We start from the raw sequence: 144,179 nt of genomic DNA, 5'->3' as shown, positions 1-144,179 counted from the left end.
GGAGGCAACCCAGTGATTGACAAACTTTTAAATTTTGATTTGGTTTAATTTGTGAATATTATTTTGTAAATATTTTGTTGAATTTAGCATCTACTGAAGGATGCTAGGTGGTTAAGTATCTACTGAAGGATACTATGTTGTAACACCTACTGATGGGTGTTGGTAAGAAATTTTGCACCTACTGATGGGTGCTGGTAAGTTTGAAACACCTACTGATGGGTGTTGGTGGATTTTGGGTCAGGCTCGTGACGTTAAACAAGCGCTACCTGGGAGGCAACCCAGTTGATTGTTTGTTTGTTTATTTTTAGTTTTTGCATAAGCATTTTTAACATTGAATTGCAGGGAACCTATGAGGGACATGTAGGGAAGGCACGTAGGTCACGAAAAGAAGGAGGGGAGCACTTCACGAAAGTGCCGCTGAGCGGCAATTACCGCTGAGCGGTACTATCGCAAAGGGGCTTAAGTTCCCCTTAGCGGGACCTGAGCCCATTAGGGTATTTTTTATACCCTAAGCTGCGTTTTAGGCTTTATTTTCTGGCTTCTCTCTGCACAAACACTTCCACACACATTCTCTTAGGTTTTCCACATCTTTTCACTCTTCCCTCTTTAGAAAATCTCTTCCACTCACTTGCTCACTAGTTTTCCATCTAAGTTTGGGGTTGGGAGAGAGCATCATTGAAGGGGCTGATTTCTTCATTGTGGTTTACTAATGCTTAACAATGTATCTTTTGGTTTTGTGAATTATGTTTGATGCAGGGATGGCCTCCTCATCGGGCAAAAAGAATCAAGACTAGAAGATCCAAGAAGAGGAAGATACAGAGGACAGCTCAGACTGATGAGGAGCTGAGATAACATTTACTGATGAATGCTATCAAATGATTATGCTTTTGTGGTTTAAGTTTTCTGAACTCATTTGTTTTTGTTTTTAGATTAGGGTTTGATGTACTCTATTGAACACCTGGTTTGTTATGATGGTTTGCTATTAACTGTGATTGTGTGATAAGTACTACTTGATGATGCTTAGTGATTGATTGATGTTGAGATAGATGTGCACATTAAAATGCTTATACAGGTGATTCACAAGCTTTGTGAACAAATGCATGAAATTATGATTGTGGTTGTGAGATTAAGCAGGATGTGTATGTCAAATGTGAATGAGCTTATATGTGAGGTTTTGAGCTCCAGAGTTTTTGGTATAATTGAATGCTACTACTTTGAAAGCATGAATGATTTTGCCCAGGTTTTCTATGATTGAATCAATTGCTTGTTTTGCATCATGTGATCAAGGCCATTTGTTGGAACCTTTTTTATTGGCCAAATTCATAAAGTTAGCCTACCAAAAGAGAACACGTTGTGTTCTATCCTTTGAACCCTTAGTCTTGAACATACACTGAAAACCCTTGATTGAAAAATCTTTACCTTGAGTTAAGTAGAAGATCTTGTGTGGTACTGATAAATGTTCAAGTTTGGGGTTGTTGGGAAAATATGAAAAGCATTGAGCTAAGAGCTAAAAAGTAAGAATATGCAAAGAAAAAAAAAACAAAAGAAAAAGAAGTAAAGCTCAATGCAAAAGCAAAGGCAAAAGAAAGTTGGGAATGAATAAGAAAAATTGTGTTGTGATGATTCTCTTAACTCAAGGATTTTGTGATCCAGAAAAACCAATTTTCTTGTTAGCCCAGCCACATTATAAGCCAGTGAAAAGTCCTTGTGATGATGCATGCTTGTGAATTGTTTTGATTGTGGTAAAATGAAAGGCAAAGTTGATTCATGTGACATGGTGATAGTGGAGTGAATGAGCGAAACACTATACCTCTTATACACTTGTGTGTTGAGTGAAACACTTTACCTAGTGAGGAAATATTCCATAAGCACATGAACATCCATGCTTAATTGATTGATCATTTATGAAAAATAGCATTTGTTGGAATTTAAATGACTTTGTGAACACTAAAGCATGTGCACATCTTGATTGAATCTTGGTCATAAATTTGAGTGAAGCTGTTACTTATCTTGAGAAAAGGATTTTGAATGAGTGAACCATCATATGAATTGGTTGGAGATGGAGTTACATTTTGTTTGCTTGAGGACAAGCAAAGTTCTAAGTTTGGGGTTGTGATAACAGTTGAAAAACTGTTATTTTCATGCTTAAAATTGATACTAAAAGCAACCTTTAGACTTAGAAACTAGCTTGAAATCATGCCTTTTATCTTTATTTTCAGAAATAAGAGAGCTGGACAGATTTATGCTTGATTTGAGTGTTTTTGTGCAGGTTTTAAGGTGAATTTAGTGAAAAGAGTGAAGAAGGAGAGAAGTGACATTAGAAAAGACAAGAAAGAGTGCAAAAAGAGAAGTCGAAGGCACCGCTCAGCGGTAATTTACCGCTGAGCGGCACTCAAGGAGTCACGTTGGTACCGCTGAGGGGCAAAATGGCCGCTGAGGGGAAGAAAGAAGACGCGCAACCACCGCTGAGCGGCACTTTTTGGGCTTGGGCTTTTGTAATCTTTTGTAACTCTAGATTAGTATATAAGGGCTTGCACGTCCTAGGGTTAAACATCTTTGGCAGAAACGAGGCAAACACTCTCTCTTCCACCCCTTTGAAGGAGGATCTTGGATGCTCAGGCTACCTCTTCACCTTTATTGGGTTTATTCTTTCATTCTTTCATTATTGTTCATCTAGGTTCACCATGAATATGGTGAACTAAACCTTGTATGTTTGTTGGGGAATCAATGTAATCTCTTGAAGCTCTCATATATGGAATTTATGCTTGCATCTTAATCTAAGACTTATGCTTTCTTTCATCATTAGTTAGGGTTTTTCCTCTTTGCTCAATGCGTGCATTGTTTAACTCATTCTATTGCATGATTATTGGTTTTGTCGATACGGACACGTACGGGGAAGTCTAGATCCGGGGAATTTCTCCCAATATTATACTGACAATATTATATTGGTTGTCGTTAAGCTCCTGCACTCATGAACTAATCATTAGGAATGCTAGGAATTGTATGAACTATTTGATTAGGGAGAAGCCATCTAGAATGGTACTTTAGAGAGTGGCATTAACAATGATGATTTGAATGTTGAATTCCTAAAATGTATGAGAGTGGATGAGATGAAATTGACCCCCAACAACATATTCATTCATATAATCCATTGAAAGTGTTTATCTTTTGTCTTTGCCATTGATCAATTCATGCATACATGTTTAGTTTTCGTCTTGCATAATATAATCCAATTATTTCGTTTGTAAGTCTTAGCTAATCAACAAACCACACAACTAAACTAGGCCGTGAGTCCTTTGGGAAGAACGATACTTGGTCTTACCAAGTTTATTACTTGAACGATTCGGTCATACTTGCCGATTGTGAAACAAGTTTGTGACATCATATTTTGGTGCTTACAAATTTGTCCATCAGTATGCCTTGTTCTTCATTTGTGCTTTCGTCGCAGAACCTCACCGCGCCACCGCCTTGCTTCCAGTTGTCTCGCCTGCCTCCGTCTCGGTAGTGCCACTACTCGTCGTCGTTCTTGGTGTCGCGCCTCCTTCCTTCGCCGTCATGCCATTGGTGCCTCGCCGGTCTCCGCCACTGCTGCTGCCAGTGGTCTCGCCTGCCTCGATCTTGCCAGTGCTCGCGCATTCCTGCTCGTCCTCGTTCTTGGTCGTGCCTCCTCCCTTCACCGTCGCGCCACCGTTGCCTTGCCGGTGCTTCCTCCGCTACTGCTGCCTCCGCCGGTACTGCCTCCAACGCTGTTTCATTCTTCCTGTCTGCATTGAGGTTGGTTCATTGTGATTTTGCTGATAATAATTGTTGTTTCTTGCTGATAATAATTGATGGAATCCTGCCTGATGTGTTTTATCAGTGTCCTCTTTTTGTAGTTTTTAAATTTTATTGTGCACGTATTTTAGCTTGTAAGGAGCATAGGTTACTATAAATACCCAGCTCCTCTCTTGTATTGGCACTTTTGAGAATAATGAGAATTGAGTTTTCTGAATCAGAAACTATTCTCTCTTGAAAGTCATAGGCTAGAGAGTCCAAAGACTCCCTCTAGCCACCTTCCAAGCACCTCTCTCACTTTCGTTTTCCATTCCACCGTGCTTCTCTCTCGTCACACACCATCACCATTGCTCCAATCCAGCTTCCTTGCATCAGCGCTCCTTAGCCACGTGTTCAGCCTTGAGCATGCGTCACCTTCCTTCCCATATCATTTGGTTTCTCCATCTCGTGCATCAGAAACCATATTCTTCATTCCATCACACCTCAGCCACAGCGTCATTTGCATTTTCTCCAAAGCTCTCTTCACCACTTCATCAAGGTAAGCCTCTTTCACTCACATAATCACTTCGTCACTCACATTCTCTTCTCAGATTTGCATTTTCTCTTTCTGCATCTCCTGACCACATCAAAACCTAGGGTTTCTTCATCATTTTATCTTTTCCTGCCATTCTCACCGTTTGTTTTCGATTTCCACCGATTAAACCTCCATTTGTACCGTTTAAACACTTTTGCACCGATCAATCTTGTGTTTGAACCGATTAATCGGTTCATATTGAGTTTCCTCCCATTTCTAGGGATCCTTCTGACAGTTTAGGGTTTTTGGTCCGATTAGAGCTTGAGTTTAGTTTTTCCTTCGAGTCAGTCTTCGATCTCGTGTTCTCGTCATCATTTTCATCATTCCGCTACGTATTACTCGTCGGAGGAAGCCTCGAGGAGTCCGAATCGAGCTCGCACAGCTTCTATTGTGATCTTCTCGGGCACTCGTCCATCAATAATTGTTGTGAAGAAACAAATTGTATGTATTGGTTGTTTTGATTTTTTTAATTTTTTTGGCAGTGTATTGGCTGTTTGTTGTTGGCAGTGTATTGGCTGTTTGTTGTTGGATTGTTAGAATAAGTAGTGTGTTACGCACTATTCCGAGTTAATTTAGAAATGTACAGTGTAGTAATTGGCACGTTGAATTGTAGATTGTTTAGTTTAGATAACTAAAAGCTGAGTTTCAACAAACTTTGAAGGATGGAAATTTGGGATGATTAATTGGTTCTAAGCCTAACACTTATTTATTTTAGAAATTGAAAAGAAGAATAAGTCTTTTAGAACATAGGGATTCAAAGAGTGGAAGCGAAGTTAGTTAAAGAAGTAAAGGGAGAATGGAAGTGCACTGCACTGTGTCCCTTTGTCCCCTTTCAACAACTGATTTTGAAGGGTGATTATTTTTCAAGGAATTGATTCAAAGAGTGTAACTCAAGGTAGTTAACAAAATATAAGACATAAAAAAATAACAAGATAGATAGATTTTGAGACTAATTGAACGCATTTGGTGTAGATAAAAATAAGGAAAAGTAGACAAAAAAAGAGAGAGTTAAGGTTTGGTAAGTTTAGTTTAGAATAAATAACAAGAAAGAAATTAAAAAAAAAAAGACTTGTTGGGTTTTAGATGGAAGGAAGGGTGATACGTTAATTTAAACAATATTCAAATAAGGTTTGAGAAACATGTTGTAAACAAGTGAAATAAACTCAAGTATCTAAACCCTAAAGTTAATTGAAATGACATTATTTACTCTTGGTTGAATATATTGTTTGGTTGAATATATTACATGTTGCATATGTAATTATTTGTTTGCTTGAATATATATTGTTGTTGTGAATTAGCCTTAGTTTCCCGTTTAAGATTCAGTACAAAAATTATTTACTATCTCCATATTTTTTTAACAAACGTACTTTTTACAAATGAAAATAGAGGAGATGGTAATAATAATTTACAAGTATTGAATCTTGAATTGTCCGGTTGGACAGTTTAAGAAGAGTAATAATTTTTTCATAGTTTATTATAACATATCAATTTTAATATACATTTCTTAAATTTCACGAAAATTTGTCGTTGTGTTTTGTATTGATCTTCTGGTGCATATTTGATTGTGATTTATAATCACTTTCATTTCGTGTAACCTGAAGACCAATGCGAAATGCTGGCAAAATTTCGTGAAATTTAAGATATGTCGTTTAAAATTGATATGTTTAATAAACTAAAAAAAGTGAATCTTCTTGAATGGGATAGGGTCACACCTTGAATACAAACACAATCAAAGTGATCATTCAAGATTATTGAAATTGTGTAAACAATTTCAGTAAACATGCGTACGGATAGAGGGTGGATTAATTTACCACGCATCAGCACTGAGTACGAGAGAGGGGTAGAAGAATTTATGGAGTTTGCACAACGTAATGCGAGTACAAGTGGTGATGATGAAGTCAAGTTCAGATGTCCCTGTGTGAACTGTTTGAATGGGAGGAAGTTGAACGCAACTGATATTAGGGAACATCTTATCTGTGATGGTTTCATACGAAGTTATACAACATGGATATGGCACGGCGAATTAACAGACTTTCCAACATGGTTTCATTTTTCTCGTCAATTTGTACTAAAGTCATCGATCCTACAAAGTTAGATGAACTTCAAAGCGAAATTATCATCATCTTGTGTCAGCTAGAAACGTTTTTTCCCTCCATCCTTTTTTGACATCATGGTGCATTTACTTGTTCATTTGGTCAGAGAAATAAAGTTGTGTGGACCAGTATACTTAAGATGGATGTACCCTATTGAGCGTTATATGAAGATTTTGAAAGGGTACGTCAAAAATCAATATCGTCCAGAAGGTTCAATGATTGAAAGATATATTGCTGAAGAAAGTATTGAGTTTTGCTCTGAGTATATGACTAAAGCAAATCTGATAGGAGTCCCTCGGACATCATGGTTGAATAGATATTCAACAAGTAAAAGCATCCGAGGTGTGAATGTGGTGACGAAAAGTCGTGAAGAATTGATGCAAGCACATCTGTACATATTAAACAACACAAATGAAGTGATCCCATTTTTGGAAGCACACACAGCTGTTGTAAAGGACAATTATCCACGACAATCAAAGAAATGGTAGTTGATGGAGCATAACAGAACATTCTTGTCCTGGTTCAAATCTGAAGTTTCGAAAGAATCACGGTCCTCAGAGACTTTGTTGTGGTTAGCAAATGGCTTGAAGTTTGATGTTGTATGTTGTACAAGCTACGAAATTAATAATTGCACATTCTATACAAAGACTTTGGATGATAAAAGCACAGTACAAAATAGTGGCGTCAGTCTAGAAGCTGAGTCGCTACAATTTTCCACATCTAAAGATCAACATCCTATAGTTGGATCCATGAGATATTATGGTAGAATTGAAGAGATATGGGAAGTTGATTACACTAAGTTTTCCGTTGCACTCTTCAAATGTAAGTGGGTAGACAATAAGAGTGGTGTCAAAATAGATGAATCTGGTATGACACTTGTTGATTTTCGAAAGGTTGGTTATGGAGACGAACCGTTCATCATGGCATATCAAGCAAGTCAGGTTTTTTATGTCAAAGATCCTGCATCTGACCATTGGTATGTTGCTCTCCAAGGAAAAAGGCAAATTGAAGATAAAGAAGAGAATCTAAGTAATCTTCATATCGCTGACAACCATCCATTTAAAACGACAATAAATTTGGATGACGACCCTCTAATTGATGATATACAAGCAATACGAGAAGACCACAATGAGGGAATATATATGACCAATCCATATGATTATGTATGAATTTCATGTTTGTGTAAATATTTATGGCTTTGGTTAAATAATATATGTTATTTTATAAGTGTTTTATTTATCTTTCATCTTATTTATTGTGACAGATATATGACTGAGTCACCTCATTCGTTAGGCGATGAAGTCCCCACCACTTCTAGACGGACGAGAGGAGCAACGAGGTTACGACAGCTTATACTTAGAAGAAATGCAGGTGAGAGGACACCTGTCATTATTGACGTGGTCACTGGAGTTGAATCTGGCCCAAATGCAGATGTATTTAGGTCTTACCTTGGAGTATTGGCACGTGATCGTATCTCTATACTTACTCTATCCTTTGACCATGTTTCTGAGGCTGATCGGAATCTTATCTGGCAAGATCTATTGGTAAGTTAAGCAATATTGCTCCAAATTCTATATTCATTATATTGATAAATCTGTATTGATATAAGGTTATTACTTTCTTTGTTGCAGATATTTGATATGCCAAACGTCGAGAGCTTAAGGAATAAGTGTTTATCTGCAATTGCAGAAAGATTTCGAGGGTTTAAGACAAAATTGACGTCTAGATATATATTTGGACCAAAAAGTAACGAAAATCCACGTTCCAAATATTCAGCAATTGACGAAGAAACATGGCGTCAGTTTGTAGAGCTTCGTTCATCCGAGGCGTGGCAGGTAAGTGCAGTAAAATCATTCAATTCATCATTCATAATTCTCTACTATGACAATTGTTTCATTTTGTGACAGGAAAAAAGGTCAAAAGCATAGGGAATAAGCGCTCAGAATAAAAATCCACACTTACTATCTTGTGGTGGATATAGGAAGCTTGAAGAGAAAGTAATGAAGCAGAAGTCAGATAGCAGACTTCCACTTTCTGAGGGTGGTGACCCACCTCCTCCTCCTTCACCACCATCTCGGCACGAGAAGTGGAAGTTAGCCCGTATAAGACCATCGGGCTCCTACACTTCCGAGTGTGCCAGAGAAATATCTGAAAGAATTGTAAGATGTCATTTCTTATATTTTTACATTAATTTTGTTATATATATTACATAGATCTTTCTAATGATTTTGAACTTTTGTTATGTGACAGGACTCCTTGGTTGAGCAGAGCTCCCAAGGTCAATTCACACAAGAAGGTCGTCAGGATATTCTTGCCACAACTATTGGATGACCTGAGCACCCAGGACGGGTGCGTGGTGCTGGGACTGGCATAGGCATACGACAGTTTTTTGGGTCTTCCTCGCGTCCATATTCATACGAAAAGATGAAGGAGGACATAAGAAAAGAGATGACGCAGGAGATCACAAATAAGGTTCGGGCAGAGTTGTATGATGAAGTTGCTGAAATGGTTGTGCGCCAGTTCCAGCAGCATTATGAGGGTTATGGCAATCGTCCTCCGCCATCTCCTGTAGCGGAACATGTTGTGCCCCCTACAAGTGAACTTATTTATTTTTGGTTACTAATTTACTTTTTGCATAACCTAACATTTAATTTGACAGGTAGAAGTGGTAAAGGAAGTTGTTCAGCTGCCGGTGCTCCAGGGGACGACATGGATGAAACTCGTCCATGTCAGTTATATATTCTTTCTGATACTAGGACCGTGCTAGTGGCTCGTGGTATAGTTTATGAGACAGCCACTGTAGTGCATGGTGTACAACTTTCAGAAGATGAGGTCAAGGTCATGGTGGATGAAGTTGTCATAGCAGATGTCATTCTTCCTATGGCTACAGATGAGTTCTTCACTGTGGAAGAAGCATTTAAGTCCTTTGTCGCCTGGCCTAGACATTTGGTTGGTGATGTATCTAATCCCCCGGTAAACACTCGTACTATATACTTCTCAATTTTAATATTTACTTCTAATTGACGTTATAACATAACCATTTTTGCATTTAACAACAGATAGGCCAAGAGGGAAGTCCTACACCGAAGAAGACTCATTTATCTGAGGATGACCCTCTTGGTGCGTTAGACGAGCTTGCTAAAATCGTTTCAGATGCGCCGATGAATGTACACTGGGATTGTACTACATTTGGAAGAGAAGCTCAGATCCCATTGTACTTGCATCATCAAAATGTTAGGGAGCTTGCGTCGGGTAGAGAAGAAATTAATATTACACTCATTCAGCTGTGGATGATGTAAGTTTATGAAAACTTTTTTATATAATTCTATTTCATCAACTTACTTATATCAGATTATTTCTTCATTTTAGGTATATGTTTGATGTTAGTAACAAGAAGGGGTTCAACGATGTATATGAGTTCATTGACCCCTCTATGACTCATGAAAGAAATAAATTTGATGATATCCAAACATACATCACCACCTGCTTTGGAATGGGGAAGGAGATATATTTTCTCCCTTATATACATGGGTAAGTGAAGTTTGTTAACTTCAACACATTCATTTATTAATTTTGGTATATGATTCATAAGTTATTACCAATTTCAGGTGTCATTGGCAGCTACTTGTGATCTCCATACCGGAGAACACTACTGTCTGGTTTTGTTCATTGCAGAAGTCTCCTCCCAGCCCTCTTAGACATGTAGTAGATTGGTAAGAATCTCAATGTTTCGACTTTTTTTTTTATATAAATGTATGCTAAAGGAATTGTTTTTAACAGTTCCCTTGCAACACATATGATGTTATCTGGGAGATCTACTGCTACATCTAAAAAGCTTGCATGGGTTGCCCTTAAGGTTTGGTATTTTAGTCCATACTTTGTTACATTTGGTTCCATTCAATTGATGTTACTTAACATTTTATAATTATGATGATATATTGTAGTGCAATATACAAACGGGGTCATATGAATGTGGTTACTACGTCATGTTTTGGATGATGACCATTATTTGTGCACATTACACCAGTGGATGGGAAACAATGTTATTTAGGTTTCAATTTTATTTTCCCTATAGTTTAGATTTCAAATACACTAAGTTAAATCATTGTATTTTATGCAGAGATTCAATAGGACTACTCCAATTCCAGAGAAGTCACTTCAACTTGTGAGGAAAGCACTGGCTAAATATGTAATTCATTTATATAATAGTATATAGTAGATATTAGGATATAATAAGTTCTAAGTTTATGTTTCTAAGTTGTTTGATGCTTATCTACATTACTATTAGTTTAACTTTGTACATTACATTGATTTATGCTTCAAACTTGATTTATGATTATAATTGGATTGATTTATGCTTATAAGAAGTTGATTTATGATTCAATTGAATGTATTTATGTTTTATTATAATTTTCATTAAAAATATACGTTTTTGGATTATTCTCGACTATTTTGGCTGTAAATATATATGCAGGTCTGTTTCTGTTGTTGAGAATGTTGCAGAAACAGACCTGATTTTTTTTTAAAAAAAGGGAGATATGTCTCGGTTAGTGTCAAAACCGAGGTAGAAAAGCAACTTATGCCTCGGTTATGACCACACCAGAGGCAGAAAGTATTGCGTAAGAAAAAAAAGACCTCTACTGCCTCGGTTATAGCTTGAACCAAGGCAATAGGGTGGAACATACGGTCTCGGTTCCCCTAACCCGAGGCCTATAGTCCTACGAAAAAAAGAAAAAAAACCAAAAACATTACTGCTTCAGTTATGGTAGAACCGATGTCAAATCTGAGGCCTTTATGCCTCGGTTGAAGCCCGAGGCCAAAAGTAGTACACTTTTTGCCTTGTCTGCATATGCCTCGGGTCGAGAACCGGTGCCTATAACGAAAACCAACCGTTGTCGTTTCACCTGACTGTACTAGTGAAGTGAAGAAGGATAGTGATCGAATCAGAAAAGAACTCAAAAAGTGCAAAAGAAGAAAAACCGTAAGTACCGCTCAGCGCCAGTTTACCGCTGAGCGGCACTCACGAACACACATTGGCTCCGCTGAGGGGTGAAAGTGCAGTTGAGGGGAGATTTGACTTTGCGCTGGTACCGCTAAGTGGTGGTATTTTGGGCTTAGGCCCACTTTTCTGTAATATTGCGAATAATATATAAGCTTTAGGACTTTCTAGGGTTTGTATCTTTGGCTGGAGACGAAGCAAACACACACCTTTCCACCCCTTGGAGGAAGATCTTGGATGCTAAGGCTACCTACTCATTTTTCTAGGGATGCTAGGAATTGTATGAACTCGTAATTAAGGATAGGCTTTCTTTGCAAGGTAATTTAGAGAGTGGCATTAACATTGATGAAAAGAATGATGAATTCCTAAAATATGAGAGTGGATAAGATGAAATTGATTTCCCCAACAACATACTCATCCATATAATTCGTTCTGTGTTTGTGTTCCTCTTTTCCATTGATCAAACTCATGCATACATGTTTACTTATTGTCTTTTGCATTTGAAACCACAAGAATTTGTTCACAAGTCTTAAATAATCAAGGAATCATATAACTAACTAGGCCATGAGTCCTTTGGGAGAACGATACTTGGTCTTACCGAGTTTATTACATGATACGATTCGGTCACACTTGCCGAGGGTTAAACATGTTTTTGGCGCCGTTTTTTGGTGTTCATAAATTTGTCATCACTAACCTCAACTCTTAATTTTGAAAAGATTCTAAGTAAAAGTGCTTAGCTCATGGTTTCATCGAGATCAAAAGATCTTTAGTGGCTTGTAATGTAAACGGTATGAATGGTCAGAAAATACAAGGCTAATGGAAGTAGAAATTGTGGAAAATAGGGAAGAACCTATAACTAAGTGCACTCTTTGTCTAACTTTGGCCAATCAAATTTCTTTTTTTTTTCTCTGGTTGCAATTCTGCCAGGTCTAATCTTTCAATTCTTTTGCTTTTTTTTTACTCTTTTCCAGACCTGCTCTTTTCTTTTTCACACAACCAGATTTCTCAGCTTATTTTTCTTTTCTTTCTCACTTCTGGCCTTACTTTTCTATAGCACTCACCAAGTTCCAGCTCCCCCTATTCTCATAAGTTTCTACAGGTTGGGTAATTGATGGGAAATGGCTTGTAATGAATGGAAACAAAGAATATGGCTAAAGCTCAAAAGAAAGGTACAATGGTAAAAAACTGTAATGGTTAAGCTAAATGGCTATGGATGAAAAGAAAGAATGCCTTAATCATGTCTAAATTCTACCAAGAGCAAGCTTATCACAAAGAATCAATGCAAAATCAGAATTAAAAATCAAACATGCATGAAATCACACCAGAAAGAAAAAAATTGGGCCCAAAATCTCTCCAGGTTAAGAAATTGCTAAAACTGACTATTAAGACTCCGACAAGTAATATAAAATGGTAAGACCAAGTATCGTATCCCAAAGGACTCATGCAAATCATACATCATGCTATGTAGATGAAGATCATGATGACGATGATTGAATGTTGGACATTTATTGTAGCAAATTGAACTATCATTTCAATAGAGTTATGTAAAAAACCATCAGCAAAGTTGTATGCAATTATTTTACATTAACTTTAATTTGTATTGATCCTTCCTTATATTGTTTCACCTTATTTGTAACCATTTCAATGCAGTAATGATAGGACAAGGTTCAGAACGTCCTGATAAAGGAAAGGGGGTAGCAAGGCCTAAAAAGAGGCAACGGTAGGCACCAAAGTATGTACTTAGGGTGCCTGCTACACTACCTACCACTGTTGCCCCCAGTCTATCATCCGTGGGGCCTTCTCCTACCCATGCAGTACACCCTTCTCCTACCCTTGCAGGGACCCTCTTCCTCCTCCTGTGATTATAACCCCCACTCCTTCCCCTGTGCTTATTACCCCCACTCCTCCCCCTGACCCTACTTCTATACCTTCCTCATCTTGTATATCGCCTTCTGAGACTGTCACGCCATCTGCTGATCCAGATTCAGCTAGTGATGGTGAAGATGTTGACCCGCCCCTCCATGATCGCCCATGGATTGAGCCATATGGTAAAGGGTAAGATTTTAATCCCTTTTTTAACCATTTTGATGTTTAAAGATTGCCTTAATTCAAATGACTTTTATTTCTTTATATGCAGGTTTATTCCATCCAGGGTTGCTTGCTAGGCCATCACACGATCAATTAAGCAACAACTTTTGGGTCCATGGCCTACTTGGGGAGCAATACCTAAAGACGACAGAAAGCCATTCTAGCAGCGTTTTCAAGTGAACAACCCATTAAACTAATTGTCATTCTTATTTTAGTATGTTCTTTAATCAATGTTTGTTTTTTTTATTGTTACAAATGAAGGTGCAGTGGAAACCTGAACATGAAACACAGATACAAAGAAATTTCCACATGAAAGCATCTCATCGGTTGTTAGAGATGTTTAGGGATGTCCGCAATGCAGGGGAACACCCTTACTGTTTGGGCGAGCACATTTGGAACTCTTTACTAGCTCATTGGAATTCAGTAGAGTTTCGCAATAAGTGTGCCAAAGCCTAGAGGAACAGAGCTTCTGAAAAGGGTGTCACCTTGCATACTGGTGGATCGATCATGATTCATGAGCATGCCATTCGTATGGTAAACTTTCATTACTTTTTTGTTTCTTTCATATAACTTATGTATTTTCTATTTCATATGTACACTTCTAACTCTAAATTGTGTTACAGGCACAAGCTTTAGGACGGGCGGTCCATGTTGATGAGGTCTTTGCACAGACCCATGTTCAGAAGGGCACTAATGAATTCGTTGATGAAAGATCTCAGAAGACTCATGTAAGCAAATAACACTGTTACTATTAGTAATTTTTCATTTATGTTATTCTATCATTCCCTAACATTGCTTTTAATGTTTGAACAGGAAGAATTTTCTACGAGACTTTCACAGGGTAGCTCTGAACATGGGTCAGCTCCTACACCGGATGATGCGAGTAATGCAAAAGATGACAACTGTAGGACACAGTGCTGGGTCGACATCGTTGGTAGGAAGAAAAAGGGACGAGTGTATGGTGCAGGACAACTTGCTGCAAACTATAAGCAACCTTCTTCTTCCACCACTACTGCTGACGAGGCTATTGTCCGCCTTACGCAGGCACTGGAGCAACGTGATCAAGAAATCACTAATTTGAGAGCAGAGTTTAGAAACTTTAAGGCCATTGTCATGAGTGTGTTGCCTCAAACTGCACAATCACCCACCTCCCCATCACCCGTCGTCCCTCAACAACCCACATCAGTCCAACCCACACCAGTCCAACCATCTACAAAGGAGGAGCAGGATGATGAAGATCATTTAGATGATAACTATGAAGGATATTAGTTTTATTTTGTTGATGAACATTGTTATAGAAACACTAGGATATTAGAACATTTGGATGTTAGAACATTATGTTAGATTGTTTTATGTTTCATTTATAAATACATGTTCTATTGATGATTGGATGATTCAGATGTTATATTATTTTTTTGATCAATGATTGGATGATTGAGATGCACATTATGCAGGTCTGTATGTGGTTGGAAAATGTTATGCAGGTCTGTTTGTGATGTGAACAATTTATGCAGGTTGGTTTGGTTGGAGAAGAAATACATATGTGCATGAGATCTGCCTAGATATTACCGAAGGATTTACCGAAGGCTTCAGCCCTTCGGTAATTATCGAGGGCCTCAGGCCTTCGGTAATTACCAAAGGCTTTTTCCCTTCGGTAATTACCGAAGGGCAAAGGCCATTGGTAATGGTTAGCAACAAGAGTTTTATCGACGGCTTCATGGCTGTTTCTGAAGGATTATGGCCGTCAGTAATGCCCTTCTTTTTTGTAGTCTGAAGAACAGGAGCTTAAGACAACCACAACTCATACCCCCATTCCTGAGCAATACTGCTTCTGGGAATAATTCTCCAGGTCATTAATTGATACTAGCCCCTAAATCAATTAGAGCTTTCCCTACTTTACACTTTCCAATATTGCAAGGAATAGTGAAGCTTCCCGGATCTTTGACTTTAGGAGGAAGTGTCTTTTGCAAAATCACACTACAATTTCCTTGTACTTTAATGGTTCCCCAAACTACATATTTTTTTCTTTTTGAGGAGCTTTTTCAACCAACTTGCATATGTAGGAATTTGGTGTAGTGCTTCAGTCAGTGGAATGGTAATCCCTAATTTCTTGAACATCTCCATAAAACACCCTAATTATCTCTCTTTTTCCTTTCTAGTAAACTCTTTAGGGTAAGGAAGAACTTTCTCAATTTTTCTCTCTTTCTTTTCTCCCTCTTCTTCTTTTCTTTCTTCCTTTTCTTTCTTCCATTTCTTTATTCTTCTCATTCCTTTCAACCTTACTTTTCCTCTCACTTTCTTCTTTCTTTTCACTCAACTCATTTTTTTCTTTTCTCTCTATTTTTCTCTCTTCCAACCTCTCACTACTAATGCTTATGATAACATTACACTCCTCTTTAGGGTTAACTTTAGTATTAGCCCCAAACTGCTTTTCATATTTTTCCTCCAACTTTTGAGCTAGTTGGCCAACTTGTATCTTCAAATTTCTTATAGTAGCTTCAGAGCCTTTGTGATTGGAGATAGACACTTGCATAAACTGTTGAAGTGTCTCTTGTAACTTTGTTGTTCTCTTATATAGTGAAGGTTGTTGTTGCCATTATTGCTGTTGTTGTTGTGGTCTATTATATTGCCCAACTTTCCCTTGACCCATGCTTGGGTGAGGTTTCCATCCTTGGTTGTAATTACCTTGGCGGAATTGATTACCTTGACCCATAAAATTGACTTCTTCTTGGGTCACTTCCGGCATGGCACATTGACCATTAATATGATTGTTAAGACTCCGAAAAGTGTACCGAATTGTATCAAGTAATATAAAATGGTAAGACCAAGTATTGTATCCCAAAGGACTCACGACCTAAATAGTTATGTGATTTCTTGATTAAATAGGACTTGAAAACAAATTCTTTTAGGTTTAGAATGAAAACACCGAAAAGTAAATATGCATGGAATTTGATTAATTGGATAAAAGTGCAAAGAAGAACAAGTTTAATATTATGGAATGAATATGTTTGTTGGGGTTAGATTTCACCTTGTTTACTCTCATGTATATGCAAATTCTACTTCTTAATTAATGTCAATGTCACTCTCTAAAACACTTAAAACCCGATTCCTCGGCGAAGAAAGTCTATCCTTAACTATTAGTTCATACGATCCCTAGCATTCCTAATAATTAATTATGAAGAACAGGAGCTTAAGACAATCAAAACTCATACCCCCATTTCTGAGCAATACTACTTCTGGGAATAATTCTCCATATCATGAATTGTAATCTTACCTTCCGGTACTCATGCAAATCATACATCATGCTAAAGAATGAGTTAAACGAAGCAAGCATTACGCACAGAAGAATTATTCTAACAATTAATGAAAGAAGCATATAATATAAAGAATAAATTCAATGCATGAGAGTTTACAAAGGTTACATCATCCCCAACAACAAATAAAGTTTAGTTCACCATTGACATGGTGAAACTAGATGAACAATGGAAAAAGAATGAAAGTAGAACCCTAGAAATTGAAGATAGAAGCTTCCGCATCCAAATCGGCCTTCAAGGGAGTGAAAAATGTGTTTCTGAGCCTATTCCGTCCAATGATACAAACCCTAGGACGTGCAAGTCCTTAAATAGAACATAAAAATAAAAGAAAATGGGTCCAAGCCCACAAGACTGGCGCTGAGCGGTGAGCGGGTCAGATGTTGCGCTCAGGTCATCTCAGAAGGCAAGCAAGTGTGGAGTGACTCATCACAGTTGCGCTCAGCGCCCCTAAAAAGGGCGCCCGTGCGCGAGCCAGAAACATCCTGCGCTGAGGGCTTCAGAAAAGGGCAACCAAGCGTGAGATAACTTACTTTGGCGTTGGGGGCCCCTAAAGTGGCTCTCAACGCTGTTGCGATCTCCCTTCTTTGATGCTTTTCCATCTTGTACTGAGTTCCAACTCCTTACTACTTCCAAATCTTCTTCCAAATCATCTCAATTCCTGTTGAAAACACTGAAATCTAGCACAAAGCCATTAAATTCACCTTCAACTCTCTTATTAATCAAAACCATGATTCCAAGCTAGTTTCTAAGTCAAAAAGGGTGTTTTTAGTATCAAAATTAACTATCAAATAACGGTAAATTCAACCATTATCAATGATCACCACCACACAACTCGCACAATTGTTGTTGAACTTGAGAAACATTTTGCAACTCCCTTGGCACTGAGAGATTTTCTTCGTCAGAGTCTCCAATTGTTGAGTCATTATCTTATTTTGTGCCAGCAGAGCATCTTGAGATTGCAACTGTAGAACTCTCTTTTGTTCTAATTGAGTCCTTTCACTGTGCATCTCATTATCATTTGTAGACACATTTTCAATCAGATCATAGGCTTCCTCTAGAGTCTTGCACTTTATATTACCTCTAGTTGAAGCATCTAGCACTAATTTAGTTTTTGAGCTTAGCCTCCAAGGAATAGAATGACTATTGTAGGTTCATCAAAACCATGAGTAGGCGTCTTTCTCAACAAGCCTTTAAACCGGTGATGACAAATTTATGAACACCGAAAACGACACCACAAACTTGTTTAACAATCGGCAAGTGTGACCGAATCGTATCAAGTAATAAAACTAGGTAAGACCAAGTATCGTTCTCCCAAAGGACTCACGGCCTAGTTAGTTATATGATTTGTTGATTATTTAAGACTTGTGAACAAATTCTTGTGGTTTCAAATGCAAAAGACAATAATTAAATATGTATGCATGAGTTTGATCAATGGCAAAAAAGAAATACAAACACTTTAATGAATTAGATGGATGAGTATGTTGTTGGGGTTATCAATTTCATCTTATGCACTCTCATATACTTTTAGGAATTCATCATTCTTTTCATCAATGTTAGAAAGAAAAACCCTAGAAAGAGAAGAGGAGAGCCGTCACCATCTCCCAATCTACCCCCAAGGGGTGAAAAATGTGCTTCTGCTTCCTCCCAGCCAAAGATCCAAACCCTAGGACGTCCTAAAGCTTATATACTATTCTAAAAATACAGAAAATTAGGCCCAAGCCCATAAAAAGTAAGAGAAAATCGGTCCAAGCCCATTTAGAATGGCGCTCAGCGGTATTTTACCGCTGAGCGGTACTATCGCATGATCCATTTTGCCCCCCAGCTGCTGTTTTGGCCCTCAGCGGTGATTTCGGCACCTAAAAAATGCCGGTCAGCGCCAAATTACCGCTCAGCGCCACTAGGTCGCACTTTTTCAGCATTCTGGTTGACTTTTCAGCATTCTGGTTGACTGGTTGACTTTTCTGGTTGACTGGTTGACTTTTCTGGTTTCTGGTTGACTTTTCAGCACTCCAATCATTCAGTACTTCAATTCTTCTTTCAAATCATTCAATTAGCCTACAAAATCAAGGGAATCTTGCACAAAACCATTAAATTCACCTTTAACTCTCTTATTCACAAAACTAAAGAAAAAAATGTGAGTTCAAGCTAGTTTCTAAGTCTTAAAGGTTGCTTTTGGTATCAAATTTAAGCATAAAAATAACAATTTTTCAACTGTTATCACAACCCCAAACTTAGAACTTTGCTTGTCCTCAAGCAAATAAGATGTAACTCAATTTTCCACCAATCCATACAGTGGTTCACCACATTCCAAAATCCTTCTTTCAAGACAAGTAAATACTCAATTTAGCTCATCATCAAGACTTCAATCAAGATGTGCACATGCTTTTAGTGATCACTCAAACACATACTATCCAACAAATGTTATTTTCATGAATGATCAATTAACTAAGGAAAGATGTTCTTATGTGTTCATGGAATCTATCCTCACTAGATAAAGTGTTTCGCTCAAACACACAAGTGTATAGGAGATATTCACTCATTCACTCTACTATTACAATGTCACATGAATCAACTTTGCCTTTCATTTAACCATAATCAAAAACACTTACAAGCACACATCATCACAAGGACTTTTCAATGGCTTATAATGATTTAAACACAACCATTCTTGATTATTCCCAACTTTCTTTTGCATTGAGCTTTGCTTTTCTTTTTCTTTTCTTTCCTTTTTCTTTTTCTTTTCACATGCTTAACTTTTAACTCAATTCTTTTTATTTTCCCTTTCTATTTTCCAAAAACCCCAAACTTGAACATTTATCAATACCACAGAATATTTTCATCTTAACTCAAGGTAAAACTTTTCAAAAAGGGTTTTCAAATCATGTTCAAGGCTAAGGGTTCAAAGGATAGAACACATAGTGCTCTCTTTTGTGGGGCTAAAATCATGCATTTGGCTAATAAAAGGGTTACCAACAAATGGCCTTGATCATATGGTGCAAACAAGCAAGTAATTCAATCATAGAAAACCTGGGCAAAGTCATTCATGCTTTCACAGTAATAGTATTCAACAATAACAACTTTGGAGCTCAAAACCTCACACATAAGCTCATTCACATTCCACATATAACATCCTGCTTAGAATCATAATCACAATCACGACATCTTGCATTTGTTCACAATGCTTGTGAACCACCTGTATAAGCATATAATGTGCACAGTCTCAATCATCAATCAAGATCCAAACATCATCAGGCATTACTTATCAAACAACAATCATAAGCAAACCATCATAACAAACAAAGTTTCCAATTGAGTACATCAAACCCTATTCTAAAAACAAAAGTGAATGACAAAACAAATCCTGCTCTAGTGTTTTGAAAAACTCAGCCCCAACAATGATGCTCTCTCCCAACCCCAAACTTAGATTAAAAACTAGTGAGAAAGTGAGTAGAAGGGAGATTTTCTTAAAGAAGAATGAAGGGAAAAATGTAGAGAACCTTTGGAAAAGTGTTTAGGAGTGTGTGTGCAGAGAAGAATCTGAAAATAGAGGCCAAAGCACGACTTAGGGTATAAAAATACCCTAATGGGCTCAGGTTCCGCTAAGGGGCAATCCTAAGCCCATCTGCGACACTACCGCTCAGCGGTAGTTTGTCGCTCAGCGGCGCTTTCGTGAAGTGTTCTTCTTCTACCTAGCTTAACCTAGGTGCCTCCTACTCATGCCCCTCACTTGCTCCCTGCAATTAAGGTCCCAGATCACTCAAACATTCAATCCCTATCATGCAACAAAAGTAGAATCAAAACAAACAATACAGATAAAATCAATCAACTAGGTTGCCTCCCAGGTAGCGCTTGTTTAACGTCATGAGCCTGACCCAAAATCCTCTAGCACCCTTCAGTAGATGCAAATCTTTCTTACCAACACCCATCAGCAGGTGTATACAAACATAGTATCTTTCAGTAGATACTCTTCCGCTTAACATCCATTAGTAGATGTAAACCCTGTAACAAACTTATAACAAAAACAAAAATACCCAAAAGTTCAAAATTACATCACCAAACAAAAAATTAAAAGTTCTTAAATCACTGGGTTGCCTCCCAGCAAGCGCTCTTTTAACGTCACTAGCTTGACCCAATAAAGCTCATGTTCCATCTTCTTTTTCTTCTTTCTACTGAACTTCTTTAAAAACTTAATAAAACCAGGAACCTGTTGCAGTGTCTCAATCATAGGAACTTTAATCTCCAATTTCTTGAAGATTTCCATAAAGCACTTAAATTTCTTTTCCTTCCTATGATACTTCTTTGAATGACGAAAGGGTTTTTCATATGATTCTCTCTCTCCCTCTCGTCCTCTTTCTCTTTTCTCTCACTTTCTTTTTTTCTTTTCTTTTTTTACTCACTTTCTCAATCTTCACATAAATTTTTTCTTCTTCTTTCTCTTCTCTCTCTTTTCTCTCTTCTTTTTCCAACTCAACTTTTTCAACATTTACATTCACTAGCACTTTACACTCTTCCCTGGGGTTAACCTCAGTATTAGCCCCACAATTCTTGTCAGGCCTTTCTTCCAACTACTTAGTAATTTGAGCCATTTGCATCTCCAAGTTCTTAATAGCATCTTCATTGCTCTTTTGAGTGGATGCAGTTTTCTGTATGAATTGTTGAAGAGTCTCTTCCATCCTTATTGATCTTTCATTAAGTATAGACATTTGTTGCCATAAGGTTGGTTGTTGTTGTTGCTTGTTAAATTGCCCTGATTGTCCAGCTTGCCCACTTTGTCCTTGACCAATACTTGGGTGTGGTTTCCATCCTTGATTGAAGTTCCCCTGATAGTATGGAAATTGATTGGCCATGAAGTTAACATCCTCTAAAGCTTCTGCTGGAAAGGCGCATTGACCATTGATATGGTCACCCCCACATAATTCACACAATTGTGGTTGAACCTGTACAACCGTCTTTAACTCTTTTGGCAGTTGTGCAAGTGTCTTTGTGAGATTCTCCAATTGTTGAGTTAGTATCTTGTTCTGAGCTAGCAAGGCATCATTGGATTGCAACTGTAGAACTCCTTTTTGTTGAATAGGAGCTCCTCTTTCATTGTTCAGCTCATTATCATTAGTAGCCATGTTTTCAATTATTTCTGTGGCTTCCTCTGGAGTCTTCCATTTGATATTACCTCCAGCTAAGGCGTCAAGCATCATCTTGGTTTGTGAACCAAGACCTCCAAGGAAGATTAGAACTACTTCTACTTCGTCAAATCCATGCGTGGGAGTCATTCTTAATAGGCTTTTGTACCTGTCCCATGCGTGACCTAGTGTTTCCTCCATGCCTTGTTTGAATGAAGAGATCTCTTGCTTCCCTTTGTTGATTTTAGAGCTTTGTTGCTGCCATTGTTGTTGTGGTTGGTTCTCAAATTGTCTGGCAGCTTGCCAAAATTGGCTTTGATCCATGCTTGAGTGAGGTTCCCACCAGTGGTTGAGATTACTTTGGTAGAATTGAGTGCCCATATAGTTAAATTCTTGTCCGAATTGCATCCTGAAAGCATTAGGCACAAAACCCTAGAAACAATTGTTAGCACAAAAAGATAGAAAAGAAAAGAAATAATCAAAGGATATAATTGAAAAGATAAGAAGATAGGAAATAAACACAGAAAATAAAAATAGAAAATAAAAACAGAAAATAAAAATAGAAAAACCGAAAATAAAAATAGAAAAATAAAATAAAATAAAAAACAGAAAATAAAATAAAATAAAATAAAAACAAAAAAATAAAATAAAATGAAATAAAACCCGAAAAACAGAAAATAAAATAAAATAAAATAAAATAATAACCGAAAAATAAAAACAGAAAATAAAAACAGAAAAATAAAAAACAAAAATTTAAAATTCAAAATTCAAAAACAAGTCAAAGATAATCAATAATCACACAAATGAACTAGTTAAATCACGAGTCCTCGACAACGGCGCCAAAAACTTGATGACAAATTTATGAACACCGAAAACGGCGCCACAAACTTGTTTAACAATCGGCAAGTGTGACCGAATCGTATCAAGTAATAAAACTAGGTAAGACCAAGTATCGTTCTCCCAAAGGACTCACGGCCTAGTTAGTTATATGATTTGTTGATTATTTAAGACTTGTGAACAAATTCTTGTGGTTTCAAATGCAAAAGACAATAATTAAATATGTATGCATGAGTTTGATCAATGGCAAAAAAGAAATACAAACACTTTAATGAATTAGATGGATGAGTATGTTGTTGGGGTTATCAATTTCATCTTATCCACTCTCATATACTTTTAGGAATTCATCATTCTTTTTATCAATGTTAATGCCACTCTCTAAATCACCTTGCAAGAAGGCCTATCCTTAATTACGAGTTCATACAATTCCTAGCATTCCTAATAATTAATTCTGAAGCGCAGAAGCTTAACGGTAACCAACCCTCATATTCCTATGTCTAGGCAATATGCTATTGGGAGAAATTCCCCGGATCTAGATTTCCCCGTACGTTCCCATATGGACAAAATCAATAATCATGGCATTGAATGAGTTAAACAATGCAAGCTTTAAGCAAAGAGGAAAAACCCTAACTAATGATGAAAGAAAGCATGTATCTTAAAATAAGATGTTAAAACACAAATTCCATATATGAGAGTTTCACAAGACTACATTGATTCCCCAACAACAATACAAAGTTTAGTCCACCATATTCATGGTGAAGCTAGATGAACAATAATGAAAGAATGAAAGAGATAGAAAAACCCTAGAAAGAGAAGAGGAGAGCCGTCACCATCTCCCAATCTACCCCCAAGGGGTGAAAACTGTGCTTCTGCTTCCTCCCAGCCAAAGATCCAGACCCTAGGACGTCCTAAAGCTTATATACTATTCTAAAAATACAGATAATTAGGCCCAAGCCCATAAAAAGTAAGAGAAAACCGGTCCAAGCCCATTTAGAATGGCGCTCAACGGTATTTTACCGCTGAGCGGTACTATCGCATGATCCATTTTGCCCCCCAGCTGCTGTTTTGGCCCTCAACGGTGATTTCGGCACCTAAAAACTGCCGCTCAGCGCCAAATTACCGCTCAGCGCCACTCGGTCGCACTTTTTCTGCATTCTGGTTGACTTTTCAGCATTCTGGTTGACTGGTTGACTTTTCTGGTTGACTGGTTGACTTTTCTAGTTTTTGGTTGACTTTTCAGCACTCCAATCATTCAGTTCTTCAATTCTTCTTTCAAATCATTCAATTAGCCTACAAAATCAAGGGAATATTGCACAAAACCATTAAATTCACCTTTAACTCTCTTATTCACAAAACTAAAGAAAAAATGTGAGTTCAAGCTAGTTTCTAAGTCTTAAAGGTTGATTTTGGTATCAAATTTAAGCATAAAAATAACAGTTTTTCAACTGTTATCAGCAACAAAGAAAGAAATTTTTGCATGATGCCAAGCAGTTTGTCTGGGATGATCCTTATTAGTTCAAAATTGGAGCATATAATCTTCTAAGGAGATGTGTGACAAATGAAGAAGCAGAGGAATTCTCTAGCATTGTCATGATTCACCTTATGGGGGACATTTTAATGGAGAAAGAACAACAGCAAAAGTTCTCCAATCAGGGTTTTATTGGCGAACTCTATTTAAAGATGCTCATAATCATGCTAGAAATTGTGATAAGTGTCAAAGAGCAGGGACAATTACTAGATGTCATGAGATGCCATTACAGGGCATTTTAGAGTCTTTGATTGTTGGGGTATTGACTTTGTGGGACCCTTTCCTCCATCTTTCAACAGTGAATAGATATTGGTAGCAATGGATTATGTGAGTAAATGGGTGGAAGCATTAGCTTGTCCTAAAAATGATGCTAGCACTGTAATCAAATTTTTGAAGAAGCAAATATTTTCACGTTTTGGAACTCCAAGAGTATTAATTAGTGATGGACGATCTCATTTCTACAATTATCAGCTAGGAAAAGTACTCAAACATTATGGAGTGAGACATAAGGTAGCTACACCTTATCATCCACAAAGCAATGGACAAGCTGAGGTATCTAACAGAGAGATAAAAAGGATCTTAGAAAAAACCTTTACTTCATCAAGAAAGGATTGGTCACTAAAACTGGATGATGCTCTTTGGGCTTACAGAATGGAAATGAAGACATCCATGGGATTATCACCTTTTCAATTAGTTTATGGAAAAGCATGCCATTTGCTAGTAGAGTTGGAGCATAAAGCTCTGTGGGCTTTAAAATTCTTGAATTTTTATCCTTATGAAACTCAGAGCACACGCAGAAGGCAGATTCTGGAGCTTGAAGAAATGTGATTACATGCATATGATTCATCCAAGGCTTATAAAGATAAGATTAAGTTTTATCATGATAGAAAGCTGGTGAATAAAGTCCTTAATCCAAGGCAGCAGGTGCTATTATTCAACTCAAGATTGAAGCTATTTCCTGGGAAGTTGAAGACAAAATGGTCAGGACCATTTGTAGTAAAAGGAGTGCATCCACATGGAGTAATTGAACTACTTGATCCAGCTGCTGATGATCCATAGAAAAGTTGGGTGGTGAATGGTCAACGTCTTAAGCCTTATCTAGGAGGAGAAGTGCAATGCTTGTCCACAATGATGCAATTGGTTGATCCTTGAGATTTTGGGTCAGACTCGTGACGTTAAACAAGCGCTTACTGGGAGGCAACCCAGTGTTCTGAACTTATTTGTTTTTGTTTTTAGAATAAGGTTTGATGTACTCAATTTGAACTTGGTATGTTATGATGGTTTGCGTATGATTGTTGTTTGATTAGTAATGCTTGATGATACTTTGATGATGATGGATGTTGAGATGTGCACATTATATGCTTATACAGATGGTTCACAAGTTGTGAACAAATGCAAGTTGTTGTGATTGTGATTATGATGCTAAGCAGGATGTGTATATGTGGAATGTGAATGAACTTATATGTGAGGTTTTGAGCTCCATAGTTTTTTTTTATTGAATGCTATTACTTTGAAAGGATGATTGATTTTGCCTAGGTTTCTTTGATTGAATCAATTGCTTGTTTGCATCATATGATCAAGGCCATTTGTTGGTAACCCTTTGTTAGCCAAATGCATGAATTTAGCCCACAAAAGAGAGCACTACATGTTCTATCATTTGAACCCTTAACCTTCAACATGATTTGAAAACCCTTTGTGAAAAGATTTACCTTGAGTTAAGTAGAAAATATTTTGTGGTATTGATAAATGTTCAAGTTTGGGGTTGTTGGAAAGTTGTGATAGGGAAATTGAAAGCATTGAGCTAAGAGCTAAAAATTAAGTATGTGAAAAGAAAAAACAAAAGAGAAAGAAAAGAGAAGAAAAAGCAAAGCTCAATGCAAAGAAAAGTTGGGAATAAGTAAGAATGATTGTGTTTATATGATTATCTTAACTCAAGGGTTTTGTGATCTAGAAAAACCAATTTTCTTGTTAGCCCAGCCACATTATAAGCCATTGAAAAGTCCTTGTGATGATGCATGCTTGTGAATGTATTTGATTATGGTTAAATGAAAGGCAAAATCAATTCTTGTGACATTGTGATAGTAGAGTGAATAGTGATTACCTCTTATACACTTGTGTGTTTGAGTGAAACACTTTACCTAGTGAGGAAAGATTCCATGAGCACATGAACATCCATGCTTAGTGATTGATCATTCATGAAAAATAGCATTTGTTGGATATTAGATGATTGTGTGAACACTAAAGCATGTGCATGTGTTGATTGAAGTCTTTGTCATGAGCTTAATTGAGTATTTACTTATCTTGAAAAGAGGATTTTTGAATGGAGTGAACCATTGTATTGATTGGTAGAAGATTGAGCTACATCTTGTTTGCTTGAGGCCAAACAAAGTTCTAAGTTTGGGGTTGTGATAACAGTTGAAAAACTGTTATTTTCATGCTTAAAATTGATACTAAAAGCAACCTTTAACACTTTGAATGGAGTGAACCATTGTATTGAATCGTAGAAGATTGAGCTACATCTTGTTTGCTTGAGGACAAGCAAAGTTCTAAGTTTGGGGTTGTGATAACAGTTGAAAAACTGTTATTTTCATGCTTAAAATTGATACTAAAAGCAACCTTTAACACTTTGAAACTAGCTTAGAATCATGCTTTTGTTCATATTTTTAGAAATAAGAGAGTTGGATAGGTTTATGCTTGATTTCAGTGTTTTATGTAGGATTTAAGATGAATTTGATGAAAGAAGTGAAGAAGGATAGAGATTGAATCAGAAAAGAACTCAAAAAGTGCAAAAGAAGAGAAGCCGCAAGTACCGCTCAGCACCAGTTTACCACTGAGTGGCACTCAAGAACACTCGTCGGCTCCGCTGATGGGTGAAAGTGCAGCTGAGGGGAGAATTGACTACGCGCTGGTACCACTGAGCGGTGGTATTTTGGGCTTAGGCCCACTTTTTTGTAATATTTCGAATAGTATATAAGCTTTAGGACTTTCTAGGGTTCGTATTTTTGGCTGGAGACGAAGCAAACACACACCTGTCCACCCCTTGGAGGAAGATCTTGGATGCTAAGGCTACCTACTCATCTTTCTAGGGTTCTATCTTTCATTATTTCATTATTGTTCATCTAGTTTCACCATGAATATGGTGAACTAAACTCTTGTTGTTGGGGAATCAATGTAATCTTGTGAAACTCTCATATATGGAATTTTGTGTTTAAACATCATATCTTTGATACATGCTTTCTTTCATCATTAGTTAGGGTTTTTCCTCTTTGCTCGAAGCCTGCATTGTTTAACTTATTCGATGTCATGATTATTGATTTTAGTGATATGGACACATACGGTAAAATCTAGATCTGGGGAAATTCTCCCAAAAGTAATATCGCCTAGACATAGGGATATGAGGTTGGTTGCCTTTAAGCTTCTGTGCTTTAGAATTAATTATTAGGGATGCTAGGAATTGTATGAACTCGTAATTAAGGATAGGCTTTCTTCGCTGAGACATCGGGTTTAAGGTAATTTAGAGAGCGGCATTAACATTGATGAAAAGAATGATGAATTCCTAAAATATATGAGAGTGGATAAGATGAAATTGATTTCCCCAACAGCATACTCACCCATATAATTTGTTCCGTGTTTGTGTTCCTCTTTTCCATTGATCAAACTCATGCATACATGTTTAATTAATGTCTTTTGCATTTGAAACCACAATAATTTGTTCACAAGTCTTAAATAATCAAGAAATCATATAACTAACTAGGTCGTGAGTCCTTTGGGAGATTGATACTTGGTCTTACCGAGTTTATTACTTGATACGATTCGGTCACATTTGTCGAGGGTTAAACAAGTTTGTGGCGCCGTTTTTCAGTGTTCATAAATTTGTCATCAGTAAGCTAGGAAGAAGGAGAATGGGCGTCGCATATGCCGCTCAGCGATAATTACCGTTGAGCGCGAACGCTGATAACAGTTGAAAAACTGTTATTTTCATGCTTAAAATTGATACTAAAAGCAACCTTTAGACTTAGAAACTAGCTTGAAATCATGCCTTTTATCTTTATTTTCAGAAATAAGAGAGCTGGACAGGTTTATGCTTGATTTGAGTGTTTTTGTGCAGGTTTTAAGGTGAATTTAGTGAAAAGAGTGAAGAAGGAGAGAAGTGACATTAGAAAAGACAAGAAAGAGTGCAAAAAGAGAAGTCGAAGGCACCGCTCAGCGGTAATTTACCGCTGAGCGGCACTCAAGGAGTCACGTTGGTACCGCTGAGGGGCAAAATGGCCGCTGAGGGGAAGAAAGAAGACGCGCAACCACCGCTGAGCGGTATTTACCGCTGAGCGGCACTTTTTGGGCTTGGGCTTTTGTAATCTTTTGTAACTCTAGATTAGTATATAAGGGCTTGCACGTCCTAGGGTTAAACATCTTTGGCAGAACGTAGGCAAACACTCTCTCTTCCACCCCTTTGAAGGAGGATCTTGGATGCTCAGGCTACCTCTTCACCTTTATTGGGTTTATTCTTTCATTCTTTCATTGTTCATCTAGGTTCACCATGAATATGGTGAACTAAACTTTGTATGTTTGTTGGGGAATCAATGTAATCTCTTGAAGCTCTCATATATGGAATTTATGCTTGCATCTTAATCTAAGACTTATGCTTTCTTTCATCATTAGTTAGGGTTTTTCCTCTTTGCTCAATGCGTGCATTGTTTAACTCATTCTATTGCATGATTATTGGTTTTGTCGATACGGACACGTACGGGGAAGTCTAGATCCGGGGAATTTCTCCCAATATTATACTGACAATATTATATTGGTTGTCGTTAAGCTCCTGCACTCATGAACTAATCATTAGGAATGCTAGGAATTGTATGAACTATTTGATTAGGGAGAAGCCATCTAGAATGGTACTTTAGAGAGTGGCATTAACAATGATGATTTGAATGTTGAAATCCTAAAATGTATGAGAGTGGATGAGATGAAATTGACCCCCAACAACATATTCATTCATATAATCCATTGAAAGTGTTTATCTTTTGTCTTTGCCATTGATCAATTCATGCATACATGTTTAGTTTTCGTCTTGCATAATATAATCCAATTATTTCGTTTGTAAGTCTTAGCTAATCAACAAACCACACAACTAAACTAGGCCGTGAGTCCTTTGGGAAGAACGATACTTGGTCTTACCAAGTTTATTACTTGAACGATTCGGTCATACTTGCCGATTGTGAAACAAGTTTGTGACATCATATTTTGGTGCTTACAAAATTGTCCATCAAGTTTTTGGCGCCGTTGCCGGGGATTTGGGGATTGAACCCGAGTCCTAGCAACGGCTAATAAGTTTTCACCATCAAGTTTTTGGCGCCGTTGCCGGGAACTCGTGGTTTAACTGGTTAATTTGTGTGATAATTGATTATCTTTGACTTTTTGAATTTCTGTTTTTATTTTTTCTGTTTTTATTTTATTTTATTTTATTTGATTAGGTTAGATTAGATTTTATTTTATTTTAGATTAGGTTTTATTTTATTCTATTTTATTTGATTCTATCTTCTAAATCTTTTTATCTTCTGAATTTATATCTTCTTCTATATCTTTTTGTGCTAACAAATCTTTTCTAGGGTTTTGTTTTCTTGTGTATGCAGGAAGCAATTCGAACTAGGAGTAAGAAAACAACAGAACCACTTTTTGAAGGTCTAGACGAGAGTAGAAGGAGGAGAAGAATCAGAACGTCCAGAGAACTTTTCCCTTCTCCAGAAACTCTCCTCCAATCATCACCACAAGGTTCTGTTCACAGCACAAGAAGTATGGAGAATAACAATGCTAGAAGAACTCTTGCAGATTACACTAATATTGCTGGACCTCAACACTTTAACAGCATAGCTAGACCTAGAGTCAATGCAGCCAACATGGAGGTCAAGCCAGCATTAATTCAACTGGTGAAGAGTAATCAATTTAATGGGTTATCTCACGAAAGCCCATATGAGCACCTTACAACTTTCAATGAGATCTGCAACACGGTCAAGATTAATGGGGTGCCAGACGAAGCTATCAAACTTAGCTTGTTTCCCTTCTCATTGGGGGGCAATGCTAAGCTTTGGTTAAACTCTTTTCCAGAAGAAAGTTTCACAGAGTGGGAAGCAGTGGTCACAAAATTTCTAAACAAGTACTTTCCACAATCTAAGGTGACCAAAGGCAAGCAAGAGATTTCGTCATTCAAGCAGGGCATGGAGGAGTCACTTGGACATGCATGGGACAGGTATAAGAGCTTGTTACGCAAAACCCCTATGCATGGTTTCAAAGAAGCAGAAGTAGTCCTAACTTTCCTTGGAGGGCTTGGTTCACAAACCAAGATGATACTGAATGCATCAGCAGGAGGTAATATTAACTGGAAAACTCCAGAGGAAGCAACTGAACTTATTGAAAATATGGCTACTAGTGACAACGAACTCAATATTGAAAAAGGAGATCCTAGTCAGAAGGAGTTGTCACAATTAAATGAGGCCTTGCTTATCCAAAATAGAATTATCTCTCAACAGCTTGAAGAAGTGACCATGAAACTTTCTCAAACACCACAGGAAGTACAACAGGTTTCAATGGTTCAAGAGCACCAAAAATGGCAGATGCAATCTACTCCAGTTGAGAAATCAACAACGCTTGAAGAGACTTTCCAGAGATTCTTAAAGACAAATGCGTCTTATTGTCATAATGTGGATGCTGCATTTAAAAAAATGGAGGTCTATGTTGAGAGAATAGTTGACAAAATAAAACATGATAATCTGGGAAAGGAATGTAAAACTGTTGTGACTAGAAGTGGTAGAGTGTTAGAAGAGAGAAAAAAAGAGAGAAAAGAGAACGAAAATGAGAGTGAGAGTGAAAAAGAAACATGTGAGTGGAAAGAAAGAGTTGAGAGAGAGAAAAAGAAAAAAGAAGAAGATGAGAAGAGAGAAAAAAATGAGAGAGAAGAGAGACAGAAAGAAAAAGAGTATGAAAAGCCACTTCCTTATCCAAAGGGTTATTCAAGAAAGGAGAAAGAAAAGCAGTTGGAAAGATTCATGGAACTGTTTAAGAAGTTGGAGATCACTATACCATTCTCTGAAGCATTGCAACAGATGCCAGCATATGCAAAATTCTTGAAGGAACTTCTCACAAAGAAACACAAGTACATTGAGAAGGAAACTATCAATATACAGGGCAATTGCAGTGCAATCATACAGAAACTACCTCCTAAACTTAAAGACCCAGGAAGCTTCACTATTCCATGCACCATAGGAGATGTGAAAGTTGGAAGAGCATTGATTGATTTGGGAGCTAGCATTAATCTAATGCCGCTTTCCATGTGCAGAACAATTCAGGGGTTGGAAATTAAACCAACCAGAATGGCTCTTCAATTGGCGGACAGGTCTCTTAAATATCCATATGGAGTGGTTGAAGATGTTCTAGTGAAGGTCGACAAATTTGTATTTCCAGTAGATTTCATTGTGATGGAGATGGAAGGAACTAGTGACGTTCCTCTTATTCTTGGGAGACCTTTTATGAAGACTGCTAGAGTTTTGATTGATGTGGAGAATGGTAAGCTTAAACTGAGAGTTGACGAGGAAGAAGTCACTTTTGATGTATCCAAAGCCATGACGTATCCAAATGATGACAAATCATGTTTTCAATTTGATGAACTTGATGAAGTTTGTGTGATTCAAGAAAGGATGGTGCGTAACATTTCTCCATTGGAAAAAACGCTCATTGATGCATGTGAAGATTTGGATGAAGAAGAAAAGAAATTGATTGATGAATGTCTGATGGACTTGGAAACATTGAAAAAGGGTCCAGAGGAAGATCCAATATTCGACACAATGGCTAAGGAAGAAACAATCAAAGCACAGTCTCCAGAACTAAAAAGATTGCCATCACATCTGAAATATGTGTTTCTAGAGGATGGAACAAAGCCAGTCATTATCAGTAACTCTTTATCTTTACAAGAAGAAGAGCAATTGATAGAAATTTTGAAAGCCAACAAAGAAGCAATTGGGTGGTCAATATCCGATCTCAAAGGTATTAGCCCAACTTATTGCATGCACAAGATTTTTATGGAAGAAGATTATAAACCAAGTGCTCAACCACAGAGAAGGTTAAATCCTGCTATGAAGGAGGTGGTCAGAAAAGAAGTGTTGAAACTGCTAGAAGCTGGTATCATCTATCCAATCTCTGACAGTGAATGGGTGAGTCCAGTACAGGTGGTGCCAAAGAAAGGTGGGATGACGGTAATTTATAATGATAAGAATGAACTTATTCCCACTCGGACAGTTACTGGCTGGCGTATGTGCATTGATTACAGGAAACTGAATAAAGCTACTAGGAAAGATCATTTTCCTCTTCCTTTCATGGATCAGATGCTAGAAAGGTTATCAGGGCAGGCTTTCTATTGTTTTCTAGATGGATATTCCGGATATAATCAAATTGTGGTAGATCCAAAAGACCAGGAGAAGACGGCTTTTACTTGTCCTTTTGGTATCTTTGCATATAGAAAGATGCCTTTTGGATTATGTAATGCTCCAGCTACGTTTCAGAGGTGTATGCAGGCAATCTTTGCTGATCTTTTAGAAAAATGCATTGAAGTATTCATGGATGACTTCTCAGTTTTTGGAAACTCCTTCCAAAGGTGTTTAGCTAATTTGAACACTGTCCTCAAAAGATGTGTTCAGACAAATCTGGTTTTGAATTGGGAGAAATGTCATTTCATGGTAACTGAAGGAATTGTATTGGGGCACAAAATATCTGCTAAAGGAATTGAGGTAGACAAAGCTAAAGTAGAAGTTATTGAGAAACTACCTCCACCAACAAATGTAAAGGGGATTAGAAGTTTTCTTGGTCATGCTGGGTTTTATAGAAGATTTATCAAAGATTTCTCAAAAATTGCTAAACCATTGAGTAATCTCTTGATGAAGGATGCTCCTTTTGTGATGAATGAAGATTGCCTGAAAGCTTTTGATATATTGAAGCAGAAACTAGTGTCAGCTCCAGTAATTGCAGCACCAGATTGGAATCAAAATTTTGAATTAATGTGTGATGCAAGTGATTATGCAATAGGAGTTGTCCTCGGCCAAAGGAAAGAACACAAGTTTCATCCAATTTATTATGCTAGCAAGGTGTTGAATGATGCTCAATTGAATTATGCTACTACAGAGAAAGAGTTTCTTGCCATTGTATATGCTCTAGAGAAATTTAGACCTTATCTTATTGGGTCTAAGGTGATTGTCTATACAGATCATGCAGCTATTAAATATTTGTTGACAAAACCAGATTCTAAGCCACGTCTGATCAGATGGGTACTACTGTTGCAAGAATTTGATGTAGAAATCCGTGATAAGAAAGGAAGTGAGAACTTAATTGCTGATCATTTGTCACGGTTAGTCAACAATGAGGTCACTTGCAAGGAGCCTGAAATCTGGGAATCTTTTTCAGATGAATCACTCATGTATGTTCAGCAGAGGCCCTGGTTTGCTGATATGGCAAATTTTAAAGCTGCAAGAGTCATGCCTGAAGATTTAACTTGGCAACAGAGAAAGAAATTTTTGCATGATGCCAAGCAGTTTGTGTGGGACGATCCATATTTGTTCAAAATTGGAGCAGATAATCTTCTGAGGAGATGTGTTACAAATGAAGAAGCAGAAGGAATTCTCTGGCATTGTCATGATTCACCTTATGGAGGACACTTTAATGGAGAAAGAACAGCAGCAAAAGTCCTTCAATCAGGATTCTATTGGCCAACTTTATTTAAAGATGCTCATAATCATGCTAGGAATTGTGACAAATGTCAAAGAGCAGGGACAATCACTAAACGTCATGAGATGCCTTTACAAGGTATTTTAGAGGTTGAGGTTTTTGATTGTTGGGGTATTGACTTTGTTGGACCCTTCCCTCCATCTTTCAACAATGAATATATTCTGGTAGCAGTGGATTATGTGAGTAAATGGGTGGAAGCATTGGCTTGTCCTAAAAATGATGCTAGTACGGTAATTAAATTCCTGAAGAGGCAGATATTCTCACGTTTTGGCACTCCAAGAGTGTTGATTAGTGATGGAGGATCTCATTTTTGCAATTATCAGCTAGAGAAAGTACTCAAACACTATGGAGTGAAGCATAAGGTAGCTGCACCTTATCACCCACAGACCAATGGACAAGCTGAGGTATCTAACAGGGAGATAAAAAGAATCCTGGAAAAAACCGTGACTTCATCAAGGAAGGATTGGTCTCTCAAATTGGATGATGCTCTTTGGGCTTATAGAACAGCAATGAAGACGTCTATGGGATTATCACCATTTCAATTAGTCTATGGGAAAGCATGCCATTTGCCAGTTGAATTGGAGCATAGAGCATTATGGGCTTTAAAATTTCTGAATTTTGATCCTTATGAAACTCAATGCACACGCAGAAGGCAGATTTTAGAGCTTGAAGAAATGAGGTTACATGCATATGATTCATCCAAGGCTTACAAAGAAAAAATTAAATTTTATCATGACAGGAAGCTGGTGAATAGAGTTTTCAATCCAGGACAACAGGTACTATTGTTCAACTCAAGATTGAAGATATTTCCTGGGAAACTGAAGTCAAAATGGACAGGACCGTTTGTGATAAAAGAAGTGCATCCACATGGAGCAATTGAAATATTTGATCCATCTGCTGATGATCCACAGAAAAGCTGGGTGGTAAATGGTCAACGTCTCAAGCCCTATCTAGGGGGAGAGGTGCAACGATTTTCCACAATGATGTTGTTGGTTGATCCTTGAAAGTTGGGTCAGGCTCGGGACGTTAAACAAGCGCTTACTGGGAGGCAACCCAGTATCTTGTAAGTATTTTTGTTTTCGGTTTTAGATTAGGGTTTGATGTACTCTATTGAAACCTGGTTTGTGTGATGGTTTGCTATTAACTGTGATTGTTTGATAAGTAATGCTTGATGATGCTTATTGATTGATGTTGAGATGATGTGCACATTAAAATGCTTATACAGGTGATTCACAAGCTTTGTGAACAAATGCATGATATCATGATTGTGATTGTGAAATTAAGCAGGATGTGTATGTCAAATGTGAATGAGCTTATATGTGAGGTTTTGAGCTCCAGAGTTTTTGATATGATTAAATGCTATTACTTTGAAAGCATGAATGATTTTGCCCAGGTTTTCTATGATTGAATCAATTGCTTGTTTTGCATCATGTGATCAAGGCCATTTGTTGGAACCCTTTTTATTGGCCAAATTCATAAAGTTAGCCTACTAAAAGAGAACACGTTGTGTTCTATCCTTTGAACCCTTAGCCTTGAACATACACTGAAACCCTTTGATTGAAAATCTTTACCTTGAGTTAAGTAGAAGATCTTGTATGGTATTGTTAAATGTTCAAGTTTGGGGTTGTTAGGAAAACATGAAAAGAAAAGCATTGAGCTAAGAGCTAAAAAGTAAGAATATGCAAAGAAAAAAAAAAGAAAAGAAAAAGAAGTAAAGCTCAATGCAAATGCAAAGGTAAAAGAAAGTTGGGAATGAATAAGATGATTGTGTTGTTATGATTCTCTTAACTCAAGGATTTTGTGATCCAGAAAAACCAATTTTCTTGTTAGCCCAGCCACATTATAAGCCATTGAAAAGTCCTTGTGATGATGCATGCTTGTGAATGTTTTTGGATTATGGTAAAATGAAAGGCAAAGTTGATTCATGTGACATTGTGATAGTGGAGTGAATGAGTGAAACACTTTACCTCTTATACACTTGTGTGTTGAGTGAAACACTTTACCTAGTGAGGAAATATTCCATAAGCACATGAACATCCATGCTTAATTGATTGATCATTTATGAAAAATAGCATTTGTTGGAATTTAAATGACTTTGTGAACACTAAAGCATGTGCACATCTTGATTGAATCTTGGTCATAAATTTGAGTGAAGCTGTTACTTATCTTGAGAAAAGGATTTTGAATGAGTGAACCATCATATGAATTGGTTGGAGATGGAGTTACATTTTGTTTGCTTGAGGACAAGCAAAGTTCTAAGTTTGGGGTTGTGATAACAGTTGAAAAACTGTTATTTTCATGCTTAAAATTGATACTAAAAGCAACCTTTAGACTTAGAAACTAGCTTGAAATCATGCCTTTTATCTTTATTTTCAGAAATAAGAGAGCTGGACAGGTTTATGCTTGATTTGAGTGTTTTTGTGCAGGTTTTAAAGTGAATTTAGTGAAAAGAGTGAAGAAGGAGAGAAGTGACATTAGAAAAGACAAGAAAGAGTGCAAAAAGAGAAGTCGAAGGCACCGCTCAGCGGTAATTTACCGCTGAGCGGCACTCAAGGAGTCACGTTGGTACCGCTGAGGGGCAAAATGGCCGCTGAGGGGAAGAAAGAAGACGCGCAACCACCGCTGAGCGGTATTTACCGCTGAGCGGCACTTTTTGGGCTTGGGCTTTTGTAATCTTTTGTAACTCTAGATTAGTATATAAGGGCTTGCACGTCCTAGGGTTAAACATCTTTGGCAGAACGTAGGCAAACACTCTCTCTTCCACCCCTTTGAAGGAGGATCTTGGATGCTCAGGCTACCTCTTCACCTTTATTGGGTTTATTCTTTCATTCTTTCATTGTTCATCTAGGTTCACCATGAATATGGTGAACTAAACTTTGTATGTTTGTTGGGGAATCAATGTAATCTCTTGAAGCTCTCATATATGGAATTTATGCTTGCATCTTAATCTAAGACTTATGCTTTCTTTCATCATTAGTTAGGGTTTTTCCTCTTTGCTCAATGCGTGCATTGTTTAACTCATTCTATTGCATGATTATTGGTTTTGTCGATACGGACACGTACGGGGAAGTCTAGATCCGGGGAATTTCTCCCAATATTATACTGACAATATTATATTGGTTGTCGTTAAGCTCCTGCACTCATGAACTAATCATTAGGAATGCTAGGAATTGTATGAACTATTTGATTAGGGAGAAGCCATCTAGAATGGTACTTTAGAGAGTGGCATTAACAATGATGATTTGAATGTTGAATTCCTAAAATGTATGAGAGTGGATGAGATGAAATTGACCCCCAACAACATATTCATTCATATAATCCATTGAAAGTGTTTATCTTTTGTCTTTGCCATTGATCAATTCATGCATACATGTTTAGTTTTCGTCTTGCATAATATAATCCAATTATTTCGTTTGTAAGTCTTAGCTAATCAACAAACCACACAACTAAACTAGGCCGTGAGTCCTTTGGGAAGAACGATACTTGGTCTTACCAAGTTTATTACTTGAACGATTCGGTCATACTTGCCGATTGTGAAACAAGTTTGTGACATCATATTTTGGTGCTTACAAAATTGTCCATCAAACGCTGCAGATATTTTTGTTTTGGTCTTTAAAATTGGGCTCAGTGGTATTTGGCCATTAGGTCTTTTTCATACCCTAAGGCGCGTCTTGGCTATCACTTTCAGATCCCACTCTTCTCAAACACTCTCAAGCACTCTTCAAAGAGTTCTCTTCACTTTTCCCTTCTTCCCCCTTCATAAAACCTCTCTTGCAACCATTTTTGCATCAAATTTCCATCCAAGTTTGGGGTTGTGAGAGAGCATTGCTATTAGGGGAGGATTTCTTCACATTCCTAGAGCATTCTACACATATTTAGCATCTCCACTTATGGAGCTGTCGCGGCCCATACAAATTTGATGTGCAATTAAAATGCAATATAGACTAGGAAGTGACTCCTAGGTCGTCTCTCAAGGACCAAATGTGGTTCGAGAATTAGGTCAAACACGTAGTGGGGGGTTTTGATAGTGTTTTTGCAAGTATAATTAAACTAAATTAAAACTGGAAGTTAAACCTAACTAAACAGAACCGAAAACATTGAAATAAATGTGCAAAACAGTAAAGTCAAACGATGCTCTTCACAGGGCCGAACGGTTCTAACAACAAGCGTGTTAGAGACCGATCGACTCTGGTAACAGGCTGAACGGTTCTAACGAAGATATTGATCGGTGTTAAAGCAGTCGCGAATTTAAATGCAAATGGGCTGAATCGTATTAATGCAAGACTGAATGGAAATGAGATGAAAACTAAACAATTGCACAAGACAAAGTTGAACGGTCTCTAACAATGAACCATGTTAGAGACCGAACGGTATTAATTTAAAACCAAACGGTCTATAAAAATTGCAGAAACAATAAATATGCAGAATAAAAAAAAACAGCATAAACAAAATTTGCAGAAATAAAACGCTGGAACAGTGCAGAAAACGTAACCGCAGCTGAATTGAAATGCAACCCATGAACTAAAATGTAAATGCAATCGTGAAAACATGCCAAAAGTGCAAACGAGAATGGAAACAATGCTTGAATATGAGATGAACAATAAAACGAAACAGAAATGCAGGTAAGTGACGATGAACAGTGAAAGATCAACAATGAAAGGTGAAGAAGACAATGAACAGTAAAATGAAATTGAAAAGTGGATGCAGCAATGATTTCAACTCTTAATGCATAAACTGAAAACTGAAGATTCATATGAAAAGTACATGCTATCTCTGCTCCTCATCAACCCATGCTATCATCTGAATCTTCCTCCTCTCCTTCTTCTTCAGCATCTCCAAAGTCATCATCATCATCCTCATCATCATCATCCATAGCTGGAGCTTCAACTGCTCCAGCTCCACTAGCTTGAGCTTGCTTCTCTGGCCATGCCACCACAATGTTGAATTCATCCATGGTTCACCGATGTCCTAGGGGTGTATCATACATCCCTATGATCATCTCCGCAGTGGCGACTTGCCTTCTGTGAATAGACTGCAACCTGTCCTCCATCAGAGACATATACATGTCCCTCATCTGAAAAGGCTCTGCATCATGAGGCAGTGCATGTGCTCGTGATGGTCCTCTCCTTCTAGAAGGATGGTGTGGTGGTATTGGCTGAGTTGCCTCATCTCCCCCGCAATACTGTCTATGATAAGCCTCATCAATTGCCTTCCTAAGCCTCTCCAAAGGTGGTGAAGAAGTGTTAACCCCAACTAACTCACAGAGGTGTGTGATCAGAGAAGGATGCCCTAAGGGCGCCTTGTTGTTCACAATACTTGCACAAGTCTGAATTTCATCTGCTATGATTTGTCCAATGTTAATACTCATCCCTCTAAGCACACAATAAAGGAAAAGGGCTCTGTTGACAGTGATATCAAAGACATGAGAACAAGGCTGGATGTTGGCATGAGAAAATGCCATCTAGTATTTTGCCATGAGAGTCATATCAGCTCTCCTAATATGCACAACTGCATCATTCCTATTCCTCTGAAAACGCCCTCCAGGCACACACAGCACACGCTCCATATCATCATAATTTGTTCCCTCTACCATGTTTACAACAAATTGACACTGCTCACCAGTCCACTCAACATGCAGAAACATGTTAATGGAATCAGGATCATACCGAATGCTCTTTCCTCTAACATAGCTCATATAATCCTCAGTGTGAGAATTACCCAATCGCCTTGCATTGGTATAGAATTATTTTACTACTACAATGTTGGCTAGTGTAGGATAAGTAGCTATTTTCTCCCAATTTCTGTTCTCAAGTTCCTCTCCAAACTGTGGAGCCAAGTCTGGTATCCACCCCGCCTTCTGATGAGTCAATATTTTCTTGACTTCACTTACCTTATCATGCCATATTTAATTAGGGAATTGTGCTTGAATGTCTATTATTTCCCCATTTTTACTAATTGTGATTAATTTGACCTGAAATTCTTATTTTAATTAATTTCAATTATTTGAGGCTAATTATTTGCGTTATTAATTACAGGGAAATTGTTGGATAATATTTTGGGGACATTAGGAAGACTGCCAAATAATTCAAGACTCTCCACATAGACATTTTAGAATTAGTTATATTGTAATTTAATGATTTAGGATTTTTGGACTAACTTTTGTAGATTGGGCTAATTTTTGGAAAAATTGACTAAGCCCAAAAGTGGGGTGGGAGACTTGGCACCCTAGGTTTTTTTTGTGCAGCCCCACCCTCATAAAAGAGGGTACTTTAACGTTAAAGGGTTGTCCAGCCGCCACCTTCATTAGAGTTTTCTTTGAGCATTTTTTAATTTGTAGAAATGGGTAGCATGCTGTTACGGGATTTTGGATCAAATTGAGAAGCACACTTTCTTTGATAACTTACGGTCAATTTATTTTGCTTATGCCATGTGATGGAAAAATTTATGAACACCGAAATACGGCGCCACAAACTTGTTTTACAATCGGCAAGTATGATCGAATCGTTTCAAGTAATAAACTTGGTAAGACCAAGTATCGTTCTCCCAAAGGACTCACGGTCTAGTTTAGTTATGTGATTCGTTGATTATTTAAGACTTAAGAACGAAATAATTTGAGTTTAATATGAAAAACAGAAAATAAACATGTATGCATGAATTTGATCAATGGCTAAAACAAAATACAAATACTTCAATGGAATATATGGATGAGTATGTTGTTGGGGTTATCAATTTCATCTTATCCACTCTCATATACTTTAGGAATTCAACGTTCTTTTCATCATTGTTAATGCCACTCTCTAAATTACCTTGTCTAGAAGGCCTATCCCTAATTACGAGTTCATACGATTCCTAGCATTCTTAATAATTAGTTCTTTTAGTGTAGGAGCTTAACGGCAACCAATATACTATTGGGAGAAATTCCCCGGATCTAGACTTCCCCGGATCTAGACTTCCCCGTACGTTCCCGTATCGACAAAATCAATAATCATGCAGTGAATGAGTTAAACAAAGCAAGCATTGAGCAAAGAGGAAAAACCCTAACTAATGATGAAAGAAAGCATAGGTCTTAAATATAAGATGTAAAAACAAATTCCATATATGAGAGTTTCACAAGACTACATTGATTCCCCAACAACAATACAAGGTTTAGTTCACCATATTCATGGTGAAACTAGATGAATAATAATGAAAGAATGAAAGATAAAACCCTAAAAAGGTGAAGAGGTAGCCTGAGCATCCAAGATCCTCCTTCAAAAGGGTGGAAAAGAGAGTATTTGCTTCGTCACAGCTAAAGATACAAACCCTAGGAAACCCTAAAGCTTATATACTATTCGTAAATTACAGAAAAGTTAGGCCCAAGCCCATAAAAGTGCCGCTCAGCGGTAAACTACCGCTCAGCGGTAAGTGCGCGAGCTCGGTTCTTCCCCTCAACGGCCATTTTGCCCCTCAGCGGATCCCCCGTGAGCTCCTGAGTGCCGCTCAGCGGTAAATTGCCGTTGAGCGGTAGTTGCGGCTTCTCCTTTTGCACTTTTTGATGTCTTTTCTTATTCCATCTCTCTCCTTCTTCACTCCTTTCACCAAATTCACCTTAAAACCTGCACAAAAACACTGAAATCAAGCATAAACCTGTGCAGCTCTCTTATTTATGAAAATATGAACAATAGCATGATTTCAAGCTAGTTTCTAAGGGTTAAAGGTTGCTTTTAGTATCAATTTCAAGCATAAAAATAACAGTTTTTCAATTGTTATCACAACCCCAAACTTAGAACTTTGCTTGTCCTCAAGCAAACAAGATGTAACTCAATCTTCTACCAATTCATATGATGGTCCACTCATTCAAAAATCTTCTTTTCAAGATAAGTAAAAACTTCAATCAAACTTATGACCAAGATTTCAATCAAGATGTGCAAATGCTTTAGTGTTCACAAAGTTATTTAATATCCAACAAATGCTATTTTTCATGAATAATCAATCAATTAAGCATGGATGTTCATGTGCTCATGGAATACTTCCTCACCAGGTAAAGTGTTTCACTCACACTCAAGTGTATAAGAGGTAATCACTCATTCACTCCACTATCACAATGTCACATGAATCAACTTTGCCTTTCATTTAACCACAATTAAAAACATTAACAAGCATGCATCATCATAAGGACTTTTCAGTGGCTTATAACGTGGCTGGGCTAACAAGAAAATTGGTTTTTCTGGATCACAAAATCCTTGAGTTAAGAGAATCATAACAACATAATCATCTTATTTATTCCCAACTTTCTTTTACCTTTGTATTTGCATTGAGCTTTACTTCTTTTTCTTCTCTTCTCTTTTTCTTTTTCTCTGCATATTCTTACTTTCTAGCTCTTAGCTCAATGCTTTTCTTTTCATGTTTTCCCAACAACCCCAAACTTGAACATTTAACAATACCACACAAGATTTTCTACTTAACTCAAGGTAAAGCTTTTCAACAAGGGTTTTCAATTTATGTTCAAGGCTAAGGGTTCAAAGGATAGAACACAAAGTGTTCTCTTTTAATGGGCTAACTTTATGAATTTGGCCAATAAAAAGGGTTCCAACAAACGGCCTTGATCATATGATGCAAAACAAGCAATTGATTCAATCATAGAAAACCTGGGCAAAATCATTCATGTTTCCAAAGTAATAGCATTCAATCAATAAAAACTCTAGAGCTTAAAACCTCACATATAAGCTCATTCACATTTTACATACACATCCTGCTTAATCTCACAATCACAATCATAATATCCTGCAATTGTTCACAAAGCTTGTGAATCACCTGTATAAGCATTTTATGTGCACATCTATCTCAACATTAATCAATCAATAATCATCATCAAGCATTACTTATCACACAATCACAGTCAATAGCAACCCATCATAACAAACCAGGTTTCCAATAGAGTACATCAACCTTAATCTAAAACAAAAATAACTACGTACAGAACACTTAAACCAACAAAAGCATAAGTTTTGCTCTAATTATGATAGCATTCATCAGTAAATGCTATCTCAATCTCCTCATCAATTTGAGCTATCATCTGTATCCTCCTCTTCTTGGATCTTATAGTCTTGATTCTTTTTGCCCGATGAGGAGGCCATCCCTGCATCAAACATAATTCACAAAACCAAAAGATACATTGTTAAGCATTAGTAAACCACAATGAAGAAATCAGCCCCTTCAATGATGCTCTCTCCCAACCCCAAACTTAGATGGAAAACTAGTGAGAAAGTGAGTGAAAGGGAGATTTTCTCAAGAGGAAAGAGGGAAAAGATGTGGAGAACCTTTGAAAAGGTATGTAGGAGTGTGTGTGCAAAGAAGATTCTGAAAAGAAAACTAAAACGCAGCTTGGGGTATAAAAATACCCTAATGGGCTCAGGTTCCGCTAAGGGGCAACCTAAGCCCAGTCTGCGATACTACCGCTCAGCGGCACTTTCGGGAAGTTTTCTTCTTCTTTCTAGCTTAACCTAGGTGCCTCCTACTCATGCCCCTCACTGGTTCCCTACAATTAAATTCTCAGATCACTCATGCAAATTCCTATTATGCAACTAAAGCAGAACAAACAAAAATATAATCAATCAACTGGGTTGCCTCCCAGGTAGCGCTTGTTTAACATCACGAGCCTGACCCAAAATCCTCCAGCACCCATAAGTAGGTGCAAAAATTTCTTACCAACACCCATCAGTAGGTGTATACAAACATAGTATCCTTCAGTAGATACTCTTCCGCCTAACATCCATCAGTAGATGTAAACCCTGTAACAAACTTATAACAAAAACAAAAATACCCAAAAGTTCAAAATTACATCACCAAACCAAAAATTAAAAGTTCTTAAATCACTGGGTTGCCTCCCAGCAAGCGCTCTTTTAACGTCACTAGCTTGACCCAGTAAAGTTCAAGTTCCATCTTCTTTTTCTTCTTCTTTCTACTGAACAACTTTAGAAATTTGATCAAACCAGGAACCTGTTGCAGTGTCTCAATCATAGGAACTTTAATCTCCAATTTCTTGAAGATTTCCATAAAGCACTTAAATTTCTTTTCTTTCCTATGATTCTTCTTTATATGAGGATGGGATTTTTCATATGATTCCTTCTTCTTTCCTCTCATCTTCTTTTTCTTACGCTTCCTCTCCCCAAATTTTCTCTTTTTCTTTTCTTTTATTTTTTTCTTCCTTTCTCTTTTTCTCCTCAACTTCTTTATTTTCACACAAATTTTCTTTCTCTCTTCTCTCTCAACCACTTCTTTTTCTTTTTCTTCATCTTTATCTTTCTCACTCAACTCTTCTTTTTCTTTTTTCTCTATCTTTTCCTCATCTCTTCCTATTTTTTCCTCAACAAAAATCTTGTCACTTTCAGTGACAATAGCTTGACCTTCCTCCTTAAGGTTAACTTCAGTATTAACCTTAACGTTCAATCTCTGACTAATGTAACGAAGGTGCATCTCCATCCTTTTACATGATTCTTCAATGCTTTTCTGAGTAGAGTCGGAATTTTTCAAAAATCGTTGAAGGGTGTCATCCAAACTTTCTGATAGAGAGGGTTGTTGTTGCCATTCTTGTGGTGGCGACCTATCAAATTCTTCGGCAGCTTGAGTGTTTTTGTGATGACAATTAGGTATCTGTATGTACTGTTGAACTGCCTCCTCCAACGTTATCCTTCTTCCCGATAGAGAGGGTTTTTGCTGCCATTGTTGTGGTGGTAGATTCTTAAATTGTTTGACAGCTTGCCAAAATTGACTGTTATTCATGCTTGAGTGAGGTTCCCACCAGTGGTTGAAATTACCTTAGTAGAATTTGAGTGCCCATATAGTTAAATTCTTGATCAAATTGCATTCTGCAAACATTAGGCACAAAACTCTAGAAAATATTTGTTAGCACAAAAAGATAGAGAAGATAGATAAAAACAAATCAAAGGATATAATTGAAAAGATAAGAAGATAGGAAATAAAAACAGAAAAATAAAAACAGAAAAATAAAATAAAAACCGAAAAATAAAATAAAATAAAATAATAACCAATAAAATAAAATAAAATAAAATAAAATAAAACTGAAAAATATAAATAGAAAAAATAAAAAATTCGAAATTTAAATTAAAAATTCAAAAACAAGTCAAAGATAATCAATAATCAAACAAATAAACTAGTTAAACCACGAGTCCCCGGCAACGGCGCCAAAAACTTGATGGACAAAATTATGAACACCGAAATACGGTGCCACAAACTTGTTTTACAATCGGCAAGTATGACCGAATCGTTTCAAGTAATAAACTTGGTAAGACCAAGTATCGTTCTCCCAAAGGACTCACGGCCTAGTTTAGTTATGTGATTCGTTGATTATTTAAGACTTAAGAACGAAATAATTTGAGTTTAATATGCAAAACAGAAAATAAACATGTATGCATGAATTTGATCAATGGCTAAAACAAAATACAAATACTTCAATGGAATATATGGATGAGTATGTTGTTGGGGTTATCAATTTCATCTTATCCACTCTCATATACTTTAGGAATTCAACATTCTTTTCATCATTGTTAATGCCACTCTCTAAATTACCTTGTCTAGAAGGCCTATCCCTAATTACGAGTTCATACGATTCCTAGCATTCTTAATAATTAGTTCTTTTAGTGCAGGAGCTTAACGGCAACCAATATACTATTGGGAGAAATTCCCCGGATCTAGACTTCCCCGTACGTTCCCGTATCGACAAAATCAATAATCATGCAGTGAATGAGTTAAACAAAGCAAGCATTGAGCAAAGAGGAAAAACCCTAACTAATGATGAAAGAAAGCATAGGTCTTAAATATAAGATGTAAAAACAAATTCCATATATGAGAGTTTCACAAGACTACATTGATTCCCCAACAACAATACAAGGTTTAGTTCACCATATTCATGGTGAAACTAGATGAATAATAATGAAAGAATGAAAGATATTCACGGTAAACTACCGCTGAGCGGCAGTTGCGGCTTCTCCTTTTGCACTTTTTGATGTCTTTTCTGATTCCATCTCTCTCCTTCTTCACTTCTTTCACCAAATTCACCTTAAAACCTGCACAAAAACACTGAAATCAATCATTAACCTGTCCAGCTCTCTTATTTCTGAAAATATGATCAAAAGCATGATTTCAAGCTAGTTTCTAAGGGTTAAAGGTTGCTTTTAGTATCAATTTCAAGCATAAAAATAACAGTTTTTCAACTGTTATCAACATGGTGATATTATTTTGAAAATGCTGATTTCATTGAAAGAAGTGCAGCTTTCATTTGCTTAAGAGAAAAACATTTTTTCATAGAATTGGAGAAAGGAGCATTGGAAGAAGCAGATTTTACTTTTAGAATAGGAGGCCCTGACTCGGTTTGCAAGAGGAAGCGGTGATGTTGGCTGGAAGAATGTGCACATGGTGACAAAGTCTCTTTTTTTTCTTTCTTTCTTAACGCATGGACCAAGAGCATTACTCACATTCACGCATTTCTTCTTCTTTTAGTACTTTTGCCATGATGAATATGCATTGATAGATTAATACAATCAGCATTTTACTTTTTTAGTTCACTCATTGCAATTCCAATAGCAGCTGAATTATCCGTGCATTTCAATTGGTCAAGCAATTTGGCATTTTATTTGTTCCTGCTGCAATGTGCATTTAACTTTTTAGCTTAAGCGTTGCATTTCAATAGCGTTAGATGAGTTTCTTTATTATCTACTGCATTTTAATTAGTTTACACACCTTGCTTTAGGAGTGTTCAGTTTATTGTTTCCGTTCACTATGTTGTCTATTCTGTTCGGCTTCTTTATCTTCCTACATTTCCAATTTCCTCACTTGCTTTAGAGACCGTTCGGTCTCAATGTAGAACCGTTCGGTCATTTGTAGGACTGTTCGATCTTCATGCTTTGTCAATTTATTTCAATGTTTTCAATTATGTTTGGTTGTATTTAATTTCCAGTTTTAATTTAGTTCATTTTGAATCACAAAAACACTTTCAAAACCCCCCCACTACGTGTTTGACCTAAGCCTCGAACCACATTTGGTCCTTGAGAGACAACCTAGGAGTCACTTCCTAGTCTATACTACATTCTTAATGCACATCAAATTTGTATCGGGAGCGACCTCATCAAATTTCGGCGCCGTTGTCGAGGACCAACGGTTTGGTTTTAGGTCTTTGTTGTGTTAGTGTGGGTTGTGTTTTGTCTTGTGTTGTGATGTCATGTTCTATTTTGTGTGTGCGCTATTGTGTGTGCGTATTGTGTGTTTAATTGTGTTTTGTTTTGTTTGTTTTGTAATTTTGAGCATTTCCTTTCTACCTTCCCCCTTCTTTCACCATGTCTACCTATTTTGATTATGAACATACTGCTTCTTCTACCTGTGTCTATGATTATGATTCTCCTTTTGCATGTTACTCTTATTATGGTTCTCATGCTAATTTCTATGTTGAGAACAATATGACTCATCCTCCCACTCGTGAGAGTGCTCATTGGGAGTCGGTTACATCAAATGAGGATGATGATCATTGTGTTTTCACCACTAGACTGATACATTTGCTGCCAAAGTTTCATGGTTTTGCAGGTGAATGCCCACATAAACATTTGGAGAAGTTCCATCTCATTTGCTTTGTAATGAAACCTCCACATGTCCTGGATGATCACATTTTCTTAAAGGCATTCCCGCATCCCTTAGAAGGAGCAGCATGGGGGTGGCTTTATTATCTTCCTCCAAAATTCAAGACTAGTTGGGAAGATCTTAAGCATCTGTTTTTGGACAGATTCTTCCCTACTCAGCATCATTTTGATTCATATAACAATGATCCTGGATGGAATGATTCTAACATGGGATGGTATGGTACTCCACAACATCAATATCAAGAACCACCACCATTCCAGAATTCTTGTATGCCTTCACCAGTCCACCAGCAATACCAGAGTCAGTAATATGATGAGCCTGCACAATTAGCTCCTCAGCCTTTCACTTCTAAGCTTAAATTGAAGGAGTTGTTAGAGCAGATGACCATGCAGAGCATTCAGTTTCAACAGATGACTACTCAAAATATTCAGTTCATGCAAGAGACTAAAGCATACATTCAGAGTTTGAGCAATCAAATGGGACAGATGGCCACTCAGCTCGCTGAGGAACAGTCTCAAGATTCAGAGGAGTTGTCATTTCAGACTGTTCAACTTCCAAAAAATGATGTTAGTGTCATCGACCTAGGAGATGGGGACCAGAGTCATGTGCTCACTATGCCATGTACTTTCCCACCTTCCTATGTTCCTACTCTTGCACCTAAGGAGACAGCTGAAGATTTGGAGGACCAGGCAAGTACAAGCAGCAATTTTGATCCAGGTAGACCATTTTCATCTTCCACCACTTTAGCCACCTTCAAGGAAGAGGAGGCAAACATACATGAGTTTGATTATGCTGTTGATGATTATGTTGTTCATGATTATGCACCTGATGGGTATGCTGTTAATGATTATGATGTTGATGAGCATGATTTTCATTTCCACTCTTTGCATGATGAGAAACAAATTTTGCCATCCTATTTGAATACTTCTTATCAATGCACTGAACATGAATCTGAGTCTGTTGATGATATGGTTTTTAAATTTGAAATTGATTCATGTTCTGAGAGTATATTTGAGGTTCAGTCTGATAAATTGGGATTGGGTGATATACCTCTGCATGTCATTTCCTTGGAGCCATATTGCACTAACCAAGTTATAGGAGGTACACATGAATTTGATCAACAAACACCCACGGTGGAAGACAAAGGTGCAAGTATACACAACAGCTTCAACATCAATAGGCATCAACTGAACATGCTCATCAACAATCACTTCTTCTTAGATCCAGCTGTGGAGGACATCTCCCTGCTTGATCAAATTTGGAGGATGACGCAGTTCCTCCTCAAAACTCCATTGTTGGATCCAGTGGTAGCATACATCTCCCTGCTAGTCCAAAATTGGCAACAACCATCATGACTCAGGGGAGTTTTCTTTTCCCTTCTCCTCCTTTCCTCACTTCTATTGCACTTGTCCTTCATCTTTTGACTATATTGATTGCTCTGATCTTATTGTTTGTGACACACTGAGGACATTGTGTAGTTTAACTGTGGTCTATTGGGGGAGATTTTGATTTTTCTTTGTTAGTTTTTGTTTTCCGTGTTAAATTTTTTCTTTTCTAGGTAGTTTTTGTTTTATCTTGTGTATAGTTTTACATGTTTTTCTTGATTTCTGGACTTTGTTTAGGTTGTAGATGTGTCTTTCACTTCATTGATACTCTTGTTGGTTGGAAATCCTTGCTTTTCTCTGCTTGGAAGATGATTATGATGTTTGAGAGTTGAATTGATTGTGACAGAAGTACCTTATGTGAGATTTGAGCCACTTTATGTCTTTCTTGTGTGTGATATGTCTCTTGATTGCTTGCACATATGACTTGGCTTGACTCTTGTTGATAATTCTTGATTGATATGCATGTTTGGAAGTGATAAAGGCAGTTTTGTTCTTGAGCCTCTCTAGCCAAATAAGCCTGCCTTGTTGTGATCATTTGATAACCCCTTTGAACCTATGCCTTATGTTTTCCTTGTTTTGAAGCTCATACACTAGCCCTATGTGAAAAAACCTTGATTACCTTAACCTTAGGGAATTTTGGAGCTTTGGAATTTAGAGAGTGGCATTAACAATGATGAATTGAATGTTGAATTGAATCCCAACAACATACTCATCCATATATTCCATTGAAAGTATTTGTATTTTGTTTTAGCCATTGATCATCCTCATGCATACATGTTTATTTTCGTCTTTTGCATATTAAAATCCAATTATTTCGTTCTTAAGTCTTAGCTAATCAACAAATCACATAACTAAACTAGGCCGTGAGTCCTTTGGGAGAACGATACTTGGTCTTACCAAGTTTATTACTTGAAACGATTCGGTCATACTTGCCGATTGTAAAACAAGTTTGTGGCGCCGTTTTCGGTGTTCATAAATTTGTCCATCAAGTTTTTGGCGCCGTTTCCGGGGACTCGTGGTTTAACTGGTTAATTTGTGTGATTATTCATTATCTTTGACTTGTTTTCTTTTTTTATTTTATTTTATTTTATTTTATTTTTCTGTTTTTATTTTATTTTATTTTATTTTATTTTTCTGTTTTTATTTTATTTTTCTGTTTTTATTTTATTTTATTTTATTTTATTCTCTGAATATTTTATCTTCTCCTATATCTTTTTGTGCTAACCAAGAATTCTAGGGTTTTGTGTTCTTGTGTATGCAGGAGGCAATTCGAACTAGGAGCAAGATAAGTGCAGAACCTCTTCTTGAAGGTTTGGACGAGAGTAGAAGGAGGAGAAGAATCAGAACATCTAGAGAACTCTTTCCTTCTCCGGAAACTCTGTTGCAACCATCACCACAGGGTTCTGACCATAGCACAGAAAATATGGAGAACAATAATAATAACAGAAGAACTCTTGCTGATTATACCAATATAGCTGGACCTCAGCACTTTAACAGTATAGCTAGACCTAGAGTCAATGCAGCTAATATGGAGGTTAAACCAGCACTGATTCAACTGGTGAAAAGCAACCAATTCAATGGGTTATCTCATGAAAGCCTATATGAGCACCTCACTACCTTCAATGAGATTTGCAACACAGTCAAGATTAATGGGGTGCCAGATGAAGCGATCAAACTTAGCTTGTTTCCTTTCTCATTGGGAGGCAATGCTAAGCTTTGGTTAAATTCTTTCCCATAAGAAAGTTTCACAGAGTGGGAAGTAGTGGTAACAAAGTTTTTAAACAAGTACTTCCCACAATCCAAGGTGACTAAAGGCAAGCAAGAGATTTCTTCATTTAAGCAGGGCATGGAAGAATCACTGGGGCATGCATGGGACAGGTATAAAAGCTTGTTACGTAAAACTCCCACGCATGGTTTTGAAGATCAGGAAGTAGTCTTAACTTTCCTTGGAGGTCTTGGTTCACAAACCAAGATGATGCTGGACGCCTCAGCAGGAGGCAATATTAAATGGAAAACTGCAGAGGAAGCAACACAGATTATAGAAAACATGGCTACTAGTGATAATGAGCTGCACAGTGAGAGAGGAGCTCCTATGCAACAAAAAGGAGTTCTCCAATTACAGACACATGATGCCTTGCTTGCACAAAATAAAATTCTAACTCAACAACTGAAAGCTCTTACAAAACACTTGCTCAATTGCCTAAAGAGTTGAAGACTGCTGCACAGGTACAATCTCAATTGTGCGAATTATGTGGAGGTGACCACATAAATGGTCAGTGTGCCTTTCCAGCAGAAGCTTTAGAAGATGTGAACTTTATGGCCAACCAGTTTCCATACCGTCAAGGGAACTTCAATCAAGGGTGGAAACCACACCCAAGCATTGGTCAAGGGCAGATTGGGCAGGCTGGACAAAATGGTCAATTCAAACAGCAACAACCAACTCTATGGCAACAGTTTGCTTCATTTAACGAAAGATTTACAAAGATGGAAGAAAATGTGAAACAATTTATTCAGAAAACTGAGTCTACCCAAAAGAGCACTGAAGTTGCTATCAAAAATTTGGAGATTCAGATGGGCCAGATTACGAAGCAAGTGGAAGAAAAGCCTAATAGAAATTTTGGGGCTAATACTGAGGTTAACCCTAGAGAAGAATGTAGAGTGGTGGAGAGCACAAATGAGGAGATAGTTGAGTTAGACAAAGGAGAAACAGAAGAGAAAATAGAGATAGAGAAGGACGTCCTCAAGCACACCTGCAGGGTTAACTATGATACGGTTGGCCAGTTGAATGACAACACCAGTAGTCTTAAGAGGTGCTAGAGATAGAGAGGTAAACACTGATAAAGGCATTACATTTATGGAAGCCCCTAAATCTAGCATGGCATTGTCAAACTTTGAATTTCAGATAACACATGGAACAGAAAACATACCTGGATCCTTGCATTTTTGCGGTATTTCATTATGCTTCTTAATCAAGCTTGACACATTTCTTCCCAATTTCACAACCTCATTATCGCTAAAACGCTTTCTATTTGTGCACATTTCTTTTAAAAACTTGGCGTACTTAGGGATTTGTTTAACAACATCAAGTAAAGGAATGTTGATCTCTACCTTCTTGAACGTATTTAAAATCTCTTAATCTAACTCCTCCATTTTTTTTGTTTCTCGGTTTCAACCGATTTGGATATGGAGGAGGTGGAGAATAAGATGGAGAAGAGTTAGAAGAAGAGTTAAAGGATACTAACCTGGATTTATCAGTGGTAGTCTCAGGTGATGGTTCATTTGATCTTGCATTGTCATCAATTTGTGCTCCTTCTTTCTCTTTATCTTCATCCTCTTGGGCTCCTTCTACTTGCTTACCCGTTCTTAAAGTAATAACACTTACATTTTGCGGGTTGATCACTGTTTGTGCAGGCAGTTTGTTTGATTCCTTAGCCTCTAATTTTTCCACCCTCTGAGTCAAATCTACAATTGATTTCTTGATTTTTGAATTTTGCTCAAGTATTGTTTTCATGAAACCTTGTAGTGACATTTCAGGTTGAGATTGTTGCCTTTGTTGAGGTGGAACATAAGGTTGCATGTTCTGCTGATACCTATTGGAGGATGAGTCATGATAATTCTGGTATGGTCTATTTCCTCCAATCATGTTTGCAGCAAAAACTTGAGATGGATTTTCCACAGTGGTTTCCACCAAGCTAGGACATTCGTCAGTATAATGGTCAGTTGAAATGCAAATTCCACACTTCTTAGCAATTTTTGGAGTTGAGGTTTTAAACAAGCTTGCAATGTGATCGAGTTTGCTTTCTAGCTTATTTAATCTTTCATCTATCTTCTTCCCATCAACTGCACCATTTTCAATTTCATGCACTCCCTTCAACAAAGTCACTGAATTTTCTCTTGTGCCATACTGTTGATTGTCTACTACCTTCCGTTCTATTAAATCTATACCATCTTCTGGTGACCTGTCTAAGAAAGATCCTCCGCTTGCAGCATCTTCCCATGACCTATCAGTAGGACTTAAGCCTTCATAAAAGCTTAGAATAAAATCTTCCATTTGGAGTTGAGGGCATGAAGAACATAGTTTCTTGAATCTTTCCCAATATTCACTAAGATTCTCTTTATCTCTTTGTCTTATATCTTGAATTTCTCTGCAGATAGCTGATAATCTAGATGCAGGAAAATACTTCTCAAGAAAGAGTTTTTCAATAGTTTCCCAATTTGTAATACGTGCAGAGAGATAATACCACCAATCTTGAGCTGCTCCTTGAAGAGTAAATGGAAAAGCTCTCATTTTAAGGCAATCTATTGTGATCCTAGGAGATCTAAAATTTTCACACAACATGGAAATTGTCTTAAGTGCTTGTGTGGATTCTCCCTTGATAACCCATTGAACTTTGGTAAGGCATTTAACAGGTCAGGTCTCAACTCCCACTCCTCATTAGGGTATTCAATGTTACTTCGGATGGTTGTATTGTGGGAGGTGGCTAACTGTCTGATGGTTCTTTGTGCCATATTGTTTGGGTTAGGATTAGATAATGGATTGGATGATATGTTTGTGACTAGAGATAATGAAGGTGGTATGGCTTCAGATGTAGGAAGTGTTCCCTCAGTAGAACACCCAAATTTCAATCTTCTCCGCAGCTTACACAAATTCCTTTCGACTTCCGGGTTAATTTGATAAAATTCTCCCAGGTTAGCTCTGGTCATGCACTACGTAATCTGCTTGAAGTTGTTTCTCTTGACTTCTCTTTTTCTTTTGTTCTTGCTTTAAAGAAAGATTTCAAATAAGAGATAAGAGAGACTTGTTGGATCCACTCCCAAGAAAGAGAGGTACGTCACAATGGACAACTTAAGTACCAAGTCTTTCCTAGCCAGAGTGTATTCAAACTAGCCTCAAGTATTTCTCAAGAGAAATTCTTATTAAAAACAAGAACAAAGATTTTTCCTAAAACAAGAATGACTAAAGGCTACAAAATAACTCAAAGTAAATTAAATGTATGTGCGTAAAAAAAACAAATAAAGATAAAAATAAAGGTAAAAATAAAAATAGAAAATAAGAATCAAAATATTTAAAATACTAACCGTATTCGCCAGCAACGGCGCCAAATTTGATAAGCTGTCGTTGAAGCTATCAAATTAATACTACTTTTCAAGGCAACTTCAGTATTGCCAAGTAGTATCCAAGAAAGTAGATAGGGCTAAAAGTAACCTTGAGTCGTCTCCCTACGAACACGGAATTGCTTTCGAATATCTAACTCTTATGAATGTTATGCAATGCTTATAAATAAAAGTAATGGTTGAAGAGTGTTTAAAGAATAAATAAGAAACTTAAAAACAGTTATGATGAAATAGGCTAATTCCACTACTTTTCCAAGATAGATTCATCATCGGTTATTTACAAATAATTGTTCAATTGATTATTATTTAAGTTTCAAATTAATTAAAGTACATTCTTAATTAATTTGAGGGCGATCATGCATTTAACCAAAGTAAATTCTCAATCAAATGGAAAACCTTTCTAGATTATTCACAATAAATTCAACCAAAGTACATTCTCAATCAAATTCTATTGTGTTTAATCATGTCTATTCTTAAATCTCCTAACCAAATTAAAAGCTAATCAATCAAAGTAAATTCTCAATTGATTATAGTTGAAATTATTACTAATCAATCAAAGTACATTCTCAATTGATAGTAAAAACCATTTAATCATATGAAAGTTCCTAAATTAAATCAAAGTAGATTCTCAATTTAAACCTAGAAACCCTAAAACTCATATAATCAATATGCATGTAGATTCAAACACATTATGATGCAAAAATCTTTACTTTTAACAAGATAGAGAGATGAAAGACATAGAGAGAGAACAACTTAAATTAATAATCAAAATAAACAATTGCATTAACTTAACGTAACCTCAGAATCCATCAGGGAATTATAGCAGAATAGCCCTAGATGCTTAGCTCTCCATGAATGGAGTTGAATACAAGATGAAAGAAAAGTGAGAGGAGTATGAGAGAATGAATGAAGTGAAGTCCCCGTGGGTCTCTTTATATAGGGCTTGATTGGGCTTGGACTCTGAATATTCAATTGACAGAATCTTTTATCTTATATCTTCCAAATAAATAAAAGATTTAGATAATTATAACATTATTTGGAAGATATTTTCTGTTAATATTCCCAAATTAAATTAATTCAACAGCTGAATTTTATCTTTTATCTTTTCTGACTTTTCAAAATTACACATAAGCCCTGAAATTTCCTTTATCTGCACTTTAGCCCCTTCAGAATTTCTCCAAAATTGCACTAGAAGCCCCTATTGACTAGCTTTGACCAGAGAGGTCGCGCCCAATGGGAGCTCGCCACGTGGCTGCCCTCTTCCTTCCCCAATTAGGGTTTCAGATTGGGAAAGGCTTCCCCCTCCACCTCTGCCGCGAATCTGATGCAGGTCCAGTGACGAAGCGGATGGCTCTCGTTGATGATGGAGGCGCGACATTGGCGATGCGGCATTGATGCGAAGAAGATGATGGTGGCTATGGAAGAAGGTCGCGAGAACGGTGCGGTGTCGCGGCGGCCATGGAGGTCGCGCTTTGTCTCGCGATGGTGGCGTTTCGCGACGGTGGCTTCTGCAGCGGCGTGATGGTGATGATGCGAAGACTAACTCGCGGATGGTGGCTAGAAAGTCGCACCTTGATGGTGGTTGTCCGGTGACGAAGCAGCGGCCATGGATGGTGATGGTTGCGTGTGGAAGAACTCGCGATTCTAGTAGAGCAAGGAAGATGGCGGTGTGCGTTGAAGGTTCCGATGGTGACAGAAGCTTGTAGCGGCACATCACGGTGAAGGTTGAGGCGCGGTGGTGGCGGGAATGGTGTTCCGTTGATGCGCCAGCGAGAAAGGAGGAGATGAACGGTAGTCGTGGAGGTTGCGGCAGCGGCGGACGTTGACGGTGGTTGCTATGCGACGGCGGCTGTGCGTGATGACGGCGACACGGTAGTGGCGGCTAGGGTTTGGATTAGGGTTTCTCTTTGGAGAAGATGATGCACATGTGTTAGGGCTGAGGTGGCGTGTTCTGATTGGTTCACTAGTAAGTGAAAGGATTAATGATGTGGCATCATCTAGGTGGTTCAATTTGTTAATGGTGGATTGCCACGTGGCATGATCTGATGAAGTTTGGCTTAGGAGGGGTATGAGTAAGGAAATTTAGGGGGTGTATTTAGAATAGGGTTACTGTTTGGCTTAGTATTGGGCCTGTTTCAAAAATAGGAGTGTATGTAGGGATTTTAGGGGGTGTAAGGATAAAGTCTGCCATTTTGGCCCATTTGTATATTATTTTGCAAATAAAATCTGATTTTGGGCCTTGAATTGCCATTTCAACCAATATAACTTATATTCTCAGCTGCACAAATAAACATTAGAACATCCAAGAATAATTTATGCGCTAAAACTCACTTTTTACGTCTCTTTAATTCCTAAACCCAACAATTCCAATCATCACAAATTCAATTAAAATCAACCATTTAAGCACAATTATCTCATAAAAAATTTGAATTTTAAAGCATAAATGTGGGCATAAATATGCACTCATCAGGAGGTCATCCCTACATCAAACATAATTCACAAAACCACAAGAAACATTGTTAAGCATTAGTAAACCACAAACAACTCCCTAAAACTCTTCTTATCACCGCTGAGGGCAAAACATAACCCATCAGTGCCACCTGTACAGAGAAACAACCAACAAAAAACACCATTCTTCATAAATCGCTTAGGGGAAATTTCCGCTGAATGACATTTCTACAGATTTGCCAAAATTGCCCATAAAATACTTCTCATCTCCACCCACATGCATTCTTCCTAGTTCTAATCCCAAATCAAGCAATTTAATCGGTCCAAATAGTGATTAGTTCATCTAATCATGCATAAAAATCAAAATCATTCAAGAATCATGCTTAGACAACCATGTTCATACCAATTCATGCTTTCAAAAACCCTAGAATGTAAAACACATGTACTTACTTGGGTGGAGATGCTAAGTATGTGTAGAATGCTCTAGGAATGTGAAGAGATCAGCCCCTAACAACAATGCTCTCACACAACCCCAAACTTGGATGGAAACTTGATGCAAAAATGGTTGAAAGAGAGGTTTTGTGAAGGGGGAAGAAGAGAAAAGTGGAGAGAACTCTTTGTAGAGTGCTTGAGAGTGTTTGGGAAGAGTGGGATCTGAAAGTGGCGGCCAAGACGCACCCTAGGGTATGAAAAAGACCTAATGGGCCAAATCCCGCTGAGCCCAAATTTTAAAAACCCAAACAGAAAAATCTGCAACGTTCGCGCTCAACGGTAGCTACCGTTGAGCGGCATACACGACACCCATTCTTTTTCTTGCTAGCTTGCCCTAAGCGTACTTTACCAATGCTTCTCAACTTCAACTCTCAATTTTTCAACTCTCATAAATTTTCCACTCACTCCATAAACTCTCACTTAATCAATGCACTTAGTCTCTCACACCACTCAAACCTACAACAATCAAACCCTATAATGCAACTAGAAATAAACCAAAACAAACAAACAAAAAAAAATTTAATCAATTAGGTTTTCTCCCAGGTAGCGCTTGTTTAACGTCACGAGCCTGACCCAAAATCTTCCAACACCCATCAGTAGGTGCATATCTTACCATCACCCTTAAGTAGGTGGAGCTTCTAAGTATCCTTCAGTAAATAATCACCAACCTAGCATCCCTCAGTAAATGCTAAACCCAAATATAACAATGTTCCAAAGTTTCAAATTACATCACCAAAATAAATAAATTCAAAGAAATTAATGTTCTCAAATCACTAAGGTGCCTCCCAACAAGCGCTCTTTTAGCGTCATTAGCTTGACCCAATAAATCTCAAGTTCCATCTTTAGTGTTGGTGTTCTTCTTGCTTTCATCACACTAACTCATCAATTGCTTCCTGTCCACCTTCTTGACTCTTCTTGAATACAGAGCTTCAATTTCTATCACTCCATTCTCTTTGAAGTCTTTCACAACCCATAACTTGTTCTTGAATCTTACCGGTGTGCTGATAACAGTTGAAAAACTGTTATTTTCATGCTTAAAATTGATACTAAAAGCAACCTTTAGACTTAGAAACTAGCTTGAAATCATGCCTTTTATCTATATTTTCAGAAATAAGAGAGCTGGACAGGTTTATGCTTGATTTCAGTGTTTTTGTGCAGGTTTTAAGGTGAATTTAGTGAAAGAAGTGAAGAAGGAGAGAGATAGAATCAGAAAAGGAATCAAAGAGTGCAAAAAGAAGAAGTCGAAGTCACCGCTCAGCGGCATTCTACCGCTGAGCGGCACTCAGGAAGCCACGGGAGGTCCGCTGAGGGGCAAAATGGCCGCTGAGGGGAAGAAACGTGACGCGCAGTCACCGCTGAGCGGTACTTTACCGCTGAGCGGCACTTTAATGGGCTTGGGCTTGACTTTTTGTAATTTACGAATGATATATAAGCTTTAGGGGTTCCTAGGGTTAGACATCTTTGGCAGAACGGAGGCAAACACTCTCTCTTCCACCCCTTTGAAGGAGGATCTTGGATGCTCAGGCTACCTCTTCACCTTTTCAGGGTTTATTCTTTCATACTTTCATTGTAATTCATCTAGGTTCACCATGAATATGGTGAACTAAACTCTGTATGTTTGTTGGGGAATCAATGTAATCTCTTGAAGCTCTCATATATGGAATTTATGCTTGCATCTTAATCTAAGACTTATGCTTTCTTTCATCATTAGTTAGGGTTTTTCCTCTTTGCTCAATGCTTGCATTGTTTAACTCATTCTATTGCATGATTATTGGTTTTGTCGATACGGACACGTACGGGGAAGTCTAGATCCGGGGAATTTCTCCCAATGTTATATTGGTTGTCGTTAAGCTCCTGCACTTATGAACTAATCATTAGGAATGCTAGGAATTGTATGAACTATTTGATTAGGGAGAAGCCATCTAGAATGGTACTTTAGAGAGTGGCATTAACAATGATGATTTGAATGTTGAATTCCTAAAATGTATGAGAGTGGATGAGATGAAATTGACCCCCAACAACATATTCATTCATATATTTCATTGAAAGTGTTTATCTTTTGTCTTTGCCATTGATCAAATTTCATGCATACATGTTTATTTTCGTCTTTTGCATAATATAATCCAAATATTTCGTTTGTAAGTCTTAGTTAATCAAGAAACCACACAACTAAACTAGGCCGTGAGTCCTTTGGGAAGAACGATACTTGGTCTTACCAAGTTTATTACTTGAACGATTCGGTCATACTTGCCGATTGTGAAACAAGTTTGTGACATCATATTTTGGTGCTTACAAATTTGTCCATCAAGTTTTTGGCGCCGTTGCCGGGGATTCGTGGTTTAACTGGTTAATTTGTGTGATTATTGATTATCTTTGACTTTACTTTTGAATTTCTGTTTTTATTTTTTTCTGTTTTTTATTTTATTTTATTTTTCTGTTTTTTATTTTATTTGATTTGATTAGGTTAGATTAGATTTTATTTTATTTTATTTTATCTTTTAGATTAGGTTAGATTAGATTTTATTTTTAGATTAGGTTTTATTTGATTCTATCTTCTCAATCTTTTTATCTTCTGAATATATATCTTCTTCTATATCTTTTTGTGCTAACAAATCTTTTCTAGGGTTTTGTTTTCTTGTGTATGCAGGAAGCAATTCGAACTAGGAGTAAGAAAACAACAGAACCACTTTTTGAAGGTCTAGAAGAGAGTAGAAGGAGGAGAAGAATCAGAACGTCCAGAGAACTTTTCCCTTCTCTAGAGACTCTCTTACAATCATCACCACAAGGTTCTGTTCATAGCACAAGAAGTATGGAGAACAATAATGCTAGAAGAACTCTTGCAGATTACACTAATATTGCTGGACCTCAACACTTTAACAGCATAGCTAGACCTAGAGTCAATGCAGCCAACATGGAGGTCAAGCCAGCATTAATTCAACTGGTGAAGAGTAATCAATTTAATGGGTTATCTCACGAAAGCCCATATGAGCACCTTACAACTTTTAATGAGATCTGCAACACGGTCAAGATTAATGGGGTGCTAGACGAAGCTATCAAACTTAGCTTGTTTCCCTTCTCATTGGGGGGCAATGCTAAGCTTTGGTTAAACTCTTTTCCAGAAGAAAGTTTCACAGAGTGGGAAGCAGTGGTCACAAAATTTTTAAACAAATACTTTCCACAATCTAAGGTGACCAAAGGCAAGCAAGAGATTTCATCATTCAAGCAGGGCATGGAAGAATCACTGGGGCATGCATGGGTGATGGACAAATTTGTAAGCACCAAAATATGATGTCACAAACTTGTTTCACAATCGGCAAGTATGACCGAATCGTTCAAGTAATAAACTTGGTAAGACCAAGTATCGTTCTTCCCAAAGGACTCACGGCCTAGTTTAGTTGTGTGGTTTGTTGATTAGCTAAGACTTACAAACGAAATAATTGGATTATATTATGCAAGACGAAAACTAAACATGTATGCATGAATTGATCAATGGCAAAGACAAAAGATAAACACTTTCAATGGATTATATGAATGAATATGTTGTTGGGGGTCAATTTCATCTCATCCACTCTCATACATTTTAGGAATTCAACATTCAAATCATCATTGTTAATGCCACTCTCTAAAGTACCATTCTAGATGGCTTCTCCCTAATCAAATAGTTCATACAATTCCTAGCATTCCTAATGATTAGTTCATGAGTGCAGGAGCTTAACGACAACCAATATAATATTGTCAGTATAATATTGGGAGAAATTCCCCGGATCTAGACTTCCCCGTACGTGTCCGTATCGACAAAACCAATAATCATGCAATAGAATGAGTTAAACAATGCAAGCATTAAGCAAAGAGGAAAAACCCTAACTAATGATGAAAGAAAGCATAAGTCTTAGATTAAGATGCAAGCATAAATTCCATATATGAGAGCTTCAAGAGATTACATTGATTCCCCAACAAACATACAAGGTTTAGTTCACCATATTCATGGTGAACCTAGATGAACAATAATGAAAGAATGAAAGAATAAACCCAATAAAGGTGAAGAGGTAGCCTGAGCATCCAAGATCCTCCTTCAAAGGGGTGGAAGAGAGAGTGTTTGCCTCGTTTCTGCCAAAGATGTCTAACCCTAGGACGTGCAAGTCCTTATATACTATTCTAGAGTTACAAAAGATTACAAAAGCCCAAGCCCAAAAAGTGCCGCTCAGCGCTATTTACCGCTCAGCGGTGGTTGCGTGACTCGTTTCTTCCCCTCAGCGGCCATTTTGCCCCTCAGCGTGACTCCCGCAACCTCCTGAGTGCCGCTCAGCGGTAAAATGCCGCTGAGCGGTGCCTTCGACTTCTCTTTTTGCACTCTTTCTTGTCTTTTCTAATGTCATCTCTCTCCTTCTTCACTCTTTTCACTAAATTCACCTCAAAACCTGCACAAAAACACTTAAATCAAGCATAAACCTGTCCAGCTCTCTTATTTATGAAAATATAGATAAACTGCATGATTTCAAGCTAGTTTTTAAGTCTAAAGGTTGCTTTTAGTATCAATATTAAGCATGAAAATAAAAGTTTTTCAACTGTTATCACAACCCCAAACTTAGAACTTTGCTTGTCCTCAAGCAAACAAAATGTAACTCCATCTCCAACCAATTCATATGATGGTTTACTCATTCAAAATCCTTTTCTCAAGATAAGTAACAACTTCACTCAAACTTATGACCAAAAGTTCAATCAAGATGTGCTCATGCTTTAGTGTTCACAAAGTCATTTAAATTCCAACAAATGCTATTTTTCATGAATGATCAATCAATTAAGCATGGATGTTCATGTGTCTATGGAATATTTCCTCACTAGGTAAAGTGTTTCACTCAACACACAAGTGTATAAGAGGTAAAGTGTTTCACTCATTCACTCCACTATCACAATGTCACATGAATCAACTTTGCCTTTCATTTTACCATAATCCAAAAACATTCACAAGCATGCATCATCACAAGGACTTTTCAATGGCTTATAATGTGGCTGGGCTAACAAGAAAATTGGTTTTTCTGGATCTCAAAATCCTTGAGTTAAGAGAATCATAACAACACAATCATCTTATTCATTCCCAACTTTCTTTTACCTTTGCATTTGCATTGAGCTTTACTTCTTTTTCTTTTCTTTTCTTTGCATATTCTTACTTTTTAGCTCTTAGCTCAATGCTTTTCATATTTTCCCAACAACCCCAAACTTGAACATTTATCAGTACCACACAAGATCTTCTACTTAACTCAAGGTAAAGATTTTTCAATCAAAGGTTTCAAGTGTATGTTCAAGGCTAAGGGTTCAAAGGATATAACACAAAGTGTTCTCTTTTAGTGGGCTAATTTTATGTATTTGGCCAATAAAAAGGGTTTCAACAACACGGCCTTGATCATATGATGCAAAACAAGTAATTGATTCAATCATAGAAAACCTGGGCAAAAATCATTCATGCTTTCAAAGTAATAGCATTCAACAATAACAACTCTGGAGCTCAAAACCTCACATATAAGCTCATTCACATTTGACATACACATCCTGCTTAATTTCACAATCACAATCATGATATCCTGCATTTGTTCACAAAGCTTGTGAATCACCTGTATAAGCATTTAATGTGCACATCATCTCAACATCAATCAATCAATAAGCATCATCAAGCAGTACTTATCACACAATCACAGTTAATAGCAAACCATCACACAAAACCAGGTGTTCAATAGAGTACATCAACCCTAATCTAAAAACAAAAACAAATAAGTTCAGAAAACTTAAACCGCAAAAGCATAATCATATGATAGCATTCATCAGTAAATGCTATCTCAGCTCCTCATCAGTCTGAGCTGTCCTCTGTATCTTCCTCTTCTTGGATCTTCTAGTCTTGATTCTTTTTTCCCGATGAGGAGGCCATCCCTACATCAAACATAATTCACAAAACCAAAAGATACATTGTTAAGCATTAGTAAACCACAATGAAGAAATCAGCCCCTTCAATGATGCTCTCTCCCAACCCCAAACTTATATGGAAAACTAGTGAGCAAGTGAGTGGAAGAGATTTTTTTCTTAAGAGGTAAGAGTGAAAAGATGTGGAAAACCTAGGAGAAGATGTGTGGAAGTGTTTGTGCAGAGAGAAGCCAGAAAATAAACCCTACAACGCAGCTTGGGGTATTAAAAATACCCTAATGGGCTCGGGTCCCGCTAAGGGGAACTTAAGCCCCTCTACGATAGTACCGCTCAGCGGTAATGGCCGCTCAGCGGCACTTTCGTGAAGTGCTCCTCTCCTTCTTTTCTTGACCTACGTGCCTTCCCTACATGTCCCTCATAGGTTCCCTGCAATTCAATGTTGAAAATGCTTATGCAAATCCTAACTAAAAATAAACAAACAAAAACAATCAATCAACTGGGTTGCCTCCCAGGTAGCGCTTGTTTAACGTCACGAGCCTGACCCAAAATCCACCAACACCCATCAGTAGGTGTTTCAAACTTACTAGCACCCATCAGTAGGTGCAAAATTTCTTACCAACACCCATCAGTAGGTGTTACAACATAGTATCCCTCAGTAGATACTTAACCACCTAGCATCCTTCAGTAGATGCTATCTCCAAAAAACTAGTTACAAAATAAAGTCCACTACTTAAAAATTACAAAACCAAAATAAAATCAAAAGTTCTTAAATCACTGGGTTGCCTCCCAGCAAGCGCTCTTTTAACGTCATTAGCTTGACCCAAACTCGAGTTCCTTCTTCTTTTTCTTCTTTCTACTGAACTTCTTCAGAAATTTGATCAAACCAGGAACCTGTTGCAGTGTCTCAATCATAGGAACTTTAATCTCCAATTTCTTGAAGATTTCCATAAAGCACTTGAACTTCTTTTCCTTCCTATGATTCTTCTTTAGATGAGGATGTGATTTTTCATATGATTTCTTCTTCTTTCCTCTCATCTTCTTTTTCTTCCTTTTTCTCTCCCTCAATTTTCTCTTTTTCTTTTCTTTTATTTTTTTCTTCCCTTTTCTTTTTCTTTTCAACTTCTTTATTTTCACACAAATCTTCTTTCTCTCTTCTCTCTCAACCACTTCGTTCTCTTTTTCTTCATCTTTATTTTTCTCACTCAACTCTTCTTTCTCTTTTCTCTCTACCCTTTCTTCATCTTCCTCTAATTTTTCCTTATCAAGAATCTTGTCACTTTCGGTGATAATGATTTGCCCTTCCTCCTTAAGGTTAACTTCAGTATTAACCTCATCATTCAATCTCTGACTGATGTAATGAAGTTGCATCTCCATTCTTTTAAATGATTCTTCAATGCTTTTCTGAGTAGAGTCGGAATTTTTCAAAAATCGTTGAAGGGTGTCCTCCAACCTATCCAAACTTCCTGATAGAAAGGGTTGTTGCTGCCATTGTTGTTGTGGTTGGTTCTCAAATTGTCCGGCAGCTTGCCAAAATTGGCTTTGATCCATGCTTGAGTGAGGTTCCCACCATTGGTTGAGATTACTTTGGTAGAATTGAGTGCCCATATAGTTAAATTCTTGACCAAATTGCATTCTGCAGACATTAGGCACAAAACTCTAGGAAATATTTGTTAGCACAAAAGATATAGAAGAAGATATATATTCAGAAGATAAAAAGATTTAAAAGATAGAATCAAATAAAACCTAATCTAAAAAAAAATAAAATCTAACCTAATCTAAAAGATAGAATAAAATAAAATCTAATCTAAAAAATAAAATCTAACCTAATCAAATAAAATAAAATAAAATAAAAACAGAAAAAATAAAAACAGAAAAAATAAAAACAGAAATTCAAAAAGTCAAAGATAATCAATTATCACACAAATTAACCAGTTAAACCACGAGTCCCCGGCAACGGCGCCAAAAACTTGATGGACAAATTTGTAAGCACCAAAATATGATGTCACAAACTTGTTTCACAATCGGCAAGTATGACCGAATCGTTCAAGTAATAAACTTGGTAAGACCAAGTATCGTTCTTCCCAAAGGACTCACGGCCTAGTTTAGTTGTGTGGTTTGTTGATTAGCTAAGACTTACAAACGAAATAATTGGATTATATTATGCAAGACGAAAACTAAACATGTATGCATGAATTGATCAATGGCAAAGACAAAAGATAAACACTTTCAATGGATTATATGAATGAATATGTTGTTGGGGGTCAATTTCATCTCATCCACTCTCATACATTTTAGGAATTCAACATTCAAATCATCATTGTTAATGCCACTCTCTAAAGTACCATTCTAGATGGCTTCTCCCTAATCAAATAGTTCATACAATTCCTAGCATTCCTAATGATTAGTTCATGAGTGCAGGAGCTTAACGACAACCAATATAATATTGTCAGTATAATATTGGGAGAAATTCCCCGGATCTAGACTTCCCCGTACGTGTCCGTATCGACAAAACCAATAATCATGCAATAGAATGAGTTAAACAATGCAAGCATTAAGCAAAGAGGAAAAACCCTAACTAATGATGAAAGAAAGCATAAGTCTTAGATTAAGATGCAAGCATAAATTCCATATATGAGAGCTTCAAGAGATTACATTGATTCCCCAACAAACATACAAGGTTTAGTTCACCATATTCATGGTGAACCTAGATGAACAATAATGAAAGAATGAAAGAATAAACCCAATAAAGGTGAAGAGGTAGCCTGAGCATCCAAGATCCTCCTTCAAAGGGGTGGAAGAGAGAGTGTTTGCCTCGTTTCTGCCAAAGATGTCTAACCCTAGGACGTGCAAGTCCTTATATACTATTCTAGAGTTACAAAAGATTACAAAAGCCCAAGCCCAAAAAGTGCCGCTCAACGCTATTTACCGCTCAGCGGTGGTTGCGTGACTCGTTTCTTCCCCTCAGCGGCCATTTTGCCCCTCAGCGTGACTCCCGCAACCTCCTGAGTGCCGCTCAGCGGTAAAATGCCGCTGAGCGGTGCCTTCGACTTCTCTTTTTGCACTCTTTCTTGTCTTTTCTAATGTCATCTCTCTCCTTCTTCACTCTTTTCACTAAATTCACCTCAAAACCTGCACAAAAACACTTAAATCAAGCATAAACCTGTCCAGCTCTCTTATTTATGAAAATATAGATAAACTGCATGATTTCAAGCTAGTTTTTAAGTCTAAAGGTTGCTTTTAGTATCAATATTAAGCATGAAAATAACAGTTTTTCAACTGTTATCAATGGGACAGGTATAAAAGCTTGTTACGTAAAACTCCCACGCATGGTTTTGAAGATCAAGAAGTAGTCTTAACTTTCCTTGGAGGGCTTGGTTCACAAACCAAGATGATGCTGGACGCCTCAGCAGGAGGCAATATTAAATGGAAGACTCCAGAGGAAGCAACTGAAATTATAGAAAACATGGCTACTAGTGACAATGAGCTGCACAGTGCGAGAGGAGCTCCTATGCAACAAAAAGGAGTTCTTCAATTACAAACACATGATGCCTTGCTAGCTCAGAACAAAATTCTAACTCAACAGCTGGAGACTCTGACTAAAACTTTGGCTCAATTACCTAAAGAGCTGAAATCTGCTGCACAGGTACAAACCCAGTTGTGCGAATTATGTGGAGGTGATCATGTCAATGGTCAGTGTGCTTTTCCAGTGGAAGCCGTGGAGGATGTTAATTTCATGGCTAATCAATTTCCATACCGTCAAGGGAATTACAATCAAGGGTGGAAACCACATCCAAGCATTGGCCAAGGACAAACTGGGCAAGCGAATCAATATAATAAGCAGCAGCAGCAACCAACCTTGTGGCAACAGTTATCTATGCTGAATGAAAGACAAACAAGGTTGGAAGAAACTCTTCAGCAGTTCATACAGAAAACAGAATCTTCTCAAAAGAGCACTGAAGCTGCTATAAAGAATTGGGAGATTCAAATGGGTCAGATTACCAAGCGATTGGAAGAAAGACCAGATAGAAATTTTGGGGCTAATACTGAGGTTAACCCCAGAGAAGAGTGCAAAGTGGTAAAGAGTGTTAATGAAGAGATAATTGAGTTAGAAGAAGACGAAACAGAAGAAAGAAGAGAAGTAGAAAGAAAGAACATTTTTCCTTTTCCAACAAATCAAGAGAAACAAATGGACTTCACAGAGTTATTCAGAATGGTGGACAATGACGCACCTTGGGAACAAATTCTACAGAAAATTTCAGTATACACAAAATCAGATGAAGGAACCTCTACAAAGAAGAGACGTAGAGATGTTGAGGAAGAAAAGTGTATACCTGTTAAGCAAGAGTCATTCCCTCCTAAAGCACCAGATCCAGGTAGTTTTTCTATCCCTTGTACTATAGGGAAGAAAAAGGTAAAGAAAGCTCTCCTTGATTTAGGTTCAAGTGTTAACTTGATACCTTACTCTTTACTGGAGCAAATTGGCAATGTTAAAGTGAAACCTGTAAAGGTTAATCTAGTAATGGCCGATGGGTCTTCAAAGGAGCCATGTGGGATTGCTGAGGACATTATAGTTTGTGTTGGCAAACTTCAGTTTTTAGCAGACTTTGTGGTGATGAAAATGGAGACCGAGAAGATACCTATCATACTTGGAAGACCGTTTATGAAAACGGCCAGGGCCATCATTGATGTACATGAAGGTATAGTAGTGCTTCAGGATAGAGAGGAGAGAGTGGTGGTGGATGTCTTCAAGGATGAAATGCAAGCAAAGGAGAAAGAGGCTAGTTATAAAGCTGCATTTCGAGATGCACCCATGACTAGACATAAAGATGAAGATCTTGAGGTTTCAGGTAACCATTGTTTGTTGTTTCAGGTACCCAAGGAAGAGGAGATTGGAAGAGGAGAAGAAATTCCTAGAGACTGGAAGAAAAGAAGACTCCAACTTGGCACACCAGTAAGAATCAAGAACAAGTTGTGGGTTGTGAAGGGCTTTAAAGAGAAGGAGATGATAGAGATAGAGTCTCCATGTTCTAGAAGAATCAAGACAGTCCAAAGGAAGCAGTTGAGAAGTTGGTGGAATGATTACATCAACTATAAAGAAGATGGAACTTGAACTTTATTGGGTCAAGCTAATGACGTTAAAAGAGCGCTTGCTGGGAGGCAACCCAGTGATTGACAAACTTTTGATTTTATTTTGGTTTAGTAATTTTTAAGTTGTGGACTTTATTTTGTAACTATTTTGTTGGAGATAGCATCTACTGAAGGATGCTAGGTGGTTAAGTATCTACTGAAGGATACTATGTTGTAACACCTACTGATGGGTGTTGGTAAGAAATTTTGCACCTACTTATGGGTGTTGGTAAGTTTGAAACACCTACTGATGGGTGTTGGTGGATTTTGGGTCAGGCTCGTGACGTTAAACAAGCGCTACCTGGGAGGCAACCCAGTTGATTGATTGTTTTTGTTTGTTTATTTTAGTTAGGATTTGCATAAGCATTTTTAACATTGAATTGCAGGGAACCCATGAGGGGCATGTAGGGAAGACACGTAGGTTAAGAAAAGAAGGAGAGGAGCACATCACGAAAGTGCCGCTGAGCGGTATTTTACCGCTGAGCGGTACTCTCGCAGATTGGGCTTTAATTCCCCTTAGCGGGACCCGAGCCCATTAGGATATTTTTATACTTCAAGCTGCGTTTTAGGGTTTCTTTCCAAGCTTTTCTCTGCACAAACACTTCCACACACCTTCTCCTAGGTTTTTCACATCTTTTCACTCTTCCTTCTTAAGTAAATATCTCTTCCACTCACTTTTTCACTAGTGTGCCATCAAAGTTTGGGGTTGGAAGAGAGCATTCTAGCTTGGAAGCATTCTCATTGCATCTAGCATCTCCACCCAAGTAAGTAAAATGCATTTTATTCATTCTAGGGTTCTTGAATTTGAATGTGATTGTCAAAGCATGAATATTTAGGGGTTTTGATTTCTATGCATGATTTGATGATATATTTGATGTTTGAACCGATTAAATTGCATTATTATGAACTGGAAAACTGAAAATTGCATTTGGGTGGAGTTAGGTCAGCTTTAAAACAGGTTTTTCAAAAATCTGCAGAGTTACCGCTGAGGGGTAAACTGCCGTTGAGCGGCACTCTGCCAGATTTGGTTTTTATGAAATTTTGCGAGTTGGAATTTGGTACTGGTGGCGCTGAGGGGAAATTCTGGCCCTCAGCGGTGGTTTAGCTTCGAAAGGAGTTGTGTTCTGTGTTTCACTAATGATTAACATCATGTTCTGTGGTTTTGTTTGTGTTTTGAATGTAGGTATGGCATCTTCATCAGGAAAAAGATTGAAAACCATGGCAACCAAGAGAAAGGAAAAGGAACCAGAGCAACCCCATTCTGGCAGGTTCCTCTCTAGGAAACATGAGAAGCACTTTAGGGTGGTTCAGGACAGGAGACTTCTGATGGAGAGAAAGGTTGGAATGATACCTAACTTTGCTCCTCAATTTGGAGAGCAAGTGTTAGGGAATGATTGGGGAAAGCTAGCCACTTATCCTGCACCTGCCAACATAGCTGTAGTAAAGGATTTTTACACCAATGCAAAGAAGATTGGTGATTATCCTGATTCTATCAACAACTTCCTGGATACTGTGTGGGCTGGTGAGCAATGTCAGTTTGCTCTTAGCATGGAGGAAGGTGCTGATTTTGAGGATGTGGAGAGAGTGTTGTGTATACCTGGAGGGCACTTCCAAAGGAATAGATCTGGCTCAGTGGTTAACATTAGGAGGACAGATTTGACTCCTCTTGCAAAATATTGGATGGCATTTTCTCATGCCAACATTCAGCCATGTTCACATGTGTCAGATATTACTCTTAGCAGGGCACTATTCATCTACTGTGCTATCAGAAATTTGAATGTTAATATTGGGCAGGTGATAGCTGATGAAATTAGTGTATGTGCTAACACCTCAAACAACAAAGCACCACTAGGACATCCTTCTTTGATCACTCACCTTTGCAAGCTAGCTGGGGTGGACACTTCTGTTCCACCATTTGAGAGGCCAAGAAAAGCTATTGATGAGGCTTACTATAGACAGTACTGTGGAGGTGAGGATGTAGCTCAGCCAGTTCCACCACGCCGTGCTCGTAGAGAGAGAGGGCCAGCACAGAGCCAAACATCTGCTGATACACATGAAGCAGAACCATTTCAGATGAGGGACATGTATATGTCTCTTATAGGTGCTCAGTTGCAGTCCATTCACAGAGGGCAGGTGGCCACTGCTGAGATGATAGTGGGGATGTATGATACACCTCCAGCCCACAGGTGGACTATGGATGAATTCCACAATGTAGTAGCTTGGCCAGAAGAACCAGTACATGGAGGAGGAGCTGGAGCAGCTGAAGCTTCAGCTAGAGATATGGAAGAAGATGAAGCTGAGGAGGAGGATGCATTTGATGATGATGAAGATGAGGAGGAAGAGGAAGATACAGAGGACAGCTCAGACTGATGAGGAGCTGAGATAGCATTTACTGATGAATGCTATTATATGATTATGCTTTTGTGGTTTAAGTTTTCTGAATTATTTGTTTTTGTTTTTAGATTAGGGTTTGATGTACTCTATTGAAAACTTGGTTTGTTATGATGGTTTGCTATTAACTGTGATTGTGTGATAAGTACTGCTTGATGATGCTTATTGATTGATTGATGTTGAGATAGATGTGCACATTAAAATGCTTATACAGGTGATTCACAAGCTTTGTGAACAAATGCATGATATTATGATTGTGATTGTGAGATTAAGCAGGATGTGTATGTCAAATGTGAATGAGCTTATATGTGAGGTTTTGAGCTCCAGAGTTTTTGGTATGATTGAATGCTATTACTTTGAAAGCATGAATGATTTTGCCCAGGTTTTCTATGATTGAATCAATTGCTTGTTTTGCATCATGTGATCAAGGCCATTTGTTGGAACCCTTTTTATTGGCCAAATTCATAAAGTTAGCCTACTAAAAGAGAACACGTTGTGTTCTATCCTTTGAACCCTTAGCCTTGAACATACACTTGAAACCTTTGATTGAAAATCTTTACCTTGAGTTAAGTAGAAGATCTTGTATGGTATTGTTAAATGTTCAAGTTTGGGGTTGTTGGGAAAACATGAAAAGAAAAGCATTGAGCTAAGAGCTAAAAAGTAAGAATATGTAAAGGAAAAGAAAAAGAAGTAAAGCTCAATGCAAATGTAAAGGTAAAAGAAAGTTGGGAATGAATAAGATGATTGTGTTGTTATGATTCTCTTAACTCAAGGATTTTGTGATCCAGAAAAACCAATTTTCTTGTTAGCCCAGCCACATTATAAGCCATTGAAAAGTCCTTGTGATGATGCATGCTTGTGAATGTTTTTGATTGTGGTAAAATGAAAGGCAAAGTTGATTCATGTGACATTGTGATAGTAGAGTGAAGGAGTGAAACACTTTACCTCTTATACACTTGTGTGTTGAGTGAAACACTTTACCTAGTGAGGAAATAGTCCATAAGCACATGAACATCCATGCTTAATTGATTGATCATTCATAAAAATAGCATTTGTTGGAATTTAAATGACTTTGTGAATACTAAAGCATGTGCACATCTTGAATGAACTCTTGGTCATAAGGTTGAGTGAAGTTGTTACTTATCTTGAGAAAAGGATTTTGAATGAGTGAACCATCATATGAATTGGTTGGAGATGGAGTTACATTTTGTTTTGCTTGAGGACAAGCAAAGTTCTAAGTTTGGGGTTGTGATAACAGTTGAAAAACTGTTATTTTCATGCTTAAAATTGATACTAAAAGCAACCTTTAGACTTAGAAACTAGCTTGAAATCATGCCTTTTATCTATATTTTCAGAAATAAGAGAGCTGGACAGGTTTATGCTTGATTTCAGTGTTTTTGTGCAGGTTTTAAGGTGAATTTAGTGAAAGAAGTGAAGAAGGAGAGAGATAGAATCAGAAAAGGAATCAAAGAGTGCAAAAAGAAGAAGTCGAAGTCACCGCTCAGCGGCATTCTACCGCTGAGCGGCACTCAGGAAGCCACGGGAGGTCCGCTGAGGGGCAAAATGGCCGCTGAGGGGAAGAAACGTGACGCGCAGTCACCGCTGAGCGGTACTTTACCGCTGAGCGGCACTTTAATGGGCTTGGGCTTGACTTTTTGTAATTTACGAATGATATATAAGCTTTAGGGGTTCCTAGGGTTAGACATCTTTGGCAGAACGGAGGCAAACACTCTCTCTTCCACCCCTTTGAAGGAGGATCTTGGATACTCAGGCTACCTCTTCACCTTTTCAGGGTTTATTCTTTCATACTTTCATTGTAATTCATCTAGGTTCACCATGAATATGGTGAACTAAACTCTGTATGTTTGTTGGGGAATCAATGTAATCTCTTGAAGCTCTCATATATGGAATTTATGCTTGCATCTTAATCTAAGACTTATGCTTTCTTTCATCATTAGTTAGGGTTTTTCCTCTTTGCTCAATGCTTGCATTGTTTAACTCATTCTATTGCATGATTATTGGTTTTGTCGATACGGACACGTACGGGGAAGTCTAGATCCGGGGAATTTCTCCCAATGTTATATTGGTTGTCGTTAAGCTCTTGCACTTATGAACTAATCATTAGGAATGCTAGGAATTGTATGAACTATTTGATTAGGGAGAAGCCATCTAGAATGGTACTTTAGAGAGTGGCATTAACAATGATGATTTGAATGTTGAATTCCTAAAATGTATGAGAGTGGATGAGATGAAATTGACCCCCAACAACATATTCATTCATATATTTCATTGAAAGTGTTTATCTTTTGTCTTTGCCATTGATCAAATTTCATGCATACATGTTTATTTTCGTCTTTTGCATAATATAATCCAAATATTTCGTTTGTAAGTCTTAGTTAATCAAGAAACCACACAACTAAACTAGGCCGTGAGTCCTTTGGGAAGAACGATACTTGGTCTTACCAAGTTTATTACTTGAACGATTCGGTCATACTTGCCGATTGTGAAACAAGTTTGTGACATCATATTTTGGTGCTTACAAATTTGTCCATCATGTGCCAAGTTTGAATTTTGCATCCATCAAGTCACCATGAACCATCCTTTCTTTGCCATCCTTTTCTTCTTCCCTAACCTCTGACAAGAAACAATTTTTACCTTTGGTGACCGGCTTTGCAGCTTTAGGGCTAATCATGGGTGCATCCTTACATGTAGCTTTATGATTAGTCTCCTTCTCTTAAATTTGCTACTCAGCTTTGAAGACATTAAAGATCACCTTTTATTCTCGGTCTTGAAGCACTATCAACCCATCATCCACATTGATGATTACTTTTGTCGTTTTCATAAACAACCTTCCAAGAATAATTGGAATCTTCTCATCTTCCTCCATCTCCATCACCACAAAGTCCACCAAGAATTTAAGTTTCTCTATACAAACCACAACATCTTCCACTATACCATGGGGTTTCTTGGAAGATCCATCCGCCATGAGCAAAGTCACCTTGGTTGGCTTGACTTCAAAATCACCAATCCTTTCGAGCATAGATAAGGGCATCAAATTAATGCTTGACCCTAAATCAATTAAAGCCTTCCTTATATTCTCCTTCCCAATGACGCAAGGAATAGTAAAACTTCTTGGATCTTTGATAAACAAATTTTTAATCCCCGAAAATGCAGTCAAATACTTGTTTAGACCTCGGCAAGTGTACCGAATCATATCAAGTATTAATAAATGGTAAGACCAAGTATCGTTTCCCAAGAGACTCATGGCACTAAACAGTTATGTGATTACTCAACTAATTAAGACTCTAAAGAACAAATTTTGGGCTTTTTGAATGCAAATGCAATAAAATAAACATGAATGCAATTTGAACAATTGAGGCTAAACACAAGAATGAATGGATGAAGTTGATGATATTGTTGTTGGGTTTAGATTTCACCTAATTTACTTTCATGCATATATGAATTCATCTTTTTCATTAATGTTAATGCCACTTTCTAATTTACTCTAAACCCGATGTCTCGGTGAAGAAAGCCTACTCCTAATTACTAGTTCACAATGTCTTGGCTCCCTAGCAATTAATCATGCATTACATTCGCACAAAAGCTTAAAGGCAACCGAGCCTCCTATTCCTATGTCTAGGTAATATTGCTTCCGGGAGAATTTCCCCAGTTCTAGATTTCCCCGTATGTGTCCATATCGAAAAAATCAAAGATCATGCAATTGAATGAGTTAAACAAAGCATGCAAAGAGTAAAGAGGAAAAACCCAAACAATTAATGAAGTAAAGCATATATAATCAAGAATCAATTCAATACATGAGAGTTTAAAAGGTTACATCTTTCCCAACAACAAATAAGGTTTAGTTTGCCATCGTCATGGAAGAACTAGATGAACAATGGAATGAAAGAATGGAAGAGACAGAAAAACCCTAGAAAGAGAAGAGGAGAGCCATCACCATCTCCAAATCTACCCCCAAGGGGTGAAAAGTGTGTTTCTATGCTCAAGCCATCAAAAGATACAAACCCTAAGACGTCCAGGTCTTTAAATAGGGCAAAAAAATAACAGAAACCGGGTCCATGCCCAAAACAAATCATAAAAATAGCAGAAAACTGGCCCAGAACACGCGACGCCGGCGCTCAGCGTCAAAATGGCGCTCAACGGTAGGTGCGACACTCAAATGACGCTAAGCAGTGGCGCTCAAGCGTGAAACAGACGAAAACTGGCACTGAAAATGGTGCTCAACGCCCCTGTTCCGCTTAGCGCAACTTTTCTGCACTCTGGTTGACTTTTATGCACTCTGATTGAGTTTTTTGCACTCTGATTGAGTTTTTTGCACTCTGATTGACTTTTCTGCACTCTGGTTGACTTTTCTACATTCTGGTTGACTTTTCTGCATTATGGTTAACTTTTCTGCATTCCAACCATTCGGTACTTTAACTCTTCTTTCAAATCATTCAATTAGCCTACAAAATCCAGGGAATCTAGCATAAAAACCATTAAATTCACCTTCAACTCTCTTATTCACAAAACTAAAGCAAAAACATGAGTTCAAGCAAGCTTCTAAGTCAAAAAGGGTGTTTTTAATATCAAAATTAAGTATAAAAATAATTGTTTTTCAACCGTTATCAATCTTTCACTTTTGGAGGAAGTGGTTTCTCCAAAATAGCTTTGCAATCTCCCTATTCATCACTAGTTTCCTCCTCTAGATATCTCTTCTTTGTGAGGATTTGTTTCATGTGCTTTGCATAAGCAGGAATTTTTTGCAGCGCCTCGGTCAAAGGTATTTTAATCTCCAATTGCTTGAAGATCTCTATAAAATGCTTATGTTGTCTCTCTTTATGAAATTTTTCACTCCCCTTAGGATAAGGAAGAACTCTTTCACTTTTCTCACAATTTTTCTCTCCCCTCTTCTTTTCTTTCTCTTTCCTCTCATCCTCACCTTTTCTCTCTTCTTTTTTGTCTCTTTTTTCTAACTCAACTCTCTCTTTCTTTTCGTCCACCCTCTCATCACATGTACTCACAATAGCTTTACACTCTTCCTTAAGGTTAACCTCAGTATTAGCCTCAAAACTCCTGTCAGGCATATCTTCCAACTTTTTAGCCATTTGGCCAACCTGTATCTCCAGATTTCTAATTGTAGCTTTAGTGCTCTTGTGGTTGGAGATGGTCACCTAAATAAATTGTTGAAGAGTTTCTTCAAGCTTTGTTGATCTCTCATTTAATGTAGATACTTGTTGCCATAATGATAGTTGTTGTTGTGGTCTATTAACTTGTCCTGCTTGTCCAGCTTGTCCATTCTGACCTTGACCCATGCTTTGGTGAGGTTTCCACCCTTTGTTGAAGTTCCCTTGGCGGTATTGAAATTAATTTTGAAATTGATTGGCCATAAAATTGACATCTTCTAGGGCCTCCACTGGAAAATCACATTGATCATTGATATGGTCACCACCACACAATTCACAGAGTTGTTGTTAAACCTGTGAAACGTTCTTCACCTCCTTTGGCAACTGAGCGAGTGTCTTTGTTAAATTCTCCAACTGTTGAGTTATGATTTTATTTTGTGCAAGCAAGGCATCTTGAGATTGCAAATTTAGGACTCTCTTCTGTTGAATTGGAGCTCCTCTTTCACTATGCATCTCGTTGTCATTAGTAGCCATGTTGTTTATCAATTCAAAAGCTTCTCTGGAGTCTTGCATTTGATATTACCTCCAGCTGAGGCATCTAGCATTAATTTGGTTTGTGAACCAAGACCTCCAAGGAAAAGAATGACTACTGTTGCTTTATCAAAGCCATGAGTGAGCGTCTTTCTCAACAAGCTCTTGTACCTATCCCATGCTTGACCTAGTGTCTCCTCCATGCCTTGTCTAAAAGAAGAAATTTCTTGCTTCCCTTTGTTGATTTTTGATTGTGGGAAGTACTTGTTTAGAAACTTTGAAACCACGACTTCCCATTTAGTAAAGCTATCCTCCGAGAAAGAATTCAACCATAGCTTAGCATTGCCTCCCAATGAGAAAGGAAACAAACTAAGCTTTATAGCGTCATCCGGCACATCATTGATCTTTACATTGTTCAAATCTCGTTGAATGTGGTTAGATGCTCATATGGACTTTCATGCGACAGTCATTAAATTGGTTGCTCTTCACCAATTGTATCAACGCTGCTTTCACCTCCATGTTTGCAGCATTGACCCTCGGCCTAGCAATGCTATTGAAGTGATGAGGGCCAACAACATTGTGAATCTGCTAGAGTACGTCTATGATGGACAATTTTGTAAGCACCAAAATATGATGTCACAAACTTGTTTCACAATCGGAAAGTATGACCGAATCGTTCAAGTAATAAACTTGGTAAGACCAAGTATCGTTCTTCCCAAAGGACTCACGGCCTAGTTTAGTTGTGTGGTTTGTTGATTAGCTAAGACTTACAAACGAAATAATTGGATTATATTATGCAAGACGAAAACTAAACATGTATGCATGAATTGATCAATGGCAAAGACAAAAGATAAACACTTTCAATGGATTATATGAATGAATATGTTGTTGGGGGTCAATTTCATCTCATCCACTCTCATACATTTTAGGATTTCAACATTCAAATCATCATTGTTAATGCCACTCTCTAAAGTACCATTCTAGATGGCTTCTCCCTAATCAAATAGTTCATACAATTCCTAGCATTCCTAATGATTAGTTCATGAGTGCAGGAGCTTAACGACAACCAATATAATATTGTCAGTATAATATTGGGAGAAATTCCCCGGATCTAGACTTCCCCGTACGTGTCCGTATCGACAAAACCAATAATCATGCAATAGAATGAGTTAAACAATGCACGCATTGAGCAAAGAGGAAAAACCCTAACTAATGATGAAAGAAAGCATAAGTCTTAGATTAAGATGCAAGCATAAATTCCATATATGAGAGCTTCAAGAGATTACATTGATTCCCCAACAAACATACAAAGTTTAGTTCACCATATTCATGGTGAACCTAGATGAACAATGAAAGAATGAAAGAATAAACCCAATAAAGGTGAAGAGGTAGCCTGAGCATCCAAGATCCTCCTTCAAAGGGGTGGAAGAGAGAGTGTTTGCCTACGTTCTGCCAAAGATGTTTAACCCTAGGACGTGCAAGCCCTTATATACTAATCTAGAGTTACAAAAGATTACAAAAGCCCAAGCCCAAAAAGTGCCGCTCAGCGGTAAATACCGCTCAGCGGTGGTTGCGCGTCTTCTTTCTTCCCCTCAGCGGCCATTTTGCCCCTCAGCGGTACCAATGTGACTCCTTGAGTGCCGCTCAGCGGTAAATTACCGCTGAGCGGTGCCTTCGACTTCTCTTTTTGCACTCTTTCTTGTCTTTTCTAATGTCACTTCTCTCCTTCTTCACTCTTTTCACTAAATTCACCTTAAAACCTGCACAAAAACACTCAAATCAAGCATAAACCTGTCCAGCTCTCTTATTTCTGAAAATAAAGATAAAAGGCATGATTTCAAGCTAGTTTCTAAGTCTAAAGGTTGCTTTTAGTATCAATTTTAAGCATGAAAATAACAGTTTTTCAACTGTTATCACAACCCCAAACTTAGAACTTTGCTTGTCCTCAAGCAAACAAAATGTAACTCCATCTCCAACCAATTCATATGATGGTTCACTCATTCAAAATCCTTTTCTCAAGATAAGTAACAGCTTCACTCAAATTTATGACCAAGATTCAATCAAGATGTGCACATGCTTTAGTGTTCACAAAGTCATTTAAATTCCAACAAATGCTATTTTTCATAAATGATCAATCAATTAAGCATGGATGTTCATGTGCTTATGGAATATTTCCTCACTAGGTAAAGTGTTTCACTCAACACACAAGTGTATAAGAGGTATAGTGTTTCGCTCATTCACTCCACTATCACCATGTCACATGAATCAACTTTGCCTTTCATTTTACCACAATCAAAACAATTCACAAGCATGCATCATCACAAGGACTTTTCACTGGCTTATAATGTGGCTGGGCTAACAAGAAAATTGGTTTTTCTGGATCACAAAATCCTTGAGTTAAGAGAATCATAACAACACAATTATTCTTATTTTTCCCAACTTGCCTTTGCATTTGCATTGAGCTTCGCTTTTTCTTTTCTTTTCTTTTCTTTTCTCTTTGCATATTCTTACTTTTTAGCTCTTAGCTCAATGCTTTTCATGTTTTCCCAACAACCCCAAACTTGAACATTTATCAGTACCACACAAGATCTTCTACTTAACTCAAGGTAAAGATTTTTCAATCAAGGGTTTTCAGTGTATGTTCAAGACTAAGGGTTCAAAGGATAGAACACAACATGTTCTCTTTTGGTAGGCTAACTTTATGAATTTGGCCAATAAAAAAGGTTCCAACAAATGGCCTTGATCACATGATGCAAAACAAGCAATTGATTCAATCATAGAAAACCTGGGCAAAATCATTCATGCTTTCAAAGTAGTAGCATTCAATTATACCAAAAACTCTGGAGCTCAAAACCTCACATATAAGCTCATTCACATTTGACATACACATCCTGCTTAATCTCACAACCACAATCATAATTTCATGCATTTGTTCACAAAGCTTGTGAATCACCTGTATAAGCATTTTAATGTGCACATCTATCTCAACATCAATCAATCACTAAGCATCATCAAGTAGTACTTATCACACAATCACAGTTAATAGCAAACCATCATAACAAACCAGGTGTTCAATAGAGTACATCAAACCCTAATCTAAAAACAAAAACAAATGAGTTCAGAAAACTTAAACCACAAAAGCATAATCATTTGATAGCATTCATCAGTAAATGCTATCTCAGCTCCTCATCAGTCTGAGCTGTCCTCTGTATCTTCCTCTTCTTGGATCTTCTAGTCTTGATTCTTTTTGCCCGATGAGGAGGCCATCCCTGCATCAAACATAATTCACAAAACCAAAAGATACATTGTTAAGCATTAGTAAACCACAATGAAGAAATCAGCCCCTTCAATGATGCTCTCTCCCAACCCCAAACTTAGATGGAAAACTAGTGAGCAAGTGAGTGGAAGAGATTTTTTTCTTAAGAGGTAAGAGTGAAAAGATGTGGAAAACCTAGGAGAAGATGTGTGGAAGTGTTTGTGCAGAGAGAAGCCAGAAAATAAACCCTAAAACGCAGCTTTGGGTATAACAATACCCTAATGGGCTCGGGTCCCGCTAAGGGGAACTTAAGCCCATCTGCGATAGTACCGCTCAGCGGTAATTGCCGCTCAGCGGCACTTTCGTGAAGTGCTCCCCTCCTTCTTTTCGTGACCTACGTGCCTTCCCTACATGTCCCTCATAGGTTCCCTGCAATTCAATGTTAAGAATGCTTATGCAAAAACTAAAAATAAACAAACAAACAATCAACTGGGTTGCCTCCCAGGTAGCGCTTGTTTAACGTCACGAGCCTGACCCAAAATTCACCAACACCCATCAGTAGGTGTTTCAAACTTACTAGCACCCATCAGTAGGTGCAAAATTTCTTACCAACACCCATCAGTAGGTGTTACAAACCTAATATCCTTCAGTAGATACTTAACCACCTAGCATCCTTCAGTAGATGCTAAATTCAACAAAATATTTACAAAATAATATTCACAAATTAAACCAAATCAAAATTTAAAAGTTTGTCAATCACTGGGTTGCCTCCCAGCAAGCGCTCTTTTAACGTCATTAGCTTGACCCAATAAAGTTCACGTTCCATCTTCTGTATAGTTGATGTAGTCTTTCCACCAACTTCTCAACTGCTTCCTTTGGACTGTTTTGGTTCTTCTAGAATATGGAGACTCTATCTCTATCATCTCCTTTTCTTTGAAGCCCTTCACAACCCACAACTTGTTCTTGAGTCTCACAGGTGTGCCAAGTTGGGGTTTTCTTTTCTTCCAGTCCCTAGGAATCTCTTCTCCTTTTCCAGTTTCTTCTTCATCCTTGGGTACCTGAAACAACAAACAGTGGTTACCTGAAACCTCAAGATTTTCATCTTGACTTCTAGTCATGGGTGCATCTCGAAATGCAGCTTTATAACTAGCCTCTTCCTCCTTTGCTTGCGTTTCATCCTTGAAGACATCCACCACCACTCTCTCCTCTCTGTCCTGAAGCACTACTATACCTTCATGTACATCAATGATGGCCCTGGCCGTTTTCATAAACGGTCTTCCAAGTATAATAGGTATCTTCTCAGTCTCCATTTTCATCACCACAAAGTCTGCTAAAAACTGAAGTTTGCCAACACAAACTATAATGTCCTCAGCAATCCCACATGGCTCCTTTGAAGATCCATCGGCCATTACTAGATTAACCTTTACAGGTTTCACTTTAACATTGCCAATTTGCTCCAGTAAAGAATAAGGTATCAAGTTAACACTTGAACCTAAATCAAGGAGAGCTTTCTTTACCTTTTTCTTCCCTATAGTACAAGGGATAGAAAAACTACCTGGATCTGGTGCTTTAGGAGGGAATGACTCTTGCTTAACAGTTATACACTCCTGTGTCTCATCATCTCTACGTCTTTTCTTTGTAGAGATTTCTTCATTAGATTTAGTGTAAACCGTAATCTGTTGTAGAATCTGTTCCCAAGGTGCATCATTATCCACCATTTTGAATAATTCTGTGAAGTCCATTTGATTTTCTTGCTTTGTTGGAAAAGGAAAAGTGTTCTTTCTTTCTACTTCTCTTCTTTCTTCTGTTTCGTCTTCTTCTAACTCAATTATTTCTTCATTAACACTCTTTACCACTTTGCACTCTTCTCTGGGGTTAACCTCAGTATTAGCCCCAAAAGTTCTATCTGGTCTTTCTTCCAATCGCTTGGTAATCTGACCCATTTGAATCTCCCAATTCTTTATAGCAGCTTCAGTGCTCTTTTGAGAAGATTCTGTTTTCTGTATGAATTGATTAAGAGTTTCTTCCAACCTTGTTTGCCTTTCATTAAGCATAGATAACTGTTGCCACAAGGTTGGTTGCTGCTGCTGCTTGTTATATTGATTAGCTTGCCCAGTTTGTCCTTGGCCAATGCTTGGATGTGGTTTCCACCCTTGATTATAATTCCCTTGACGGTATGGAAATTGATTAGCCATGAAATTAACATCCTCCACGGCTTCCACTGGAAAAGCACACTGACCATTGACATGATCACCTCCACATAATTCGCACAACTGGGTTTGTACCTGTGCAGCAGATTTCAACTCTTTAGGTAATTGAGCCAAAGTTTTAGTCAGAGTCTCCAGCTGTTGAGTTAGAATTTTGTTCTGAGCTAGCAAGGCATCATGTGTTTGTAATTGAAGCACTCCTTTTTGTTGTATAGGAGCTCCTCTCTCACTGTGTAGCTCATTGTCACTAGTAGCCATGTTTTCTATAATTTCAGTTGCTTCCTCTGGAGTCTTCCATTTAATATTGCCTCCTGCTGAAGCATCCAGCATCATCTTGGTTTGTGAACCAAGCCCTCCAAGGAAAGTTAAGACTACTTCTTGATCTTCAAAACCATGCGTGGGAGTTTTGCGTAACAAGCTTTTATACCTGTCCCATGCATGCCCAAGTGACTCCTCCATGCCCTGCTTGAAAGACGAAATCTCTTGCTTGCCTTTGGTCACCTTAGATTGTGGAAAGTACTTGTTTAGAAATTTTGTGACCACTGCTTCCCACTCTGTGAAACTTTCTTCTGGAAAAGAGTTTAACCAAAGCTTAGCATTGCCCCCCAATGAGAAGGGAAACAAACTAAGTTTGATAGCTTCGTCTGGCACCCCATTAATCTTGACCGTGTTGCAGATCTCATTGAAAGTTGTAAGGTGCTCATATGGGCTTTCGTGAGATAACCCATTAAATTGATTACTCTTCACCAATTGAATTAATGCTGGCTTGACCTCCATGTTGGCTGCATTGACTCTAGGTCTAGCTATGCTGTTAAAGTGTTGAGGTCCAGCAATATTAGTGTAATCTGCAAGAGTTCTTCTAGCATTGTTATTCTCCATACTTCTTGTGCTGTGAACAGAACCTTGTGGTGATGATTGGAGGAGAGTTTCTGGAGAAGGGAAAAGTTCTCTGGACGTTCTGATTCTTCTCCTCCTTCTACTCTCGTCTAGACCTTCAAAAAGTGGTTCTGTTGTTTTCTTACTCCTAGTTCGAATTGCTTCCTGCATACACAAGAAAACAAAACCCTAGAAAAGATTTGTTAGCACAAAAAGATATAGAAGAAGATATAAATTCAGAAGATAAAAAGATTTAGAAGATAGAATCAAATAAAATAGAATAAAATAAAACCTAATCTAAAAAAAAATAAAATCTAATCTAATCTAAAAGATAGAATAAAATCTAACCTAACCTAATAAAATAAAATAAGATCTAACCTAATCTAAAAAGATAAAATAAAATAAAATCTAATCTAACAGAAAAATAAAATAATATAAAATAAAATAAAATAAAAAAAGAAAAAATAAAAACAGAAATTCAAAAAGTCAAAGATAATCAATAATCACACAAATTAACCAGTTAAACCACGAGTCCCCGGCAACGGCGCCAAAAACTTGATGGACAATTTTGTAAGCACCAAAATATGATGTCACAAACTTGTTTCACAATCGGCAAGTATGACCGAATCGTTCAAGTAATAAACTTGGTAAGACCAAGTATCGTTCTTCCCAAAGGACTCACGGCCTAGTTTAGTTGTGTGGTTTGTTGATTAGCTAAGACTTACAAACGAAATAATTGGATTATATTATGCAAGACGAAAACTAAACATGTATGCATGAATTGATCAATGGCAAAGACAAAAGATAAACACTTTCAATGGATTATATGAATGAATATGTTGTTGGGGGTCAATTTCATCTCATCCACTCTCATACATTTTAGGATTTCAACATTCAAATCATCATTGTTAATGCCACTCTCTAAAGTACCATTCTAGATGGCTTCTCCCTAATCAAATAGTTCATACAATTCCTAGCATTCCTAATGATTAGTTCATGAGTGCAGGAGCTTAACGACAACCAATATAATATTGTCAGTATAATATTGGGAGAAATTCCCCGGATCTAGACTTCCCCGTACGTGTCCGTATCGACAAAACCAATAATCATGCAATAGAATGAGTTAAACAATGCACGCATTGAGCAAAGAGGAAAAACCCTAACTAATGATGAAAGAAAGCATAAGTCTTAGATTAAGATGCAAGCATAAATTCCATATATGAGAGCTTCAAGAGATTACATTGATTCCCCAACAAACATACAAAGTTTAGTTCACCATATTCATGGTGAACCTAGATGAACAATGAAATAATGAAAGAATAAACCCAATAAAGGTGAAGAGGTAGCCTGAGCATCCAAGATCCTCCTTCAAAGGGGTGGAAGAGAGAGTGTTTGCCTACGTTCTGCCAAAGATGTTTAACCCTAGGACGTGCAAGCCCTTATATACTAATCTAGAGTTACAAAAGATTACAAAAGCCCAAGCCCAAAAAGTGCCGCTCAGCGGTAAATACCGCTCAGCGGTGGTTGCGCGTCTTCTTTCTTCCCCTCAGCGGCCATTTTGCCCCTCAGCGGTACCAACGTGACTCCTTGAGTGCCGCTCAGCGGTAAATTACCGCTGAGCGGTGCCTTCGACTTCTCTTTTTGCACTCTTTCTTGTCTTTTCTAATGTCACTTCTCTCCTTCTTCACTCTTTTCACTAAATTCACCTTAAAACCTGCACAAAAACACTCAAATCAAGCATAAACCTGTCCAGCTCTCTTATTTCTGAAAATAAAGATAAAAGGCATGATTTCAAGCTAGTTTCTAAGTCTAAAGGTTGCTTTTAGTATCAATTTTAAGCATGAAAATAACAGTTTTTCAACTGTTATCAGTCTACCATTATTTTCTCCAACCATCTCTTCAGTACTCTGGTTAGATCTTTGTGGTGAGGATTGTAGGAGTGTCTCCAGAGAAGGAAATAATTCTCTAGATGTTCGGATCCTTCTTCTCCTTCTACTTTCGTCCAATCCTTCAAGAAGAGGTTCTTTTGTTTTCTTCCTCCTGGTCTGAATTGTATCCTGCATACACAAGAAAACAAAACCCTAGAAACAATTGTTAGCACAAAAAGATAAAAAAGATAGAAAAGATAAAAAGATAAAAAAAATAATAAGATAAACTAAAAAGATAAAACCCAAGTCAAAGCTAATCAATAATCACACAAATAGAATAGTTAAACCACGAGTCCCCGGCTATGGCACCAAAAACTTGTTAACACTTCGACAAGTGTACCGAGTCGTATAAAGTAATAATAAATGGTACGACCAAGTATCGTTTCACAAAGGACTCACGACCTAGACTGTTATGTGATTTCTTGATTAAATGAGACTTGTAAACAAAATCATTGTGGTTGAATTGCGAAAAATAAACATGACTACAAGTTTTGATCAACTGGATTGAAAGATGCAAAAGTGATTGATGTAAAATATGGAATGATGATGTTGTTGGGGTTTCCGACTTATCCTATCCACTCTCATGTATTCATGAATTCATCTTTCTTCATTAATGTTAACGCCACTTTCTAATTTACCTTAAACCCGATGTCTCGGTGAAGAAAGCCTATTCCTAATCACTAGTTTACAATGTCTTGTCTCCCTAGAAATTATTCATTCATTACATTTGCACAAAAGCTTAAAGGCAACTGATCCTCCTATTCCTATGTCTAGGTAATATTGCTTCCGGGAGAATTTCCCCAGTTCTAGATTTTTTCATATGTGTCCATAGTGACAAAATCAATGCAATTGAATGAGTTAAACAAATCATGCATAGAGTAAAGAGGAAAAACCCTAACAATTAATGAAGTAAAACATATATAATCAAGAATCAAGTCAATACATGACAGTTTCAAAGGATTACATCGTTTCCCCAACAACAATGGAGGTTTAGTTCACCATAGACATGGTAAACTAGATGAAAATAATGAAAAGAATGAAAGATAAAACCCTAGAATTTGAAGAAAGGAGCTTTCGCATCCAAAATCTGCCTCCAAGGGGTGAAAGGAGTGTAATTTCGCCTCTTTCTGTCCAAAGATATCAACCCTAGGTCGACTAAACCCTTATATAGTTTATTAAAAATAGAGAAAAATGGCCCAAGCCCAATTAATCAGCGCTCAGTGGTAGTTTTGGTGCTCAGCGGTAAGTGCGGCACACAGAATGATCCTCAGTGTTGACGCTCAGGCGCGAAACAGTGTAGTCAACAGCACAGTCTGGCGCTCAGCGGTAAAAATACCGCTCAGCGGTAGGTGCGATACTTGAATTGGCCCTCAACGGTAGCGCTTAAGCATGAGATAATGTACTCATCAGCCAGGTTGCTTCTCAACAGTACAATTGGCGCTGAGCGGTGGCAACAGTTCTTCTTTGGTGCACTTTTCCTTCCTTTCCTGAGTTCAACTCCTTGCTACTTCAACTTCTTTCATCCAATTCATCTTAATTCCTGTCAAAACAAGGAAAATCAACCAGAAAACCCATCCAACTCTCTTATTTCCAAAACTTAAGCAAAAGTATGATTTTAAGCTAGTTTCTAAGTCATAAAGGTTGTTTTTAAGGTCAAAATTAAGTATAAAAATAACGGTTTTTCAACCATTATCAAGCATCAAATTATTCTAACATACTGATTGATGCATCTCAAATTGCTTTGTTATATATGTCTCAATTATAGTGTACTACATGCCTTTTTTGCTAATGCCCAAAGGAGGAGAATATTTGATGTAATTGAACTGTGTTTTTTGAGATAATTGAATTGTGTTTAATAACAAGGTTTTATTAACCAAGGTTGTGCATCATAAAAAAAGGGGGAGATTGTTGAGATTGTTAATAGGGGGAGCACAGGTTTAGTTGAACCCACAATCTTTGTGATATATGTTTTTAATGATGACAACACACAAGTAATAAAAACACATGTATATGTACTGTGTTATATGTGTTATATGCTTACTATGAGATTTATACAAGCATAACTGTAAACATATTATGTTGCATACTGCTGTGTTGGAAATATGATTATATCTACACATGCATAATATGAGTTTTGAAATGGAAAAACCACATGCACCAAGCATATCTATATGACTTAATTGATTACAATGGTGTGATCATCAATTAAAGTCATCAGACAACTTAAGCTTTTAACTGTGGCGAAATAATAGGTTTTAAATCAATTACGTTAGTGGTTAAATCGATTAAAACTCGTGTATTTACACAAATCTTTTTCAAGTGTGCTGTGATGGATTTTGAGAAGAAAAGTTTTCAAAAATATACCAAGTGTTAAAACTTAATAAATTACATGCATCTTGTATTCAATTAAGTTTGTTAAAGATTTGAAAACTATTTCATTACTTGATATAAAGGTCACAACAGTCATATTTTTAAATATGTTGGCCAAGCATTAAATGCAAATCGATTACATTAATTGTGCATTCAATTAATGAGTTTGATTGTTGTTAATATGTTATAACTATGAGATAAAATCGATTAGATTAATAGCATAATCGATTAATTGATTTTAACAATTTCACATATGTTTCAGAGAAATGCTTTAAAGTTTTACAAAAGAGGAAAACGCTCCAAGAACCAAGAATTGTTGTGGTGTTCAAATCTTGAAGGTTTCTTGAGAAGCTAGATTGATTAATTCAAACTGTTTGATCATTCTACACAACAGAGGTGCATACTATTGGATCAGGAAGCTCTTGCAAACGCTTTAGTGTTCGTGTTTCCTTGTGGTGTATACAGGAAGAAGAACGTGTGGTTCTTGACTTTGAGGGGGATCTCAAAGGGGTTGACTGCAGGAGATGATTGTTCTTGCTGCTAGTCTGTTGTAATTAGTTATTTTAGATTAGTGAGTTAGAGAGGTTGTTTACATTTTGACAAGTGAGGTCGTTGTAAAAACCTTGTTGTAAAAACTTAGATCTTATAGTGCAATTGGCTTTATAGTATAACACATATCAACGCATTTTAATCGATTGAGCTACTAACATAATCGAATATAACAATCAGTTATAACAAATTTAGCAGCAGTCAAATAAATAATTGAGTGTACAATTAATGCAATCGACTATCATTTAATGTTTGGTCAACATATTTAAAATATGACTGTTATGTTAGTTGTTACAAGCATTTAATAGATTTTCAAAACATCAACTAACTTATTCGAATACAGAGAACATGCATTCGATTAAGTGAAATCTTTTTGCACAGTTTTGAAAACTTTTCTCTTTGAAAAATCTCACAGCACACTTCAAAACAGATTGTGCGAACACACGAGTTTTAATCGATTTACCCCATAATGTAATCGAATTAAAACTTTTGTTTTGTCACACATTTAAAGTTTAACCATAGTGCTTGTGATTTTCCTTTTCCAAAAACATATGTCATGCATACATATATAAAATCACATATTTAACATAGTGATATGCAATAAACAACACAAACATGTTCTCATATATGCTTTAACATATTTAACACATTAAGGAAAAGCATATAACATCTAAACATAGAACATGTAACACATAATACACATGTGTTATTAATTATGTGTTGTCATCATCAAAAACTCAGATACCACTAAGATTCACTAGTGCAAAAAGGACTTTAGACGTCGGACCCTTTAGGTCAGACGTCTCTATAGACGTCGGACCTATATAGGTCTGACGTCTCTATAGACGTCGGACCTATATAGGTCCGACGTCTATATAGACGTCCGATCCATACAAGTTAGACGTCTCTGAGGTTGCTCCTGACTCATGGTGATTCGAGTTTACAACTTTATATTTTAGTTGAAGAGAATGTATTGTACATTTTTTTATTGGATGGTTTTAAAAACGTAGTGGAGGGAATTTGAGGAGTACAAAACGCAAGAAATCGCCGCCATAGAACGCCGCCTAAAGACACGAGAATAACTGCACCAAAACCCAATGAAAACGCATTTTAATCGGTTCAAATGAAAGATAATGCATCAAAGAGTGATGTAATTGGAGTAAAATTAATTTAAAACGGTGCAAAAGTGAGAAAATGAACCTGAAAAGCGTAACCCGTAGAGAGAAAACGCGACAAAGATGATGAACAACGAGTGCCCGTAACGGCTGTCTCGCGTTCACGGTGTTTTAATGCCAAAAGTTAGACGTCGGTTCCCCCAATTAACAGACGTCTAAAGTGCTTCAGAAGTCGGAGTGGCGGGATTAGACGTCTAAATGGAGTCAAAAAGTGACTTTTTAAATTTCTAGATTTGGGGTTTTAACGTCGGTCCCCCCAATTAACAGACGTCTAAAGTGCTTCAGAAGTCGGTTCCCTCCATAACAGACGTCTAAATAGAATAAAAAAAATATTTTTTTAACTTTTTCGTTTAGTTTTGGCGTCTATTGATAACAGTTGAAAAACTGTTATTTTCATGCTTAAAATTGATACTAAAAGCAACCTTTATACTTAGAAACTAGCTTGAAATCATGCTTTTATTCATATTTTCATAAATAAGAGAGCTGGACAGGTTTATGCTTGATTTCAGTGTTTTTGTGCAGGTTTTAAGGTGAATTTGGTGAAAGAAGTGAAGGAGAGAGATGGAATCAGAAAAGACATCAAAAAGTGCAAAAGAAGGAGCCGCAACTACCGCTCAGCGGCAGTTTACCGCTGAGCGGCACTCAGGACTTCACGGGGGATCCGCTGAGGGGCAAAATGGCCGTTAAGGGGAAGAATCGAGCTCACGCAGCGGTACTTTACCGCTGAGCGACACTTTTATGGGCTTGGGCCTAATTTTTCTGTAATTTACGAATAATATATAAGCTTTAGGGTTTCCTAGGGTTGGTATCTTTGGCTGTGACGAAGCAAATACTCTCTCTTCCACCCCTTTGAAGGAGGATCTTGGATGCTCAGGCTACCTCTTCACCTTTTTAGGGTTTTATCTTTCCTTATTTCATTATTGTTCATCTAGTTTCACCATGAATATGGTGAACTAAACCTTGTATTGTTGTTGGGGGAATCAATGTAGTCTTATGAAACTCTCATATATGGAATTTGTTTTTACATCTTACATTTAAGACCTATGCTTTCTTTCATCATTAGTTAGGGTTTTCCTTCTTTGCTCAATGCTTGCTTTGTTTAACTCATTCACTGCATGATTATTGATTTTGTCGATACGGAAACGTACGGGGAAGTCTAGATCTGGGGAATTTCTCCCAATAGTATATTGGTTGCCTTAAGCTCCTGCGCTGAATAAACTAATTATTAGGGATGCTAGGAATCGTATGAACTCGTAATTAGGGAGAAGCCTTCTTGAAAGGTAATTTAGAGAGTGGCATTAACAATGATGAATTGAATGTTGAATTCCTAAAATATATGAGAGTGGATAAGATGAAATTGATGAACCCCAACAACATACTCATCCATATATTCCATTGAAAGTATTTGTATTTTGTTTTAGCCATTGATCATCCTCATGCATACATGTTTATTTTCGTCTTTTGTATAGTAAAATCCAATTATTTCGTTCCTAAGTCTTAGCTAATCAACGAATCACATAACTAAACTAGGCCGTGAGTTCTTTGGGAGAACGATACTTGGTCTTACCAAGTTTATTACTTGAAACGATTCGGTCAAACTTGCCGATTGTAAAACAAGTTTGTGACATCACATTTTGGTGCTCATAAATTTGTCCATCAAGTTTTTGGCGCCGTTGCCGGGGACTCGTGGTTTAACTGGTTAATTTGTGTGATTATTGATTATCTTTGACTTTAATTTTGAATTTCTGTTTTTATTTTTCTGTTTTTATTTTTTCTGTTTTTATTTTATTTTATTTTATTTCTGTTTTTATTTTTTTTTTATTTTATCTTCTCCTATATCTTTTTGTGCTAACCAAGAATTCTAGGGTTTTGTGTTCTTGTGTATGCAGGAGGCAATTCGAACTAGGAGCAAGATAAGTGCAGAACCTCTTCTTGAAGGTTTGGACGAGAGTAGAAGGAGGAGAAGAATCAGAACATCTAGAGAACTCTTTCCTTCTCCGGAAACTCTATTGCAACCATCACCACAGGGTTCTGACCATAGCACAGAAAATATGGAGAACAATAATAACAGAAGAACTCTTGCTGATTACACCAATATAGCTGGACCTCAGCACTTTAACAGTATAGCTAGACCTAGAGTCAATGCAGCTAATATGGAGGTCAAACTAGCGTTGATCCAACTGGTAAAGAGCAATCAATTCAATGGGTTATCTCATGAAAGCCCATATGAGCACCTCACTACATTTAATGAGATTTGCAACACAGTCAAAATCAATGGGGTGCCAGATGAAGCGATCAAACTTAGCTTGTTTCCCTTCTCATTAGGAGGCAATGCTAAGCTTTGGTTAAATTCTTTCCCAGAAGGAAGTTTCACAGAGTGGGAAGCAGTGGTAACCAAGTTTCTAAATAAATACTTTCCACAATCTAAGGTGACTAAAGGCAAGCAAGAGATTTCTTCATTCAGGCAGGGCATGGAAGAATCACTGGGGCATGCATGGGATAGATACAAAAGCTTGCTACGAAAAACACCTATGCATGGATTCAAAGAGGAGGAAGTAGTCCTAACCTTCCTTGGAGGTCTTGGTTCACAAACCAAGATGATTCTTGATGCCTCAGCAGGAGGAAACATTAAATGGAAAACTCCAGAGGAAGCAACAGATATTATTGAAAATATGGCTACTAGTGACAACGAACTTAACAGTGAAAGAGGAGCTCCTATGCAACAAAAAGGAGTTCTTCAATTACAAACACATGATGCCTTGCTAGAACAGAATAGAATTATCTCTCAACAGTTGAAGAAGTAATTATGAAGATTTCTCAAATACCACAAGAAGTACAACAGGTCTCAATGATTCAAGGGCAACAGTAAAAATGGCAAATGCAATCTGCTCCATCTGAGAAGACAACAAAACTTGACGAGACTTTCCAAAGATTCTTGAAGACGAATGCATCTTATTGTCAGACTATGGATGCTGCATTTAAAAATATGGAGATCTATGTTGAGCGAATAATTGACAAGATGAAACATGATAATCTCAGAGAGGAATGTAAAATTGTTGTGACCAGAAGTGGTAAAGTGTTAGAGGAGAGAGAAAAAGAAAAAGAAGAAAAAGAAAATGAGAATGAGAGTGAAAAAGAAACATGTGAGTGGAAAGAAAGGGTTGAGAGAGAGAAAAAGAAAAAAGAAGAAGATGAGAGGAGAGAAAAAAAAGAGAGAGAAGAGAGAGAGGAGAGACAAAAAGAAAAAGAGGGTGAAAAGTCACTTCCTTATCCAAAGAGTTATTCAAGGAAGGAGAAAGAAAAGCAGTTAGAAAGATTCATGGAGTTATTTAAAAAGCTGGAGATCACTATACCATTCTCGGAAGCATTGCAACAGATGCCAGCATATGCAAAGTTTTTGAAGGAACTTCTTACAAAGAAAAACAAGTACATTGAAAAGGAAACTATCAATGTACAGGGTAACTGCAGTGCAATCATACAAAAACTACCTCCTAAACTTAAAGATCCAGTAAGCTTCACTATTCCATGCACCATAGGAGATTTGAAGGTTGAAAGAGCATTGATTGATTTAGGAGCTAGCATTAATCTAATGCCGCTATCCATGTGCAGAAAAATTCAGGGTGTAGAAATCAAACCTACCAGAATGGCTCTTCAACTGGCGGACAGGTCTCTTAAATATCCGTATGGAGTGATTGAAGATATTCTAGTAAAGGAAATAGTGATGTTCCTCTTATTCTTGGGAGACCTTTTATGAAGACTGCTAGAGTTTTAATTGATGTAGAGAATGGTAAGCTTAAATTGAGAGTTGATGATGAAGAAGTCACTTTTGACGTATCCAAGGCTATGACATATCCAAATGATGACAAAGCATGTTTTCAATTTGATGAACTTGATGAAATTTGTATGGTGCAAGAAAGAATGGTGCGAAATATTTCTCCATTAGAGAAAACTCTCATTGATGCTTGTGAAGATTTAGATGAAGAAGAAGAGAAATTAATTGATGAATGTTTGATGGATTTGGAAACATTGAAAAAGAGTCCAGTGGAAGATCCAATCTTTGAAATAATTGATAAGGAAGAAGAAGTCAAAGCAATGACGCCAGAATTGAAAAGATTGCCATCACATCTGAAATATGTTTTTTCTAGAAGAAGATGGAACAAAGCCAGTCATCATCAATAACTCTTTATCTCTACAAGAAGAAGAGCAGTTGATAGAAATTTTAAAAGCCAACAAAGAAGCAATTGGGTGGTCAATATCAGATCTTAAAGGTATTAGCCCGACGTATTGCATGCACAAGATTTTTATGGAAGAAGATTATAAACCAAGTGCTCAACCATAGAGAAGGTTAAATCCTGTTATGAAGGAAGTGGTTAGAAAAGAAGTGTTGAAACTGCTAGAAGCTGGTATCATCTATCCAATCTCTTATAGTGAATGGGTGAGTCCAGTACAGGTGGTTCCAAAGAAAGGGGGGATGACAGTAATTCATAATGATAAAAATGAACTCATTCCTACTCGTACAATTACTGGCTGGCGTATGTGCATTGACTATAGGAAGTTGAATAAAGCTACTAGAAAGGATCATTTTCCTCTTCCTTTCATGGACCAGATGTTAGAAAGATTATCAGGTCAAGCTTTCTATTGTTTTCTAGATGGATATTCTGGGTACAATCAAATTGTGGTAGATCCAAAAGACCAAGAGAAGACGGCTTTTACCTGTCCTTCGGTATCTTTGCATATAGAAAGATGCCATTTGGATTATGTAATGCTCCAGCCACATTTCAAAGGTGTATGCAGGCAATTTTTGCAGATCTCTTAGAAAAATGTATTGAAGTGTTCATGGATGATTTCTCAGTTTTTGGAAATTCTTTCCAAAGATGTTTGGCTAATTTAAACACTGTTCTCAAAAGATGTGTTCAGACAAATCTGGTTCTTAATTGGGAAAAATGTCATTTTATGGTAACTGAAGGAATTGTGTTAGGGCATAAAATCTCTGCTAAAGGAATTGAGGTAGACAAAGCTAAAGTAGAAGTCATTGAGAAACTGCCTCCACCAACAAATGTGAGGGGGATAAGGAGTTTTCTCGGTCATGCTGGATTTTATAGAAGATTCATCAAAGATTTCTCAAAAATTGCTAAACCATTGAGTAATCTTTTGATGAAGGACGCTCCTTTTGTGATGAATGAAGACTGTTTGAAAGCTTTTGACATATTGAAGAATAAATTAGTTTCGGCTCTAGTAATTGTACCACCTGATTGGAATCAAAATTTTGAATTGATGTGTGATGCAAGTGATTATGCAGTAGGAGTCGTTCTTGGCCAGCGAAAACAACAAAAGTTTCATCCAATTTATTGTGCTAGCAAGGTTCTGAATGATGCTCAACTAAATTATGCTACCACAGAAAAAGAATTCTTGGCTATTGTATATGCTTTAGAGAAATTCCGACCTTATCTTATTGGATCTAAAGTGATTGTTTACACAGATCATGCAGCTATCAAATATTTGCTGACAAAGCCAGATTCTAAGCCACGTCTGATTAGATGGGTATTACTGTTGCAAGAATTTGATGTAGAAATTCGTGATAAGAAAGGAAGTGAGAACTTGATTGCTGATCATTTGTCACGGTTAGTCAACAATGAGGTCACTAGCAAGGAATCCGAAATCTTGGAATCTTTTTCAGATGAAACACTCATGTATATTCAGCAGAGGCCTTGGTTTGCTGATATGGCTAATTTCAAAGCTGCAAGGGTCATGCCGGAAGACTTAACTTGGCAACAAAGAAAGAAATTTTTGCATGATGCCAAGCAGTTTGTTTGGGATGATCCTTATCTGTTCAAGATTGGAGCAGATAATCTTCTGAGGAGATGTGTGACAAATGAAGAAGCAGAAGGAATTCTCTGGCATTGTCATGATTCACCTTATGGAGGACATTTTAATGGAGAAAGAACAGCAGCAAAAGTCCTTCAATCAGGATTTTATTGGCCAACTTTATTTAAAGATGCCCATAATCATGCTAGAAATTGTGATAAATGTCAAAGAGCAGGGACAATTACTAAACGTCATGAGATGCCCTTACAAGGTATTTTAGAGGTTGAGGTTTTTGATTGCTGGGGTATTGACTTTGTTGGACCCTTCCCTCCATCTTTCAACAATGAATACATTCTGGTAGCAGTAGATTATGTGAGTAAATGGGTGGAAGCGTTAGCTTGTCCTAAAAATGATGCTAGCACAGTAATTAAATTCTTGAAGAGGCAGATATTCTCACGTTTTGGCACTCTTAGAGTGTTGATTAGTGATGGAGGATCTCATTTTTGCAATTATCAGCTAGAGAAAGTACTCAAACACTATGGAGTGAAACATAAGGTAGCTGCACCTTATCATCCACAGACCAATGGACAAGCTGAGGTGTCTAACAGGGAGATAAAAAGGATCCTGGAAAAAACAGTGACTACATCGAGAAAGGATTGGTCTATCAAATTGGATGATGCTCTTTGGGCTTATAGGACAACAATGAAGACGTCTATGGGATTATCACCATTTCAATTAGTCTATGGGAAAGCATGTCATTTGCCAGTCGAATTGGAGCATAGATCGTTATGGGCTTTGAAATTCTTGAATTTTGATCCCTATGAAATTCAATGCACACGCAGAAGGCAGATTTTGGAAGTTGAAGAAATGTGATTACATGCATATGATTCATCCAAAGCTTACAAAGACAAAATCAAATTTTATCATGACAGGAGGTTGGTGAATAGAGTTTTCAATCCAGGACAACAGGTACTATTATTCAATTCAAGATTGAAGATATTTCCTGGGAAGCTGAAGTCAAAATGGTCAGGACCATTTGTAATAAAAGAAGTGCATCCGCATGGAGCAATTGAAATATTTGATCCAGCTGCTGCTTATCAACAGAAAAGTTGGGTGGTGTATGGTCAACGTCTCAAGCCCTATCTAGGGGGAGAAGTGCAACAATTGTCCACAATGATGTTGTTGGTTGATCCTTGAAAGTCTGGGTCAGGCTCGTGACGTTAAACAAGCGCTTACTGGGAGGCAACCCAGTGTTTTGAACTTATTTATTTTGTGTTTTAAATTAGGTTTGATGTACTCTATTGGAAACCTGGTTTGTTATGATGGTTTGCTATTGACTGTGATTGTGTGATAAGTAATGCTTGATGATGATTATTGATTGATTGATGTTGAGATAGATCTGCACATAAAATGCTTATACAGGTGATTCACAAGCTTTGTGAACAAATGCAGGATATTATGATTGTGATTGTGAGATTAAGCAGGATGTGTATGTCAAATGTGAATGAGCTTTTATGTGAGGTTTTAAGCTCCAGAGTTTCTATTGATTGAATGTTATTACTTTGGAAGCATGAATGATTTTGCCCAGGTTTTCTATGATTGAATCAATTGCTTGTTTTGCATCATATGATCAAGGTCGTTTGTTGGAACCCTTTCTATTGGCCAAATTCATAAAGTAGCCCATTAAAAGAGAACACTTTGTGTTCTATCCTTTGAACCCTTAGCCTTGAACATGAATTGAAAACCATTGTTGAAAAGCTTTACCTTGAGTTATGATAGACGGGGCCCAAGCTCAATTAGTTTAGTGTAGTATTTCTTTTACTTTTATTAAAGCATGTGTAAAAGGTGTTAGGCATGTGCTAGATAGGAGGGACTTTTAGTCCTATATATAGCCATGTCACCACCTCTTGTAAGATACTTTTGAGAATAATGAATTAAACTTTCTGTAGAGAGAACTCCAGAATTTAGTTCCCTTGAAAGTCAAGGCTAGAGAATCCTAGAGGATCTCCTCTAGCCACCTTCCATCTCACACTATTATTCTCTCATTTTCCATTATCAGAATCTCTCTCCTCCGTAGGATCCATCTCACGCCACTCTCAACAATTACTAGCGTCCTCGTGGCTTGCGTCAGATCTACTGCCACGCGTGCCTTTTCTCTCACGAGATTCCATCAGCATAGCTTCCATATCCTCATTTCGCGTCTTCACCTACGTTTTCTCTGTCGAAAACTCTTCAACCACAAACCCATCCTCATCATCGCTGGACCTTCACCGTGGTGCTTCTCGTCAACAATCAGGTTCCTCGCTTCAGTTTGTCGTCGATCCAACCTTCGAACTACATCCATTCGAGCCTCTTCACCGAACATCATCAGGAGCCTAGGGTTTCTTCCGCCTCTAGGTTATTTCTTAGATTTTCTTCAGTTCCATCGATTAGATCTTCTTCTCCACTGATCAAATCCTCCCTTACCTTCATCCCTAGAGTTTTCTCCGATTAAACCTCAACCTAGGGTTCTTCGTTCTTCTGCTTCTTTCCGCTGCGCATTGATGTCAAGGATGTCTCGAGGAGTCCAAATCTCTCAAGTTTCGTCTTCTCCTCGGAGCGTCGTCCATCAAGTGGTATTCAGAGCCTAGGTTAGGCACGTCCGCTTGAGCTAAGTATCTCGTTTTTATCTGATCTGAGTTTTACTCTTCGTCGATCTGTTCTCTATTCTTGAGATTTAATCTGTGCGTTGGTTGTTTTCAAATTTTCCGTGTGCAATGTCTTGAGTATTTTACTTTGTCTTGTTTATTGTTGGTTTCTGTACATCCATTGCTACTTACAGTAGGTTCTGGTTGAGTCAATTTGTATGTGCCAACTTTACTTTGATTGTTGTTCCTCATCTTAATCGGTTGTTTGAGTCATTTTATTTGAGCATCATATTCTTTTTTTGTCAAAGTTATGTTGAGTTGCTTATTTGTCATAAATTCTGCGTTGAAACCGTGTTTTGATTGAGCTGAACAATCTGATTGAATGTTCCTTATCTGCACCCCATATCAGCTATGACAAACTCACTTAGAGCTCGAGTGCATGATGGATGACATCAGATTCAGCCTTCATTTGTTTTACAGTATTATAATTGCCTTTGTGTTCATTTGCAAGTGAACGAGAGTTGAAATCTGTGAGACATTTGAGCAAGTACCATGTGCATACCATATAAGTAATGACTTGCTTAGGCAATGCTTGGTTGCACTGAGAAAACTCCAACAGAGTTCAAATTGCAGTTGGCCGATCTGCACATGCTTTGCTTGAGTCCATTTTATGTTTTTAAATCTGTTTGGCCTTTAGATCATTGCTGGACATCTTGCATTAATTTTCTAGTGTTTTGTTCAATATTTAATAGATATTCCTGTGTCCAGAAAACTGTGAGAAAGTTTCTTTTTGAATCATTGAGTCAAATTTTGGTGGGTTGATTTGCTTGTTTTGAATGAATATGGGGGGCTGGAACATCAAAATTATGAAGTAATTTGTTTCTGCATCATTAAGCTGTTTAAACTAGTTTGAATTATGCATTAAACTTGTTGATGCAAAAATAGTATGAGTTCTAGCTGCCATACATATTTTCATGCTTTAAACCACCAAAATTTTGACATGTTTCATTCACAAGTTGCTGTAGCAGATGTATAATTCTGATTCTGGTTTTGAGCATTGTAATTGGATTGTAGCAAAAGGAATGGTCACATTATCTATAGCCTAAAAATATCCTTCAAAAGATCAAGAAAAAGTTCTGAAAAGCCAAATAGGCTTGTGCAATCCATATTTTAAAAACTAAAACACAGAATCAGACTTTGGAAATTGGACCTGGGTTATCCTTGACAGTCTAGCAGCTTCTTGTTTGTCTTTTCTTGCTTTAAAAATCTGTTCTATCTCTATTCATTAGGTTCATTTTTTTGAGTGCTTCCCTTCTTGATAACTTTGTTTTTTTTGCTTGTCTTTGTTGGTTATCTAGTTTTGTCTGCAATGCATGTGAAAACTATTCTTCCAATCTTTAATTGAAGCTTTTAATTGCTTATTTCATCTGGTCTAGAGTTTCCTGGGTTAGAGTCTGCTCTGCTGTTTGAGTGGTTGTCCTGTTTGTCCATCACTTGCCTTAGCCTAACCATTTTTCCTGATTTGAGAAATCTGATTCCATTCTGGTTTTTGGGATTTGAAAGAAGGTAAGTGTGAATGGTAGCATATTAGGTGGTGGTGATCCACAGGATTCTCTGGCTTAGACTGAAAATTTCATTTGAGTGCCTTAAAATGTTTTAAAGAGAACTTTGGGTGCTGTGAGATTAGCGGCTATTGGCATTTACAAGAGTTCAGTTTCAACTAACCATTTGTTGATTGTTCATTGTGCAGGAAACGAAAATGAGATGATCAGAGTGGAGAGTTGTGACTGTTTAAGAAGTTATTGAAATCAATTTAGTTCATAAACTGTTTGATGAAGTCAGTGAGATATTAAATGCTTGAATGTGATTGCTGATTTGCTAGTGATGCTAATTGTGCTTGTGAATGTTTAAACTGTCATTGCACTCACTTTATTGTCAAACATTGCCTGCTGAATTAATTGATCTACTTAGTGTTTGACAGTGAAATGTTGATTTCATGGTTTAATTGGCCATGTTGAATGCTGATGTTGATTTGGTAAGATTTCTTTGAACTTGGTAGATGCATAGGAATTGCAAATAATGTGTTGATGGTTTTATGAGCATTTTTGGAATTGCAAGAACACTGTTTTAAAACTGCCAATTTCTGATTTGCCTCACATTACTCTGTCCATTGATTTGATTAGCATGGTCCACTGATTTCTGAATTAGTTAGGACATTGTTCTTGACTAGTGTGGTCCAATTGTTTCTACCCAGTGTAATTCACTGAGTTGCTGCAAAGGCTGCTCTTGTCATAATCAGTTGTGCATCAATCTGTTTTTAATTGCCAATGTATCATCCAGTTTTAAGAAGTGATTAAAGCACCTAAATTCCAGTTCTGACTTGGTGACTGAATTAATTAGGTGGTTAGTTTCTGCATTGAATTACATCCAATCTGAATTTAATTCACTGTCCATCTGCACTTGCTGGATTTTGTTGAGATTTATGTGTGCAGAGCTGATGTTTAAGAATTTAGTTGCAGCAGATGTTTACTGAGAAAACAGCAACCTAAGCATTTCATGTGGAAGCTTTGAACTGAAGGGAGTTTCTTTGCCCTTAAATGGCTTCTGGTTTGATTAAATTGTTCTTGTTATGGCTTGTAATTACTTGTAATGTGTGAATTGTTGATGTTGGTCTGAATATCTGTGCAGATTTTCTTTGTGCAACACATTGTAATGGATAGTCAATAGGAACCTTTCTCTGCATCAAGTGTACAGGCCCAAGAAAGAGTTGAACCCAAGAGCTAGGAGACTCCAAAGTTGTCCAGAAACACCTCAGTGTGGAGTTTGGAACAGGCTAGAAACAAATATTCAAACAGGGAAGTTGTCTAACTTACCCTTTGTTGTGAATTGATATTCTGTTTTAGCTTGTAAGTGATAATATTGAATGAATATCCTGCTGATTTTGGTTGAAAATTAACTGTGCAGAATACTTGGAACAGTTTGAGAGCAAATATGAATTATTCAATGTCTCATTTGCAAAAGACCGAGTGAAAGGAAAGAATAGACAAAAGCTAGGAGATCCAAGGCCGGTTAACAACAACAAGAGTGTATTCGTTGAGCACAAGAAGTGGACCAGGACCGTAGCAACTGTCTTTATTTGTAATTGATTTAAGTTCATCTGGTTTTGTAATAGGTTCTATTGTTAGTTTTCTTAATTTCATTGTAAAAGGCCATTCAAAGTCCAAGTGTCTTGGAAGAGTCCTTGGTGCTCTTTCAACTCTTGGCAAAACTTTTCTTGTTTGTGTTTAATTTTTGTGTCTTACGTTTAGGGGTGATTTAGGCTAAAAGGGATTAAACTCTAAGCCTTGTCACATTAGAGTCCGAAGAGTCTCGTCTTTTAGTGTTTAATTGTTGTGATTGTTTGTGAGTTGTGTCCTTTGATTTTAAAAGTGATTTTTGTTTAAAGGGTAACTAGTAGTAACCTAAGACATTTATGGCAAGGCAAGACTTGGTACTTAAGCAGTCTTCATGACTCACCTCTCTTACCTGGGAATTGTCTAAGTGTGAATCTTGTATATCTTTTACACTAGAAAAACTTTTAGAAACAAAGATGTCTTGTTATTCATATAGGTCTTCTAGGAATTTTAATTTTGATAAGCAACTTAGTTACAAAGACATCAAAAGAGCACATGATAAAGCTAGAAGGAAGTCTTGTTCATCTTATGAATTTGATAGGATTGAAGATGATTTGTATAAACAAGCTAGTGAAAGTATTCCATTCTTTGGTGATGATATTGGTGCATTAACATACCTAGCTTGGGAAAAGGAAATTGATGACATGCATTCATTCATGGTGAGCAAAAGTAAATCTGAATCCTTCTATTCTAGAGATAATGAATCTTATATTCTTAGTCTTTACACTTCTAGTTTTAAAAAGCATGCAAGAGAGTGGTGGGATGATAGGCAATATCATGTTAAGATAAATAGAAAATATCCCATTCATGATTGGAATGAATTGAAAGCTTGTATGAGAAGAAAGTTTGTGCCTCGAGAAATTGAAAGAAACTTAGAACTTATGAGAGAGCTTATTAGAAAAGGTGAGTCATTCATTCAAAATATAAGTGGGTTCTCTCGTAGGGAAAGTGAGTTTCTAGAAAAACTTAAGAGGCTATGGGAAGAGACAAGCAAATATAGAATTGAGAGATTAAAAAGAGAAAAACAAAAGCAAGAAGTAAGAGAGAAAAGAGAAAAAGAGAGAAGAGAAAAAGAAAGAAGAGAAGAGGAAGAACGAAATAGAAGAGAAGAGGAAGAAAGAGAGAGAAGAGAAGAAGAGAAAAGAAGAGAGCAAGAGAGAAGAGAAGAAGAAGAAAACAAGAGAAGAAAAGAGGAAGAAAGAGAGAGAAGAGACGAGGAAGAAAGAGAAAGAGAGAAAAGAAGCACAAAGAAGAGAAAAGGAAGAAGTTGAAAGAATAGAAATGGAAGAAAAGAAAAAGCAACTAAGGGTCACATCTCCTCCTACCCTAGAAGCTAGATTCTTAAGGGGAGGTTTTCTATCCTCTCACTTTTCTCCATTTATATTTGAATTTTCCAAATTTCACTTTTCTTTCAAAGACTTTGCCACTCCATCTTTAAAAATGTTATCACTTTCAACACATGCAAAGTCACAACTTGGGTTATGGTTACCTTTATGGTTACCAATAACTCAAGATACACATAAAATTTCAAATGAAGAAAGGTTTCTTTGTTATATTAACATTAAAAATTTCAAAATTAGGAAACCTTCTTCTACACATAGTCTTTTATATATATTATTGGGTCAAAGAAAACTAATTAGAGATATGTTTGATGTTTATTGCAGATGGATATTTGACCTAGGAGGAACCCTTGTGAAGCCAACAAAAATAAGTCTTCAGAAGCACCATCAGATTTGAGGACAAATCCTTTCCAAGGGGGAGGGGATGATAGACGGGGCCCAAGCTCAATTAGTTTAGTGTAGTATTTCTTTTACTTTTATTAAAGCATGTGTAAAAGGTGTTAGGCATGTGCTAGATAGGAGGGACTTTTAGTCCTATATATAGCCATATCACCACCTCTTGTAAGATACTTTTGAGAATAATGAATTAAACTTTCTGTAGAGAGAACTCCAAAATTTAGTTCCCTTGAAAGTCAAGGCTAGAGAATCCCAGAGGATCTCCTCTAGCCACCTTCCATCTCACACTACTATTCTCTCATTTTCCATTATCAGAATCTCTCTCCTCCGTAGCATCCATCTCACGCCACTCTCACCAATTACTAGCGTCCTCGTGGCTTGCGTCAGATCTACTGCCACACGTGCCTTTTCTCTCACGAGATTCCATCAGCATAGCTTCCATATCCTCATTTCGCGTCTTCACCTACGTTTTCTCTGTCGAAAACTCTTCAACCACAAACCTCATCCTCATCATCGCTGGACCTTCACCGTGGTGCTTCTCGTCAACAATCAGGTTCCTCGCTTCAGTTTGTCATCGATCCAACCTTCGAACTACATCCATTCGAGCCTCTTCACCGAACATCATCAGGAGCCTAGGGTTTCTTCCGCCTCTAGGTTATTTCTTAGATTTTCTTCAGTTCCATCGATTAGATCTTCTTCTCCACCGATCAAATCGTCCCTTACCTTCATCCCTAGAGTTTTCTCCGATTAAACCTCAACCTAGGGTTCTTCGTTCTTCTACTTCTTTCCGCTGCGCATTGATGTCAAGGATGTCTCGAGGAGTCCAAATCTCTCAAGTTTCGTCTTCTCCTCGGAGCGTCGTCCATCAAGTTAAGTAGAAAATCTTGTGTTGTTGGGAAAGCATGAAAAAGAAAAAGGGAAAAGCATTGAGCTAAGAAGCCAAGAGATAAGAATGTGAAAAGAAAAAGAGAAAGAAAAGAAAAGAAAGGCAAAGCTCATTGCAAACAAAAGTTGGGAAAAATAAGAATAATTGTGTTGTTATGATTCTCTTAACTCAGGGATTTTGTGATCCAGAAAAACCAATTTTCTTGTTAGCCCAGCCACATTATAAACCATTGAAAAGTCCTTGTGATGATGCATGCTTGTTAATGTTTTTGATTGTGGTTAAATGAAAGGCAAAGTTGATTCATGTGACATTGTGATAGTGGAGTGAATGAGTGATTACCTCTTATACACTTGAGTGTGAGTGAAACACTTTACCTAGTGAGGAAGTATTCCATGAGCACATGAACATCCATGCTTAATTGATTGATCATTCATAAAAAAATAACATTTGTTGGATATTAAATAACTTTGTGAACACTAAAGCATGTGCACATCTTAATTGAAATCTTGGTCATAAGTTCGATTAAAGTCTTTACTTATCTTGAAAAGAAGATTTTTGAATGAGTGAACCATCATATGAATTGGTAGAAGATTGAGTTACATCTTGTTTGCACAGTAGTATCAGATCAAAAGTTGATACATTTTCAATCAGCAAAAACAATTTAATCTCTTATCATCTCAAAATATGTATATCAGTTGAGCAAAGAGATATAAGATGAATAAACATTCAATAGTATATAAAACAAGATTTAGAGATATAAGATATTCCGAGTTTGCAATCTTTAAATCCCTGTTGATACTCAATCGATTTGAATCCTGTTAGAATCGATTTCTTGTAGTAGCATATTGTTGATTTTTCAGTTTCATCAAGCCAGCAAGTAATGTTCCTATAAAACCTTTCATGGTCTTTCTAGATCAAGCATTTTAGAATCAATATAATACAGGAATTATCACAGATAATGTGTGAGTATGCAAAGATATGAATGTAACAATAAGCAATAACTCATTTGCATACAAGCATAGTGAAATCGATTTAAGTGCTATCAGTTTTACTTAATCACAGATATAATTTTTCATTCATAGATTGAGCTAACCATAAACTTTGATTTCATTGAAATTTAATCATGAATTACAATCAGATTAAAACAAAAGAAAAATGGCATATAAATCCAGTAATACAAAAGAAACACAGAAATCACTACAATAAAAACAAAACATTACAGAATTATTAATTTCTTAATTCTTTTTCTTATATTTCTTCTTAAGATATGTCTTAAGAAGCATGTCATTATTACTTTCCTCAGCAACATTTTCATCCTCACTTTCCTTTTCTTCCATTTCAGCACTTTCATCAGGTGTACTACCTTCTTCACCTGATTCTTCCTCAATTGTTCCTTCCTCATTCTGATTTTCAAAAATCAGATGCTCTTTTATTTCATTAACATTATCTCTTGTTCTCTGGCACATAATTTTGAGAGACCTTATTTCTCTTAGTAAGGTTCTTTCAAATTCTGATCTTGCCCTATATGGAATAGAAGAAGATCCTCCTGCTTCTTCATCTTCCTCGGCATACTGACTTTTGAACTGCCATCCATTTGGAGCGTGTTGCATGTCCATCTTATGTAGGGCAGATATGCTAATCAAGTTGTTTCTATCGTATGACTCGCTTGATTCACACACACAGTCAACTCCAAAATGAATTAGGATCTTAGAGATAAATACATAGTAGGGCAGCATTGTTGATTCAAGTCTTGTCACTTTCAACATATTGTTCGAGATTGCTATAGGCCAATCTCACACTACTATTCTCTCATTTTCCATTATTAGAATCTCTCTCCTCCGTAGCATCCATCTCACGCCACTCTCACCAATTACTAGCGTCCTCGTGGCTTGCGTCAGATCTACTGCCACACGTGCCTTTTCTCTCACGAGATTCCATCAGCATAGCTTCCATATCCTCATTTCGCGTCTTCACCTACGTTTTCTCTGTCGAAAACTCTTCAACCACAAACCTCATCCTCATCATCGCTGGACCTTCACCGTGGTGCTTCTCGTCAACAATCAGGTTCCTCGCTTCAGTTTGTCATCGATCCAACCTTCGAACTACATCCATTCGAGCCTCTTCACCGAACATCATCAGGAGCCTAGGGTTTCTTCCGCCTCTAGGTTATTTCTTAGATTTTCTTCAGTTCCATCGATTAGATCTTCTTCTCCACCGATCAAATCGTCCCTTACCTTCATCCCTAGAGTTTTCTCCGATTAAACCTCAACCTAGGGTTCTTCGTTCTTCTACTTCTTTCCGCTGCGCATTGATGTCAAGGATGTCTCGAGGAGTCCAAATCTCTCAAGTTTCGTCTTCTCCTCGGAGCGTCGTCCATCAAGTTAAGTAGAAAATCTTGTGTTGTTGGGAAAGCATGAAAAAGAAAAAGGGAAAAGCATTGAGCTAAGAAGCCAAGAGATAAGAATGTGAAAAGAAAAAGAGAAAGAAAAGAAAAGAAAGGCAAAGCTCATTGCAAACGAAAGTTGGGAAAAATAAGAATAATTGTGTTGTTATGATTCTCTTAACTCAGGGATTTTGTGATCCAGAAAAACCAATTTTCTTGTTAGCCCAGCCACATTATAAACCATTGAAAAGTCCTTGTGATGATGCATGCTTGTTAATGTTTTTGATTGTGGTTAAATGAAAGGCAAAGTTGATTCATGTGACATTGTGATAGTGGAGTGAATGAGTGATTACCTCTTATACACTTGAGTGTGAGTGAAACACTTTACCTAGTGAGGAAGTATTCCATGAGCACATGAACATCCATGCTTAATTGATTGATCATTCATAAAAAAATAACATTTGTTGGATATTAAATAACTTTGTGAACACTAAAGCATGTGCACATCTTAATTGAAATCTTGGTCATAAGTTCGATTGAAGTCTTTACTTATCTTGAAAAGAAGATTTTTGAATGAGTGAACCATCATATGAATTGGTAGAAGATTGAGTTACATCTTGTTTGCACAGTAGTATCAGATCAAAAGTTGATACATTTTCAATCAGCAAAAACAATTTAATCTCTTATCATCTCAAAATATGTATATCAGTTGAGCAAAGAGATATAAGATGAATAAACATTCAATAGTATATAAAACAAGATTTAGAGATATAAGATATTCCGAGTTTGCAATCTTTAAATCCCTGTTGATACTCAATCGATTTGAATCCTGTTAGAATCGATTTCTTGTAGTAGCATATTGTTGATTTTTCAGTTTCATCAAGCCAGCAAGTAATGTTCCTATAAAACCTTTCATGGTCTTTCTAGATCAAGCATTTTAGAATCAATATAATACAGGAATTATCACAGATAATGTGTGAGTATGCAAAGATATGAATGTAACAATAAGCAATAACTCATTTGCATACAAGCATAGTGAAATCGATTTAAGTGCTATCAGTTTTACTTAATCACAGATATAATTTTTCATTCATAGATTGAGCTAACCATAAACTTTGATTTCATTGAAATTTAATCATGAATTACAATCAGATTAAAACAAAAGAAAAATGGCATATAAATCCAGTAATACAAAAGAAACACAGAAATCACTACAATAAAAACAAAACATTACAGAATTATTAATTTCTTAATTCTTTTTCTTATATTTCTTCTTAAGATATGTCTTAAGAAGCATGTCATTATTACTTTCCTCAGCAACATTTTCATCCTCACTTTCCTCTTCTTCCATTTCAGCACTTTCATCAGGTGTACTACCTTCTTCACCTGATTCTTCCTCAATTGTTCCTTCCTCATTCTGATTTTCAAAAATCAGATGCTCTTTTATTTCATTAACATTATCTCTTGTTCTCTGGCACATAATTTTGAGAGACCTTATTTCTCTTAGTAAGGTTCTTTCAAATTCTGATCTTGCCCTATATGGAATAGAAGAAGATCCTCCTGCTTCTTCATCTTCCTCGGCATACTGACTTTTGAACTGCCATCCATTTGGAGCGTGTTGCATGTCCATCTTATGTAGGGCAGATATGCTAATCAAGTTGTTTCTATCGTATGACTCGCTTGATTCACACACACAGTCAACTCCAAAATGAATTAGGATCTTAGAGATAAATACATAGTAGGGCAGCATTGTTGATTCAAGTCTTGTCACTTTCAACATATTGTTCGAGATTGCTATAGGCCAGTCCACCTGAATGCTTTCTTTAATAGCTTTAAGAAAATACAAATCCTCTTGAGCATGATTGCTCCCTCTTGGCATCAGTATCCAAGAGATAGAAAATAACACCAGTCAATCATCTTTCTTCATCCCACTGATTTTGTAATGAGAGTAGTCTTTGATATCCTCTGGATTTCTCAACCTATCTTGATAGACAGAGAACTTGTGAAAACCTTCTATGCCTAGATGACATCTTTCTCCACCTAGTTTGAAACCGGCTATATCTGTCCAAACTTCATCTGTAAGCTTAATGTTAATCCCTTTGACCCTGGAGCATAGTGTTCCTTCACTTATCCTGGATTACAGTATAACACCTTCATGAGTTCCGAATACCAACGCTCAGCCATTTTGAAAATAAAATCCTTCATTCTTGAAGAAATTGAGCTTTAGGTATTTATGTGTAGTCAGTTTTCTCATCTTCCAACTATTGAGAAAGTTGGATTGTTCATAACGGTTGATTTCATCGTTATTTGTGATTCAATTTTGATACTGAATGAGCATTTTTTGACTTAGAAACTTGCTTGAACTCTTGTTTTTAGTTAAGTTGTGAATAAAGAGAGTTGAGGTTAGAACTTATGATTTTTATCACTAAATGCCTTTGATTTTGTAGGAAATTGGAATGATTTGGAAGAGGAGTTAAAGTACCAAGGAGTTGGAATCCAAAAAGGATAGAAAAAGCACCAGAAAAAAAAGGCTACAGAAGGTCGCATGACGCCTGGTTACCCCTTTTTGGGACCCTCAGCGTAGGATGTCTCGTATGGGCGCCTAGTTGCCCCTTTCTAGGGCCCTCAGTGCAGGAAGTCTCGTATCAACGCATGGGCACCCTTCTTGGGGCGCTGAGTGCCAGTCTCCTTGTGTCGCACACCGCTTAGGCGCCCTCTAAAGGGCCCTCAGTGCGACTCTTCTCGTATCAGCGCCTGGCTGCCCTAGGTAGGGGCGTTGAGCGCCAGCGTGTTGGGCTTGGACTCTGTTTTCTACTCTATTTAAGGATTTGTTCATTCTAGGGTTTGGATTTTTGGTCAACAGAGACGCAGAAACACATTTTTCCACTCTCTAGAGGCAAAATTGGATGCGAGAGCTCTCCTCTTTAGTTTCTAGGGTTTTTCTATCACTTTCATTCCATTGTACACCTAGTTTCTCCATAATTATGGAGAACTAAACTCAATTTGTTGTTGGGGAAGATGTAACCTCTAAACTCTCATGTATTTGAATTTGTTCTAAATTATTATATGCTTCTTTCATTAACTGTTAGGGATTTTCTCCTTTGCTCTATGCTTGTTATGTTTTGATCATTCATGGCATGATTTTATGGTCTTCTTGTTATTGGGAAATACCTAGAAACCACGATCTGGAGAATTTCTCCCAAAAGCAATATTGCCCAGGGATGTGGATAGGTGATAACAGTTGAAAAACTGTTATTTTCATGCTTAAAATTGATACTAAAAGCAACCTTTAGACTTAGAAACTAGCTTGAAATCAATGCTTTTATCTATATTTTCAGAAATAAGAGAGCTGGACAGGTTTATGCTTGATTTGAGTGTTTTTGTGCAGGTTTTGAGGTGAATTTAGTGAAAGAAGTAAAGAAGGAGAGAAGTGGAATCATAAAAGGAAGCAAAGAGTGCAAAAAGAGAAGTCGAAGGCACCGCTCAGCGGCATTTTACCGCTGAGCGGCACTCAGGAGGTCACGGGAGGTCCGCTGAGGGGCAAACTGGCCGCTGAGGGGAAGAAAAGTGAAGCGAGGTCACCGCTGAGCGGTATTTACCGCTGAGCGGCACTTTTTGGGCTTGGGCTTTTGTAATCTTTTGTAACTCTAGAATAGTATATAAGGACTTGCACGTCCTAGGGTTAGACATCTTTGGCAGAAACGAGGCAAACACTCTCTCTTCCACCCCTTTGAAGGAGGATCTTGGATGCTCAGGCTACCTCTTCACCTTTTCAGGGTTTATTCTTTCATACTTTCATTGTAATTCATCTAGGTTCACCATGAATATGGTGAACTAAACCTTGTATGTTTGTTTGGGAATCAATGTAATCTCTTGAAGCTCTCATATATGGAATTTATGCTTGCATCTTAACCTAAGACTTATGCTTTCTTTCATCATTAGTTAGGGTTTTTCCTCTTTGCTCAATGCTTGCATTGTTTAACTCATTCTATTGCATGATTATTGGTTTTGTCGATACGGACACGTACGGGGAAGTCTAGATCCGGGGAATTTCTCCCAATGTTATATTGGTTGTCGTTAAGCTCCTGCACTTATGAACTAATCATTAGGAATGCTAGGAATTGTATGAACTATTTGATTAGGGAGAAGCCATCTAGAATGGTACTTTAGAGAGTGGCATTAACAATGATGATTTGAATGTTGAATTCCTAAAATGTATGAGAGTGGATGAGATGAAATTGACCCCCAACAACATATTCATTCATATATTTCATTGAAAGTGTTTATCTTTTGTCTTTGCCATTGATCAAACTCCATGCATACATGTTTAGTTTTTCGTCTTGCATATAAAATCCAATTATTTTGTTTGTAAGTCTTAGCTAATCAACAAATCACATAACTAAACTAGGCCGTGAGTCCTTTGGGAAGAACGATACTTGGTCTTACCAAGTTTATTACTTGAACGATTCGGTCATACTTGCCGATTGTGAAACAAGTTTGTGACATCATATTTTGGTGCTTACAAATTTGTCCATCAAGTTTTTGGCGCCGTTGCCGGGGACTCGTGGTTTAACTAGTTAATTTGTGTGATTATTGATTATCTTTGACTTTACTTTTGAATTTCTGTTTTTATTTTTTCTGTTTTTATTTTATTTTATTTTATTTTATTTTATTTTTCTGTTTTTTATTTTATTTTATTTGATTAGGTTAGATTAGATTTTATTTTATTTTATCTTTTAGATTAGGTTAGATTTTATTTTATTTTATTTTATTCTATCTTTTTTGATTAGGTTAGATTTTATTTTTTTAGATTAGGTTTTATTTTATTCTATCTTATTTGATTCTATCTTCTAAATCTTTTTATCTTCTGAATTTATATCTTCTTCTATATCTTTTTGTGCTAACAAATCTTTTCTAGGGTTTTGTTTTCTTGTGTATGCAAGAAGCAATTCGAACTAGGAGTAAGAAAACAACAGAACCACTTTTTGAAGGTCTAGAAGAGAGTAGAAGGAGGAGAAGAATCAGAACGTCCAGAGAACTTTTCCCTTCTCCAGAAACTCTCCTACAAACATCACCACAAGGTTCTGTTCACAGCACAAGAAGTATGGAGAACAATAATGCTAGAAGAACTCTTGCAGATTACACTAATATTGCTGGACCTCAACACTTTAACAGCATAGCAAGACCTAGAGTCAATGCAGCCAACATGGAGGTCAAGCCAGCATTAATTCAACTGGTGAAGAGTAATCAATTTAATGGGTTATCTCACGAAAGCCCATATGAGCACCTTACAACTTTCAATGAGATCTGCAACACGGTCAAGATTAATGGGGTGCCAAACGAAGCTATCAAACTTAGCTTGTTTCCCTTCTCGTTGGGGGGCAATGCTAAGCTTTGGTTAAACTCTTTTCCAGAAGAAAGTTTCACAGAGTGGGAAGCAGTGGTCACAAAATTTTTAAACAAGTACTTTCCACAATCTAAGGTGACCAAAGGCAAGCAAGAGATTTCGTCATTCAAGCAGGGCATGGAAGAATCACTGGGGCATGCATGGGACAGGTATAAAAGCTTGTTACGCAAAACTCCCACGCATGGTTTTGAAGATCAAGAAGTAGTCTTAACTTTCCTTGGAGGGCTTGGTTCACAAACCAAGATGATGCTGGACGCCTCAGCAGGAGGCAATATTAAATGGAAGACTCCAGAGGAAGCAACTGAAATTATAGACAACATGGCTACTAGTGACAATGAGCTGTACAGTGAGAGAGGAGCTCCTATGCAACAAAAAGGGGTTCTGCAATTACAAACACATGATGCCTTGCTAGCTCAGAACAAAATTCTAACTCAACAGCTGGAGACTCTGACTAAAACTTTGGCTCAATTACCTAAAGAGTTGAAATCTGCTGCACAGGTACAAACCCAGTTGTGCGAATTATGTGGAGGTGATCATGTCAATGGTCAGTGTGCTTTTCCAGTGGAAGCCGTGGAGGATGTTAATTTCATGGCTAATCAATTTCCATACCGTCAAGGGAATTATAATCAAGGGTGGAAACCACATCCAAGCATTGGCCAAGGACAAACTGGGCAAGCTAATCAATATAACAAGCAGCAGCAGCAACCAACCTTGTGGCAACAGTTATCTATGCTTAATGAAAGGCAAACAAGGTTGGAAGAAACTCTTAATCAATTCATACAGAAAACAGAATCTTCTCAAAAGAGCACTGAAGCTGCTATAAAGAATTGGGAGATTCAAATGGGTCAGATTACCAAGCGATTGGAAGAAAGACCAGATAGAAATTTTGGGGCTAATACTGAGGTTAACCCCAGAGAAGAGTGCAAAGTGGTAAAGAGTGTTAATGAAGAGATAATTGAGTTAGAAGAAGACGAAACAAAAGAAAGAAGAGAAGTAGAAAGAAAGAACACTCTTCCTTTTCCAACAAAGCAAGAGAATCAAATGGACTTCACAGAGTTATTCAGAATGGTGGATGATGACGCACCTTGGGAACAAATTCTACAGAAAATTGCAGTATACACAAAATCAGATGAAGGAACTTCTACAAAGAAGAGACGTAGAGATGTTGAGGAAGAAAAGTGTATAACTGTTAAGCAAGAATCATTCCCTCCTAAAGCACCAGATCCAGGTAGTTTTTCTATCCCTTGCACTATAGGGAAGAAAAAGGTGAAGAAAGCTCTCCTTGATTTAGGTTCAAGTGTTAACTTGATACCTTATTCTTTACTGGAGCAAATTGGCAATGTTAAAGTGAAACCTGTAAAGGTTAATCTAGTAATGGCCGATGGATCTTCAAAGGAGCCATGTGGGATTGCTGAGGATATTATAGTTTGTGTTGGCAAACTTCAGTTTTTAGCAGACTTTGTGGTGATGAAAATGGAGACCGAGAAGATACCTATCATACTTGGAAGACCGTTTATCAAAACGGCCAGGGCCATCATTGATGTACATGAAGGTATAGTGGTGCTCCAAGACAGAGAGGAGAGAGTGGTGGTGGATGTCTTCAAAGATGAAACACAAGCAAAGGAGGAAGAGGCTAGTTATAAAGCTGCATTTCGAGATGCACTCATGACTAGAAGTCAAGATGAAAATCTTGAGGTTTCAGGTAACCACTGTTTGTTGTTTCAGGTACCCAAGGATGAAGAAGAAACTGGAAAAGGAGAAGAGATTCCTAGGGACTGGAAGAAAAGAGAACCCCAACTTGGCACACCTGTGAGACTCAAGAACAAGTTGTGGGTTGTGAAGGGCTTCAAAGAAAAGGAGATGATAGAGATAGAGTCTCCATATTCTAGAAGAACCAAAACAGTCCAAAGGAAGCAGTTGAGAAGTTGGTGGAAAGACTACATCAACTATACAGAAGATGGAACGTGAACTTTATTGGGTCAAGCTAATGACGTTAAAAGAGCGCTTGCTGGGAGGCAACCCAGTGATTGACAAACTTTTAATTTTGATTTGGTTTAATTTGTGAACATTATTTTGTAAATATTTAGTTGGATATAGCATCTACTGAAGGATGCTAAGTGTGTAACACCTACTGATGGGTGTTGGTGAGAAAATTTTGCACCTACTGATGGGTGCTGGTAAGTTTAAAACACCTACTGATGGGTGTTGATGGATTTTGGGTCAGGCTCGTGACGTTAAACAAGCGCTACCTGGGAGGCAACCCAGTTGATTGATTGTTTTTGTTTGTTTATTTTTAGTTAGGATTTGCATAAGCATTTTTAACATTGAATTGCAGGGAACCTATGAGGGACATGTAGGGAAGGCACGTAGGTCAAGAAAAGAAGGAGGGGAGCACTTCACGAAAGTGCCGCTGAGCGGTACTATCGCAGATGGGCTTAAGTTCCCCTTAGCGGGACCCGAGCCCATTAGGGTATTTTTATACCCCAAGCTGCGTTTTAGGGTTTATTTTCTGGCTTCTCTCTGCACAAACACTTCCACACACATTCTCTTAGGTTTTCCACATCTTTTCACTCTTCCCTCTTTAGAAAATCTCTCTTTCACTCACTTTTTCACTAGTTTTCCATCTAAGTTTGGGGTTGGGAGAGAGCATCATTGAAGGGGCTGATTTCTTCATTATGGTTTACTAATGCTTAACAATGTATCTTTTGGTTTTGTGAATTATGTTTGATGCAGGGATGGCCTCCTCATCGGGCAAAAAGAATCAAGACTAAAAAGATCCAAGAAGAAGGAAGATACAAAGGACAGCTCAGACTGATGAGGAGCTGAGATAGCATTTACTGATGAATGCTATCATATGATTATGCTTTTGCGGTTTAAGTTTTCTGAACTTATTTGTTTTCGGTTTTTAGATTAGGGTTTGACGTACTCTATTGAAAACCTGGTTTGTTATGATGATTTGCTATTAACTGTGATTGTTTGATAAGTAATGCTTGATGATGCTTATTGATTGATTGATGATTGAGATGATGTGCACATTAAATGCTTATACAGGTGATTCACAAGCTTTGTGAACAAATGCATGATATCATGATTGTGATTGTGAGATTAAGCAGGATATGTATGTCAAATGTGAATGAGCTTATATGTGAGGTTTTGAGCTCCAGAGTTTTTGGTATGATTGAATGCTATTACTTTGAAAGCATGAATGATTTTGCCCAGGTTTTCTATGATTGAATCAATTGCTTGTTTTGCATCATGTGATCAAGGCCATTTGTTGGAACCCTTTTTATCGGCCAAATTCATAAAGTTAGCCTACTAAAAAAGAACATGTTGTGTTCTATCCTTTGAACCCTTAGCCTTGAACATACACTGAAAACCTTTGATTGAAAATCTTTACCTTGAGTTAAGTAGAAGATCTTGTATGGTATTGTTAAATGTTCAAGTTTGGGGTCATTGGGAAAACATGAAAAGAAAAGCATTGAGTTAAGAGCTAAAAAGTAAGAATATGCAAAGAAAAAAAGAAAGAAGCAAAGCTCAATGCAAATGCAAATGCAAATGCAAAGGTAAAAGAAAGTTGGGAATAAGATGATTGTGTTGTTATGATTCTCTTAACTCAAGGATTTTGCGATCCAGAAAAACCAATTTTCTTGTTAGCCCAGCCATATTATAAGCCATTATTAAAAAGTCCTTGTGATGATGCATGCTTGTGAATGTTTTTGATTGTGGTAAAATGAAAGGCAAAGTTGATTCATGTGACATTGTGATAGTAGAGTGAATGAGTGATTACCTCTTATACACTTGTGTGTTGAGTGAAACACTTTACCTAGTGAGGAAATATTCCATAAACACATGAACATCCATGCTTAATTGATTGATCATTCATGAAAAATAGCATTTGTTGGAATTTAAATGACTTTGTGAACACTAAAACATGTGCACATCTTGATTGAACTCTTGGTCATAAGTTTGAGTGAAGTTATTACTTATCTTGAGAAAAGGATTTTGAATGAGTGAACCATCATATGAATTGGTTGGAGATGGAGTTACATTTTGTTTGCTTGAGGACAAGCAAAGTTCTAAGTTTGGGGTTGTGATAACAGTTGAAAAACTGTTATTTTCATGCTTAAAATTGATACTAAAAGCAACCTTTAGACTTAGAAACTAGCTTGAAATCAATGCTTTTATCTATATTTTCAGAAATAAGAGAGCTGGACAGGTTTATGCTTGATTTGAGTGTTTTTGTGCAGGTTTTGAGGTGAATTTAGTGAAAGAAGTAAAGAAGGAGAGAAGTGGAATCATAAAAGGAAGCAAAGAGTGCAAAAAGAGAAGTCGAAGGCACCGCTCAACGGCATTTTACCGCTGAGCGGCACTCAGGAGGTCACGGGAGGTCCGCTGAGGGGCAAACTGGCCGCTGAGGGGAAGAAAAGTGAAGCGAGGTCACCGCTGAGCGGTATTTACCGCTGAGCGGCACTTTTTGGGCTTGGGCTTTTGTAATCTTTTGTAACTCTAGAATAGTATATAAGGACTTGCACGTCCTAGGGTTAGACATCTTTGGCAGAAACGAGGCAAACACTCTCTCTTCCACCCCTTTGAAGGAGGATCTTGGATGCTCAGGCTACCTCTTCACCTTTTCAGGGTTTATTCTTTCATACTTTCATTGTAATTCATCTAGGTTCACCATGAATATGGTGAACTAAACCTTGTATGTTTGTTGGGGAATCAATGTAATCTCTTGAAGCTCTCATATATGGAATTTATGCTTGCATCTTAACCTAAGACTTATGCTTTCTTTCATCATTAGTTAGGGTTTTTCCTCTTTGCTCAATGCTTGCATTGTTTAACTCATTCTATTGCATGATTATTGGTTTTGTCGATACGGACACGTACGGGGAAGTCTAGATCCGGGGAATTTCTCCCAATGTTATATTGGTTGTCGTTAAGCTCCTGCACTTATGAACTAATCATTAGGAATGCTAGGAATTGTATGAACTATTTGATTAGGGAGAAGCCATCTAGAATGGTACTTTAGAGAGTGGCATTAACAATGATGATTTGAATGTTGAATTCCTAAAATGTATGAGAGTGGATGAGATGAAATTGACCCCCAACAACATATTCATTCATATATTTCATTGAAAGTGTTTATCTTTTGTCTTTGCCATTGATCAAACTCCATGCATACATGTTTAGTTTTTCGTCTTGCATATAAAATCCAATTATTTTGTTTGTAAGTCTTAGCTAATCAACAAATCACATAACTAAACTAGGCCGTGAGTCCTTTGGGAAGAACGATACTTGGTCTTACCAAGTTTATTACTTGAACGATTCGGTCATACTTGCCGATTGTGAAACAAGTTTGTGACATCATATTTTGGTGCTTACAAATTTGTCCATCAATAGGAGGTTTGGTTGTCTTAAGCTTTTGTTCGTAATGCAAAATTAATTATTAGGGATGTAAGGGATTGTGGTCTAAAAATTAAGGATAGACTTTCTTCGCCGAGGGATTAGGTTTTAAGTAATTTAGATAGTGACGTTAACAATTGAATGAAGAAGATGAATTCTTATATGCATGAGAGTAAGGATGGTGAAATCTAAACCCCAACAACATACTTATCTCATATTATCAAAATCATGCACTCACTTTTGTGCTTTGCCCCAATTGATCAAATTGAATTCATATTTACTTTTTCTGCATGTTGCATTCTAAACCAATGAAATTGTTCTTAAGTCTTAATTAGTTAAGGTATTACATGACTGTCTAGTGGCGTGAGTCTTCTAGGATACGATACTTGATCTTACCATTTTATATTATGTGATACAATTTGGTACATTTGCAAATATGTTAACAATTATCGATCGTCGTCGCTGATCCAGCCATCTAATTGTGATGGTCTATTCATGTTTTTGGTGCCTATAGTTTTCACTTTCTTCCGCTGAGATGAACTTGAAGCCATTGATATGCATAGAAGAATATAGATCACAGATTACCAAAGAAGAAAGGATTTGAATGTCTACTAAGAAAGTGAATGACAAGCTTTTTTGTTTTAGGATTTAAAGCCCAACAATTTTAAATTTGGAGGGAACATAAATATTCATTTTCGCTCCAAAAAAAACTTAACAAAATCGACTTTATCAAAGTTCAAATTTTCAGACAAAAAAAAGCTCATAATAGAGATTATTAATTGGTTTCATTAAATCCAAAGTCGACTTCATGTTTAACAGCGTGATCTCAAAAATAGAGAAACACATTGTTAAAATAGAATGGCTTAATTTTCAACACCAAGAGGGGGGGGTGAATTGGTGAAATAGAAAAACAATGTTTTCTTTAAATCTTTTTCGCAAAGTAGATGACTTTAAAAACTTTCTTGAAACACAAAGAAAAAGATTTTTAAGTGCAGCGGAAATAAAGTTGATTAAACGCAGTACAGAGTTGATTAAGTAAAAGTGTAGGGATAAAAAAATCAAACACTGCTTTTTATATTGGTTCGGCCAAGCCTACATCCAGTGTCCTTCCTCAACAGTGGTCATGCACTATAATTATCAAGGTTTTTACAACAAGGCTTTTATAGAGACCTCCACGTCAAAAATATAAAACACCTCTCTAACCCTCTAATCAAAATATAGGCATACAACACACAAAGACCAGCAGCAAGATGTCCCCTCTCCTGTTGTCTTCAACCCTTTGAGAAACCCCTCAAAGTCCAAAATGCAGCACGTCCTCTTCTTGTAGTCTGATAACGGTTGAAAATACAATTATCTGTGATGTAATTTTGATACTAAATGCACTTTTTTCTGCTTAGAAACTTGCTTAGAATCATGTTTTCTGTTAACTTGTGTGAATAAGAGAGTTGAGGTTGAATTTGATGAATTTAATACTAAATTCCCTTGTTTTGGCAGGAAATGAGATAATACGGAAAGCAGAGATGAAGTGCCAACGAGATGGAGCTTAGAAAGGCTTGGAAAAGCACTAGAAAGGAGGAATGCTCGAAGCTTGGGCGCCCTTTTTGGAGGCTTAAGCGCAGAAGAGTGTCGCTCACCGCCTGGGCGCCCCTTTCGGGCGTTTGAGCGTCAGAAGCATGAAGCTTGGGCGCCCTTTTTGAGGCTTAAGCGCTAGGCACCACCACTCACAACCCGGGCGCCCTAACTGGGGCACTTGAACGTCAGCGACATGGGCCGAACTTCGTTTTTGTTCTATTTTCGCTCTATTTAAAGGACCTAGACGTCCTAGGTTTGGTATCATTAGCAAGAGGAACGCAACAACACACTCTTTCACCCTCTGGAGGCGAATTTGGATGCGGGAGCTTCCATCTTCTACTTTTAGGGTTTTTCTATCTCATTCTTCTCCATTGTTCATCTAGTTTCACCATGTCTGTGGTGAACTAAACTCTATTTGTTGTTGGGGGATGATGTAACTTTGTAAACTCCCATGTATTTCAATTGATTCTTAATAATATATGCTTTTTCATTAATTGTTAGAGTAATTCATCTATTATAATGCTTGCTTTCTTTAACTCATTCAATAGCATGATTTATGAATTGAATGAGTGTCGGGAGGTTCCTTACAATTCAGGTTCTTGTTGAATTACTCCCAAGAGTAATATTTCTCAAGGATGAGGGTATGAGTCATGGTCGTCTTAAAGCTCTTGATCTTCACATTTAATTACTAGGAATGCTAGGAATTGCATGAACTAGTGATTAAGGACAGACTTATTTCGCCGAGGGATCGGGTTTAAGTGATTTAATGAGTGACGTTAACATTAATGCATAAAGAAGAATTCTTACATACATGAGAGGGAACTTGGCAAAATCTAACCCTAAAAACATACTCATCTCATATTAAACAACATTCGTTCATCATTGTGCTACTCTGCTATCGATCAACTTGCATTCATATTTAATTTTTTGTTTTTGCATTTGAAACCAATGATATCGTTTTCTTTAAGTCTTAATTAATCAAGTTATCACATGACTGTCTAGTGCCGAGAGTCTCTTGGGACACGATACTTGGTCTTACCATTTTATATTACTTGTGTGATTCGGTACACTTGTCGATCCATCAACAAGTTTTTGGCACCGTTGCTGGGGACTCACGGTTTAAACTATTCTATTTTTATTTTTATTTTTTATTTTATTTTTAATTTGTGTTTGGTGTCTTTTGTTTTTGTTTTTGTGCTAACAAGTGTTTTCTAGGTTTTTGTGTCTACTACTTGCAGAATGCAATTCAAACAATTTAATAGAGGACCACAACAACCCTCTCTTTCTGAAAGAATGGCTAAAATGGATGACACACTTCAACAGTTAATGCAGATGTCTGATTCTCATGATAAAAGCACTCAAGCAGCATCCAGAAGGATAGGGGGCAGCTTTTTCACATAATTCAGAAGCTGAATGATCTTGGGAGTTACATGAAAGTTAACCCTAGAGAGGAATGTAAAGTTCCAAAAGTGGTATAATTTTAGATGAGAGAAAAATAGAGAGAAAAGAAAAAGAAAGGTTGAGTGAAAAAGAGAAAGATGAGGAAAAAAGAAAAAGAAGAGAGTGAGAGAACAGAAAAAGAAAAAGAGAGGGAAGAGACGAAAAAAAGAGAGGAAGAGGATGAGAGAAAAAAGAAAGAATTGTATGAAAAACCCCTTCCTTACCCAAAGAATTATTCTAGGAAGGAGAAAGAAAAACAGTTTGAGCGTTTCATGGAGATTTTTAAGAAATTGGAGATTAACATACCTTTCTCTGAAACCTTGCAACAAATGCCTTCATATGCTAAATTCCTGAAGGAGCTCCTCACTAAGAAAAGAAAGTACATTGAAGAGGAAACCACTGAAGTTCAAGGAAACTGCAATGTTATCATACAAAAGTTTTTACCTCCCAAGTTGAAAGATCCAGGAAGCTTCACCATTCCTTGCACTATAAGGAATATCTCTGTTCGAAAGGCACTAATTGATTTGAGAGCCAGTATCAATCTCATGCCGCTCTCCATGTTTGAAAAGATTGAAGGTTTGGAACTCAAGCCTACTCGGATGACTCTTCAACTAGCAGATAGATCTCTGAAATATCCTTATGGGGTAGCTGAAGATGTGCTTGTGAAGGTAGACAAATTTATGTTTCCTGTGGACTTTGTTATCATGGAGATGGAGGAGGATGTAAACGTGCCTCTTATTCTTGGGAGACCTTTTATGAAGACTGTAAGAGTTTTGATTGATGTGGTAAACGGCAAATTGAAGGTGAGAGTGCAAGATGAAGAATTAAATTTTGATGTTTTTGAAGTTATGTCTCACCCAAAGGATGACAAGGAGTGTTTCCATCTTGACACTCTTGACGGAATTTGCATGATAGAAGAGAAGAAAGCAAGTGATATTTTTCTTTTGGAAGAGACGCTAGTTGACACTAGTGAAGCATTGAATGAGAAAGAAGAAGAATTGATTGATGAGTGCTTGGATCACTTGAAAGAGTTGAAGGAAATCCCTTTGCATAAGACGGAAGAGATCAACATAGAAGAAGAAGTCAAGGAAAGCAAATTGGAGCAGAAGATGTTACCACCACACTTGAAGTATGCGTTCTTAGAAGAAGATGGGAATAAACTAGTTATCATCAGTAATTCTCTCTCTCCCAAGGAAGAAGAAAAGTTGGTTGAGATATTAAAAGCCAACAAAGGAGCTATTTGATGGTCAATCTCAGATCTCAAAGGCATAAGTCCGATGTATTGCATGCACAAAATATTTATGGAGGATGATTACAAACCAATTGCTCAACCACAGAGAAGGTTAAATCCAATGATGAAGGAGGAGATGAGAAAAGAAGTGCGAAAGTTACTTGAGGCTGGTATTATTTATCCTATTTTTGACAATGCATGGGTGAGCTGTTAATGGATTCGTAAGTGTACCAAATCGCACAAGTAATATAAAATAGTAAGACCAAGTATCGTATTGCTGAAGACTCTCGATACTAAACAGTTGTGTGATAACTTGATTAATTAAGACTTAAATAAATCGAGATTATTGGTTTAAGATGCAAAGACAGAAAATTAAATATGAATGCAAATTGATCAATAGTAGAGTAACACAAAGATGAACGGCTGTTGTTTAATATGAGATGAATATGTTGTTAGGGTTTGATTTCACCAAGTTTACTCTCATGTATATAAGAATTCTTCTTTTTACATTAATGTTAACGTCACTCACTAAATTACTTAGAACACGATCCCTCGGCGCAATAAGCCTGCCTTAATTCCTAGTTCGTGCAATTCCTAGTGTTCCTAGAAAATTAAGTCTGAAGATCAAGAGCTTAAGACGACCAAGTACTCATACCCTCATGCTTGAGAAATATTACCCTTGGGAGAATTCAACAAGAACCTGAATTGTAAGGAACCTCCCAGCACATGCAACTCATAAATCATGCTACAAAATGAGTTAAATAGAGCAAGCATTGAAACAGATGAATTCTCTAACAATTAATGAAAAAGCATAAAAATTAAGAATCAATTTAAATACATGAGAGTTCACAAGGTTACATCATCCCCCAACAACAAATAGAGTTTAGTTCCCCATAGACATGGAGAAACTAGATGAATAATGGAAAAGCATGAGATAGTGAAACCCTAAAAGTAGAAGAGGAAGCTCCCGCCTCCAGATCCGCCTTCAGAGAGTAGAAGAGTGTGTTGTTGTGTTGCTCCAGCCAGAGATACCAAACCTAGAGCGCCTGGGTCCTTTAAATAAAGTCGGAAAAGAGTACAAACAGGGCCCGGTCTAAAAGAGTCGAAACAGAGCAAAAGTTGGGCCTAATCCATGACGCACGACGCTCGGGCGCCCTAAATAGGGCGCCCGGGCGGTGGACGTCGATTTCTGGTGCTCAAGCCTCCAAACAGGGCGCCCAAGCCTCGCAGACTTTGTTCTGGTTGACTTTTCTACACTTTGGTTGGCTTTTCTGCATTCTGGTTTACTTTTCTGTACTCTGATTGACTTTTCTTCATTCCAACTATTTGGACTTTAACTCTTCCTTCAAATCATTTCAATAGCCTACAAAATCAAGGGAATTTAGTGATAAAATCATCAAGTATAACCCCAACTCTCTTATTCACAAAACTAAAGCAAAAACATGAGTTAAAGCAAGTTTCTAAGTCAAAAAGGGTGCATTTAGTATCAAAATTACGTCACAGATAACGGTATTTTAAACCGTTATCACAACCCCAAACTTAGAACTTTGCTTGTCCTCAAGCAAAACAAACAAAATGTAACTTAGCTCTCAACAAATATCACAGTGGTTCATCAGTTTTTCACAATCTTTTTCCAAGACAAGTAATCACTTCAATCAGCTCATCATAAGAATATTAGTCAAGTTGCACAGATGCCTTAATTCAATCAAACTCATTGTGATGCTCAACCAGTTCAACAGATGCTATCAGTATGAATGATCAATCAACCAAGTAGAGAGTAATCAGAAATTCAAAGAACTGTTCCTCACCAAGGTAAGTGTTTCACTCAAGCACTCAAAAGTGTATCAATCAAACTCACACGTGTATAGTGAGGTCCCTCAATCACTCTACTATCACAATGTCACATAAATTAATTTTGCCTTTCATTTTACCACAATCAAACATACTCACAAGCAGGTTTTCATCACAAGGGCTTTTCTTAGCTTGTAACTTGATTGGGCTAAGAAGAAACTTGGTTTTCAGGAATACAAAATCCTTGAGTTAAGAGATGCATTCATGATTCACACACAGGTTCTCTTTTCAAGAAGATCTTTCCCAACCTTTTTCCCTTTGCAGTGAGCTTTCTTTTCTTTCTCTTTATTTTTCCTTTCTTTTCATTTTTGTTTTCTTTTGATTTTGATTTTTCTTTTTCTTTTTGCTCACTGCTTATTTTCCTGCAACCCTAAACTTGAACCTTTATCAATATCCCACAAATATTCTCAGCTTAACTCAAGGTAAAGAATTTACAACAGGGTTTTCAAAACATGCTTAAAGCTAAAGGTTCAAAGGATGGAACAAACTGTTCTCTTTTTGTTTGGGGAAAATTAGTGAGTAGGCTAAAAAGGGATAAACAACAGATGGCCTTGATCATGTGAAACCTGCAAGCAAGTAGTTTAATCATAGAAAATATGAGCAAAATCATTCATGCTTTCAAAGTAATAGCAATTAGTCACAAAAAACTCAGGAGTTCAATCCTCACATAGGTTAAATTCAAGTTCCAGAATTCAGAAAAACATCATGCCCAGTATTTTAATCAAAATTTTACCTCAAGCATCTGTTTCGCAATTAAAAGCAACCACCTGTATATTTTTAAATCATGCATCATCTCAACATCAACCCAAACAATAAAGCATCATAAAGCAATACTCATCAAAAAGCACAACATATCGGAGAAAAATTAAATCACTATAATATAGTTAATTCAAGGATGTACATTACCCTATACTACAACGACAACAAAACACTAAAAACAGAAGCAAAATATAGTTCAACAATGAAAACCACAAAAACAATAAACATAAAAATAAAAGAAATCCTGTTCTAGAAACAAAATAGCATCCATCAGTAGATGCTCTCATCTCTGCCATCAGAAGCAGCATATAATCTAAAAACTTAAACACACAAAGAAAAATCAAATCCACATCACACAAATAATCAAAATAGATAATAAAAAAATCAGAAACTAGGTTGCCTCCTAGTAAGCGCTTCTTTAACGTCACTAGCTTGACCCAAAGCAAACACAAAATAAACAGAAAACAATTGAAAACTTAAAGAAACAATAAACAAATAAAAGTTTGTAAAACACTGGGTTACCTTCCAGGAAGCGCTTCTTTAACGTCATTAGCTTGACCCAGTCTTCATCATCATAGCATCCATCAGTAGAAGCTATAAGTAACATCCATCAGTAGATGTCTAATTACACAGCATCCATCAGTAGATGCTAATATTTCTTATCTTCATTGGTATCCCTCAGTAGGCACCTATCTTTCTCATCTTCATCGGCATCATCAGTAGATGCCTAATCACCTAACATCCATTAGTAGATGTCTAGTCACCGTCCTCTTTCATAGCAGTATCCATCAGTAGATTTTGTCATTCATCATGCTCATCATAACAACATCCATCAGTGAATGTTATCTAGCATCCATCAGTAGATGTTATACTTTATTGCAAAACAAACTCAAATCCAAATCACATAAATAATAAATTAAAAAGAAAAAATAAAATAAAACAAAATAAAAGATAGAAAATTCAGAGACTAGGTTGCCTCCCAAAAAGCGCTCCTTTAACGTCACTAGCTTGACCCACTACAATTGCCATGTGCCTCAATTGTTCCCTTTTCTAGATATTTTTTCTTTTTGTTGAATTTTTTAAGGAATTTAATATAACCAGGAACCTATTGCAATGTCCCAATCATAGGAATTTTAACCTCCAATTTCTTGAAGATTTCCATGAAAAGCTCAAACTTTTTTTCCTTTTCCTTCCTATGATACTTCTTTGGGTGAGGAAGGGGTTTTTCATATGATTCTTTCTTTTTTCTCTCATCCTCCTTCTCTCCCTTTATCTTTTCTTCCCTCTCGTTTTCCTTTGTGGAACACTCCTTAGGGTACAGAAGATTTTTTTCAATTCTTTTCTTTTCTCTCTCAACCTCTTCTTTTTCTTTTATTTCTTCATCTTTCTCTTTTTCACTCAGACTTTCTTTTTCTTTTCTCTCTATTTTTCTCTCATCCTCTTTCTTTTCTTCCCTCTCATTTTCTTTTCTCTCACTCTCTTCTTTTTCTTTATTTTCCTCTACATCTTTCTCTTTTTCACTCAAACTTTCTTCTTCTTTTCTCTCTATTTTTCTCTCATCTAAAACCTTTCCACTTTCAGTAACAACAGTTGTGCACGCCTCTCTAGGGTTCATGCTCTCCTTAAGATAATCTAGCTTCTGAATTATGAACCTACACAGCGCCTTCATCCTTCTACATGCTGCTTGAGTGTCATTATGATGAGACTCAGACATTTGTATGAACTGTTGAAGCGTGTCATCCATCTTAGCCCATCTTTCTGATATAGAGGGTTGTTGTTTCCATTGTTGTTGTGGTTCTCTATAAAATTGTCCAGCAGCATGCCCAAATTGACTTTGATCCATGCTTGAGTGAGGTTCCCACCAGTGGTTAAAAATACTTTGGTGAAATTGAGTGCCCATATAATTAATTTCTTGTTTGAATTGCATCCTGCAAGCATTAGACACAAAACCCTAGAAAATATTGTTAGCACAAAAACAAAAATAAACAACACAAAAACACGAAATAAAATAAAATAAAATAAAATAAAATAAGATAAAGCCGAAATTAATTAAAAATCACACAAATGGAGTAGTTTAAACCGTGAGTCCCCGACAACGACGACTAAAACTTGTTGATGGATTGGCAAGTGTACCAAATCGCACAAGTAATATAAAATGGTAAGACCAAGTATCGTATCCCTGAAGACCCTCGGCACTAAACAGTTGTTGATAACTTGATTAATTAAGACTTAAATAAAACGAGATCATTGGTTTAAGATGCAAAGAAAAAAAATTAAATATGAATGCAAATTGATCAATAGCAGAGTAACACAAAGATGAATGGATGTTGTTTAATATGAGATGAATATGTTGTTAGGGTTTGATTTCACCAAGTTTACTCTCATGTATATAAGAATTCTTCTTTTTACATTAATGTTAACATCACTCACTAAATTACTTAGAACCCGATCCCTCGGCGCAATAAGCCTGCCTTAATTCCTAGTTCGTGCAATTCCTATAATTCTTAGAAAATTAAGTCTGAAGATCAAGAGCTTAAGAGGACCAAGTACTCATACCCTCATGCCTGAGAAATATTACCCTTGGGAGAATTCAACAAGAACCTGAATTGTAAGGAACCTCTCAGCACTCATGCACTTCATAAATCATGCTACTAAATGAGTTAAATAGAGCAAGCATTGAAAAAGATGAATTCCCTAACAATTAATGAAAAAGCATATAAATTAAGAATCAATTTAAATACATGAGAGTTCACAAGGTTACATCATCCCCCAACAACAAATAGAGTTTAGTTCCCCATAGACATGGAGAAATTAGATGAATAATGGAAAAACATGAGATAGTGAAACCCTAAAAGTAGAAGAGGAAGGTCCTGCTTCCAAATCCGCCTTCAAAGAGTAGAAGAGTGTGTTGTTGTGTTAATCCAGTCAAAGATACCAAACCTAGAGCGCCTAGGTCCTTTAAATAAAGTCGGAAAAGAGTAGAAACAGGGCCCAGTCCAAAAGAGTCGAAATAGAGAAAAAACTGGGCCTAATCCATGGCGCACGACGCTGGGGCGCCCCATTTAGGGTGCTTGGGCAGTGGACGTCGATTTCTGGCGCTCAAGCCTCTAAACAGGGCGCCCAAGCCTCGCAGACTTTATTCTGGTTGACTTTTCTACATTCCAACTATTTGGTACTTTAACTCTTCCTTCAAATCGTTTCAATAGCTTATAAAATCAAGGGAATTTAGTGATAAAGTCATCAAGTATAACCTCAACTCTCTTATTCACAAAACCAAAGCAAAAATATGAGTTAAAGCAAGTTTCTAAGTCAGAAAGGGTGCATTTAGTATCAAAATTACATCATAGATAACGGTATTTTAAACCGTTATCATGAGCCTAGTTCAGGTGGTACCAAAGAAAGGTGGGATGACAATTATTTATAATGAAAAAAATGAACTCATACCTACAAGGACTGTTACTGGATGGAGGGTGTGTATTGACTACAGAAAGTTGAACAATGCTACTAGGAAGGATCACTTTCCCCTTCCTTTCATGGATCAGATGCTGGAGAGATTGGCAGGTCAGGCTTTCTATTGCTTTCTGGATGGAAATTCTGCATATAATCAAAGATTGGTGGATCCAAAGGACTAAGGGAAAACGAATTTCACTTGCCCATTTGGAGGTTTTCTTACAAAAAAATGTCGTTCGGGTTATGTAATGCTCCAACTACTTTTCAGAGGTGTATGCAGCAGGCCATCTTCGTAGATTTAATAGATTTGGTAGTTCCTTTCATGAGTGTTTGTCCAACCTGGATGTTGTACTTAAGAGATGCGCCAAATCCAATATTGTTCTCAATTGGGAAAAATGTCACTTTATGGTAACGGAAGGTATTGTTTTGGGTCATAAAATTTTTTCCAGGGGAATTGAAGTTGACAGAGCCAAAGTGGAAGTTATTGAAAAGCTTCCACCACCAACCAATGTGAAGGGAATCAGAAGCTTTTTGGGTCATGTTGGTTTTTATCGAAGATTCATCAAAGACTTTTCAAAGATCGCCAAACCACTAAGCAGCCTCCTTGTTAAGGACGTACCATTTGTGATGGACGATGAATGCCTTAAGGCGTTTGATGTTTTGAAGAAAACATTGATTTCTGCTCTAGTAATTTTAGCTCCTGATTGGAATCAAGACTTTGAGCTGATGTGTGATGCCAGTAATTATGCCATAGGTGTTGTTCTTGGCCAAAGGAGAGATAAGGTATTTCATATTATTTATTATGCAAGCAAAGTTTTGAATGAAGCCTAGTTGAATTATGCCACAACAGAAAAAGAATTTCTTGCTATTGTGTATGCCTTGGAGAAATTTAGATCTTATCTCAATTGTTCTAAAGTGATTATCTACACGGACCATGCAACTATAAAGTATTTGCTAACCAAGTCGGATTCCAAGCCGCGATTGATTAGATGGGTAATTTTGCTACAAGAATTTGATGTGGAAATCTGTGACAAGAAGGGAAGTGAAAATGTAATTATTGATCACTTATATCAGGTGGTTAATAGTGAAGTTACAAGCAAGGAAGCAGAAATCTGGGAATCCTTCTCAGATGAAACACTCATGTACATTCAACAACGACCGTAGTTTGCTGATATGGCTAATTTCAAAGCTGCAGGAGTAATCCTAGAAGATCTCAATTGGCAACAAAGAAAAAAAAATTGCATGATGCCAAACAATTTATTTGGGATGATCCTTACTTGTTCAAAATTGGAGCAGATAACCTTTTGAGGCGCTGTGTGACTAAGGAAGAAGTGGAAGGAATTTTATGGCACTGTCATGACTCACCTTATGGGGGGCATTTTAGTGGAGAGAGAAATCCTGCAAAAGTGCTCCAGTCAGGATTTTATTGGCCTACTCTATTTAAAGATGCTCATAATCATGCCAGGAACTGTGATAAGTGTCAAAGGACGGGTACTATTTCCAAACGTCATGAAATGCCACTGCAAGGCATCTTAGAGGTTGAAGTTTTTTATTGTTGGGGCATAGATTTTGTTGGACCTTTTCCACCATCTTTCAATAATGAATACATACTGGTGGTAGTGGATTATGTGAGAAAATGGGTTGAAGCTCTATGGTGTGAGACATAAGGTAGCTACACCTTATCATCCACAGATAAGCGGGCAAGTTAAGGTTTCTAATAGGGAGATAAAGAGGATTCTAGAAAAGACAGTTGCTTCATCAAGAAAGGATTGGTCTCAAAAGTTAGATGATGCTCTTTGGGCATATCGAACCGCAATGAATACAACTATTGGACTATCTTCTTTCCAAATGGTCTATGGAAAGGCATGTCACGTTCTGGTGGAGATGGAACATCGAGCTCTATGGGCTTTAAAATTCTTGAATTTTGATCCTTGTGACATATTAGAAAAGAGAAGGCAAATTATTGAGCTTGAGGAGACGCGGTTGCATGCCTATGATTCTTCTAAGAATTACAAAGAAAAGGTGAAATTTTATCATGATAAGAAGCTGGTAAAAAGGGTCTTTAATCCAAGACAGCGGGTGTTGCTGTTCAATTCACGACTAAAGTTTTTCCTTCGAAAGTTGAAGTCCAAGTGGTTTGGTCCATTTATGATCAAGAATGTCCTTCCACATGGAGCAGTTGAGTTGACAGATCCAACCTTTGAAGACCCACAAAGAAGTTGGGTAGTCAACGGACAATCTCTCAAGCATTATTTGGGTGGTGAGGTGGAACGCCTTTCCACAATCATGGAGTTGGTTGATCCAAATTGAGTTTAATGGTTTCAAGCTAGTGACGTTAAAGAACCACTTCCTGGGAGGCAACCCAGCTTTCTGAACTTTTCCTTTTGATCATTTGTTTTGTTATTGTACTCTGCTTGAATGATTTACACTACCTTGATTCAACTGTACTGTGTTTTGTGATGAGTATTGCTTTGTGATATTCTAGTGTATTGATTGATGTTGAGATGATGCATGATGTGCTAATATATAGGTGATGGCTCACAGCGTATGAAACAGGTGCTTGAAGTAAAATTTGATTGAGATATTGAGCAGGGTGTTTTTCTGAATTTTGGGACTTGAGAGTTTACCTGTGTGAGTTTTGGGCTTCAGAGTTTTTGTGAATAATTGTTATTACTTTGGAAGCATGAATGATTTTGCCCAAATTTTCTGTGATTGAACTACTTGCTTGTAGGTTGCATATAATCAAGGCCATCTTTTGTTATCCCTTATTCTTTTAGCCTTCACATGATTTTTGTCCACTGAAAAGAAAACAATTTGTTTTAACCTTTGAACCTTGAGCCATATGCATGTTTTGAAAACCCTTTGTGAAAATCTTTACCTTGATTTAAGTTGAGAACATTTGATGAGGTATTGATAAAGGTTCAATTTTGGGGTTACTGGAAAAATTGAAAAGAAAAAGCATTGAGCTAAGCAGTGAGTACATGAAAAGCAAAAGCAAAAGAAAAAGAAAGATGAAAAGAAAAGAAAAGAAAAGCTCAATGCAAGGGAAAGTTAGGAAAAAGAAAGAGAGTTTGTGCTTGAATGATCAAATCATAAATGTCTCTCTTAACTCAAGGATTTTACTGACCAGAAAAACCAATTTCCTTCTTAGCCCAGCCAAGTTACAAGCCATGAAAAGCCCTTGTGATGACAACTTACTTGTGAGTATGTTTGATTGTGGCTAAATGAAAGGCAACTTTAATTTGTGTGACATTGTGATAGCAGAGTGAAAAAGTCACCAACACCTCACTATACACCTTTGAGTTGAGTGATACACTTTTGAGTGTTATAGTGATACACTTTGGAGTGCTTGACTGAAACACTTTCCTTGGTGAGGAGTAGTTCTTTGAATTTCTGATTACATCTTTGCTTGGTTGATTGATCATTCTTAAGGATAGCATCTGTTGAAGTATATGAGCATCACATTGATTTTGATTGAATTAAGGCATCTGTAGATCTTGACTGACATCTTTATGTTGAGTTGATAAAAGTGATTCTTGTCTTGGAAGGAAAGTTTTGAAAAATGTTGAATCATTGTAGTAATTGTTCTGAAAAGCTGAGTTACAATCTGTTTTGCTTGAGGACAAGCAAAGTTCTAAGTTTAGGGTTGTGATAATGGTTGAAAATACTATTATCTGTGATGTAATTTTGATACTAAATGCACCCTTTTCTGCTTAGAAACTTGCTTGGAATCATGTTTTTTCTTTTAAGTTGTGTGAATGAGAGAGTTGAGGTTGAATTTGATGAATTTATGAGTAAATTTCCTTCTTTTGGCAGTAAATGAGATAATACGAAAAGCAGAGATGAAGTGCCAAGTAGATGAAGATCAGAAAGGCCTAAAAAGGCACCAGAAGGGAGGAATGCTCGAAGCTTGGGTGCCCTTTTTGAAGGCTTAAGCATAGAAGAGTGTCGCTCACCGCCTGCGCGCCTTTTTTGGGCGCTTGAGCGTCAGAAGCACGAAGCTTGGGCGCCCTTTTTAAGGCTTAAGCGCCAGGAACCACCGCTCACTGCCCGAGCACCCTAAGTGGGGCGCTTGAGCGTCTACGACATGGGCCGGACTTCGTTTATGTTCTGGTTTTGCTCTATTTAAAGGACCCAGACGCCCTAGGTTTGGTATCTTTGGCAAGAGGAGCACAGCAGCACACTCTTCCACCCTCTGGAGGCGAATTTGGATGCAGGAGCTTCCATCTTCTACTTTTAGGGTTTTTCTATCTCATTCTTCTCCATTGTTCATCTAGTTTCACCATGTCTATGGTGAACTAAACTCTATTTGTTGTTGGGGGATGATGTAACCTTGTGAACTCTCATGTATTTGAATTGATTCTTAATAATATATGCTTTTTCATTAATTATTAGAGTAATTCATCTATTACAATGCTTGCTTTCTTTAACTCATTCAATAGCATGATTTATGAATTGCATGAGTGTCGGGAGGTTCCTTACAATTCAGGTTCTTGTTGAATTACTCCCAAGAGTAATATTTCTCAAGGATGAGGGTATGAGTCTTGGTCGTCTTAAAGCTCTTGATCTTTACATTTAATTACTAGGTATGCTCGGAATTGCATGAACTAGTGATTAAGGACATGCTTATTTCGTCGAGGGATCGGGTTTAAGTGATTTAGTTAGTGACGTTAACATTAATGCATAAAGAAGAATTCTTACATACATGAGAGGGAACTTGGCGAAATCTAACCCCAACAACATACTCATCTCCTATTAAACAACATTCGTTCATCATTGTGCTTCTCTATTATCAATCAATTTGCATTCATATTTAATTTTCTATTTTTGATTTGAAACCAATGATATCGTTTTCTTTAAGTCTTAATTAATCAAGTTATCACACGACTGTCTACTGCTGAGAGTCTCTTGGGACACGATACTTGGTTTTACCATTTTATATTACTTGTGCGATTCGGTACACTTACCGATCCATCAACATAGTCACAACAAGGCAACAACACCAATCTTCACAAGATTGAATTCCTGATCACCAAAACAAACACCTTCAATGCATATTTGATTAGACAGTAAAAGCACTCAATCCTTGCTCTTCAAGCTATCTCCAAAGATTAACACCACGTTCTTCTTTAAGAGTTCTTGGAGCTTTTCCCAAATCTGTAAGACAGCACTAATCTAAAAATTATCACCCCTTTCGTTAGATTCTCAAAACTTCTTACAGAATTCAAATTTGCGCCAATATATAGTTTTTCACAATTCTGACGCTCTTCATTCGAATTTTCCACTAATGAAGTCGAATACAGTCATGACAGTTATAACAGTTAGAAGCAGTCATAGCAATTAACTGATTATGCAATTAATGCAGTTGTTTCACAATTAATGCTTGGTCAAACATATTTTAAAATATAGTTGATAACAGTTGAAAAACTGTTATTTTCATGCTTAAAATTGATACTAAAAGCAACCTTTAGACTTAGAAACTAGCTTGAAATCATGCCTTTTATCTATATTTTCAGAAATAAGAGAGCTGGACAGGTTTATGCTTGATTTCAGTGTTTTTGTGCAGGTTTTAAGGTGAATTTAGTGAAAGAAGTGAAGAATGAGAGAGATGGAATCAGAAAAGGAATCAAAGAGTGCAAAAGGAGAAGCCGAAGGCACCGCTCAGCGGTATTTTACCGCTGAGCGGCACTCAAGAGGTTGCGGGAGGTCCGCTGAGGGGCAAAATGGTCGCTGAGGGGAGAAAACGAGACGTGCAATCACCGCTGAGCGGTATTTTACCGCTGAGCGGCACTTTAATGGGCTTGGGCTTGACTTTTTGTAATTTACGAATGGTATTTAAGCCTTAGGGTTTCCTAGGGTTAGGCATCTTTGGCAGAACGGAGGCAAACACTCTCTCTTCCACCCCTTTGAAGGAGGATCTTGGATGCTCAGGCTACCTCTTCACCTTTTCAGGGTTTATTCTTTCATACTTTCATTGTAATTCATCTAGGTTCACCATGAATATGGTGAACTAAACTCTGTATGTTTGTTGGGGAATCAATGTAATCTCTTGAAGCTCTCATATATGGAATTTATGCTTGCATCTTAATCTAAGACTTATGCTTTCTTTCATCATTAGTTAGGGTTTTTCCTCTTTGCTCAATGCTTGCATTGTTTAACTCATTCTATTGCATGATTATTGGTTTTGTCGATACGGACACGTACGGGGAAGTCTAGATCCGGGGAATTTCTCCCAATGTTATATTGGTTGTCGTTAAGCTCCTGCACTTATGAACTAATCATTAGGAATGGTAGGAATTGTATGAACTATTTGATTAGGGAGAAGCCATCTAGAATGGTACTTTAGAGAGTGGCATTAACAATGATGATTTGAATGTTGAATTCCTAAAATGTATGAGAGTGGATGAGATGAAATTGACCCCCAACAACATATTCATTCATATATTTCATTGAAAGTGTTTATCTTTTGTCTTTGCCATTGATCAAATTTCATGCATACATGTTTATTTTCGTCTTTTGCATAATATAATCCAAATATTTCGTTTGTAAGTCTTAGTTAATCAAGAAACCACACAACTAAACTAGGCCGTGAGTCCTTTGGGAAGAACGATACTTGGTCTTACCAAGTTTATTACTTGAACGATTCGGTCATACTTGCCGATTGTGAAACAAGTTTGTGACATCATATTTTGGTGCTTACAAATTTGTCCATCAAGTTTTTGGCGCCGCTGCCGGGGACTCGTGGTTTAACTGGTTAATTTGTGTGATTATTGATTATCTTTGACTTTAATTTTTAATTTCTGTTTTTATTTTTCTGTTTTTGTTTTTTCTGTTTTTATTTTATTTTATTTTATTTTCTGTTTTTATTTTTATTTTATTTTATTCTCTGAATCTTATATCTTCTCCTATATCTTTTTGTGCTAACAATTGTTTTTAGGGTTTTGTGCCTAATGTCTGCAGAATGCAATTTGGTCAAGAATTTAACTATATGGGTACTCAATTCTACCAAAGTAATCTCAACCAATGGTGGGAACCTCACTCAAGCATGGATCAAAGCCAATTTTGGCAAGCTGCTGGACAATTTGAGAACCAACCACAACAACAATGGCAGCAACAACCCTTTCTATCAGGAAGTTTGGATAGGTTGGAGGACACCCTTCAACGATTTTTGAAAAATTCCGACTCTATTCAGAAAAGCATTGAAGAATCATTTAAAAGGATGGAGATGCACCTTCGTTACATTAGTCGGAGATTGAATGATGAGGTTAATACTGAAGTTAACCTTAAGGAGGAAGGGCAACCCAATGTCACTGAAAGTGACAAGATTCTTGATGAGAAAAAAATAGAGGGAGATGAGGAAAAGATAGAGAGAAAAGAGAAAGAAGAGCTGAGTGAGAAAGATAAAGATGAAGAAAAAGAAAAAGAAGTGGTTGAGAGAGAAGAGAGAAAGAAGATTTGTGTGAAAATAAAGAAGTTGAAAAGAAAAAGAAAAGGGAAGAAAAAAATGAAAGAAAGGAAAAAGAGAAATTTTAGGGAGAGAAAAAGGAAGAAAAAGAAGATGAGAGGAAAGAAGAAGAAATCATATGAAAAATCCCATCCTCATCTAAAGAAGAATCATAGGAAGAAAAGAAAATTAAGTGCTTTATGGAAATCTTCAAGAAATTGGAGATTAAAGTTCCTATGATTGAGACACTGCAACAGGTTCCTGGTTTGATCAAATTTCTGAAGAAGTTCAGTAGGAAGAAGAAAAAGAAGAAGGAACTTGAGCTTTACTGGGTCAAGCTAATGACGTTAAAAGAGCGCTTGCTGGGAGGCAACCCAGTGATTTAAAAACTTTTGATTTTATTTTGTTTTTGTACTTTTTAACCTGTGGACATTATTTTGTAAATATTTTTTTGGATCCAGCATCTACTGAAGGATGCTAAGTGGTTAAGTATCTACTGAAGGATACTAGGTTTGTAACACCTACTGATGGGTGTTAGTGAGAAAATTTTGCACCTACTTATGGGTGTTGGTGGATTTTGGGTCAGGCTCGTGACGTTAAACAAGCGCTACCTGGGAGGCAACCCAGTTGATTGATTGTTTCTGTTTGTTTATTTTAGTTAGGATTTGCATAAGCATTTTTAACATTGAATTGCAGGGAACTCATGAGGGGCATGTAGGGAAGACACGTAGGTTAAGAAAAGAAGGAGAGGAGCACATCACGAAAGTGCCGCTGAGCGGTATTTTGCCGCTGAGCGGTACTCTCGCAGATTGGGCTTTAGTTCCCCTTAGCGGGACCCGAGCCCATTAGGGTATTTTTAAACCCTAAGTTGCGCAAAGTCTTATACTTTCTGGCTTTTCTCTGCACAAACACTTCCACACATCTTCTCCTAGGTTTTCCACATCTTTTCACTCTTCCCTCTTAAGAAAATATCTCTTCCACTCACTTTTTCACTAGTGTGCCATCAAAGTTTGGGGTTGGAAGAGAGCATTCTAGCTTGGAAGCATTCTCATTGCATTTAGCATCTCCACCCAAGTAAGTAAAATGCATTTTGTTCATTCTAGGGTTCTTGAATTTGAATGTGATTGTCAAAGCATGAATATTTAGGGGTTTTGATTTCTATGCATGATTTGATGATATATTTGATGTTTGAACCGATTAAACTGCATGATCATGAACTGGAAAACTGAAAATTGCATTTGGGTGGAGTTAGGACAGCTTTAAAAGAGGTTTTTCCAAAATCTGCAGAGTTACCGCTGAGGGGTAATCTGCCGCTGAGAGGCACTCTGCCAGATTTGATTTTTCTGAAATTTTGCGTGTTGGAATGTGGCACTGGTGGCGCTGAGGGGAAATTCTGGCCCTCAGCGGTGGTTTAGCTTCGAAAGGAGTTGTGTTCTGTGTTTTACTAATGATTAACATCATGTTCTGTGGTTTTGTTTGTGTTTTGAATGTAGGAATGACATCTTCATCAGGAAAAAGATTGAAAACCATGGCAACCAAGAGGAAGGAAAAGGAACCAGAGCAACCCCACTCTAGCAGGTTCCTCTCTAGGAAACATGAGAAGCACTTTAGGGTGGTTCAGGACAGAAGACTTCTGATGGAGAGAAAGGTTGGAATGATACCTAACTTTACTCCTCAATTTGGAGAGCAAGTGTTAGGGAATGATTGGGGAAAGCTAGCCACTTATCCTGCACCTGCCAACATAGCTGTGGTGAAGGAATTTTACACCAATGCAAAGAAGATTGGTGATTATCCAGCTGAGAATTATTTGGGCTATGTCAGAGGCCATGCTATCAGGTATGATCCTGATTCGATCAACAACTTCCTGGATACTGTGTGGGCTGGTGAGCAATGTCAGTTTGCTCTTTGCATGGAGGAAGGTGCTGATTTTGAGGATGTGGAGAGAGTGTTGTGTATACCTGGAGGACACTTCCAAAGGAATAGATCTGGCTCAGTGGTTAACATTAGGAGGACAGATTTGACTCCTCTTGCAAAATATTGGATGGCATTTTCTCATGCCAACATTCAGCCATGTTCACATGTGTCAGATATTACTCTCAGCAGGGCACTATTCATCTACTGTGCTATCAGAAATTTGAATGTTAATATTGGGCAGGTGATAGCTGATGAAATTAGTGTATGTGCGAACACCTCAAACAACAAAGCACCACTAGGACATCCTTCTTTGATCACTCACCTCTGCAAGCTAGCTGGGGTGGACACTTCTGTTCCACCATTTTAGAGGCCAAGAAAAGCTATTGATGAGGCTTATTATAGACAGTACTGTGGAGGTGAGGATGTAGCTCAGCCAGTTCCACCACGCCGTGCTCGTAGAGAGAGAGGGCCAGCACAGAGCCAGACATCTGCTGATACACATGAAGCAGAACCATTCCAGATGAGGGACATGTATATGTCTCTTATAGGTGCTCAGTTGCAGTCTATTCACAGAGGGCAGGTGGCTACTGCTGAGATGATAGTGGGGATGTATGATACACCTCCAGCCCACAGGTGGACTATGGATGAATTCCATAATGTAGTAGCTTGGCCAGAAGAACCAGTACATGGAGGAGGAGCTGGAGCAGCTGAAGCTTCAGCAAGAGATATGGAAGAAGATGAAGCTGAGGAGGAGGATGCATTTGATGATGATGAAGATGAGGAGGAAGAGGAAGATACAGAGGACAGCTCAGACTGATGAGGAGCTGAGATAGCATTTACTGATGAATGCTATCATATGATTATGCTTTTGCGGTTTAAGTTTTCTGAACTTATTTGTTTTTGTTTTTAAATTAGGGTTTGACTTACTCTATTGAAAACCTGGTTTGTTATGATGGTTTGCTATTAACTGTGATTGTGTGATAAGTACTGCTTGATGATGCTTATTGATTGATTGATGTTGAGATAGATGTGCACATTAAAATGCTTATACAGGTGGTTCACAAGCTTTGTGAACAAATGCATGATATCATGATTGTGATTGTGAGATTAAGCAGGATGTGTATGTCAAATGTGAATGAGCTTATATGTGAGGTTTTGAGCTCCAGAGTTTTTGGTATGATTGAATGCTATTACTTTGAAAGCATGAATGATTTTGCCCAGGTTTTCTATGATTGAATCAATTGCTTGTTTTGCATCATGTGATCAAGGCCATTTGTTGGAACCCTTTTTATTGGCCAAATTCATAAAGTTAGCCTACTAAAAGAGAACACATTGTGTTCTATCCTTTGAACCCTTAGCCTTGAACATACACTGAAAACCTTTGATTGAAAATCTTTACCTTGAGTTAAGTAGAAGATCTTGTATGGTATTGTTAAATGTTCAAGTTTGGGGTTGTTGGGAAAACATGAAAAGAAAAGCATTGAGCTAAGAGCTAGAAAGTAAGAATATGCAGAGAAAAAGAAAAAGAGAAGAGAAGAAAAAGAAGTAAAGCTCAATGCAAATACAAAGGTAAAAGAAAGTTGGGAATAAATAAGATGATTATGTTGTTATGATTCTCTTAACTCAAGGATTTTGTGATCCAGAAAAACCAATTTTCTTGTTAGCCCAGCCACATTATAAGCCATTGAAAAGTCCTTGTGATGATGCATGCTTGTGAATGTTTTTGATTGTGGTGAAATGAAAGGCAAAGTTGATTCATGTGGAATTGTGATAGTGGAGTGAATGAGTGAAACACTTTACCTCTTATACACTTGTGTGTTGAGTGAAACACTTTACCTAGTGAGGAAATATTCCATAGACACATGAACATCCATGCTTAATTGATTGATCATTCATGAAAAATAGCATTTGTTGGAATTTAAATGACTTTGTGAACACTAAAGCATGAGCACATCTTGATTGAACTCTTGGTCATAAGTTTGAGTGAAGTTGTTACTTATCTTGAGAAAAGGATTGTGAATGAGTAAACCATCATATGAATTGGTTGGAGATGGAGTTACATTTTGTTTGCTTGAGGACAAGCAAAGTTCTAAGTTTGGGGTTGTGATAACAGTTGAAAAACTGTTATTTTCATGCTTAATATTGATACTAAAAGCAACCTTTAGACTTAAAAACTAGCTTGAAATCATGCAGTTTATCTATATTTTCATAAATAAGAGAGCTGGACAGGTTTATGCTTGATTTAAGTGTTTTTGTGCAGGTTTTGAGGTGAATTTAGTGAAAAGAGTGAAGAAGGAGAGAGATGACATTAGAAAAGACAAGAAAGAGTGCAAAAAGAGAAGTCGAAGGCACCGCTCAGCGGCATTTTACCGCTGAGCGGCACTCAGGAGGTTGCGGGAGTCACGCTGAGGGGCAAAATGGCCGCTGAGGGGAAGAAACGAGTCACGCAACCACCGCTGAGCGGTAAATAGCGCTGAGCGGCACTTTTTGGGCTTGGGCTTTTGTAATCTTTTGTAACTCTAGAATAGTATATAAGGACTTGCACGTCCTAGGGTTAGACATCTTTGGCAGAAACGAGGCAAACACTCTCTCTTCCACCCCTTTGAAGGAGGATCTTGGATGCTCAGGCTACCTCTTCACCTTTTTAGGGTTTATTCTTTCATTCTTTCATTGTTCATCTAGGTTCACCATGAATATGGTGAACTAAACCTTGTATGTTTGTTGGGGAATCAATGTAATCTCTTGAAGCTCTCATATATGGAATTTATGCTTGCATCTTAATCTAAGACTTATGCTTTCTTTCATCATTAGTTAGGGTTTTTCCTCTTTGCTTAATGCTTGCATTGTTTAACTCATTCTATTGCATGATTATTGGTTTTGTCGATACGGACACGTACGGGGAAGTCTAGATCCGGGGAATTTCTCCCAATGTTATATTGGTTGTCGTTAAGCTCCTGCACTTATGAACTAATCATTAGGAATGGTAGGAATTGTATGAACTATTTGATTAGGGAGAAGCCATCTAGAATGGTACTTTAGAGAGTGGCATTAACAATGATGATTTGAATGTTGAATTCCTAAAATGTATGAGAGTGGATGAGATGAAATTGACCCCCAACAACATATTCATTCATATATTTCATTGAAAGTGTTTATCTTTTGTCTTTGCCATTGATCAAATTTCATGCATACATGTTTATTTTCGTCTTTTGCATAATATAATCCAAATATTTCGTTTGTAAGTCTTAGTTAATCAAGAAACCACACAACTAAACTAGGCCGTGAGTCCTTTGGGAAGAACGATACTTGGTCTTACCAAGTTTATTACTTGAACGATTCGGTCATACTTGCCGATTGTGAAACAAGTTTGTGACATCATATTTTGGTGCTTACAAATTTGTCCATCAATAGTCATTAGACACTTTAAGACAACATTAACAGAATTTCAAAACATAACAAACTTAGTCGAATCGCTTGCGCACATAGTCAACTTTGTAACAGTTAAAAACATAGTTTTGAAAAACTTTCTCTTCAAAAATTCTCACAGCACCCTTTGAAAAAGTTTGCGCAAAGCCACGAGTTTTAATCGACTTACTTCATAATGAAGTCGACTTAAAACTGTTGTTTTGCTGCAGAATTTAAGTTCAACTAAAGTGCATGTGGTTTTTCTTTTCCAAAACAATTTTCATGCAATCACAGATTAAAAATCTCACATATAACATAGTGAATTGCAATGATCAACACAACACAAACATGTTCTCATATAACCATAATCATGAAAGTAATCAACATGTAACACAAACACATGTGTTATTAATTATGTGTTGTCATCATCAAAAACCAGAAGCTCTGAGATTATAGGTTCAGCTAAACCAGTGCTCCCCCTATCAACAATCTCAACACACATGCCCAGAACATGTTCGACTTAACACTTAATAGAATCGATTAAAAATCGAGCAACTTGATTTTCACAGAAAACATTCACTCAAACAGCCGTAGAACAAACATGCATTTAACAATCAATCATACAAACAATTTTGATGCATAATGCATTATGAGAATTACAACAGTTACCACTTTTTGAATCTCAAGAGCTTATGAATACTACTTTGTAGCTCATCCTTGAATTCTATATTGCTTCAACTATAGCTACTTTCCTGCAAAACAATCAAACAATTTTGACGCAAGTACCCATTTGAACTTGGGTCCTGTCTTCTGTTAGCATAAAGCTAAAGAGCAGAAATTTTGATGATGTCTCAAAGTCAAGTCTCAAGTGCTCTTATTGTAGGAAGATCTTTATGAAGACTTGTTTTTATATTAAAGCTTTTATAATTTAGTAGATTTATGTATAGGATGTGGTTTATATTTGATTCTATGTATTGTTTGTCTTAGGTTGCGTTAAAATTTATTTTGAATCAGAAAACCTCATTTTATACTCAAGATAATTGATTATCAATTTATAATAATCGATTATAAGTAATCAATTATGACTTGCCATAATTGATTATAATGAGCAATTATGAGAATTTTTAAGCAAGTTTTCTTACCGTTGTGCATTCATTAAATGCATAATTAATTACCATAATTGGATAATTGATTATCACACATTAATTAGTTGACAACGAATTTTTGGAGGTATCCTTGAGTGAGATCTCTATAAATCAGATTGGGACTCTCATTCTGAAATACAAAATACAAAATACGAAACAAGTGTATTTTTAAAAATCTTATCTGCAATGTGCGGTGATAAGTGTTCTAGGGTTTGTTGAACCCTTGTGTTATGGCTTTGAGAACTTGGTGTGTTGGCATAGAGTGAGAACTTTCACAGGGAGTGTGATTGAGTATTGTTGGTGTTGCTGAGTTAAAAGCCTATCATCCTTCGTGAAGAATTCCAAGGAGGTTTTAATCCTTTGTGAAGATTCAGAGGAGGTGTTCATCCCTTGTGGGTTATAGGGGAAGTGACTTTCATCTCTTGGGGTAACAAGAGAGGTAGTTTCTAAACTTTTACAAATCGTTTCTTTGTGATTGTAATTTGTAATTGTTTTGTGAGTAGTGAACTGTTTATCTTGATTTGAGATAAGCGACTGGATTTAGGATTGGTAAGATCCGAACCAAGTGTTAACACTCCGGCAAGTGTAGCGAATCGTATCAAGTAATAATAAATGGTAAGACCAAGTATCGTTTCTCTACAGACTCATGGCCTAAATAGTTATGTGATTTCTTGATTAAATAAGACTTAAAGACGAAATCGTTGTGTTTATATTGCGGAAAATAAACATGAATGCAAGTGTTGATCAATTGGATTTAAAGATGCAAAAGTGATTGATGTAAAATATGGAATAATTATGTTGTTGGGGTTTCTAACTTATCCTATCCACTCGCATGTATTTATGAATTCATCTTTCTACATTAATGTTAATGCCTATTTCTAATTTACCTTAAACCCGATGTCTCGGTGAAGAAAGCTTAATCCTAATTACTAGTTCACAATGTCTTGTCTCCCTAGCAATTAATCATGTCTTACATTAGCACAGAAGCTTAAAGGCAATTGATCCTCTTATTCCTATGTTTAGGTAATATTGCTTCCGGGAGAATTTCCCCAATTCTAGATTTTCTCATGTGTCCATAGTGACAAAATCAATGATCATGCAATTGAATGAGTTAAACAAAGCATGCATAGAGTATAGAGGAAAAACCCTAACAATTAATGAAGTAAAGCATATATAATCAAGAATCAACTCAATACATGAGAGTTTCAAAGGATTACATCGTTTCCCCAACAACAATGGATGTTTAGTTCACCATAAACATGGTGAAACTAGTTGAAAATAATGAAAAGAATGAAAGATAGAACCCTAAAAGTTGAAGAGCGGAGCTTCCGCATCCAAAATCCACCTCCAAGGGGTGAAAGGATTGTAATTTCTCCTTTTTCTGTCCAAAGATATCAACCCTAGGTCGACTAAACCCTTATATAGTTTATAAAAATAACAAAAAATTGGCCCAGGCCCAAGTTGACAGCGCTCATCGGTAGGAATTGCACTCAACGGTAAGTGCGGCACTTAGAATGACGCTCAGCGATGGCGCCCAAGCGTGAGACAGTGCACTTAACAGCATACTTTAGCGCTCAGCAGTAGAAATGCCGCTCAACGGTGACTACAATACTTGGATTAGCCCTGAGCGATGGCGCTTAAGCGTCAGACAGAGAACTCAACAACAAGCTTGGCGCTCAGCGGTGAAATGGCACTGAGCTGTGGCTGCGATTCTTTTTTTGTGCACTTTTCCTTCCTTTCCTGAGTCCAAGTCCTTGCTAGTTCAACTTGTTCATCCAATTCATCTTAATTCCTGTCAAGACAAGGAAAACCAAGCATAAAACCCATCCAACTCTCTTATTTCCACAACTTAAGCAAAAACATGATTTCAAGCTAGTTTCTAAGTCATAAAGGATGTTTTTAATGTCAAAATTAAGTATAAAAATAACGGTTTTTCAACCGTTATCGCAACCCCAAACTTAGAACTTTGCTTGTCCTTAAGCAAACAAGATGTAACTCAGTCTTCCACCAATCAATACAATGGTTCAACACATGCAAAAACTCTTTCTCTCAAGACAAGTAATTACTCAAATCAGCTCATCAAATAGAATTTAGTCAAGATGCACACATGCCTTGATTCAAAACTACTCATCATGGTGTTCACATAATCATATATTATCCAACATATGCTATTCTCATGAATGATCAATTAACTAAGCATAGATGTAATATGTGCTCATGGAATCATTCCTCACCAGATAAAGTGTTTCACTCAATCACACAAGTGTATATAGAGGTCACTCATTCACTCTACTATCACAATGTCACATGAATCAACTTTGCCTATCATTTAACCACAATCAAACACACTCACAAGCAAGTATCATCACAAGGACTTTTCTATGGCTTATAATGTGGCTGGGTTAAGAAGAAAATTGGTTTTTCTAGATCACAAAATCCTTGAGTTAAGAGAGTCATTCATACTTTCATCATTTACACACAATCATTCTTACTTATTCCCAACTTTCCCTTGCATTGAGCTTTTCTTCTTTCTTTTCTTTCTTTTCTTTCCTTTTTCTTTTGCTTTTTCATTTGCTCAACACTTAGCTCAATGCTTATTTATTTTCCCTTTTCAAATTTCCCAACAACCCCAAACTTGAACCTTTATCAATACCACAAATATTCTCAACTCAACTCAAGGTAAAGATTTTCAAAAATGATTTTCAAATCCTGTTTAAAGCTAAAAGTTCAAAGGGTAGAACACATTGTGCTCTCTTTTATTGGGCTAAAATCATGCATTGGCTAAAAAGGGATAACAATAGATGGCATTGATCATATGACACATACAAGCAAGTGAGTTAATCATAGAAACATGGGCAAAGTCATTCATGCTTTCATAGTAATAGCAATCATTCACAAAAACTCTAGAGTTTAAAACCTCACATATAGGATCATTCAACATTCCATATATTCATATACACCTCCTACTTAGCATCATAATCACAATCACAACATCAGGCATCTGTTCACATAGCTTGTGAACAACCACCTGTATATCAGCATATGGTGTACAATCTCAACGTCAATCAATATCCAAGCCTCATCAAGCAATATTCATCATGCACAAATCAATATCAAACCATCACATCAGATAAAGGTTTTAAACCGAGTACATCACAACCTATTCTAAAAACATAAGCAAATAAGTTCAATAATACAAAACAAAAGATAAGAAAAGGCATGCTCTAGTGCTAATAGCATCCATCAGTAGATCATATCTCAACTCCTCATCAACCCATGTTATCGTCAAAATCTTCCTCCTCTCCTTCAGCATCTTCAAAATCATCATCTTCCTCCATAGCTAGAGCTTCAGCTGCTCCAACTCCACTAGCTTGTGCCTGCTCCTCTGGCCATGCCACCATAGTGTTGAATTCATCCATAGTCCACCGTCGTCCAGGGGGTGTATCATACATCCTGATGATCATCTCTGCAATGGCTACTTGCCCTCTGTGAATAGACAGCAACCTATCCTCCATCAGAGACATATACATGTCCCTAATCTGAAAAGGCTCTACATCATGAGGCAGTGCATGTGCCTGTGGTGGTCCTCTCCTTCTAAGAGGACGTCGTGGTGGTACTGGCTGAGCTACCTCATCTCCCCCACCATACTGTCTATAATAGGCCTCATCAATCGCCTTCCTAGGCCGCTCCAACGGCGGTGTAGAAGTGTTAACCTCAGCTAACTCACAGAGGTGTGTGTTCAGAGATGGATGTCCCAAGGGTGCCTTATTGTTCATAGTACTGGCACAAGTCTGAATCTCACTTGCTATGACCTGTCCAATATTAATGCTCATCCCTCTAAGCACACTATACAAAAAAAGGGCCCTGCTGACATTAATATCAGAGACATGAGAACAAGGCTAGATATTGGCATGAGAAAACCTCATCCAGTATTTTGCATAGGA

At 37.3% G+C, this 144,179-nt stretch overlaps 1 pseudogene; it reads left to right on the top strand.

Annotated features, from left to right (window-relative positions):
* The first annotated feature begins 30,662 nt into the window (after positions 1-30,662).
* On the top strand, positions 30,663-128,637 carry LOC128195837 (uncharacterized; annotated as a pseudogene).
* Positions 128,638-144,179: the final 15,542 nt, after the last annotated feature.

Source organism: Vigna angularis, chromosome 3 (genome assembly GCF_016808095.1).
Source record: "Vigna angularis cultivar LongXiaoDou No.4 chromosome 3, ASM1680809v1, whole genome shotgun sequence".
In the NCBI taxonomy this organism is placed as follows: domain Eukaryota; kingdom Viridiplantae; phylum Streptophyta; class Magnoliopsida; order Fabales; family Fabaceae; genus Vigna; species Vigna angularis.
The sequence above is the reverse complement of the archived record's forward strand: the minus strand, read 5'-3'. Positions and strand labels throughout refer to the sequence as shown.